The 121,896-nt window shown below is 32.1% G+C and overlaps 3 protein-coding genes and 1 long non-coding RNA gene across 16 annotated transcripts; 1 reads left to right on the top strand and 3 right to left on the bottom strand.

Moving 5' to 3' along the window:
• Nucleotides 1–13,310: 13,310 nt before the first annotated feature.
• Nucleotides 13,311–111,859, bottom strand: LOC123703385 (zinc finger protein 768-like). 12 transcript variants are annotated; one of them, XM_045651303.1, is made up of 10 exons: nucleotides 111,471–111,859; nucleotides 79,709–80,234; nucleotides 77,733–77,822; nucleotides 76,405–76,503; nucleotides 74,194–74,262; nucleotides 47,662–47,893; nucleotides 22,703–22,887; nucleotides 21,395–21,560; nucleotides 20,357–20,578; nucleotides 13,311–19,060 (listed from the first exon to the last, which is right to left on the bottom strand). In XM_045651303.1, exons 2-10 carry the CDS (start codon nucleotides 80,207–80,209, stop codon nucleotides 18,096–18,098), a joined length of 2,529 nt encoding a protein of 842 aa, XP_045507259.1. In that variant the 5' UTR covers nucleotides 80,210–80,234; nucleotides 111,471–111,859; the 3' UTR covers nucleotides 13,311–18,095. The 12 variants fall into 12 exon arrangements, with proteins under 12 accessions (XP_045507259.1, XP_045507267.1, XP_045507263.1 ...); XM_045651311.1 differs by having other exon boundaries at nucleotides 20,357–20,521; XM_045651307.1 differs by having other exon boundaries at nucleotides 74,194–74,259.
• On the top strand, nucleotides 88,327–96,536 carry LOC123703389. Of its 2 annotated transcripts, none has more exons than XR_006752988.1 (5): nucleotides 88,327–88,440; nucleotides 88,616–88,740; nucleotides 94,469–94,609; nucleotides 95,292–95,346; nucleotides 95,758–96,536. It is a non-coding gene; the product is annotated as an uncharacterized LOC123703389 (long non-coding RNA). The 2 variants fall into 2 exon arrangements; XR_006752987.1 differs by lacking the exons at nucleotides 88,327–88,440; nucleotides 88,616–88,740 and adding exons at nucleotides 91,284–91,311; nucleotides 91,487–91,611.
• On the bottom strand, nucleotides 89,059–90,465 carry LOC123703387. The gene has a single exon (XM_045651315.1). The coding sequence runs from the start codon at nucleotides 90,367–90,369 to the stop codon at nucleotides 89,071–89,073; it is 1,299 nt and encodes a 432-aa protein (XP_045507271.1). The 5' UTR covers nucleotides 90,370–90,465; the 3' UTR covers nucleotides 89,059–89,070.
• On the bottom strand, nucleotides 91,930–93,172 carry LOC123703388. The gene has a single exon (XM_045651317.1). It carries the CDS (start codon nucleotides 92,974–92,976, stop codon nucleotides 91,942–91,944), a length of 1,035 nt encoding a protein of 344 aa, XP_045507273.1. The 5' UTR covers nucleotides 92,977–93,172; the 3' UTR covers nucleotides 91,930–91,941.
• Nucleotides 111,860–121,896: the final 10,037 nt, after the last annotated feature.

Raw genomic sequence — 121,896 nt, 5'->3', positions numbered from 1 at the left:
ATCAGTGAAATAGATATGTGCATAATGCATCTGGTCCTTACCCCACTAGGGGACACGGAACTTCCTTTTAGCTTTTAAAACATAACTACCAAATGCAATTTAACATAACTATCAGCGCAAGCGCAACATTGTATTTAAAGCAAATTTATAATCCATAATTCATATAACACCAAGATAAATAATCATAACCACTATAAAAATGATCTAGAAAACCGTTGAAGTTGTATTAAAGTATTAGAACTAGTTAGACGTTGGTTGCGCGTGCGCAGGTCGAATACATCTGACCTTTACTGGCACCTGTTTTTTGCGCGATAAACGGAATCGAACTGCATAACTCTAGTACGAAATGTCAACGTTTCCGCTTATACTAGAGCGCCCTATAAGCTAGGATAGTAAAGGAGTGGAGCTGATTTTAGCTTTTTTTTTACTTATAGGTAGTTGAAATGTGGATTTATAATATTAATGAAATGGCGTTTTCTTGTGTTCGATTTTACGCGAGTATTGTGTGTGTTATAACCACTTATATTGGTTTTTTCAACACGATTAATTATTTTATATCATATCGCCGATTCGAGCATTTTGCAGCGATAACTGGGATATTGGTGTCTTTTTAAAATTCGTTGATAAGATTTTAATTCCTTAGTGAATCGTTGTAAATTGATTTTTATTGTTTTAGGGCCGATTTTTCAATCCTTGGTTAAAATTTATCCGTCCAATAAAGTACATATTACACGAACATATTAAAATGTCACCTGTAAACTGTCAAACACGGGCAAGTAGAATACATTTTTGAAATGGTAGTTTAATACGTTATTCGACGAATAAGTTGCAAATCGGCCCTTAGAATATGATATTCTATTCCTTGATTATATTGTCGAATTTTATTATCTATCAGAAATAGTTTTGAATTTTCTAAACATATTGTTGAATTTAAAAGCTCTATATTATCTTTGGCTCTATATTGCAATAAGCTATGACACGTAAATAATAGAGTTTCTTTTATATTTTCAAAAAGCTTTATTTTTTCAACAGCTATTCTATTCCGTTCTCTGTTCTGCTATCACGGTTCACATAATATACAACAATTATAACACTCGTTATGAGAGACTTAACTTTTATATTTATTATTAAATACACTTTTCGCCCCACAGTTACTTTACTAGCTTTTGCACACAGATTTGCTCGTGCTTTGATTGTAAATAGAAATTTAATTCCTGCTCTTAATATTACTATTAAGAAATAATTAGTTTATCTAGTTTATATTATCATAATATTAGCATGATAATTTATACTAGATAAACATATTCTTTACGTTAGTATTAAATATAAATTGTATATATATTATTTGGTATTGCTTACTTATTAAGTTAAAAACTATATTAATTAGGGTTTAATAGATTTAACTAAGGAACCCTAAAACCTTCAATGTACAGACAGACAGAGATCATTCAGAAAAGTGATGTGTAATTATGACGTCATGTTTTTTTATGTTTCAGCGCTAAGAAATATAGACTAGCATAGATTAGGTTAATTGTAGATGTTGCTGATAATCGATATTAATTTTGACGTTTAACTTTTTTCTCATCATGATTCTTTATCATCTTTTTGTATTGGAACAATCATTATCTACATAAATAGTCAAGAAATATATTATTATTTCGAAATTAAAATGTTAGGTGGTAAGTTTAAGACTTCATTAAAAATTGTGGTCTTTAAAATAAAAAGAGAAGAATACATTTTAGTAAAAGCACACCCCGGACACTCCATACAAAATTATCGTTTTGACAGTCACACTGTAGAGACTGCAAATGTGTGTGTTAACGCTTTATGGTTGGCACATTTGTAACTAGCGTAAAAAAAATTCGCGTTTTTCTGATGAAATACATCCGTAAACAGCACAATATCTAACCATTTTTCTACGAAAAACGATAATCACAAATCCAAAATAATAAAATTACTTTATGTCAATTTGATTAATGTTGTCAATCTTCGTTGCGTATCGTCCTTGCAGAAAAATACGGACCATTTTTAGGCTGATCGTGCGGGGTGAGGTAAGCGTTTAATTTTGGCGGGAGGCGAAGAGTGTCCGTTCTGTAGCGTTTAGCTACTATTATGTATTTTGTGGTAAAAGTTAAGAAATTTTGGCTGTATCACGGGCCGAGTTCATTACAAAGCTTTCCGTCACCGCTTGAATCGGTGGTCTTACAATTTTTTTATACATAATACCCAGATATTATGTTCAATATCTCCATTTAGGTTTAAATTTACTTAATCTTAAAATATAGTAGATATATATAAGAAAATTTCGAATATCCATTCTTATTTAGTTTTTATTTTGTACAAAAGTAATTGACAGTTCTGCATAATTAATCTATGCGGTCTATATGTGTAAATCTTAGACAATAGGTAGAAACGTAAGTAATGGGAAAATCTGCTTTCTATGGTATCTAATTATAGTCTATGCCTATTTATTGAGCACTTAAGGCTCTTGTCTCATTGGCTTCGTTCATGCGAGTAGATTGTCCTGGGTTCGATTCCCAATCGAACTTTGCGTGGAATACTAATAAACATGATGAGAGTGATCAGATATTACGATTTCTTGGTTAAACGTAATTTGTTAATTCGTTTCTTTCAGATATTTTGATGTTATTACTATAGGATATACATCTAACAAATAATAAAATCGGTCTAGTATCTCTGTACTTATTGAATAAATATCTTGTGTATTTCATAATTATTTTATCTTGTAATATTTGGACTATGTACTAATCTATCTTTGCGTAAAATGTCATCCTGATAGGATCAGCCGTTGTTGCGTGAAAGAGTAACCAACATGCACTAATCCTCACAAACATTCAATCCATAATATTAATAGGATTTATTTTATAATTATATTAATAATAAATAAATTTTTTAATATAGTTATGAAGGCTTTTTTTAAATGAATAGAGTTGTAGAGACCTACCTTTATAAAACAAACATACCTAGTATATGTTTGTCTATTGTCTATATAACAAAGTCGCTTTTTCTGTCCCTATATCCCTTTGTATGCTTAAATCTTTAAAACTATGCAACGGATTTTGATGCGGTTTTTTTAATAGATAGACTGATTCAAGAGGAAGGTTGTAGGATATAATTTATCAGGTTTTAAACGAAGCGGGCGAAGCCGCGAGCGGTAAACTAGTAATAATTATATAGTTTAATGTACTAATATGTGCCTTGGTCCTTTAGAAAATAATTTCTTAAAGTTGTAGGTTAAAAACTAAGTGGCAATTACTGAAGGAAGATTATTAAGTTTAACCAATTATTAATAAATGATTTTAGATGAAAGATAACTTTGCTCGTTACTGATTGTATAGATTTTTTATCAAATTAAATAGAAAACGTTACGGGTTTATGGATAGACTATGTACAATAAAAACTACAACACATGTTTTAAACTGCAATTAATCTTCGCTAAAGAAAACATAATTTTCCAAGAATGTAGTCTAAAAAGTCAGTTTCCTAAATTACAAAGCATTTCTATACGAATAGCCATTTAATTCTATTTTTATTAAATACTAGCGGTCCGCCCCGGCTTTGCCCATGGTACATAATACATAATTCGCAATAAAAGGTATGTCTATGTTTTTTCTCAGGGTTTAAAGATTGTCTGTGCCAAATTTCATCAAAATCGGTTCAGTTGTTAGTGAAAACCGTACATAGATACATATATAATTACAAACCTTTCCTCTTTATAAGATTAGTATAGAATATAGATACAAAGCAGAATTTTAACAAAATTACTAAATGCAGTATCTAGTTAGTAATTTTTATTAAAAAAGTACAATTTTAACCCAGTTACTAAGTACCTAGTTACCTACCTACAATTACGAATTTAACATTATTATTACAATGTTTTTTTTTGTATTTGATTTTACGCAAGACTAAAGATAATCAAAAACGCGATTTAATAATTTAAAACAATATTAAACACGACGTTTACGGTCGATTGTAGTCACGGCATTTTGTCTTCAGTTTTTAACAAAATGCATTGATTTTATAAGAATACTTGCAGTCCGCCCCGGCTTCGCCCGTGGTAGGTACATATTTCGCAATAAAAGGTAGCCTACCTATGTCCTTTCTCGGGTATCAAAATATCTACACACCAAATTTCATGCAAATTGGTTCAGTAGTTTAGGCGTGATTGAGTAACAGACAGACAGACAGAGTTACTTTCGCATTTATAATATTAGTATGGATTGTGGCTTGTGCCATATTATATAACTAGCTGTGCCCTGCGGTTTTACCCGCATTGCTCCGCTTCTGTTGGTCTTAGCGTGATGATATATTGATATATAGCATATAGCATTCCTCGATAAATGGGCTTTCGAACACCGAAATAATTTTTCAAATCGGACCAGTAGTTCCTGAGATTAGCGCGTTCAAACAAACAAACTCTTCAGCTTTATAATATGTATTAGTATAGATATAATATTAACAACTTGCTTTCCGCTAGTAGCTTCGTCCGCGTAGTCAAAGAAAAACCCGCATAGTTCCCGTTCCTGTGGGATTTCCGGGATAAAACGTATCCTATGTCCTTTCTCAGGTCTCAAGCTATCTCTGTATCAAATTTGAAGTAAATCCATGTACTTTAAAAGTTTAGCCCGGACATACAAACATACCTACAGGAGAAGCTAAATGGGTGTTAAAAATTTGAGAAGTTTGAAGAAATTAACACTGACATGAAAATGGTACTTATACGTTTAGATGTTTTTTTAGTCACATGATTTAAATGTGACATATTTTTAACTCTATTCATAGAAACTGTATCTCATAACTGTTGCATACAAAGTGATAAATAATAAAATAAATATTTTTCGGGACAATTTTCACACACGGCACGATCTGATCCCATACTAAGCTTTCGCTGGGTGTTATGGAAACCAGATGGCTGATAAACATACATATATAATTTTAAATAAATACTAAATAGATAATTAACACCCAGACACAGAGCAAACATCTATGTTCATCACACAAATATTTGCTCTGGGTGGGGATCGAACCCACGACCTCTGGCTTTGAAGGCAGGGTCACTACCAACCAAGCCAACCGGCCAGTCAATATACCTAATACTTGTTTCTACTAGCAACTGTTCGCGGTAAAATACCAACAATTAATACATAATTAAAGCCCTTCCATAAAAACATTATTTCCATCAGAGCGTATCGACGATAGATAATTAAAAAGTTAAAAAATACCATCATCTACGGTCCATTTATTTTTTCACAAGGCGTTCTACGTAATTATGAAGTTCAATAACTTTTTGCTAGCTTATGTTCTAGTGTTTGTGCCATAAATATTAATATAAGCTTGTTAGATATGTTCCAGTATGAATGTATGATGAAAATTCCAAGAAAATCTAACAATTCGTTTGCAATTCACCTTCAGAGTCGCAAAACAGCACTATTTATCATGTGAGATTTATAATTGTTTGTATTATACTCGTATATTTCGAAGTCTACATTATACTAACCAAGTAAACATTAGGTACCTATAGAACAGTAAAGCAAACATGTAATTTTAGATTCAAAAGTTGTATTTGGATTGACTGCCGTGATTTTTTTTTTTTTTTGCATGAGATTCTTCGATCAATTTGAACCAAACTTTAGTTAGATACTGAGGACGTTAGAACTTTCCATATAAGATAATATTATGTAACCTAAATTATCTTAGCATCATAATCAGAATTAGCGAAATTGTAAAATGTCTCTTAACCTATAATCAAAAATGGGATCACTTATAGAATCATCATGGGATAAAAACTGTCGCCATGAAAACTTTTAGTCAATTTGGTCCAGTAATTTTTGTGAAACATAATAATTAAGACACAGAAAATTTCTCATTAAAAATATATGTCTGTAGTTAACATGCATGTAGCAATCATAAATGCTGGTCAAATATCGATGTAACAACTCTCAAACGATAGATTATCACGTCTAGAAAGACAGACAGACGAGGCAGGGGGCTGTGTTGATGTTTATCTAAGCTATATATCATAAAAATGTCTTGATTATAATATTAGACTAAGGAAAAAAATACTAATTACTTAAACTTTTTACTTTGTAAAGGCATGAAATGGATCGTCATTCATTTTAGAGTCAGCGTAAAAATGTTGTCTTTTATAATTAATAATCCATAGTAATACCTATTATAAATGCGAAAGTAACTCTGTCTGTCTGTCTGTTACTCAATCACGCCTTAACTACAGAACCAATTTGCATGAAATTTGGTATAGAGATATTTTGATACCCGAGAAAGGACATAGGATAGGTTTTATCCCGGAAATCCCACGGAAACGGAAATTATGCGGGCTTTTCTTTGACTGCGCGGGCGATGCCGCGGGTAGAAAGCTAGTCTCAAATATGTATAACTAACATGAAAGGGTTATAAAAAGTGAACACTGACATTCTTAACACTTGAAAGAACACAAGGCAATTACACAAAGATCTATCTGTCTTAGAGCTGATTTTTCAATCCTTGGTTAAAACTTATTCATCGAATAACGTATTAAACTACGATTTCAAAATGTATTCTTATTGTCCGTATATAACAGTTTACAGGTGACATTTTAAAATGTTCGTGTAATACTTTATTGGACGGATAAATTTTAACCAAGGATTGAAAAATCGGCCCTTAAAAATAGGTCTTAATTTAATAATTCCTATAGGAAAGTTCTCTTTGACATTATGCAGACTTGTAAAGAGAACAACCTATATTATAGTAGGTATTGTTGGTATTATCTGTACTTTAATAATTCGACCGCCTCCTTGGTACATTGGTTGACGCGTGAGCGTAGCACCGAGGGGTCCTGGGTTCGATTCCCGGTGAAGACGAAGAAAAAAAATGTCTCGGTCTGGCAGGACACAGTAGGCTGATCACTTACTTTTCCCTAACGAAAATCAATTAGTGATACAGATGTATAACGCATCTGCCCCTCACCCCACTAGGGGACATGGGACTTCACTTTCTAATAATCCGAGCTGTAGGATTTTGATATTCATACAGGCAAAAGTATACGTAGGTATACGGTGTTCCTCTGTCTGCGTTTAGTAGCTAAATTAAAAGATTTATATGACACTAGCTTACCGCCCGCGGCTTCGCCCGCTTTGTCTAAAACCCAATAAATTATATACTAAAACCTTCCTCTTGAATCACTCTATGTATTAAAAAAAACCGCATCAAAATTAGTGTTGCCCAAATTCAGTCTTGGTCTTGCAGTCTTGGTCTTGTGTCTTGCGTTTTTGCAAGACCAAGACCAAGAACAAGACCGCGTATTTTTAGCAAGACCAAGACCAAGACTGACCGTGCAAGACTTGAGCAAGAACAAGACTTAGCCTGCAAGACTCTTGCGTCTTGCAGCTAGGACTTAGCGCTATTTCACTGAGTAGTTAGGTGTAACAGTTCGGTGTATAACTAGGTAGGTACGCTTAGGAATTCTATGAGACGCAAAAAACTGTATCAAAGAATATGAAAAACTGGACCTATGCGCATTACTACCATAAACATAGCGAATAAAAAAAATATCTATTAAAATCAAACTGAGTGCATGCATAGTTATGTTTTAACCATCGCATCGGCATTTTGATAATGCGACATCAAAGGTTTTGTACTTACTTCTCAAAGAAATTTGCCGCTTTTCGGAAGTACATGGTTATGATACATGTACTTCCGAAAAACTTGGCGGCTTCTTTTGAAATCTAAAACAATCGTGGCTGCCACGCCGAAATCATAACATTTGACACTATTTGATTGCCGCCATAGGGCGTAGGTATACTCATGCAAAATAATTTCGAATTTTTTTAAGAGTACCTACAGGTGTTCCATAGAATAAATAAGTTTCAGAGTGCTTAGAATGAAAATGAATACATTATACTGATCACGCAAGTAGTATTATGATTAGGATAAAATGGTAAAGATAGGTAGTAGATGTCATATTAATTCATTCTAGTAAGTATATATTATAATATTGATTACTTATATGTTTTTTTTTATTCAAATAAATGATAAATCGTAAAACTCTTTTATTAAATTTCTTATAAGTTGAGGGTTCAATCTCTTTCTAAACAGATAAGTATTGTTCTTTAAAATACAGTCAAGTTATTTGTAGGTAATTAATTTTTTTTTACATGTTTTAGCAAATGTAAGCTTAAATGAAAAAAAATCAAATGTTTAAATCATAAATGTTTATTAAGAAACAGTTAATTCCATGGAAAACGACATATAGGTCAGTTGATTTTTCGAATTTCTTATCAAATCTTCAGTTATTTATTAATCTGCTTGATCTTTACTATGGCTATGATAATTCAAGCTCACAATGTTCCACTTCTAATACGTTTTTCTAAGATTTAAAGTAAACTTTAATAAATAGTAATAGACTAATAGGTAATTGCAAGACTTGCAAGACTCTTGCTGCAAGACCAAGACCAAGACCAAGACTGGGAGCGCAAGACCAAGACCAAGACCAAGACCAGATGTACTGGCGCAAGACCAAGACCAAGACTGGCTAAGTCTCGTCTTGTTCTTGCATTTGGGCAACACTAATCAAAATCCGTTGCGTAGTTTTAAAGATTTAAGCATACAAAGGGACAGAGAAAGCGACTTTGTTTTATACTATGTAGTGATTAATATATAATATTAAGTAGATAGAGCGTTAAAGAATGAGAATGTTACAGAGCTTTTTCCAAACTACACTAAATATTGCTACAAGTACCAATATCAATCGCTCGATATATAAAGTAGTAATTTGTTTATTAATTCCCCTTTTGCAAAGACACTAAAAAAAGTAGAATCTTCACTTCAATTCACAATATAAAACAAGAAGTACGTACACTTAACAATAAACATAATATACTAGTTGTCCGCCCCGGCTTCGCCCGTGGTACATATTTCGCAATAAAAAGTAGCCTATGTCCATTCTCGGGTATCAAAATATCTCCATACCAAATTTCATGCAAATTGGTTCAGTAGTTTAGGCGTGTTTGAGTAACAGACAGACAGACAGACAGAGTTACTTTCGCATTTATAATATTGATATCGTATGGATGTGCTTCGTTTACCTCATTACTATCTTGTTATTGACATGAAGTGTATAAATTACATAGATTCTTATCTTTAGGACACCACTTATTGTTACTAAAGTTTATTCATTAAAATGCCGCCTTTTTTTAAAACTGTAAGCTCGTTTAAATAAATAAGGACGCCGCTAAAACAAAATAAGTTTTACATGCCTAATTAGAGCAGAGTAATCGTGACTGGTAAAATACAATAATTAGGTATATGTAATTATGTAGGTATACAGTAGAGTTACTTTGTGAATCGCTTGATTTTTGTAGGAAGTTTCTTTTTCATCAAAAAACACCAGTTAGGCCGGGAGATACTGACAGAAATTATTGGATCATTTGTACCAATATGGCGGTATGGCAAAAAACAAAAAGTTTAATAATTTAAATTAGGCTGTCCTAATGAAATTAACAATGTCGAAAATTGGAAAATAGACCACCATAATCCATCGTTACCAAACTAAATACAGCCCACATTTTTTTATTTTATCATAAACAAAGTTAGGTGTCAAGTAAGTCATACTTATGATTTCTAGAAAAAAATTAATATCACGTGACCTTTTCCGGAGGCACGCAAGCGAAACGGGGAAGCAACTCGTATGCCTTATCAATTATATATGTCGCAGTTATGCTTGAAAAACTGACATTACATAAACGCTTGGAAATTGAGTTTTGTTGGGTATTGGTCGTTGTGTTCAGGATATGTTTAAATGTGTATGTGTAATGTAAGTATCTATTACCATGCTTATAAATTGATATAATTTTTAGGGTAAAAAAAGATATAATGGAACTAATCGCTTGACTTGGATTTCCCGTTACTGAAATTGAAAAATTGACTTCGTTGACAGGTTATCTTCGTTCTTATAACAGTAGCTTGTCTGATGTCTGCTGAGGTAGAAATATGAAAGATGATAATAGAGAATAATAGATATTCTCAGAGGGTGCAACACCCAATAAAAGAAGCTATTTAATTTTATTGTTTATTTTTAAAATCAAGATAGTACCTAGCTTCCGAGAAAAAACACTTAGATAGAGACTGATCTAATCTCTACACTTGTTTTAAGCATACCTATATTGAGTAATAAACGAAACAAGTATCTCAGCCATTTTCTAAATTGACCGATTTTCCCACTCATGAACAAAAATGTATTCCAGACACTTTTCAAAATGTCCATCACCCTCACTTTAACCGCAACACAACTAAATAAGATTCCAGCCCCCTATTGTAGAGTGATAAAGACCTGCTCTATCAGATCCGACACGCGAGCAGATACAGTTTTACATATTGATGTGACATTCAGCGATAAATGATTCAAGAACAACCGTTACAGGTAAAATGGTTATATTGTGTTATGTCATAATTTACACCGTGTCTGTGACTTGTAAAATAATGTTATAATTATTGATCTGTAACTAGCCCCGGCTTCGCTTATGTGCAGTGTTCATACTAAAATAAACTTCACTATAATATGCATATTATGTCTATAACATAACAAAGATGAATCACCAAATGTGCTGCTAAGCATAAAACTCGAGAACGGCTCGATCAATTCGGAAAATTTTTGTTAACGATTTTGTATTAAGTGAAGTTTCTTATAAGAGGAAACACGAAAAAAGGCGCAATAGTGCAGAACAATGTTTACTGGGGCAGCTACTATTAAATTTAAATCAGTCTACGTATATAAAACTGCATCATAATCCGTTTAGTAGTTTTAAAGATTTTAGCGTACATACAGACGTTAGTTATTAAACGATATATTATGCTATTCCACGATAAGTAACCTAAAGTAGAGTCAGTATACTGAGTACTATATTTATTATCGCAGCAACTGGACAAAAATAGAATACAAAACGCCAGTTTTAATAAACCGCTGTATCATACAAAAAAATAATCATTTTAACACGATCATAGTGAAATAAGATTTTAGCATTACATTACACTTTATAGTAAGTAATAATACAATATAATATCTCAGTATCTGAGGATACATAGCATACATTTTTATTAGCATCTAAGTGACTACTGACTACTGTAATAAAGGAAAAAATAAAAAGCCTACACGAATGATATGAAACATTATTTTTTATCTAAAATCACAAAATTTCACGCGCGTTGGAAGCGTAACGCGATCCAAGTGATAGTAATTATGGAATAATATAAAATTAAAACGTTACTTTGTGATTACTTTTGTGGTAAGTTTATTTTAATTTGTACCTATTTAATATATCATCTAATGCAAGTACTTATTACTACAGCTAGGGTCCAGACTCCAGAGACCAGACAGCGTAAGTACCTAATTCTGTGAAGAGAAATATCTCGATTTTTGTCAACTTCAGAAACAAAATTTGATGATTTGATTTGATTTGAAATATGATGATATTATTATGTTATAACTTTGCTATGTTTAACGTCATACAACTTAATGATTCGAAGGAAGATAAAAGCCTAGCAAGTAATACCAGCAGCTGTTCTCCTATAATAATAATTATTGTCTGTCTAATTTTCATTAAAAAAATATATTATATGAAACTGTTATAACTTATTACTAATTTGTCTAACATTATCTGATAGGTATAGGTACAACGTAAAGCTACCAAGGTAAAGGAACAAAGTTAAACCATAGGCTTATCAGGGGAAAAAGCATAATTGAAATGTATAATTAAATTATTCTCACTAAAATGTGTTCTACCTACCTATTATTTTTAGGGGATTATAAAACAAGCGAATATAAAAACAGCGATTGATGATGAGATACTGTTGAGCGGTAAAGAATTTGAGTAAAGGATGACAGCGACAAATTAACTAAACTTATTTTAATACCTATTTAAAAGTGGGTAGTAATTATAAATCCATTTCAAATATTGAAATTAAGGTAATTTAATCTCTCTCATCACTGGCAGTTAGTCACTCACATAATGATATTATAACCTAAATTAACATTTTAAAAATAATTATAATAGGTACTACGCTTCTTTTAAAATTATAAAGGTTGAAAACCTACAATTTAACAAATTAATTTTCTTTCCCGCCAAAATAATATTTTAAAACACATTTTACTAATTTGCGAAAGCGCCATCTAGTTTCACTTTTCTTAAACTATTGTACAGCTCCCTCTATTTCATTTTATACAGTTTACTTTTTTATTAAAGCGCCATCTATACAATATTTTCATAACTGAGTTTATAGATACAAAATGAAAATTCATGTAGTACTTCATACCACCAATAGATGGCGTTGCAATAAATACTGTGTTTATAAAGACTAACATAGATGTCGCTACTGCAACCATAACGAGAATTACGATGTTTTAGTACAGCAAATCGATAAGAGATGGCGCTTTTCCTGAAATTATACTTTAGTTCTATTATAATTCTTTTGATATGAAAAAATAAACAGTACCTACTACTACTTTTCATAAAGAAATATTAATAATATACTTGTTGATTGTGAGTGTACCTATCTTAAATGTGGTCTAATGATATAACCTAGGTGAATAATTATTAATTATAATGGGATAGGTCGCTTTCTCTGTCCCTATATCCCTTTGTAATTGTATGTACTTATGTTTAAAACTACGCAACGGATTTGGATGCGGTTTTTTTTAATAGATATAGAGTGATTAGAGAATACAATCCCGAGCATGTTTTTCAATCCAGGGATTACGGTATTTTTGATGGGTAATCCCGGGATCCCGGGACTATCCCGGGATCAACCTTATGTGGGAATTGGGTTCTAATAAAAAAAATTGAAGTACCTTTAGTTTCTCAAAAGATGTTTTTAATATTGTTAGTTGCAATAATACTATAATAAAATAAAAAATATACAAATCAAAAGCACTATTTAGAATTTCGGAAATAGAATCTTTAGAAATATCAAAGCATCCAATACCCCGCAACAATATTTTGATATGAGGTGATTGGGTGATTCCCCTGTTAGCCCGTCGGGGAGTTACTTTAAGCGAAGGAGAATTACCTTATTGAAAAAAATTCCGAGTGGGAAAGTCCCTTCTAAGGTCTACTATTATTAGGGCCGTAGGTACCAGTATAATAGTCCGTATCCGCAATTCTATTCCATTTAAAAAAATATTTAAAGTCAATTAAAAAAAGCAAAAAACTATTCCTCCATTTAAAATGTCCTGTACAAACCACAAGGATACTGGATAATGTTATTCATTTTTTATCAAACAGGGAAAAGAAAAACACCAATATGAATCATTCTTTTTATTTTTTAAAATAATTATAGCTAACCGCTTCGGCAATAATAGTTACTATTCTCAGTTTAATGACACATTAAGCATTCCACGTTGTTAAAAAAATATAATTAATGGGTTAATAATTAATATTGTTTGTTCAAAATCTAAATTAAAAAATATTAACGCAACCAATAACACTAAAACGTAACTATAAATACAATTAAGTGACTATGAGTCGAGTAAGAAAAAAATAATAACTTCTATAAAAAATATAATAATAAACACATTCGGGCTTAAAATAATTATCTATACTTTAAACATGGCATCGTATTAACACAATATTATCAAACTATAATAATTAAATAACTCTATACAAGAATAAAAAACTAAAACGAAAAAAGTCGTGGTTTCAACTAGAAAAAAACTTTCAAGATAGGTATCTTTTATACCTAGACATCGAGGTACATAACACATCACTTCCTAAATTTATACACAATTTCATTTATTTACTTACAACGCCAAATGGAATTTTGTCTCCCATCTAAACATATTTTACTCTACGCCTAAATACATAGCCGAAATACAATAGATTTAATTTTGAATTTTATACAAGTGTTTCCATATAGGTACCGTAATTTACATTCGCCGAAAGTGTTACAAATTTTGTTCAATTTATCTACAATTTTGTTCACGACACTATCTCGTAAGAAATAAAAACAAAGACTAGAACACACCGATTGGGGAGAGATTAGAAAACAATGTTGCAATCATTTTGTTGTTGCGAAATTTTTGTTGTTAATTTTGTTGTTGGGACAACAACAACGAAATGCCCGTGTGACATTATTGAGACTAGGCGTAAAACGTTGTAGTGAAAAAAATGCGCTGCTGGCCTTAATTTATCCGTATTTAAATAATTTCGCCAAAAAGGTACGATATAATTTTTTATTACCAACATTTATATTGACAGAATCACAGCTCAGTTTTATTGTTCTGATATCAAAACGCTTTTTGTACATAAAACGTTGTTTTTACCTTAAAATAGTCGTGGCATCGAAGGGTTGACCCGTTAAAACACCAATATATTCCATTAACTATTACATTTAAGTACATTTTTTTTTTGTATTTATGATTTTTTATTTCGTTGTTCTCTACACAACACGGATTAAGTACTCGACTGTGGAAAACACGTAATTAATCCATGTTTTTGGACCCCTTTATAAACCTACGTGTTAATGCATTTTTATAAAAGAGCCCACAATTACATTACATTTATTACTAACTTACACATTAAGAATACATGTAATTACGTCTACTTGTGTTATGAATTGAAAACCTGGTTATCTTGACTACGCTAAACTTACGAATAAATGTGTATATTTGGCTAAATATCGTAAAATAAGCAGATAATTTTAACAGAAACTACGAAGCGTTTAAAAATAAAAACAATAACAGTCAATAAGGATGATTAATTAAAATCAACAGCAATTTATTATTTAAAAACTTAACAAATAACAGCGCACTCGTGTTGCAGTCTGTTGTTACAGCAACAGGCCTGTTGTTGACCGTTGTTGCTGTTGTTGTTGCAGATGCAACACGCGTAACAATGTTAAATAACATTAAAATAAAAAATGTAATGTAATCGCAAGTTGGACGCGAATTCGATATTTTATGATAGAGACGTCATAGATTATGAAATACCTAAGTAAAAAAAATAGTTTATCTTTTTGCGCACACTACACTAAGCCAAATAGGTTTTGAGAGATGAATTTTGTAAATTATTTTTTAGTGAAAAAATGTTTGTAGTGCGATATATTTTTACTCTTTGTAAGACGTCTATCATAAATTATATATTTTTAAAATTTTTGTCATCTGACAAGTACAGACGGCAAAAACAACTGCTTTTATACATGAATGAGACGTCATAATATTCATCATTAAATATGAAATATGAAATATTAAATATTCAAAAGAATGTGGATTTAGGTAAGTGTATAAATTTTTTCTAAAGCTTTCGTGATAAATTTAAAAAAATATAGTACCTAGGTAGATAGATTTTGTAATTTTTTTTTGTCTCATTCGTAAAGAGCAGTAAAGGTAATGAAACAACTTATTACCCTAGTAACAAAAACTTGGAAAATATTAATTGTACGCATAAAGCCAATTAAACTAAATATATGCCACGACTATTTCTCAATAAAAACAAACCAACAGCGCATTATTGAAAAATACGGAATACTATTTCCCCTATTATAGTATCAACATAAACCATTACTATTGGTACTAAATCCGGAAAAGCGGGAAATACACGAGTAAGAAAGAGACAACCATATTTCCCGCCATTCCGTCCGCAAGCGATTTTTTGTCGCCAGTATTATTTAGGCTTATTAATGTACAGCTTAACTATGGAATTTCCATCGTAAAATAAATGTAGAAAAAATTTCACATTTTTCTTAATTCTTTTTTTTTTGTCAACATTAAAAAATTTAATCGTCAAAAACTTAAACATAACTCTGTCAGACACAATCTGATATAACTATTCCGTTTCGATGATCACAGAGAATATCCTAGAGCCGGCACCCGAGCGGGTCTATAATATATTTATTGTATTTTTGCTGTCTAAAAAAATCCATATAAATTTGCGATTTCGAAAATAGATTATTTTTTTACAAAATGGCGCGCGGCTGCCGGCTCGGACGCGATATTTGAACACTTTACTGGAAACGTAATTCTTTCTAAACATCTAATTTAGGATTCACGATCCGTGCTTCATATTATGTTTTATACAACTCGCACTATCGAGCGGTTTCCCTAACACGATGGTTAATTATAACTTTAAAAATACCAAACGTCCATAAATTTTTTCCTTCTACTACGATCTAAATTTAAAACAATACAATTTATACAATATTCATAGGAACTTCTTTTGTTGTAATATTAAATTTATTTATATATTAAAATTTATTGAGGAATTTGTTTATTTTTTTACATAAATAGCGATCCGTCCACTAGAGGCGGTGTCGGTTCATTCAGTCGAAAAGTTTTCAGTGTATTATGTTTTTGTTTGTTTGTTCGTTTAATTTTAGTGAATATATCTCACGTTTCCCAGAAGTTTCATCGTCGGATTCCAGCGCGTATAACCGTCCATTATCATCCCAAATAATAAGATAAATCTGCCGAAAAGTTTTGTATTTCTAAAACAATTACGTAACACGAAATGAAAGTTGAACAAAAATCGTCGTCAACAACCAAACTTCACCACGTAAACAATTAACGATTTTGGGCTATTGCATTGAGTTTTTTATTATTACATTGATACCTCGGGTTCTCGAAACCTACGAAATACCAATTACAATTGAAGAATGAAATAATCGTACATTAAATCAGCTTACTTATGCCTTACCTATTACGATATATTATTAGAGAATACTACGATGCGTGTCGTCTCGCGGACGACCGAACACCGAACCTTAATTATAATACATGATGATAATATTAAAAGAATATTCGGCAACACTTGACATTCTCATCGGAAACTGCAAGTTCACTCCCGTTTACAGAAATGGGAATGATCTTGCAGTTCAATTGTAAACTATAAATCTATTGTTGCAACTGTTCAGCTGCTCTGTGGTTGTTAAAGCAAACGCTTTGCGATCTCTCGATCGAATGGGCTATTGTTTATTTAGAATGTAAATATATGAAATGAAAATAAAACATTTAAATGTATGGGCTTAGTCTGTGTTCGTGTAAAAGAATGTCTCGTGTCTCTAATCAAGACTCTTTCGAAGATTCGTTCTTCGACTGTGCTTTTATAATGTTATTATCCGTTTGTATGTCCGTCCAGTAGACATTCAGTGTAAAATCGCTATTTAAACACTCTGAAATAAATGACAATACGGCAGTCTTGTGAAACATAACTCGTTCATATTTATTTACAAACCTACAAATTAAAACGTAAATATAAGATAATTCTTTTAAAATAATAATTCATATAATAAAATAAAGTTCTTTTAGATTATAAACAAAAGCATCAACATTGTGCAACAGGCCTATATATTTACAACATTAATCTAATATGGCGTAAAAATAAAATTAACTTTAGCCAAGTATAAATAAGATAAATGAATAATAATTTTGAATTCGATAAACAGATTTGTGCGTAAATCTTGACTAGCATAAGATGTGTTATTGCGCGAAATGAAATAAAATTAGAAATAATAATAATGTAAATAGATTTAATTGGAAAATATTGCAACTCAATATTGCGGGATCGCCGTAACGTCGCGATAAAGCGTGCTCATTTTGGCACATCGAAAACTTTGTACTCAGCTAAGCAATCTTGCAATACAGCTATAAAATTAAAAATAAATATATCCGATAACGCTTAACGTCAACCAAATAAATATAATTTCGATTGCACTGAATTCTGTCCGTCTCTACATCTAATTACTTGTTCGGGCGAGTTTTTGTTCCATTTTGTTCATTTATTTATATAAAGGTACATTTACTTCCATATGTACATAATTTTTCACCTAAACGTTCTCTATTTACACCAGTTAGTCTATCTAAAATTTAGCATTATCTTTAATCACTGTATAATTTTAGTCGACTAATATAGTTTCATCAATTTTGCATCGAAAAACAACAATTTAGACATAGAAAACAATCACTAACCGGAGGCGATTTCGCGCTCCTGCCGAAATAAATCCATTTCAAAAATATACGAAAATTTTAAACATTTTCCTTATCGAGTATGAGTTCGCGAAATGGAAATCGCATCGAATTAGTAATAGTCATAGTTTCACGGTTGCGGGTTCTGCTGCAGGTGAACAGCTTGCTGGGCGGCTTGCTGGGCGGCCTGTGCGGCCTGTGCGGCTTGCGCTGCTTGTGCGGCTTGTTGGGCGGCTTGTGCGGCTTGTGCGGCCTGCATGTGCTGCTGCTGGACCACTTGCTGGGCCGCTTGAGCCGCCTGCGCCGCTTGTGCGGCCTGAGCGGCTTGGGCCGCTTGCGCCTGTGCCTGCGCGGCTACAGCTTGTTGGGCCGCTTGTTGTGCCGCCTGCTGTGCCGCCTGCTGCACCGGCGACGGCAGGTTGAAGCCGAGCATGCGCGGGTCGTGCAGCCGCAGCGCCTGCTCGAGCCGCTGTTCCTGCGCGAGCCGGAAGGCCTCCACCAGCTCGGGCGACAGCTGGCCGGGTACGTCAGCGGGCGGGAAGCCGCCGTTGTGTCGCAGCGGGCTGGGCGCGTCGTGGCCGGCGGCGGCCTGCGTGACGGCCAGGCGCAGCGCCTCGGCCTGGCTGCGCAGCAACGCCTCGGCCTGCTGCACGCGCAGCGCGTCGGGCGCGGGCGCGGCGGCCGGCTCGGCGGGCGGCTCGCGGGCCAGCTGCTGGCGCATGGCCGTGACGAGGTTGGCGGCGGCCACCTGCACGGCGCTGGGCGCGTCGCCGGGCTGCGCCATCATGTTGGCGGCGGCGGCGGCGATGGCGGCCACGCGCTCGTCGCCGTAGTGGCCGTTGTTGCGCAGCAGGTCGGCCAGCTTGCCGCCGCCCGCGTCGGAGCCGGCGGAGGAGGACAGGCGGCCGTTGGAGGAGGAGTCGGAGGGCGCGGGGGAGGGCGGCGCCAGGTTGAGCAGGCCGGAGCCGCCGGCGGACGACACGGCGGCGAGGATGTCGCGCTCGCGCCGCTCGGCCGCCGCGCGCGACAGCACGTACTGCGCCGCGAACTGGTGCTTCGGCTCCATGCGCATATGCTCCATGTGAGAGAGGAGACCTGCAACGCGATGGCGGACAGTTAGCGTCTAATACAATGCCATTTACCGATTTACTTTAGACATATAGAAACGTAAGATGATAAAGCTTATAGCAATGCCCGCTACAATATATTATCAACGACGTATCGTATTGTCTAAAGTGAAAACTCCTTTAAAATTGTTTTACCTCTTTGTTATCAAATTGTACTGTTAAGAAACAAGATAATTCAGTTAACCATAATATTGATTATTGGTATTGAGCTTATTTTACGACTTCGTACAAATATTGTTTACCGTTATCTGAATTTATTTTGTTATAACAATTTTATTAGCAATATTAGGTTTTAATAGAAATAAATATTTATTCAGGTTTATGTTCCTATTTCATACTGAAATTATAATGAAATAGTTTTACTGTCATTTAAAAATAGACGCTATAGACCTATGACTAACACTAGTGCATTGTTTTTATCTTTGCTTTATCTTTTATTTCCTATTGTCACTTAATTATTTTTCCATGTAACGACATTAATGGTTTATTTTATATTGTAATTGAACAAGTTTTATTAGTCATAACATAATATATTATAATAAAATCATCATGCTATATTTGGGAGTGGTTTTTATGTTTTCTTCGTTTTATTCTTAATTTTATTAATACTTTTGCAAATATAAATTTAGGTATAAATATTAATAACTTGTTAGAAGACATTTCTAATGGATAAAAAGTGAATTATTTATCTAGTAACTTTTCTCATATTTTTTTATTTATCAACATAACAGTTTTCCTTACTATTAAGACTGTTATCAAAATACAAAAGTAATGTTTATTTCACAAGGAGATAATTGCAAAACAAAGCTGCTTATATATACATAGGTATACCTTATATAATAAACTCTAGCAAGAATACTAAAAATAAGTATAAGTATTCCTTATAATTTACTACGTTTCCGCCTGCGGCTTCGCCCGCGCAGTTAATGAAAAACCCGCATAGTTCCCGTTCCCGTGGGATTTCCGGGTTTGCGTCATTTTCCCGGGATAAAAAGTAGCCTATGTCCTTTCTCGGGTATCAAAATATCTCCATACCAAATTTCATGAAAATTGGTTCAGTAGTTTAGGCGTGATTGAGTGACAGACAGACAGACAGAGTTACTTTCGCATTTATAATATTAGTATGGATATTATGTGAAAGACGAGAACTGCAACTGCTTCTTATGCTCCAAATCACTATAGAACATCTAAGCTGCCAGTACTTAGCATTTTATTTATATCCTGCATCGCTGAAATCAAATGACTATCTATAATTGGTACGTACCACTCTCGTGTGTGAAGACGGCCTGACAGACGGAGCAGGGCCACATGCGCAGGCCGCTGGTGAGCTGCGTCTCCGGGTGGCAGGCGAGGTGCTTGCGCAGCGAGCCTTCGTTGACGTAGTGCTTGCCGCACACCGGGCACGGGTGGTTGGCCGTCCGCCGCTTGGCTACGTAAGGGTCGACAGGTTTAGCTTGCGCTGGGTACGGTGATGTGGCAGGGGGGCCTACCAGACCACCAGGAGAGGTTAGTGGTTAGGGAGGGAGGGAAAAACAGATGCGTTAATAACTTTGTTATGGTAATGTACGCGACCAATGCCTCTTTTGAAGTGTGATTATAGCAGTGGGTCCTTTAAATTGTGCCAAGATTTTCAAGTAGTAAGGTTTTAAGTATTGAGATTGGAATGTAACAAAGGTTGTTTGCTAAAGAGGCATTTCAACAAGAGGCATTCGTCAAACTTATACTAATAAACAGTAAACTAAAGTAATCAATTAGCGATGGAGCTGACGACGAAGAATGTTGAAGTCTTCTGCTATAGATAAACAAAACATGTTATGACAGCGAGTGCGGAACGCCATCCGAAGAATCGTCTAGAACAATAAATGTTTGCAAAACATCCAACCCTTCTAATAGACGAAACAATAATAAACGAAGCTACGAATGGCGTCCCGTCAGATACTTAAACTACATATTTATGGAAACGATACGTTTTTCTGTTGATTTAAAAACCAACACCCCTCATGGCTTTTTGCCAGCTGGAAGCTTTTTCGTATCATTGTAAAACGCTAACCGTATATTTCGTGGAGACAGTTAAAGAATATCTAGCGATTTAACAAACTTCCAGTGGCTTAACTTACAGGCTAATAAATCTCTTCCGTGGGAGCGAACGTTCAATGACAGTGACTGGATTCAGACAAAAAGAATCGCTTCTTTTCGCTCAGCAAGGAAGAGATGGCTTAAGCTAGGTTATCAGCTAAGAAATGTTATCTATCTGTATAGATGACGTTCCTTGTCGAGCAGTCTGGATTGGGGAAATGCTTACTCGCAACACCGGACGCGTTGGGGTCCTTGTGTGTGTTCTTCATGTGTTCGACGAGGGCTTCGCCCCCGAACACGACTTTGTGGCAAATGGGACAAGGGGTGGCGGTGGCGCCTCCGATCATGAGCGCTGCGTGTTGCTGCAAAACACCAAGGTGCAGCTGAAGCTCCTGTTCCACCGGAGCGATGCGGGCATAGTGTAAATATTAGCAACATCGTATAATAAATACATGGCGAAAGTGAATTTTGAAATAAACATAACGGTTGTAACTAAATATAACGGCCAAAGGGAATTTTGATTGGTGAATTGTTTTTTGAAATAAAATGCCGAAAGTGAAAAGAAATAAAAACGATATTACTCGATTTAAAAGTTATACAAAGTTTTTTAACAAACAAATTATAGGTAAAATGTAAAGTTGCTGAAATTCGTAGATTTATACAGCAAAATAATTCTTAATATATATAAATCTCGTGTCACAATGTTTGTCTTCAATGGACTCCTAAACCACATAACCGATTATAATAAAATTCGCACACCATGTGCAGTTCGATCCAACTTGAGAGATAGGATAGTTTAAATCTCAAATCGTTTTAGAGAATGCGGGCGAAGCCGCGGGCGGTAAGCTAGTATTATATATAGGTAGATGTAGGAAATGATGATGTAGGTAGTAGGTATAATAATAATTATTGTACAGACAAATAGCTAAAGTATATTAATTATTTACCATTGTATCTATTGTTTATGAAATTATTAGTAAACTAGCTTTTCGCCCGCGTCTTCGCCCGCGTTTTCAAAGGAAAACCCGCATAGTTCCCGTTCCCGTGGGATTTCCGGGATATAACCTATCCTATATGTTAATCCAAGTTACCCTCTATATGTGTGCTAAATTTCATTATAATCGGTTCAGTAATTTATGCGTGAAAACCATACATACCTACATACATACATACAAACCTTTCCTCTTTATAATATTAGTATTAATATAATTAATATAATTCACAATTCAAACTCATGCATTACTCATAGAAATCCCTCTCATATTCATCTTAAATTCAATTATTTGGTAACACTTTTCACAACATATTTTAATACAACTCAAAATCTCACAACACTCAACTCAACTTCTAATTTTCATTCGTTAAAGTTATCTAAAATATGTTTTCTAATCCTTTTATATTCACCTCACAATGTCATTCAAGTTAACTAGACTAAACATCTTATTCTAGTTACCACAATCACCTCACAACTCAACAACTCAACTCACAACACATCACTCAACACTCACAATCTCAAAACTCAACATCTACTAACCTTAGCTGTATGAGTTCTCAAACTACTCTCAGTAGCGAAGCCCTTGCCACAAATATTGCAATGGAAGGGTCTGTTCTTGGCCCTTTCGACCTGGGCATCATGGTTTCTTAAATGTTGCTGGAGATTTGATAACTGTATGAAAGCTCGCCCGCAGTCTGGTAGGTGACATTTGTATGGTCTTTCGCCTAAGGGAAAAAGATTAAATTAGTTGAGAAATTGAGTATTAATAGAGAATTTAATAGGAGTTAGTAGCCTAATAAAGAATTTAGTACACTCGATGCAGCTGTAAGAATAAGTGTGGTTTACGGTGGTGAAATAAATAATTTTCCATATTATTAAGTTGGTAGTTTTTGTGTTTATCGATTTGAAATAAACTTAGAAGCAACAATTTTCTCGTAGTAATATAGGCATTAAAACTATAGATGTATATATTTTACACTGTAGTCTTTATTATAGGAAATGGATGATCAAAGAAAATTAATGAAATCAACCTTTGTAATCAAGCTTAAAGCTTTATGTAAATCTCTATCAAAAAAGCTATCAAACACTCAAAATATAACTAGAACTTAACATTGGCAACCCTATTTTTTATCGATTACCGAACCCAGGACCGTGTGTTCTTGAAACATAAAAGCAACAGTTATCTACTTGGAGATAATAATCTAACTTATTATTAATTAAATGTAACGATTGATTGATTGTCCACTTAACTACGATCCATCTAGAACCAGTCAACCAGTTACACGCTTGTTGGTAATGTATTTTATTAGGTATATTATAGAACATATTTATTCTGGGTAATATTTTTGAAGTGAAACTTCTTTATCGGGGTTGGAAAAAAATTTAGTGTAACATTTTTTCTTTACGCGTGACATTTTTTCGTTATGCGCTATCTTTTTCTTATCCCTACAACGCGAGATTCGACGTATTTCTGTAAAGTTGCATATTATAGTAAATTGTTTTTTGAAAAATAAGATCATAAAGAAGTTTCACTTCTTACGTGTGTACGTGTGTACACTAGTACACGCACACATTTTTTATTTATATAATATTTATTTTCTTAGAAATTTTATAACAAGAGGACATAATAATATGGTGCAAAGGGCGGTCTTGTCGCTCAATAGTAAGTTCTACCAAACAATTAATGGCGAGCAGGATTTTTCATAATTTAATAATATAACCTTTTTGAAAAATGCAGTTTCAGTTTCATTATTCGAAAAATACAGTTTGAATGATATACCGCTAGATGTCGCTACAGTTATCATTACGAATTTATAATTTAATTATTCGAGCTACTGAAATTATTTGATATAAACTGTAAAGTTTCATAAATATTGATTGAGCAGTTTTGCTATGAATAAGCATTAGAATTGTTAATTTTTTACGTCGGTAAATCCTTATTTTTAGTAGATTTTAGTATTAAATAAAGTATAGTATAGGTGTAGTGAGATGTTATGTACCTACATATAAGATTGCAAAAAGCAGTCAAAATATATCAGTTTCATAATAATATGTTGATAGTAATAGACCTTTACTCATAAAATACTGAGTTCATATTTATCATAACATTGTGTTCAATCAATACTCGATAAATCAGAACAAAATTAAGTGACGGATGAAACGAGTCTCGACCTAACCCAACATTGACCCGCGATATTTTTAAATAACCGTCATATAACTTCCTCATCGGTTAAAACTGTTTTATTTTTAAAATTGGAACGCTTCCTTACGGGTCAACGGTCATGAACACGTGACGTATTACCTGACCCTGTTCTGTTTCATTTTTAAATTCGTCCATTGTTCATCAAGATCCGAATTTAAAAACATTCGAAATTGATGCTTTGCTTTTAAATTTGGAACACTGTCTAACGGTTGGCGACCTTCGCTCACCGAATAACCCGAAAAACCGCGACCTAACCCAACGATGACCGCGGTTCCATTTTTAAAATAAAACCATAATAAAACCAACGCATACTTTTAGCCTGTACTACTGCAAGCAAATGCATAGGTCATTGAACGCACGCACACATAGCCGTTGACACGCGCACACACACACGTATAGTATCTTTTCGCATGGTCCTGTCGTTTGAATGTGTTAGTGTTTTTGCATGTTTGGGAAGAATGCGTGCACACATGGAGCCATAAAGAAAGATATTGTAGAATTATTTCCTACTATAGATGCAATAAGATAGATGTATTAGAGTACGCTTAGAATTATATAGTTTATCGCGCTAACGGTTCGATTGCTTTATTTATTGACGATAAATGTTTGTATCTTGGCTCTTCGATTTGGAATATAAATGTGTTTTTAGAGATATTTTTATAGATAGCTTTGTGGTAGATTGAAATTTGTGATATCGCTAATCGCATGCGTTTTCGAATGGGTATAATCAAATTTTAGTTACTTAGGTATTAACTATTTAAGTGTTAGATAATTTTTGATAATAACTCTATCTTTAATTGAGGACTCTGTTTAAAGATACGTCATGATAAGTACCTAGGCATTTCAGTAATTAGGTAAAAGTTTAACTCGACTAGGTACTATAACGCATGTCTAACATCTTTAGAATGTGGTTAAAATTTCATTCATTTAAAATAACATGATATTTTGAAATAAAAAGTATTTTTAGTACCATTTAGTGAAATAATACCATTTAGTGAATATTTCCTGATGAATACGGAAACGATTTAGTCTCTCCTTGAATAAAATAAGGTTTTCTTATTAGAGCAATAACTTATTGGAGAAAAATCAGTTTCATTCAATTATATCTTTATAATATTATGTAAAGTCAAAATGTAATCAGTATTTTAGTATGAATAAAAAAAGAAACAGAAAGCCGTTGGGCTTTACTTTATACCTATTACAATCATAATACCTACATAGGACCTACAGCTGACAAACAGATAGGTCCTATGGCTTATATAATGTACCTACTTATGTTTTTCTTAATCGTTAAAATTGTGTACATAACTTCCTAACAGATTTTATCTTAATTAGTTGTTATATTATATATAAAAAAAAAAATACAATGTGAATACAATTATACAGAGATACGAAATCAATCCCTATATTATCATCATTTTGACTTATTGAGAAACGGAGAAAGTTTTCAATATATAGAGGGTGTAACAAAAGTCTAGGCTAAATGATATCTAGACTAAACATTTGACTAGACACGAAGACAAGCTACAAATAACATTAACATCTGTATCAGAATCGATTTCATTGCAATACTAATAGGCTAATGTTTTAAAGATGGTTTTACGCTAAATTAAGATATTAGGTAATTATACTAAAGAACATAATATTAATTCTGGGTAATATTTTTTATTTATACTATATCTAATATTTATTTACTTAGAAATTTTATAACAACAGGACATAATATGGTGCAATTTGCAAAGGGCGGTCTTGTCGCTCAATATAGTAAGTTCTACCAAAGAATTAATGGCGAGCAGGTATCAAGTAGGTAATAATTTTTGAACGTTATAAAATTTCAAATGTATCTAATAAATAAACTGAAAAGCCAAACGTTAAAATATGATGAAAAACACGTGTAACATAAAACAAAAGGGAATTTCAAAAAATTCCAACACAAACTAAAATTCTAATAGGATATTTCAAAAGTCGAATCTAATCTGAAACTTCCCGCGCAGATTAAATCTTGTCTATGGGCAAATATTTCTTCCGGGTTCACCGTTCTCTATACTATTGTAGCCGGCCAACCATTTTTCAAGCCATACAACCTACGCGTAAAACCAACCAGTATAACAAGACCCCTAGCAATTTCTAATAATCCTTTTTAACCCTTTGAATGCGCGCGGCTCCATACGCGCAGTGGGTCGCTCTAAAATGGACGCTTGCCTATGGTTATTTTTGTTATTTCTCTATGAATAAATGCAAAGGGAAAGGCGTTTGCCTTAGCACAGTTTGTCTGATGTTGCCAAAGGATGCTATCCAGTTAGATTGTAATATTTATCGATATTAATTTATTTCTGAACGTTTTTAATGGGTCCAATTTGAGGTAAACGAAATCATTTACAATCAAGCGGAATATTTGATCAAATGTGTCGAATGGTTTTACTTTAATTAAATAGTTAGGTATGTTTAAAACGACCTATATTTTAAAATATGTAAGTAATTATTACAATTATCTGTAGCGTTTATATCTACAAACATAATTTAAATCAGCTATATCATAATTATTATAGCCCCAAAGAACCCTCAACCTTCTTCTAAACTAAAATCATAAAATAAATACATTTTCCATAAATCTTTGAAACAATCGAATACATTGCCCCAATACCCCCCAAGTTTCACGGGACCTCACTTGTATTCCATTAAAAATACAGGAAACAATACTAGATCCAAGCCAGACCGGCTAAAGCCTACGCATTCGATTTACATACAAAAGTACTTTCCTAATGCAAGCTGTAGTCTTAACTGCGTAGGCTTCAAATTCTTAACCTAACAATTGTTCGCGGAAAAACTTGTATAAGTGGTTTTATTTTTCAGCATTGTATACGAGCTTCAAGTGTGTTTTTTTTTTGTCTGAGTGATATTTTTAATCTGTAAGTAAATTATGGTAGGTATATTATGTAAATTCATGTGATTATAACGACATGATAACATACCATGGTATTGAATAAATACAATAATTTATTTAAAAATTAAAATAGTTACGATTTTACACAAAAATTATAAAAGCAATCATTCTTGAACATCAAATAACGTCGATTTTAAAACGACGCGGCGAGCGCGCTCGTTGCGAATTTATTTTTGAATTTGGAACGCGTCTTACGCGCCATTTTGACTTGTGAACGAATCTTGCATGTTTTCTTGTTTAATAACGCGTATGATTTGGTTTCAATTTGATTGATTATCTCCGAGAACTTATGACAGTGTGAAATATTAATGGTGTAAATTCAACGCCTTTTAAATACAGGAAACGGTATGGCGGAGTCGACTGTGTTATTTCAAACCAATAAATATTTAAGCATTATGTATTTCGTTATAAATAAGTTTAGTGAAAAACTATGATAAGTGTCCACAAAATATTCTACGTACATAAAATTACCTATTAAATGTAAGATGAGCCTATTTAAATATATAAGTGCTTAAGTTTCAGTTGGAACTACCTACGTAGGTAGGTACTCAGTAATGATTAAATATGTCGAATTCAGAGACAAAACAGAGATAGTAGATATTTATTTATCCTACAATCCCACATGCCAAAAATATTATCTACATAAATTGTAAAAATATAAATAAGTAATAAACTTTAAAACCCATCTACGCACATCTATAACCCAGACGCATTCAACGCATACAAACATACTCAAAATGTAATCAAAAAAGCATGTTCGGTAATGGCGCATCGAACAGCGAATATAACAAAATGGCGGATTGCGTCAATACTGTATGGCCGCCCGACGCAGGTGGAATACTATTATATTTTTTCGCCACCCCTCGCAGGGGGATAGTTGGGGATGCGTGGCCACCCCCGCGCGAGGGGGTTGTCCAATAATTTAAATTTCCGAAGCATTAATATGGTATTAATTTTATGCGCTGCGTTCAGTTATTGGTTGTAAAATATAGTGCGTTTGTAATGGTGTCTGATGGTGTATTGATCGTGTATTTTGATAGTTTAAATTGTAAAAATGTCTTTAATCACTACATAGTATAAAACAAAGTCGCTTACTCTGTCCCTATGTCCCTTTGTATGCCTAAATCTTTAAAACTACGCAAGCGATTTTGATTTGACAGAAAAATGAGATAAAATGCAAATAAATTATATCCCTCTCTATAGAGGAAAGATTAAATTACCTATATTGATACCTGTGTTAAAAAAATATCTTTATCCAGTAAATAGGTATAAGATTTTATTTGAAGTGTTAATTCTAAACATTAAAAGCTAAATATATAATAGAAACTTGTTTTTGACGGATGTAGAGTCCTACTAAGTAATTAGTAGGAATCTACTTCCTAACTTTACCTTTGCTGATCAACATAATATTATGTATAACATTTTTAATAGATACTAGTCATACCTAAATGCGTAAGTACAAAAAAAAAGCTAGACATTGAATATTATTGTTCAAAAAATAAATCAAACCGAGCCAGTAAAAATAACAATAACAGAAGCATTTAACTCAATAAATGTTGAAAGTTGAAACTCTCCAAGAATCGCAAAAACGATAAAAGTGCTCAAACTTTTATCTCGGATTCCATCTTTTTTCCTGTTCAACGTTTTTTTTTTTAATTTTCACCGCAGTGCTATCTTGCGAATGCTTCAGTGGTCAAATAAAAACTTAAGAAGTGTTCAGGGAATATGAAAGATGTGGAGACGCATTGTTGGTACGTTATTTTAAAAAATGTAGGATATCGTTTCTACTATTTTGTCGTGAAAATAATATGCCAATTAGGTATGTACAATGTACATGGTGTGCGCAGTAAATATTGACATTACTTAAGCAAAGTTTATCGTTACAAATTTGTTTAATTATATACCATATTTGTTACTAAATTACTCAAATATTTCCTGTATAAATCGTTAGTTGTTTTGTAAATAATGTGGTTAAACAGTTTATGTGGATTACCCCAATTCTATTTGTACATAGATAAGCTATTATCAAATTTATAATTAAATTAAGTAATTAACAACATAAATAGTTTAAAGTCATAGGTAATAAAAAGTATATCAGAATTCAGCTAAAAATTAAACGATTAAACATACATTTACAATCTTGAATTTCTATTTAGATTTTTTTTAGAAAAACAATTTTCATCGACTCCACAGTTTCTCTGTTCCTAACAGTCAAGTTTGAGAAAGATAGCCAGCGAACTCCTGAAAAGGGTACACGTTTCGAAGAGTAAAAAGATTGGAGCGAGCGCGAGGGAGTTCCAGCAAGAAAAATGTAAAAAGAAAAAGAAAAGTGTTAGTTTTCTTCGAAGTTGCGCCGTCTGCTGGCTAGGGTTGCCGCTAACGAGTTTACAGAATTTTGTTTTTGTTGATTTTTCCCTGTAATTGCTGACTTTGTAAATTTCGCTAGGTGTGGCAAATGCTAAAAGTTGAGATTTAGAATAATTAATACGATATTTCGGTAGGTAACTACATAATTTTGTGTCAGTACAGATACTTTAAGATATTTAAATTTAAATGTTCAATATATACCTAATCAATTTCAAATCCAGCTAAACATACTTCCTTAGTTAAAAACAAAATATAATAGCCATAAGCCACCTATGACTAACAAATAAAAAAAATATATGCTACTTTCCTATTCACCCAGTAGGTATGTTTTATTAAATCTTCCTACTTGATTATTTGATATCTACTATAAACCAAGTGATAGTTCTCTTCTGGACTAATAAAACATTTTCAGAAAAACAATATAAAAGGACGTATCGATAAGATTAATTATTGTTAATAATACTTATATTAAACAAAAAACTAATTTGTGACAACCCTAGCCAAAGATCGTGTGAACAGAAGAAGGTTGGCGTAGTTCAGTGGCTATTTTTATTCATTTCGAGACGGTTTAAATTTAAAAGCGCTTACATCCACTTAGGGATTAAAATTTATATTTACTTTTTATTTGCTTTCCACCGGGGACTTCATGTTTTGAGTTTTCGTATTTTTAATTATGCATTCACAACGTAAATTTGTTAAGAAACGATTTATATTAGATACTACATCGAAATTAATAAAGTACCTATTTTCAATTCTCATACATTCCTAAATAATTAAAAACGTCTCAGTCATATCAAAACATTTTAAAACAACACACCAAAAATTGACCGTTAGCTAAACTATAACAAAAGGGAATCATCTATTATAAATTAACCCTTAACGTTAACCCTTTTTTACCTGTGCAAGGGTCCAATATGTCAATCTGTATTAGTTTTAGTACACAATGCGTTTTTAATTATTATTTCTAATTCCGCTGTTTGAATTAAGAATAATTTCGTTCCATTTTTTTTCGGTAATTAGCGCCAACGATTATTTGAATTTAGAACATTCGAATACTGGCTGGTATAAATAATTATTTTTTCCTTTATTTCATTCTATTTTTGAAATTATATTCGATGCGAATAACGTCAATTTGCAGTTGAGGAAGTTTGTGCGAATTTTTTTAAATTCCTTGTTCTTACTTGGCTGTAATAGTAGACAAGCACTAGGTAATGTATTAAGTAAGCAAAGTACTTAGCTTAAAGTTAGGTGCTGAGCATTAATGCTTAATCGTAGAATAGTTCAAATAATAAGTTGTTTGGGGTAAAATAACTAAACCAGTATAACAATTGCGACCATATTAATAATAGCGAAATTTATAAAGGACAAAATTGCGATGATAATAATAATAGTTTATATCCGAAAAGGTCGACAAAAACCATTATCAAAAGAGCAACAAATGCTTTATCCGGACACGGAAGCATAACAAAATGTCGTATAATAATTTATGCATAGAAAAAAATATGAAAATACATTGTCTTAGGGTCGAAAGGGTATCGGACAATGGCCGAAGAGCAGCTGTCCAAAAATAGCCGAATAGTGAACATATTATTATGCAAATTTATTTCGCAGGTATCATCTTCCGGACCCTTTGTCCGGCCGTTTTTGGGGTACCACGGACAGATAAACATGATTGTGTGCTAACGGTTTAGTGAATGTTTTTTTAGTTTTTTGAGATGCGTGAAATAATAATTTTTAATTAATAGTTTGCAAAGAGTGATGCGACTCTATGTTAGATATTTTTATAAATTTAATTGTAGGTAGGTAGGTACCTACCTACATTTTCATCTGTATCTTATCAGTAGGTACTGATTAACAGCTATCCTGAAGTTTTATTAAAATAATAATTTTTATAAAGTTGTAGGTACATAACATTAACATTATTAGAATTGTAACTGTTTTTATTTAACCGACTTCAATATTCGTACTAAACAGTACTAAGGTTCGGTTACCAATTAAGTACCTACAGAACCCATTCAAGCACATTCAAGTTTTTTATTGACCAAAGCTTGTGACGAATTTGATCAATGGACGCACACATGGCGTTAGATAACTATTATTAACTTTTTATGTGTTTTAACCTATAATTTAAATGCGGTTTCACGCCAAGAATTTGTATTTTATGTGAAATAACACTATAAAATGCAATGACGATGGCAACATTTTTGCAAGCTGACCTTTGATATTTGCATTAAATTTGAGTTTTTAAGGCATTTATGAAATAACACATGCGTGATACATTACTATATACCTATACCTAGGTAGTTTAAAAGAAAAAAACGTCTGTTTGTCCTGTATGCTTAGATTTTTAAAAGTACGAAAACGATTTTGATACCGTTTCATAGAGTCGATAGATAGAGTCGATCTCAAAGATTTAAGTATTTTATTTGTTAAGTTATGACAAAGCAAACGTAATGCTAATTTTAAATAAAACACAAATACCACTGTAAACTTTAATAATGTGTTAATTATAATGAAATCAGAGCGATTGAAATAACATTTGGACTAAATTATTCGTCCAATTAAAATGCACCGTCTCATCCCCCACATTCGATTGTTCACAAATTGAATTTTAATCACCGATTCTTCTCACAAAAGGCGCCGAAGAATGCCAAAAAATATGAGAAAATGGCGCGAAATTTTCCTTTTCAAATCGCTTCGATCTGCCATCAGGGTGGAGAGCAATTATCTCGAGTATCTTTTGAGTTTAAATTAAGTGAAAAAACTTAAACGTTTTTCTTGGATAGGGCGAAAAGTCGAAGCGATATCTGTTGAAATCTTTTTGTGAAACAAATTTCAATGATTCTTTGAATTCAGTTATTGTTTCGAAATTTAAATAAACTCGCGAAAAAACTCAAATTCGTGGAAAGCATTGGAATCTATTCCATTTTCAAATTCGTTTACAACAATGCCACAGATAAGGTAAGGTAGGATAATAGCCTATCAATACATGAGATAATCTGTATAAATTGTATGAGAAAAATAATTGCCGTTTAATTAAGGCGTGGCAATGTGTTCGGTTAGATCCGAAGGTATTTACAGTTAAACCCTTCCCACTAGCAAAGGTCACAATAATGCCCGCACGCAACGAAAACCAGGCGTTATACATCTACCTATTTTTGCTAAAAACCAGTTCTATGCGGTATTGCACAGATCCCGTTACTTCGCATCTACCTCTGATGCAACTTTTGATGTCTATAATAACATAATAGTGCATTCGAAACTTTCACAATATGAAAAAAAAACAATAGACCAAATTTGCATGACATCTAATGGCTGAACACATTATTTCCATTGTCTCTCAACGGTAATTAAATTAAAAAAGTAAAAGCGACACGCAATCTCATTCTTTGTTGCTAATTAAAGAAACGGCTTTGCAGAATGGGACTCGAAGTGGCAACTGGCAACTTAGAAAAAAACAAAGGGATTTAAAAATGGAACGACTTTGTTTGTAACAAGGCCAGTTTTAATTCTATTTTGCAATTTGAATTTATAATTTCTTTTTTTATTACCTATTGATGGTCTTGAATAGATTGAAAATTTTATAGACTGTGATATTACTTGATGATAAAATAATCTGAACATTGTTGAAGCCTGTTAGCTTTTATTTGTCTTTAGCATGATTATGAGGTTGTTAAATTTAGAAACTTTTTAATAAGGTCGTTAAATGTGCACCGACATTTTGTAATGCAATAAAGTTTTATCGTTAACATATTGTTTTGGTGTTTATTGAGATAAAAAACGTGTACTCGATACGCATAGCACCTGTTACAATCAGATGTTACCCAAAATGGTAAAAAATGGTAAAAAATCAGTGCATTGATGGGAGATTTCCGGTTTTTTGGTGAATCCATTAAAACACGACTTTATTGAGCGGATAATGTTGCCATCTGTTACTAATATTGTTTTTTTGTGAGATTATTGTAATTTGGGCGTTAAGGTTATTTTTGTATTTGTTTATTATCATTAAAATGATATCTAAGTATGTAGAGTAATTTGTAGATTTGAACAAATTATTTTTGAACATCCTTGTGTTGAATTTTTCAATAGATAGGTACTCGTCATAATCTATTTTTATTAAGGCTCTTAATAAAAAATCTGGTTATAATCTCGAAGTTTCCACAAACTACGAGAAAACATACGGACAAAGGCAACAAAAACACACCACATTTAAATATATGAAAAGCAGGAAACCTGTTTTTCTTGTATATTGTTTAGAACTCATTATGCTATACAATTGTGATGTAAATATACAAATGTATGGGATTCCGTGAGCGATTCGTTACAGTTAAAAAAGAGAATTGTCTATCTTAACTGTTTATACCTATAGGTATATATACTATATACCTACTAATGTATGACCTAGGAAGAGGAATCTTTATTTTATTCTTTACTTATTCATGTGATACGAGATGATTATTTATTCTTAAACTTTTTTTTAAATTATCATGAATTAATTAAAAATATAGTTTTAATTATATGACGATAAATAGACAAACATACATAATAAGCCGTATTAATAAAATTAATAACAAAAAACAACAGATTTCACACTTAGAATAAAGAAACAAAACGTTCATCACAATGTTTTACGTTAATTAAAAAAATTATAATAAAAGAGAATTCTTACAAAGAATAGGTACAATTAATTACAGATATTAATTATGAGCCATTTTGTTTTTTTTACGAACCCTTCGGCATATGCTTGGGGTCTCTTTGTTGGTGTTTCTTTAGAAATCTTGAAAAATACTAATTACTTGATACGGTTATGTTCACAGGTTATGTTTGTTTTAATGCTCCGATTTGTGTTAAAGTTTTGTGCAGAAGTTCTGTTGATTATAGTCGATTGTGTAGGTTTCTTGTACTTGTTGTTATAAGAAAAATACAGGATTCATTATCAATATGATTTCTCCTGTAGGATTAATATGAAATATGGCTGAATAACGTACCTACCTAAGTCTGCGTTTAACAAACCTATTCAAGTAGGCCTACAAATTTAATTTTTATTATAATAATGCTCTAGAAATATAAGAATCTGTCCTAACACTGCTAAAAACATAGGTTCATAAAACATTAGGTCAAAGTAAATGAATTTTATATCCTACAATAGAAATCGTTTTCAAGTAAAATTAAAACCAGAAGACAATTAAAAGGAAGTAAGTCTTATTTAATAACCAATTGCGACACCTTAAGAAAAAAGATGGAGGAATCTCCCCAATATAATTTCCTAATCACTGAGCCGAACGTCCGGTGCTAAAAAACTGTTTTTTGGCCCCCGTTTGGTCCCAGGTACGAATCTTGTGGATACGTATTTATTTGAAATGATTTATAGAGAAATATAATAAATATTTTCGACTTTATAGATGGATAATTAGGTGAAAAAAACTAATGCATTCAGAAAAATAATACATCTTATCAGTCTTATTAGTAGGTACTAGGTAGGTTTGATATTTTCGGTTCAAACTACATACCTTAACTTAAAAACGTCTTAACAAAACATATTTAATAATTAATAATGTGTCGTTAAATTTAATCTTTGTTAAATATTATGAGTAATTTCTCACTAATTTCACTCATTTTATTCGTGGTGTAGTATTATCAAAAACTTCGGAATATATTTAAAAGGAATATCCCTACATTTCAACGGGACGTCATGTCAATATTTACTTGGGGAAAAGGCGGCAAAAAATAAATTAGGCGAGAGATCATTCTGGCTCAAAAATCTTACGACATCTGTGGCTCGGCTGGGGGAGACTGGAGTGTCTATATTATATTCTATAGTCTATGGTAGGTATGTCTGAGACATTTTTAATCTATAATTTGATTGCGTCGTTGTTCCATTTTCGAATGTAATTCCCGCCGAATTTTAGTTCTTTTTAAGAGAAAAAAAAATAGAATAGTATTTAAAAAGGTTGTAAGTAAAGAGTTTGTGTTATTGTTACTAAAGAGGTTTGAACTTATTGCAATTAAAATTAATTAAAAAACAACTGAGGGGCAAGATACTTTTATATACTTACCCCTTGCTTTTCTTAGAGCGTTTTCTTACCGTTATGAAATAATCCTTTTTGAGATAATTTTGTTATATTACGAAAACGGAATGATTAATATCAATAATGTTATTTTTATGCTCGCATCCCACGTTTTAAACCTTCATCTTACTTGTAATTGCATTTGCAAACTTAGATGCACTATTATAACATTTTAATTAAGTAATATAGAACATAATTTGATAAGATTTTACTTCTACGCGTCATAATAAATAATAAAGTAGCATACCTAGGTACTTCATTATAAAAATAATTATCCAGCACCCAAAAACCTAATTAAATTTCGTAACCTTTTATTTTCGTAAGTAGGTAGGTAGGTACTATGAAGGTTTAAATCTCGATTTTTTCAAACTCACAGTAGAATATAACCTATATGTGGGAATAGGATAAAATATTAAGATGTATTTCATGATTATTAGTTTAATTTTTAGTCTGTGTTTTTCTATTATTTAATCTGTGGATATGTTATCTGTAGACTGTAGATTTTTGGTTGTCTATGACTTGACTGTGTTTTTTTTTGGTACGATGTAATGGTAATGGAGGATTGTTGAAATGTATTTTTGATATGTAACCGGTGTCTGGGAAATAAATCGATTGGGCGATTTTGGCTTTTTATTTACACCATTCCCACATAATTTGGCGCAACGAACAACGTGCCTCCCCTACTTTTACATGCAGCAAACAAAAATTGCGCTAAGTAAGTAACATTTTGTGAACGAATATTTTTTTCTAAATATGTATCACGTTAGAAAGCAAAATTACCCTTACAATAATTTTTAAAACAATTCCAAAAATTACAGCAATATTTTTTTACAAAATGTCTCAAAATTCGATAATGGACTCAGAACACAATCTGGGAGCATCGAGCCGCGCTAATTTGTGAGCAAACACTGGTGAAATCAAATAAAAACCGATCAGGCGAAACAACCTTTTTTCCATCTCACCTTCAAATAGGCTTCTATCTACTGTGATGTAAATGATTTGATACTTTTGATTAGTTTTAAATGTTTACTGTGCAGCTGTTAGTTGAGTCTTCTTTTATTAAATGCATCAAATGGATGATATTATAATTTTATTGGTACCTATCTACTCTTTGTTTCGGCATTGTTTTTGATTATGTTTTTAAAAGTACCTATGATAGTTTCATTTATTTATAATCACTGTAAGTTCACTATGAATTTGTTTATATCATGTTATGAGGTTCAATCTTTTGTAAGAAATATGATCCTTGTTAACATTTCTTTATGCGTTTGAACGTTAAACTATAATCAATTACAGAAATATAGCCATGGATATTCAAAATCAATAAACACATTTGATTACAAGAATACTTTACATGTAACAAAATTTAATGAATACACGTAACAAAATGCTATTCTTTCATTAATTAAAGTACCAAGTCCATTAAATCACACTACACTTTGCCCTCTTTTCTGAGGGTAGTAAAGAAGCGACTGAATGAGAGAAAAAAATCTCAAAAAGATAAGAGGGAGCCGGGACCAATCGTGGAAATTACAATTCTATTGGGCGAATTTGTTTGGAAAGCATTTTGTTTTTATTTATTTCGCGAAATTTGTTTCGTGAAATTTCCATTCTATCTAAATGTGCTTACTTATTTGATTTGCTTTTCTTGTTATGTTTGTGATGTAGCGAGGGAAACAATTGCTACCTTTTTTAGTAAAAATATTGTGTCTAAGAAAAGGTACTACTACCTACCTAGACAGTTTCATTGTTATGTAAATAATGAAATAGGTAAGGAATTCAGAGCATACAATTTGTAAAGAGTGAAGTTGATAATACACACGTACTCTACGTATGTATATAAGTATGTAATATATAGATCATGTTAGATTATAAAATCAATGATATAACAACGCATGCTATCGTTGGTGCTAACGTGTGTTCATAAACGGTTACCTATTTTATTTGATTGAATAAGTACGCGTTATGTGATAATCTTTTTAAACCAACTTGTTTAATAAAATCCTTTTATTTCATTATTGTAATGTAAAGGAACCTACCTAGATCTACTATCTATGTAGGTAAACTTACCTACACTAGATCTTTATAAATAATCTAAATAATATCTATCATAATGTTAAAAGTTCACTTATTATTTCCTTCATAAACATTAAACAGCAAAACAACTTCAAAATTTGTTTTCTTTCTAATAACCTACAATGTAGTAAACAAATACAGATCGAATAACAAAATGGCAACAATTTTCCACTAGTTTCATATATCCAAATGTAAATAGCATAATTTTCAACGAAATAAAGTTGCGATAAAACAAAATTCTGTACCAGCACAGCAAAACAAAAGTACGCAACTCAATTTAATTTCACACAAAAATGTATGAATTCAGATTGTAATAAAACTCAACGGCAAGTTCACAATGGATTTCGACTGCAAAAAGTTAGTAATAGTAAAATTTTGACGTTACCTCGTTATACTCGTGTGCTGTCAAAATTAAACTACGGTTTTGAACTGGCTGGAAAAAAGTTTTTTTGTTTTTAACGCGATATTCTATTCCAAATTTAAATTGGGATGCGTTCTGTTTTTGTGTTTTCGAACTTTTATAAAACAAAATTCGAATTTCGAAATACTTCACGAAAATACCGTGAAACATATTAAGTGTTTTAGCTTTTGTAAAGGCTGTCAAATCATCCTCCATAGTAAATGCACGTAAAAAGTGTCTCTTCTACGTAGAATATTAAACGGACTAACACGTTATTTTATTAACTTATAAGACCAACTCTACCAAACGTTCGTAGCGTCTTAAAGCACATTTCCACTCATTATAAAAAAAAAAATTAACCATTCCTTTTTAATTCCCCATTACATAGATTAACTCTTACCACATAATATATTCCTAATACTGGGTCCCCAGAGTGCCGGATTTCTTTTCAAGCAGACAAATTTTTCCATTAAAAATTGTTCAATGATAAGATGGATTAGTTATTTGCTTGAGTTACAGCAATTCTCGGGGGACGAGGCTTCATTATCCCCTTCGTTCTTGGGGTTTGGGCCGTATGGGGCAAAATGGCGGACGTCAAACTTATTTATGGAAAATGTTATTAGTGTGTGTGCGCATTTGTATTGTAGTGGTTTTAGAAATAATGCGCTAAGTTGCGTAAAATCAAAAAAACAGTTTCAGTTAGTAAGAGGCACTTCAATTAATTTAGAAATTATCAAAAATATATTAAAAAAACAATTTATTCTATTCCATGAGTTCATGGAATAGAGCGGAGGTGCGGTAGGTACTACCTATTTACTTATTAATTTTCGCTAAAACATGATCAGGCTTTAAACTAGGCATTTTCTATCATATAAGGTAGGTAGGTACTTCATCTAGGTATTCTAAATAACCTACACTCCACATCCAAAATATATAATATATCTAATAAACACACAGCCAAAACCTCGTCACCAGCTAGTGAATAAACAATTCTAATCGCAATCAATTAATCAAAATAAACATATCGCATATCACTGGTATAGATTTAGAGGAAATACATTGAATGTGCCACAATTGTGGTATCGGGTGTTAGAGGGAGACAGATATATTTTAAGCTTTAATTAACCCCCTCTTTAACTATGTTATATGCCTAATCAAATTATTATATGTCCACTTTTATAGAGTAGGTACCTAATGGTAAAAAACTGTTTTAATAATGCTGGTTTTCTAGCCTAGGTATCTATCTTTAAATTATTTAATATTAATATCTAAAATCTTATCCAGTTATGTAAGTATTCCAAAAGCTTTACTTAGTAATATATACTAAAACATTATTTTTGAATCACTCTATCTATTTAAAAAACCGCATCAAAATCCGTTGCGTAGTTTAAAGATTTAAGCATATCTGCTATCGTATTCAATCGTCGTAATAACTTAATAGGTTAAACTGCAGCTGAAAAAATGGTACTTAGAACACATCAAACTATAAAGTATAAAGGTCCCTTGATTCCTTTAAAAGTATAATATTTTCTAATAATATTAAAAATCGATTAGCTATCTGCATTAATGAAAATGAATCATGAAAATCATTATCCGAAAAGAAGACTTTTCGCGTTCACTCTACCGTGGAACATAAAACCTCAAAAAGAAAACCACTTTAGAAATTTTTTTAATCAAAGGGGTCCTTAAATCCTTAATCCTATATTACCTAAATGACAATGAAAATTCGAGATATCGATATAAATATCTGTAATTAAATCTTTAAAATGAACTTCACTACAGAATATAAAACAAGGTCGCATGCAACGGATTTTGATGCAGTTTTTTTAATAGATAGAGTGATTCAAGGTATATACCTAATTAATTAGGTTATAGACAAAGCAGGCGAAGCCGCAAGCAGTAAGCTAGTTTGAAATAAAAGTAAACAATTAGGTACCTACCTATCTATATCTTTATCAAAATAAGGTTTTTCCTACTCACAGAAAATACTATAACCTACTAGTGGTTCGCCCCGGCTTCGCCCGTGGTACCTACATGTTTAAACTATCCTATCTCTCAAGTTGGATCGAACTGCACATGGTGTGCGAATTTTATTATAATCGGTTAAGTGGTTTAGGAGTCCATTGAGGACAAACATTGTGACACGAGATTTATATATATTAAGATATAATATTAGGTACCTACCTATAAATACATTCTATCTACATTGATATTATAATCATGTCATACTTAGGTACCTATATAGTATATATCTATAGGTACTTACATTAATATATTTAAACGCACCATGTTCTATATACTTTACGCCACACCTCATTACGTATACTATACTACATAGGTATAATATCAAAATGCTCCAGTCATCGTGGCTGATAATATCGATCGCCCCAAACCCCAAGCCACCCCGGGGTGGATGCACTAGCCTATAGTTGTAATGACCACGTATGTTAATTTTGGAATTAACGTGAAATTACCTTTTTAATCAGGCTGCGTGAGATACAAATGTTTTGTCAGGAAGAGTGGAGTAAAGAACTACAAATTTTTATATATCTATGGTAGGTAATCAGAAAAACAATTAGGTACTATTAATATGTATGTTCTATTGAGTAACTAAAAATACGAAATATAAACTGAATTTTTTGAAAATATAAGAATAATATGAGTAATATCTATAAAGAGCTAAATAATAATACAATTGATTACCTTTTATGATAATTTGTAATTAAATACTGAATAGTCCTGCTTTAAAGTTATTTTTTAATATTGTATCTATAGGTAGTCTATACTTGGTATTGATTCGCTTGTTGGTATGATTTCAGACGTCAGTGTAACGTTTGTCCTGACCACAGAATCGCAATGGTTCAACGTCTGACCAAAATATCCGACGATGTCCGACATTGCTCGAATTACGGATAAAAATTACATTGTAACTTTGTAAGTAGGTATTACGTACTATTACTATCTAAGTATAAAAATGAATGAATAAAAGATGAATACTTTAATGTACACACAAAAAGTACCTACAAAAAAAAACTTATTATTTTGCAAAATTAGGCGACCTTATAGCTACAGAGCAATCTCTTCCAGGTAAAATGTGATTTAATAACAAATTATTACTTACTTACTAACAATAAAAAGCATCTAAGTAGATAAGTACCTATCTATTACTCCGGAAAACTTGATTAGATATCTACTTACGTAGCTACTAACAAATTAAATTTCCATAATAAAAAAAACCTGCCATAAACAATAAACCATTTGATTCTGTAATGGACAATAACCCAAAATTACTGCATTCTAAATTGAAATAGAATTAATAAAACATGAACGCATACATCGCGGCATACGGGATACGTCTTCGGAATTCCAAATTTAAACTGGGCGGCCATTATAAAACACATCGCATCGCTGTTTCCCGCTTAAAATATAGCAGATTAAATCCTACTACCTATCCCTACTAATATTAATGTAATATGTATGTATGTTTGTTACTTTTTCACGAAAACTACTGAATGTATTTGGATGAAACTTTACAGAAATATAGGTTACAAACATGAGTTACAAAAATACTTGATTTTGCTTATCCCGGGTTTGGCCGTGGGTAAAACCGCGCGGCATAGCTAGTGTTGCATGTGCACAGCTAATACTTTTAATGTGTTATAAGGAAATAATTATTGCGCATTATTTTTATCAATTACAGTCATAACAGTGTATGCTTCATTAAAATAATTAATACCACAATCGTTATGTTTTTCTGACTGCAGTATCTCTGTACTTGTTATTTTAATTAAATAAAAAAAATATACAATACTTTATTAATTAGGAATCGATTCTAATGTTGTACAAGCTCAGGTAGTTAATCTCAAGTCTCAGTGTTTTTACTTTTAGCGAAACCACAAAGAAAAGCTCTCTAAACAACTGTTTAAAATTTAAACATTAAATATTAATACAAGTATGCACGAAATCATCGTATTCGCGGCTAATACCTTTTCGCAACATTATCAATTTAATAACATCGCACAAACATAATAACATTTGCAATAAACAACTTAGAAATGTTAATAAAATTAGCAAACGTTGCGTCACGTTTTTATATCGCACCGATCTGAACGTTTATAGGCACCAAAGACAATTTATAGTTCTACACGCCACAGAGCAGAACAACTTTTATAATTCAAACTACGCGCGTTCCATTGGCCGAAGTTTCCACAAAAAAAACCGCTAGCCGTGTACGTGAAAAGCGGGAAAAAAAATCGGCCAATGGACAGCCGAGAGCGACTCGCCGGCCAATCGCAGCTCGCCGTTCGAACGTATATTCTACGTGTTTTAGAAAAAATTTCGTTCACGTGTTTTTCCACCTCTCAACTAGCCAATGGGCGGCGCTGCGAACCATTCGTATGTGCATTATAATTCTATTATTCGTTACTTTTTTCACACGGCTCTGTATAAATTATCTTATCTTTTTGCGCTGTTGATGGCAAATTAAATTCTTCGACGATGATTGTTTTTGCGTTTAAAGGTCAGCTATTTAGTTAATGGATTGCGTAAATTTAAACAAATGTTTTGTGTAATCTATTAGATTTATGTGCAAAAAGACGCGTAAATAATGTTTCCATGTATAAAGTTTACGTGAAGAATAATGTGTTTTTTATCTTACAAATGCCACTTTAATTAAAATTTACATAGAGCACTGTTGTAAGTAGATATTAATAAAGTAAATGAATTCGGTTTTTCCAGCGTATAATTCGAAAAAGGAAAATAATTTGAAAGTAGAACCACAATGTAGAACGCTTCCAAAACTGGCTCTATATTTAAATGGAATATTGAAAATGGAACGTATTGTCTATTCCCACGTTTTTTATCGAACGGCTAGAGTTGCCAGTAATTAACTATTTATACACGGTACGATTGGCTAGTGCGTAATGAGTTTATTAATTGTCGTAATTGCCAGTTAGCTGTCCACACATGACATACTGACGGAAGGTGTTGACTTTATGACGTTTCGCGAGGTCCGGTTTTTAATTAAATGGTAACACTGAGTGTGGAATTGATAGAGTGTGATTATTGCCGTTTTAAATACGCTTAATGGTTTCTTATTTGTCTACTTAAATGTTCGATTTATATCTTTATTACTGGATCTGTGAGAGCACTTTAAAAGGAGTGAAACAGATATTTTTTATCATGTAGATATGTAGGTACATAACTTGTATTTTAATTACAAAAAATATATACTTTTATTCACTACTTGAAGAACCAACTCGATCCTTATTAAGAAGATGCTACAATTACAAATGACTTGACACATATTACACTTGCCTATCTGGTTTTATTTATCGATCCCATACCTACTACCTAATACAAAAACGTTAAAACTGAATTGTTGTAACTAGAGATCTATTTCTGTTGCAACATTTTTAATAGTTTAATAAGATATTATTTCTCAACTTTTATTAGGTGTAAAAAATTAAAAATGGCTACTACATCTTTGTTATTTAGTCGTAGATAATATTATCAACATATTCACTTTCTAATTGATACATTGAATGAAGTTTTTCTCTTACGAAGTCGTTTTAATTAACTACTTACAGTAGTTAATAAGCACAGCCTACTTCATGTAGACAGAAGAAATATTGTACCTAATAAAAAATAATATTATCGGCTAGCTGCGCTTCGCAGTTTCATCCGCGTGGCTTACCTCCTGTTGGTCTTAGCGTAATGATATAGATAGGTACATATACATATAGCGAAAGACTTTTTCAAATCGGATCAGTAGTGCCTGGGATAAGCGCGATCAAACAAACAAACTTTAAGCTTTATAATATAAAATAGAATAATATACCTTTAGAATATATAGATAGGTATGTATAATCTTTTCTCTTACTACCTACCACACATTATTTCTATAGGTAGTTCAGTTTAATAAATAGTTACTTTAATATCCTTCATTTAAGTGATGTATTTTATAATATTAATTCCAGTAATGGATGCTTCTGCTTTCCTCTTATAAATGAAATAAAGTAGGTTAAGGCTATTTATAAAGTGAAGAGATAATATTGCAGAAAGTTTCAGATTATTTTAGACTCTTATAACATTTTTTGAGGTTGTTAGAGAATGATTTATGGTAGCGGTTTTGGTCGTTTACTCAGATATAGAGGATATTTTAAATTATCACGTACTATACTATAATCTATCTTCATACCAAATTTCAGCCATATTGGTCGAGTAGTTTTTAAAGTGAAAGAGTGACAAATGTATCCACGTCCTTATGCAATTGTGTATATTACGTATAAAATTATAATTTATGAGTTTTCATTAGGTATTGACTAATATAATTACTGGTACCTAAATATTTTACATAATATAGGTATGTATTAAAAAATATCACAAATATTAAAAGAAAATGACTGTAAATGTCGGAACATTAAAAACGTATGTAGCATACAATTAAATCCACCCTACGTTGAAAAGAAAATTACTAGGTTTGGATATCGCCTTGAAAAACTTGCTACAATTATTTCTTTGTAAGTGGAAAATTAAATTACTTTTAATGGTATTTTCGGTATATTATGTACTAGATTTCCGCCCGCGGCTTCGCCCGCGTTTTCAAAGGAAAACCCACATAGTTCCCGTTTCCGTGGGATTTCCGGAAAAAAACCTATCCTATGTGTTAATCCAAGTTACCCTCTATATGTGTGCTAAATTTCATTGTAATCGGTTTAGTAGAATTTGCGTGAAAGAGTAACAAACATACAGACATCCTCACAAACATTCTCATTTATAATATTAGTAGGATAGGATAAATGAAGCATTCAGGTAGCTTGAGTACTTTTTTAATTTGTTTTTAATCTATACATATATTTGGTTATGTGTTATTATTAATGTGTACCGAATGTATATCGATTTTTTACGAATTATTTATGTTTGACTAATTTTTACGCTCTACATTAATTGTTTAATAAGTTTAAAACTTGCCTTAGTGTCTGCGTAACGTACTTAAAAACCTATCATTTACGCTTTATAAAAAAGTTCAAATACACATAAAACAATATTAAAACAGAGATTTAGCGAAACGGTCAAGATAAAAACGGCAGGTGGCAAGTTACTTTGCGATCTTCCGCTCCGTAGCGCCAAAACTCGATATTAAACTCACAAAGTGGCTAAGCGTGACATGATTTATAAAAGCTGGGTTGCGTAGGTAGGTCATTGATTTAAATTATTTACCTACCTATATGGAATTTTAAAGGACAAATATAGGGTATCCTAATTAATACAATTTTTTATAAATTGACTCTACTTTATTCAATTTTAATTTTAAAACGTGAAAATGTATTTTTAACCAAATATGGATAAATTTTAATAAAAGAAAATATAAAACTAATAAAAATGAAAGTTTTTATAAGTAAATTACCTACACGATATTTTAATAAACTGATAGAAAATAGTCGAGCTAAATGGGAATTCACACCATCTATATTTAGTTGTATTTATAGTTTACTTAAAGTAAATAAATCGTAATCAAAGGTGAAAATTATGCGGGCAATTTGCTAATGTGGTTTGAATGCTGGTCTATAATTTTTGTGAGATATAATTGTATGTAGGGGAGCGGGGGGCTTGTTGTTACAGGGGTAAGAAGTTACACGCATTTTTTACCGGGATTTTTAACTCTTTGGTAGATGTAAGTGGACTCATTTGTTTCGTTATAACATCGTGCGTTGCAAAAAAACAATCAGTGACCCGCCGAGCGGCAAACTGTTAGGTTATGTGCACGTGTCTCGATTTCCATCAAGAAAGTAACAAAATCTTTTACGAAATTTTTGATTCCTGCTGTCTATATTTGTTATTCTCTAAATTTTTTTCACCTCGAACGTTCATAATGTATCAAGTTTTAATTTGTAATAGCGTTTTATTCTGCTATTAATATCCATTAATGGCGGCTTTAATTTTAATTAAAAAACATACCATGGGGCAGGTTGTTACAATTTTTCGGGGTAGGTTGTTACATGTAAAGACTTGCCTCAGACCTTGTATTATTGTTCATCTCATTGAGTATCATTTAGAAATGACTACGCTGTACTTAAAAATTAGAATAAATGGAAAGAAATTGAAGCTTTCGTTCCGACGGGCGCATTCTTGCTTTTTAAAACAATGGTTAATCTTTCAATTCTTTTTTAATTCTAAATACTCAATGTTTTTTTTTAGAATGAGAAACTATAAAAAAAACGGAAAGAGGTACAACTAGTCAAGAAGTTTATGAATCTGCTGCGGCAGAAGTACTGCAGAATAAAACGAGCATTCGTAAAGAAAGCAAAATGTAGTAGTAGATTTTAGTTTGACTGAAGTGCCAAGTTAAAAAAGTATAAATAATTTATTACATGTTAGTATTTACTGACGAAGTTTTCTAATTCAGTAATGAAAAAGTGTTTTATATAAGATTTAAGAAAGTTCCTGCCAAAGTTATGTGATTATTACTGTTAAAAAGTTGGAAAATTACGATATAGATATTATAATTGCTTATAAATGTTATAAGACCGTTAAAAATAGTCTCTTTTATTCATAACGTTTTGAAATAATAAAAAATAAATGATTTATTATTGTTCTTTTTGTTTATTTACCTACTGTAACATCGTACCCCAAAGCTGTAACAACTAGCCCCAAGTCAGGGGTAAGTTGTTCCAATCGACTTATTTCAATAATTCTCTATTATGAGAAAAATTACGTTAATTTTAATATTTTTCCAATGCTATTCTACTAGCTGAATAGACACACTAATGGTAAAAGCAATAAAATGTATACATTATTTGATAGCTTTTGTGATATTAATAATTATCTAAAAATTGTAACAACGTGCCCCCCGCTCCCCTAATAATCTTATCTTACATTGCAATTGACCTATTATTATAATTAATTGTACAGTTCTTTAAGTGTCTGAAATACTTCTCCAATATATAAATTATTAACCTCACTGCTCTATTAGAAAAACAGGTATTTGGTTGTCGTATTTCATTTATTATGAAATGACGAAAAACATTTTGAATTTTGAATCTCCAAAAGGAACCCTAAAAATTCAAGACAAAGACTGTCCGAGTGAAGGAAATATTTCACTAATTTCCAGAGTTTCATCCCTTTTGAAACAGTTAAAAAGTTTTATTAATTTTTTGATATCACAGAACTTAACTTTGACTTATCACTTTTCAGTATAACTACGAACGAATTTTCTATTTTAAATATTATCTATATTTTTTTTACTTATTAACTAGCGCATTTTCTATTCCGTTCATAATAATTGTTATAGCTACATTTCGAGTAATATTCCATATTAATTAACACACTACCCTAAGTTTTAATAAAAAAAAGTTATCCGCTCAAGCGACAAGCATTTAGCTCATTCGACAACGAGACGTCACCACGCACGGACGTGTTCCAAATCCAAAATCAACTTACCTGTATGTAATCGTGTGTGCTGCTGTACATGGCTCAGCTGTTTGAATCTTCTATCACAGTACGAGCATTTGTAAGGTTTCTCGCCGGTGTGTACCCTGATGTGCTGGACGAGCTGGTGGTTCGAGCTGAAGGACTTCAGGCACTGCTGGCATTGGTGCGGCTTCACCTCGCCCCCCAGGCCCCGCTGCAGCTCCCTGGCATGCATCTGCATGGCGTTCTTGTGCATGAATATCTGTGGATTTCGAGCGATTATAGATAGCTATTTGTTCTAGAGTAAAATAAGGGTGTACACTGTACAGTTAAAATTGGGATCAACTTTTATTATATACCGTTGCCTGGTATAATTTAAATTATGATATTGAAGTTACCAGCTATTTTAACATCTCATTTATAAATGGCAAAATTGGCGTTTTAAAATAAAATTAAATAAAAAGTCGTCGATTCAATTCCAGTACAAAGAAAACAATGTTATACGAATATTTTTCTTAAAATTTGATCGTGATTATTTTTGTGTAATAATTCATTAATTGCCAATAAAGTAGGTATGCTACTTATAAAAAATATTATTAACATCGCTGCAGTGGGTAGGTCCTCTTTATATTATGTTCTGTGGGGTAGGTAGTAGATGGTAGTGTAAACCTATTTCCAAAACGAAACAATAACTATGTTTTTTTTAAATAATGATAAGATTTATTAATGTGGAAAACATTTTCAAAATCGTACAAGTCAGTTTGAAGATATCTTGTGAACACGGAAATAGTGCGGAAAATTATTTCATATGTCTCATAGCGCTGAATCAAGATGATATTATACCTACATATTATTATTGTGTTAATTAATTAAAATAATTAACAATTACGGTTATTTCTGAAAACAGGATGTGTTTTTATTTAATTCCTTGATAGACTTTTTAGAAGAAATAAAGGTTTTCCCAAAACTTGTTTGCTTCAAGGAAATACTATAAGTAGGTATATCAAAGCATAAATAAATTTTCATGAGTAGGTAGGTATTCTAAATTGAATGCGTTCAGTATATTTATTATTTATAAATCTATTATTTTATACATCTATCAATATTCAATTAGGGAACAATTCCGCGAAATAGGTTTTGATAAAATGTTTGTAAATATTCCTTGAGTAGTTACGTAGTGATACTATAACAAACACATAAACACTATTGAGTCGTAGTGATGCTATAGGTAACAAACACATAAACAAGGAAATAACTAGCTTAAGTTCACGTGCTCTAGTTGGCTTGAACGAGAACAAAGAATATTCCATGGGCTTCAGGTTTAAAAAAATATCTTTTATCATACGAGAATTAAATTTTCAGATATTATATAGGTAATACTAGCTGCTCCGCGCGGTATCACCCTCGTAGCTGGCGTAAATGAGCTATTTAACACCGAAAGAATTTTTCAAATCGGACCAGTAGTTCCCGAGATTAGCGCGTTCAAACAAACAAACTATTCAGCTTTATTATATTAGTATTGATTTTCACAATATATTAAAATATTGTTCATGCTGATACCGATCAAAAACTAAAGTTGATTTATAAAATTATAAAATATCTCTTCATAATTCAATAGGTACTTGTCATTATTAGTCCATAAAATAATAAGTTTAGAAATTCATAATATAATACTTTATAAACTTGCAAAAGCAAATAAACAGTCACTTTGCGAAACAAAAATGGGAATGTTTTAAAGTGAAACATTTTAAACTTAATAATGTAATTTCAACTTTTATCGGGAGACAAAGAAACGGCAGCGAACTTTTGTTTTACCTTTATTTTTAAATTTAATTAAAAACACTGGTACCTTTTATAAGAGATATAAGAATTTATAGCTAACTTTGTTGTGTCTTTGTTTTGATCACTAGTTTTAACATGCGTCTCTGCTTGAGTAGTATTAGGAATGTATGTTATTCTTTGCCTTATTTCTTTTTTAACTTTGGTAGGGATTTAATATATCAATCAGGTAGATTTCAGATAATAATTATTGGTTTTAAGTAATCAATTTCATCATCATCATCAGTCTATTTGTTTCCACTGCAGGGCCACGAGCCTCCTATGTCCACGCTGCAGTTCAAATACGGGTTGGTATATTTCAGATATTGTATATTAATTATTCTACATTTTATCCTTCACAGATTAGAATAATGATGTTAAAAAAATAAAAAATGTAATATGAAACAGTAACATTTTTTACATCTTTGTTTCTTTTAGTTATAGGTATATCCCCTGTCTTTTTATTAAAACGTAACCTATATATGTTTCTATTACCTACTCACAATAAAGGTAAGAGGGAAATAAATCTAGTTTTAAATCTATACTAATATTATAAAGCTGAAGAGTTTGTATGTTTGTTTCAACGCGCTAACCGCAGAAACTACTGGTCCGATTTGAAAAATTCTTTCGATGTTAGATAGCCCATTCATCGAGGAAGGCTACAGGCTATATATCATCTCGCTAAGACCAACAGGAGCGGAGCCACGCGGGTGAAACCGCGGAGCGCAGCTAGTCCGTCATATCCATACTAATATTATAAATGCGAAAGTAACTCTGTCTGTCTGTTACTCAATCACGCCTAAACTACTGAACCAATTTGCATAAAATTTGGTATGGAGATATTTTCATACCCGAGAAAGGACATAGGCTACCTTTTATTGCAAAATATGTACCACGAGCGAAGCCGAGGCGGACCACTAGTAAAGTTCTAAATTCAGTAAATAAGGTACAGTTTCATGTGTAAAAGTCATAACACACGCGTCTACTGGGCTATAATTTCAAAGCAAAGAAATTGCTTCCAGTCGAGATATGGTGAAATTGTAGTGTTATTTATTGCATCTTTTAATACTTTTGAATCAAAGGTATAGTGTTCATAATTTGGCTTTAATAGGTAGCAGTATAATATCTACAATATACCATACAATGTACCACTTTTTGTCGCTGTTGTTTGCTCAGTTTCATTACTTATTTTTTGGCGAAATGCCGAAATAACTAATTTTGGTCCTTTATTCAAATCGATTTCATTTCCGTATAAAATAAATATTATCAATAATCGGAAACAATTGATACGATTTCAGTCAAGGCAATCTCTAGACGTGTCAACAATCGATATGACACAGGAATCATGTTAGGTGAAAAGGACTATGGTATAAAAGTATCATGATTTTATTAAACTGAGTTTATAGTGTAAAAGGAGCCTAAAGAAACAATGAAAAATTAGCATTTTTTATTAGCTTAAAAATTTGTGCGTGAAATCGTTTTGTTTATATGTATAATATTTATTTATATTTTCAGATAGTGATTACATTCCAAAAAGTATATCGTGATAGATAGGTTTGAGTGGGTTGTCTGGCAGAGATTACGCCGAGTGATAAGGCCGTCCTATCCTATATCATGGGTTGTTGTTATGACCTAGCACACATAAGGATAATATTAACGAATATTATCAATACATATTTTTGTTCTCCTGTTATAGACATTCATGGTAAAAAAAATATTATTATAAAAACAACAAATTGTTTCCTCATATTCGTCATACGTATTTAATCAGAATCACTATAACGAATAATTTCATACTAATATCGAACCAAATCGATCCTTAAATGGATCGCAAAATGTGTTGGTAAGCGCATAACTCGAGAACGGCTGAAACGATTTCGTTAATTCTTTTTTTATTATATTCCTTGAAGTACGACGATGGTTCTTATGTAGAGAAAACGTAAACATGTTCCACGGGCTAAGCCGGGGCGGACCTCTAGTTGCTTATATATTACAAACTGTAATAATTCTAACCATTGCACCGTTAGGGTCATTTAAATGATGGATATGAATGATAAAAAACTAAAGTCAATATTCATTACAAATACAGGTCTAATCTCATTCTATACTTGGTTATATTTATAGAATACCCCCAGTTTCTTGCGATTGCAAAGAAACGACTTTCGGCACGCAATCCGTACAGTGCGGGACGTGGAAATCGATAGACTAGGAAATAATAGTTATTTTGTATTAAAAATAAGAATCTGTATGAGGATAAATATTAGTCTGAAATGTAATAACGATTTGATGTTAATATATTTTAAAACGTATTTTGTCAGTTTCGTTTCGATGTGTATTTGTTAACTACGGTTGTATAGAAAGATTTTAATCATATTATTGTTTGCACATAGGTACATAACAAAGTTTTATTAAAGCTTCAGTTTTAAATAAATTATACTAACGACTTAACACTATTAAAAAGCCAGTAAATATTGTAGACGTTTAGAGTTGTTACATGCGAATAAAGTGAAATTATAATAAAAATAGCAATAAATACCTGTGGTAAGAATGCATTGTGAAACAAATTCGAATTCCACATATCACAAAACATTGTAAAAACACGTTCGTTGATTATGGTGTAGTCATACGTTATGGTTCAATTATTTCTGTTGCGAATTAAGGAAAAACTCGACATAAACATTTATTAAATCAGCTTAAATGTGTTTTATAAATTTAATTATCCGTTTCCTGTCACAATAATATGTTTATTTTTCAGTAAATACAGGGAAAATAATTGATTTGTACGCTAAATATGGGTATTTGTAATTGTTATTCAGTTAACTCTTAATTAAAGTATTTTTAGTATTTTTCGGATAAACCACAATAATTTGTGTCATTGTTATAATTACATTTGGTTAACTAGAATTTAAGTTATTTATTAATTATACAATAGCGTAGGAAATACCCGTATTATAAGATTGAGTTAGTTAGTTAATAGTTTATTCAATTCTGCCAGATTAATGAAATAGTCCGAAAATGTATAAATCATAATAAGTATTTAATTTAGATAATATATTTATTGAAAAATGTAACTATGCCGTTATAGTTTGTAGTAATTACAACCGTATACCGACTGTTTCTGCTTTTGAAAAAAGTTTAGACAAAAAAATTATCCGTTCAGTCTACAAAATGTTCCACACTAAGTCCTATAAAAACACAAAATTTTGCTTTTCGGCTATAAAACAACATTATAATTCAAAATACATTTAAAGTAATGAATACTTCTACATAATATTTAAAATTAAAATGAAATGTACTGTGCCGATAAAGTTGGCCAGCACTGTAGCCCTTTCACGCGTGCTAGAAAGTGGAATTAGACGCTCGGTACACGCAACGAAGAAATCGCAAAGAATTTATGCTTTTGATACGGTATGAGGTCTAAGGTTCGGTTCCCGGAAGATTAACTGATACTGGTAATGGAAATGAATGATTTTCTTGTTTATTTGTAAGTTAGTTTATTTAGGATTAGTTAGTAACTTACATAAAATTGATTTCATAAACATTCCTCAGGATAGAAATCAGTTTTATATACTTAAGTAATTAATTTATTGCGATTATTATTATTTATACTGTATTTTTTAATTTACGAAGTTACCTACCTGCATTAAAAATTCACAATTTTTTGGTGATGTTTTTCCTAAAAAAAAAAACAAATTTAGAATATCTTTCTAACTAAACAAAGCTTTTTTAGACATTCATAAAAAATATAAATTATAAAACAAAATGGAATCGTTTTTAAAACGCTCTCGTGATAGCAAAGACGTGCCTCCCCGTTGTAATTAGCGGGTTGAAAAATTGAGGGTTTAGCCTCTGGTTAGATAGCTAGCGATATAACGCTATAATAGTTTTATATAGCATGGAAATTATTATCTGCGTTGATAATTTTTTGTAGATAAGAACGTAGTCTATAGTTATGTAAATAAGTAATTTAAATAAAATGTACCTATAATTTAAAATATGCGGTCTTTAGTTGTATTTAGTAAGAATTCAAAAATATTATGTATATCTGAGAACAAATACAATAGAAACAAAAACTAAGGATAGATTTATTATGATTTATCTATAATAGGAACTTATGTTAGTACAGAGATAGCATTCTATCGAACCAGAATCTAAATCGTTAAAAATTCAATGTCACAAAATCTGAGAAAAGGGAAGTTCATAGGTTCCACTTGTATAAAATTTTACTAACAACATTAGCGGATTCGTATGTTTCATTTATTATACTTACATAATATACAGTGTATGTACATATTTAAGGTTTTTAATTTAATACATTTTATCTACAATTAGAAATGAAAAGAATGACACGCACGATATGGAAGTTAGCTCAATAAATAACTTAAATAAATAAACAATTTTGTACATTTCTGCCCAATTTCACAAGTTCTGAATTACCTGTTTGAGTTTATAAGATAAGAATTGAGCATCTCTGTTTATATAACAAAAAAAAAACTGGATTTCAAATTTATTTTTTCGCCATCCTATGAAATGCCCTTAACAGCTATAAAATATGAGCGGGCTATAATTTTTCTTACAAATGGTCTCGCGAACGGAGCATTAGTTCTCTATTAAGGGGAGTCCTTTCAGCGAAGCGGAGTAAAATTGGTTTGCAAGATCAAATTTTTCATGTATTTGCAATTATATGACGCTTCTAGAAAAAATAATCAATACACTTCAAGATATTTCCTAAAAAGTGTGCTAATTTGTTACACAACCACGTGTATTTTGTTCGATCATATAAAATCATAAAAATAGGCTAAAATAAAGATCGAAAACGAATTATTTATTAATGAAATTTCTGATTTTGGAAATAATTTTTATATAAGGATATGTATTTTGATGTACTGCAGAAAACGTGCTAAATTTTGGTTTTCTACTGAAGCCCTGTAATTATTAAATACATATTATATCTCAGAACTTAACGTTGCCCAGCGTTTTCTTTACAAACCGCGCTGCCCGCTACCCCGCCAGTCCTGATCAGGCGCTTGCTAACGTAGGACCTGTGTCAAATTATCTCCGCTCGATTTTAAGTTTTGAGTAAAGATAAATTATTGAAAATGGGTAACAAAACAAACAAAATTCGGAAGAAAGCAGTGTCAGTATCACAAAAAAGGACAGGAAAAGAGAACTAGTATGTAAATTGAGTAATATGATAAAAACGTAGTTACTTGATGCCACAGAATAAAAATATCAGTTGGTCATAAAGTTTCACCTCGTATGCTTTTATTTCAAAACGATAAAAGCTGCGTTACTGTGAAATAAGAGTTTAGTTTATAATAATTTGTTTTATATATATAATACTAGTGGTCCGCCCCGGCTTCGCCCGTGGTACATATTTCGCAATAAAAGGTAGCCTATGCCTTTTCTCGGGTATCAAAATATCTCTATACCAAATTTCATGCAAATTGGTTCAGTAGTTTAGGCGTGATTGAGTAACAGACAGACAGACAGAGTTACGTTCGCATTTATAATATTAGTATGGATTATTATTACGTAATTGGTGTATTATTTGCATAATTTTGGGGTATAATTATTAATTACAGTTGTTTATTTTAAGGAAAAAAACAATAATGATTATTTGTTAAAAAATAATTGATAATAGTCAAATAATAATGATTATTGACTAATAATAATTATTAATCACTACAGTAAAAGTTCCTTATTGGCGGGGTATATGTTCCATAAAATATATGCCTCGAATACAGAAACCGTGAATACGGAATGGTAATTATTATATGGGATTATAGGTTCTACGTTATACGTTCCTAGGTGACGATTGAGATTTTTTTCGTGTCTCATTTTTTTTAGTTGACATTATAAATTTATAAACTAGGAAGAGTGCAGTAGACGTTACTCGATCACAATTATTTTTGTAACGAATGTGAAAGACGAAACCTATAAAACACGCAAAGCGGCTTTTACTATAAGGGTCCGTTCACACAGACAGGCTCGGAGAGCATCGGCGCGCATTTTTCTTTTCACACAGACCGGATCGTATACGCTTGGAGTTGGTCGGAGCGGAGCCGTCAACTATTTCACATAGACCAGCTGGAAGCTATCTGAAAGCGGATGCGAATGTAATCGGAGCTGAACGGCTGCGCGAACGAGAAAAAGTACGCGATCGGAGCCGGTCAGCTCCTCTTATTATTTCACACCAAGCGCGTTCAAGCATTCTTAATGTCAAAAGCAGTGCACACGCAAAAATAAACCTTAAGTTACAAATACTAAAAACTCTGTTTTCATCGTGATAAGAATCTGCTCTCCTCTCAGAGCCGGTCTGTGTGAACGGACCCTAAACGGAACTACATTTAAAAATATACTTTATTTATTGAGTTATAAGGTTGCTTCCATTCTGTTTATTTACATTCTCAAAAACATCAATCGCGGCAAAGGCGGCTTGCGACAAAGGCGGCTTGGGTCAAAGGCCTCGGCGATATCATTAATTAACAACATAATATTATGTACTTTAGGCTAACTTGTAATAAGATCTATTTTACTTTCTTATTAGTCCATTTGACAAGGATATTGTGTTAGATACCTATTGGAATAATTTTATTATTATGTATGTACTTATTAAATCCGCGAATAAAAAAATTTTTAGTCGCGAATATAGAAATTGGGTCGCATTTTTTTAATTCCCGAATAGTGAAAACGCGAATAAAGGAAGCGCGAATAAGGAACTTTTACTGTATAATAGATGATAATAGTTAGTTCATAATCATTGTTATTATAGTTCATTGAAAAGTTACATTTGGGGTTGCGTTTTTTAGGAGGACGCATTTTATTTTTTTGATGTGTAGGGGGGGTTAGTGTGAAGCTATCACCAAGTTTGTGGGGTCGCCACCCTTGTCCCACGGCCGCCATCTTAAAAATAGCGCTTAATATGGTTTTTATGATATATCTCTTAAACTATTAATCTGATAAAAAAAAATTGTCAACATTATTTGTTGCAAATTAAATTTTCTACAATTTTGGTCCAGTAACTTTTTGTCATAGAACTATAAATAAAAATGTTATGAGTGAAAATGTTCAGAAATTAGCGATATTTATATTTTTCAATAAAACTTTTTTTTTTTATAATTTTACGAAGAAATAATATCAGACCATTTTTGTAGATTGTTGTAGTATTGTAGTTATATTGTAATACACGCGCTCTATACTATTCTAATATAATACTCTAAGCTTCTACTGGTAGCAGCAAGTAATATTTATTAGTTACACCAAGTACTTCCATAATTATGTTGTGCTAATTAATAAATTCCTAGTACCTACTTATCTCAGTTTATAAAGTTGTAAATGATTTCTTTATTTACTTTTATATTTACAATCTGACACAAACACTTTTACATTGCTTACATAATAAAAATTGATCACAATTTACTTTTGATATAAGTATTTTACACTGTGGCATAGCGCTAACGTTACGAAAAACAAACGACGCGAGGAGCGCGAGGAGCGCGTGTCACGCGAACGGCCCCGCACACCTCACCTCCAATCTTGCCTCGCGTTGAAATACCTCGCGTTAAGAGATACGGCAGAGACCCCTTCTACATTTTAACTAGATTTTTTGATCGAAAGTGTTAATGAAACATTGTCTTAATTGGATTCGAATCCTGGACATTAAAGGGAAAAAAGGTCAAATTAGTATGGGAATAGCAATATAAATTATAGATTACTGCTTTAAGATCTGCAATGTATAATATATACATATAAAACAATGCCAATTTTATAGATAAGTAAGTACATAAAGAATAATTGTAAGAAACTTAATAGAAGAAAAATAAATTAAAATAATTGAATACGTAATATTTTTTTTTATTAGTCTTATGTTATTTAAACTGCATTACATGTAAATTCTTCAATAACGCAGATAAACAAGAATGTATGTCAAGAAAATGTAATTCGGTCAAACGTATAAAAAAAGATAAAAAAACGCATAAAGTATGGCCGACCTTTTTTAAAAATACGCGCGAAAAAATCGAGTCAAGTGCGCCGAATCTCTAAGGCCGAATCGGTTCAATGACAATGAACAAATAAACAGTTTCATTTTTATGTATATGTAATTATGTATTATATTTATATAAATTTAAACATCGCAATATTATAAAGAAGAAAATTTTGATTGTTTGTATATTCGTAGATATTGATGAACTCAAAAGCTGAACCGATTTTGAAAATCCATCCATATCAAAAGTGTAAGTAATAAAAATAATATACGACCTCATCATATTATTATGGGAAAATCTTGAAATCTAAATATATAATAATTTGTAAATTGAATTTCTTAATCGATAATTTGTGATTTTTTTGTAAGTTGGTATTATTAATCAATCATATGAAATGTGTGAAACATATTGTCAGTTTATCCTCTATATTTGTTCTTGTATTTGTAATTTAAACACACAGGTGTCAAAGCATCAATTAACAACTTATCGCTTCCCGCTTCGCCTATAATTACACCGTATAAAGGGGTAAAAAGAATAATTAAAAACGGTGTAACAATCAATTTGACTTACGGTGTGATAGGGTGACAATTGTGTTTTTGCTAACTGGCTATTAGCATATGCTAGTTTTTTGTGATTTCCTGCGATTTTCTATAGAATTAGTATGTCTGTTTAGAATGTATATATTTTTTATTAATTGTTTATTTTATGCTTAAAGAACTCATAATATTAACCAACCAATTTGAAAAGCAACATTTCTTTTTAAATATAAACATGTAGTGTTAAGATTACCATAAAACTGTCGTTGCGTATAACAAAAAGCACACGAACAAACATACAGATGCTACATACAATACATTTCCAATATCTTTAATATTTTTTATATTTATCGGTTCAAGGCCTCATTACTCATCGGTATCAGTCAAACCTTGGACTTTTGTAAACAATACGTAATATGAATACAAAGGTAAGTGACTTTTTAAATAAATCGTATAATTTATAAGTTATTAATAATAATATGGCCGTTCGAGTATGGTTTTGTATTTTATGAAGATATTTATTTTGGTATGAAATCGTTGCTTTGAACCTTTTTGTTTTATATCCTACTAGCTTGCCGCCCGTGGCTTCGCCCGCTTTGTCTCAAACCTAATAAATTATACACTAAAGTCTACCTATTGAATCATTCTATGTATTAAAAAAACCGCATCAAAGTCCGTTCCGTAGTTTTAAAGATTTAAGCATACAAAGGGACATAGGGAAAGAAAAAGCGACTTTGTTTTATACTATGTAGTGATGATAACTCAGGCTCTTGATTTCAATTATTAATTTTATTATCATATAAATAGTAGAAGAAGATACCTATTGCATTACATTGTAGTCTCTTCTACTAAAATGAATCTATCACTACTTCAAAATTTATCAAAATCCGTTCAGACAGTGTGACGTAACAGACATACGGAGTAACGCATTTACAGGAGTTTACTTCTGTTATTTACTAGGAAATGGAGGATAATATTCTCGATAATTTTATTAAAACATAAAAACATGTTTATTTCCCAGAGTCCTTGTTATATTTACATTTGTATTCAATATTTATTTAAAGTATAAGATGTTCTTGTGATTGATTTGAAATATTCTTTCCATTTCAAATAATATTAGGTATCTGAGCCCTTATTCATTTAACTTGAAGGATATTATAGGAAATGTTTTTTTGTTTGGCTATTTTGTAGATGAAGAGAAGAGATTGAAAAGAACTGGTTCGATTTTGATGGAATTACCGTTTTAGATTAGATTTATTTAGGTAGGTAGGTTATAGGTAAATGCTAATACAAGTTATTTAAACAATTAATAACAATGACAAAGAGATGAGAAATGAGATTTAGGAAGTGATTGATTTAGGACTTAGGAGTGACAAACCAATCTACCTAATTATATAAATTTATACATTTATTTATTTCCATAATTCAGTAGTTTCCATATGACGATAAGAAAAGACAGCAATTTATTATATTCCCATGGATTATAAATAAATACAATCAATCGATCACAATAGGGCTCTAATGGAATGTAGGCTAAGTGCGAGCGAGACAAACATATCACTCCCTTTCATTCGATTAAGATAACAATCTTCATCTACCGCCCACGAGGTTACTTCCTATAACTATTTATTAAACGAAAAACAACCTTAGTACTTAATAATAGAGTAAATAATTGAGCAACAGCAGTTGTGAGTTACGTCGTTTCGATTCGACAGTTGTTTACACGTTTTTTATGGATTTTAAACTATTGCATATAATTGTTCGTGTTGTTTTTTACTAGATCGTAATTGATAAGATGGCAGAATAATTGCAGCAATTTGTTTATAATCATGTGTTTGTGTCACGTGTAAATTTTTACGATATTTTATTAGGCGTTAATATTGATATTGAAATTTTTTTTCAAAGTTGAAATGAACGCATGGTTATTACGCTCTAGGTCTAGGTAATAGATGTAAATACTGAAAACAGCCTAGGATTTAGAGTTTAGACTTTATTATAAGCAACTAGCAATTATTTCAAAGTCACCTTTAAGCTCATTTCTACTTGAATGTAAAGGAAGGACAGTTCACTAGAGTAAAATGTAATTGATGTGAATGTGATTATGCATGAAATAGTCATGTAGTATTTGGGTTTTGGGTTAATTGAACTATACTAATATAAATTACAATTAGTATCTACAATTATTGTAATATAGAGTTGAACTAAAGGTATTTTTATTGCAAAAATAAGCTTCAGACTTAAGTGATTTGGGAATGATTATTATGTTACACAAATTAAATCCGACTAAAGTCGGGGTGAGGCGCGTATGTTAGGTATTATCTAATGATTATCACGTGATATTCAAAATATTAAAAAAAAAATTGTGTACCGAGCACACGTGTCAGAAGTGAAACTTATTTAGCAAGGTTAAATGATACCAATATCGTAACCTTACTCCGTGACGTTCCGGTATTGCCATAACGCAACCTTAAATTTTACTCTCAACGTGCCTAGAAGTTTCACTTTAAAAATGTTATATCTATCAATAACATGGTAAAACCTATACATAATAACATGACATCTCTACGCATTGCTCTTCGGTAAAAGCACGCACACATACAACGCTGTCCGCGGAACTGTGCATGTGTGCGTGGGACAGAATAAAAAGCGTAATAAAGTTCCGACACTGACCTATGTCAACAAACGGAGCGCGCGTGTGTGACTCTTGGACGTAGAGTAGATAGATACAGAGCGTTTTTTTTACAATTTCTCCGAATTTATTTTTGATATTATTATATTTGGTGTTTTGGACGATAGTTGGTAATCACTGGTAATACAATTTTAGCTATGATACGTTACTATGTTTTATTAACGTATTGAAAATGTCTTCAAAACGATACGTAAAAGGCTTTAATAAAATACAGAATATGAAATTCTTTTCACCAACAACTAAAATAAAACAAATTTACGTTTACTCAATGAACATAACTATTATATTTCCATATTTTCTAATCACGCTTTAAGACCGTCAAAATCGACCTCATATATTACGCAGAAAAGATTTAAAACGGCTTTAAACTTAACCTAACGAGTATCCTAATAAATCTCAACTTTGCCTCGAGTGCTGTATAAATGGTAGGTACTGTTATTATTTTTAGTATAAACTAAAATATTCTTTGGTACAGCTGTGGTTAGAAAATATAATAAGATATTGCAGTTTTGCAATTGGAAGATCCTAGTTTCCTATTAGAGAAAAATGTCAGTCAGGAGTCAGGACTTAGAAGGCTTGTCAGTTGTCGTTAAAAATCGATCAGTGGCACCCATAACATACATTATGACTATCCACAGATCACAGAAACTAAAGGTGACTATCGTAGGATTAGTTCCTTTTCAATATAATTTCATAATGTCATGTCAATTCATAGTTTTACTCGATTGCATAGTGTCAGTCAGGTTACCCTTACGTTGTCTGTAGTTTTTAAACTGTATTTAACTTAATTTATTAATTTTCACGTAATTTCTACCTACACGATTTTAAGAAATCGTTACAGAAAACGCAAGTGACGAGTTTACTAAATACTTTTAATCTGTGACATGTAATTGATGTGAACTCTTATTTTTCTCAATAACAGCACACTTTCTTGGCCATTACAGTATTTATTTTTGCCAGAAAACGTCGCGTCTGTCGCATATAAAACTATACTTTGCAAACAATGACAATCCGTTGAGATAACCTCAATTCTTTATAACGCACATACACGCGCGCACACACACAACCACGCTGAAGGAAGTATCGCGTTTCGTATTAATTCCTTATTGACACAATATTTTATTTATTGTCTTTTAATAAACAGAATATCGGATTTCTGTAACTTGGTAATTTATGTATGGTGACGTTTTGAAGTTACTTGCTGATTCGAAGGGTCATGTGGTGTTTTGACGAGCGATTTTGTTGAAATTGCGATTTAGTTATTACGCGTTACCTTTACAACAATTGTATAGGCTGTAGTCAATAGTCATATTGATGATATTACGAAACTTTGATATTATGAAACAATTAATAAACATTCATTTTGGAACTGAAATTATGAATATTGTATATACTACTTAGTACCTATGAATTATATGCATAGAATTAATTATTTTTTGATTTGATTTATCAGAGTCGTAAGTAATGAAAAGTAGCATAAAATATTCAATAAACACAACATACACTCACATACTATATTTTCGCGTCTTTTAAATACATATTAACAAACATAATATTATAGAAATATTGTAGGTAATACTTGATCTTGTAAAATAAAAAAATCCCAATATACCAAATTGTGTGGTAACCCTACGGCTATCTAATGGGACTGTCACGTAGTATAATAATATAAAAATTATACACCGAGTGTACGTATAGCAATGCAATTACGAGAGCTGAGGTTACGAAATAGTTTTACTATGAAGCTGTGATTTTATTAAAAAATTGTAAAGTTAGATATATATTGTTCTATATGTATTGTTTTTTATATATATACAATTTTATTATGACGTTTTGCTTTGTTACGATATTATAGAATGTGGAGGTCAAAATGATGATAATAATTGAGTTTTTTTTTAGTTTTGAAAACATCGGATAAATTATTCATTATAGAGGTACATATTTTATAGCTTATCATTTTTTTAAATATGCTTTCAAATACCTAAGTACCTACTACACCTATTTAAAATTATTTCTGTAATGTCTAGTCTGGATTGTAGGCAAAGTGTAACTTCACATACCTAGGTACCTACTACCTAATTATTTAAAATATTTCATACACGACATACCTACTTATGTTAATACTAATCTACCTACCTATAATATTATGACGCGTTTCATAGAATTAACCTGAAACTTTTGTTGTTCCATTTGATATTGACATTTTAAATGTAGATTGTGAAACCCATTTTGTAAGTCGCGATTTTAAAAGGCTAAAAAGCCAAAACCGCAGTCCTTTTTTTTCTCACAAGCATAGGATATTTATTTCCTTTAAGTATAAAGTTTTTGCGCAGAATCAAACACGTGGTTATTGATTAATTACTCTACACTATAAATAATAAAATAATATTTTTATCAAGCAATTCGTTAAGGCGAATGGACGTTCAGGGCTAAATGATAAAGAACACAAAGGGCTATCTCAGCACTAGATAAGATGTACACTGAACCGTCTTAAAAATATAAATAGCGTTTTGATTAATATCCTTTTTATAACATTTTATATGTCATAATTATCATCAAGAAGTTCCCACTGCAGGGAATAGGGACACAGCTGGCTTCGTAGGGGATTGGTTTTAACGGACTTCAAAAAAAGGAGGAGGTTATCAATTCGGCCGGTATGTTTTTTTTTATGTATGTACACCGATTACTCCGAGGTTTCTGAACCGATTTACGTGATTCTTTTTTGTTCGATGCGGGATGGTGTCGAATTGGTCCCATAAAAATTTTATTCGGATAGGCCCAGTAGTTTTTATTTTATGAACATTTTTGTCTGTATTTCTAAATGTTGCAAGTGCAAGTTTGAAGTCGGTTGTTTTTAACGCAGTATCACTTGTTTGTTTTACGTCATGTTTGTTTCCTAATTTTTTCGTATAATTCTTACAAAACATTTAAATTTTACGTAAGGGTAAGTTATTATTGTAGGTATCTACTTAATACGTATCACAGATTAGATACTAATTACTAAATAACAATATCTAGTAATTATTATTAACCGCTTGACGGGGATTTTTTGTATCAATATTGTTTTTTTGCTTAGGTATTTTGTTGACGATAGGTATACGTTGTAAGTAGGTACCTACGTAAACTGGCAAGTATCTTGATTTCATGGAACTCAATTTTAAGTTATTATAAGCAACTTATTAACTTCAAATAACATAACCAAACAAATACATAATTGCAACATATAACATATTATTCTGACAACCCTACCGTTTTTCTACACATAGATAAAAAATACCGTTAAAAGTATAGAGCGAAATATCTATAAATAAATGATGTACACCACATCACACCTTATTGTAATTTTAAATAGTGTCATACAGTATGCATGCGCGCGCGGGTCACGATCAAAGCTGCGAACTTGCATTTTTACATCGATTACCGGCGATACTATCGTTCCAAATACTGACATTTATTTGACAGTTAAACTTTTTTATGACAGAAAAAAATAAACTGGCCACTGCCAATAAAGAAAAAAAAATGCCACTAAACAAAAAATTACGACGGTCGTGTTCGATTTTCAAATTCAGAGCAATCTTTTTGAATCTTGCCGGGAATCGCGATTCGATCATGCGCAATTTCTTTCCAAATGACACATAGGCTATTCGCTTTTTATCTGCGGTCGTTCTCTAAAAATAAATCACCATAAACGCAAGGGAAATATAAAAGCGCGGCATATCCACGTGCTCCATAATAAAAATAAAGTGGGAGTCTGCGAAACGAGAGGGGTCAATCACCTCCCTAACCTAAGACAAGCACGCACACACGCGCAGCCCGTACGCGTGTATACGACCACGCACACAACTCTACGCCCACATACAAACTCCGCGCGCGCGCCGAACGAGTTTAGACAAACGGAAGAAAATAATATATTATTCTCTTTTTAGGTAGGGCTTTTGAGAAATCTCTACTTTACATACTTTAATGCAATTAATGCAGTTTTGTTTTGATAGCTGCGTTTGAAGTTGCTGGTAATTTATGAGTCATTTATTAGTTTTGCGCGGCAATGTATTATGGTTTAAGACTTGTTTCATTATTAAAATATAACCAAGCCAAGACATTTTATTCACAATTTTGGCGCGAAATCGACTAACCTTAAAATTGAGAAATTATTAACGACAGACAATTACAATGGAACAAAACAAAACATAAATAAAATAAAAAACTATATCTTATCATAAAATTGATTGTTCTGTGCCAGTTGTAATTTAGCGTTTCAAGTGACGCTATGCTAGTCAGCAATAGTGCATTAGAAAGAGAAAGGGGCATAGTTATATTTCACACTAATATCTATAACAAAAATGTGTATATTCGCGAAAAATGATACCGTAAGAGAGTACATTGCTCTCGATCGCGCGTGTGTGAGTGCGGTATCTTGACCTACGACAAGCGTGTGCGTGTGTGTGTGTTGCGTAATATATTTTTTATCTGTATTTAATTGAAATATTTCGAATTCCCCGCGCTTTTGCTGTGCTGAATTATGTTGTATTTGGTTGTATTGATAGTTTTTGTGTTGTGAATTTATCTTGAAATTTTTTACGCGTTTTTAATTCAATGAAAGATTTAATAAATTAAATACATTTTTAGGATTGCTTATACACACTATCCATATGAGGTCTTAAGTACATTTTTAGGATTGCTTACACTCTACCCTAATGAGGTCAGGCTGATGTTAGCGCTTCATAGAATTTTTCTATAATTACTTGTACCTACTACCTACTATAGAGTTTCTAATAGATAATGTTACAACTTACATAATATGAAAGAGTACTTATTAATAAAATAATAAAAAAATGGATGTTTCTCTTTAAAGTCCCTGATCCAAATGACTCAATCTTGAAAAATGCACGATCTTGCATTTAGAGTATGACTGTTTCAAAAATGTAAGTACTCCATTTAAAATGTATTTTATAGTCAGTTTTTAAAGGGCTACAAAAATAAAACAGAATTTATATGATAGAAAATCTATTGTGTCTTGGACCGATCGGGCCGTTTGGGTGGGGCTCAATGGGTTAATCTATATTTTATTAATATGTATTACAATCTTATTTTCTACTTCTTAGTGCACAGTAACTTAATTTGTGCCGATAGGTATTAGGTAGGTACCTACATAAGTAAACCATATCATGAAAATAAGTTCTTGCAAATTCAATTGAATTTTTTTTTATGATTGTCAACAATGTTAAAGATATAGGCATATATTATTTTTAATGAAAGAAATTATACGCAAAGGAACTGCAGGCAAACCATGTAGTCTAGACTCTAGTAATTATATAAATATTGTTTTCCGTGTAGCAAGATCTTTTCTATGTATCAAATATATTCTTTTCTAAAATTAATTTTAATAAAAACTATGTAAGAGCTAGCGCACAAGAGCAACTTTTGTCTCCGCAACTATTTTGTCTCTCCCATCAACTCTATGGGCTAGTAAGAAAGTGCGTGCATGCAGCGACCGCGACGCAACTCCTCGATGGGAGAGACAAAATAGTTGCGGAGACAAAAGTTGCTCTTGCGCGCTAGCTCTAATCGGACAATAATACATTTTGGAAGATTCTCCTATATTTCAATACCTGCAATTATTTTTTAAGTACTTGGTAGTACTAGTAGGTACCTACCTACGTAGTTGTTTTATTTATTTCTGATAAATCAAAGAAAATAATTGTTTTCTTGTGTTTTTCAATTCTAATTTTACATTCAATGTCTTTTATATATTTTTACCGCTTGCCTTGGGCTGATCGGACAAAGGAGTTATTTTTATAAACAAAGTACTTACTCGGTTTTTGTTGAAGTTTCGGTTTAAAGAATATTCATGATTTTGCATATTTAAAATGGATTTTTTTTAACTAAATTGATTAGTAATCATAATAATATATTTTTTTGACTATGAACTAAAATTTTTGATAATTTTAGTCATGTTCCATATCCATACATTCCTTTGAACAGTGTTTTTATAAATAATGTAGAAAAAAATGCTAAGTAACTATTATCCTTAAGATTAACAAGCAGGCAATACCTATCTCCTATTACCTATACTTTATAGGTATCTATTATTAGAATGAGATTACTTGATTAAGCTATTCATTGTATGTAAAAACAATATTATTTTATTATCAATACAATATGTAATTACACGCTTTATATTAGCTTCACCTGTATGTTTGTATGTTTGTAACCGACTTCTTTGGGCGCGATTTTGACCCACTTTAAACGGCCAAATTTCGTTCAAACTTTGTAGATTTATTGAGGACCGATGACAATACACTAATTTGATAAAATTTTCTATTCTTTAGTTCGGTTTTCTATAAAAAGCGTGTTTTTTAGTTTTTTTAAACTATTATTATTTTTACCTATAATATAAGCATATTACTATTCATATTAATTATTATTAACTTTAAAGTGTACTCGTTTCATTTGTGACTTGTTATAAAATGAACTTTGAGCTTTATGTCATTCTGATTTTAAATTATTTGAGATAAGAAAGAAATAGTGATTAAAAGCCTAAAAATATAAGTTTTTATTATAATAATATGTATATCCGAATTGACAGGAAGATACGATACGATCTCATAAGTCACATATTATATCTTAGCACAGAATATACATAAAATAGAAATATGCCTATAGTCATATCATTTTATGCAAAGATTTTATACTAAACAGAGGTAAGATGCTATTTACAACGACAATTCCCCATCTTTTCTTACATAAATAAATAGAAAATAGAACACATGCCTCTACAACAAGCAGATTTCAAAACATCTAAGTTTTCTACATTACTGAAGGTTCACCTGCAAATTATAAAGACTGCATATATTATTAATTTATGTAAAAAACGTGTTTAAAACATTTATACAAACTAAATAATTCAAATAAAAAAAATTATGCAAACGCTTACTAGGTAGGTACCGAAGCTATTCGATAGACTGACCTCATTTCTATGCCTAAGATAAGTTAAATCGATAAAAATTTTCATAACGTCCCTAGCTGTTCTATTTTCGAACGAATTCCATTTTCGAATAAAATAGAAAGCGCGCTTTAAAAAATAGCAAATGTCACGATTTGACATTTAGCGATGCACTTTTACGAGACTCTTAGCTTAACTTTCTCCGACCTAACTTTAGACGGATTATAAATATATTTAATTGCACCGGAGCCTCAGTTATGCTAATGACTAATGCATATCGTTGCAAGTTGCAACATCTGTGACACATCCGCTTTTTTATCCACAACACTACGGAATAGATAAGAAAATTTACCTGCATCGATGTTCTATATCGAGAGAAGCTCGCGAACTCATACAAAAACCGCGCATTTCACACAAAAACACAGCACAGATTAAAAAGTCCAAATTGGCACGTCACCGGGCACTCGAATTTAGAACGCGGCAACATCGGCCGAAATGAAATAAAAACTTTTTCGTTTGATAGTTGCAACAAAAAATGTGTCTGTTTACGTCAAATTTAAAAGTGGAATACGGCAAAAAATCGTTGTGCACAGGCCGTGGGCTGTAGGCGTTCTGTTTATAAGTACTATAGTAGGAGCATGGCATCGTAATGCACTTATGTGTTGGTACTCGCTAAGTTTTTTATTATAGTCGTTTATACCGCGGTACCTTTAGAGGTTCGCATGCTCCGGCCAGAGTGAACCGTCTTGATAATTCTGTTACGTAACGAAATGATGGCTTCGTTTTGTTTTCATGTTATATTGCTTGGTTAATGCACGCTCGTTTTATTCGGTGTATTACGACTTAAATTGCGGTTGAGAAAATTGAATGGGTTTTTAATTATTTACATATGTGTGTCTTGTGTAGGATGAGTAAGTGATACTGTTTCAAGATTACGACGTCATCTTTTTATAGAGTTTTATTTGTTGTAGTTTTTCTGTTTATTGTGATAACTTTTTTAGCCACATTCAATAAATTTCATCTTAGACGGTGAATTGATTAAGGTCGGTTACGCGTAGGTATTTTTATCAATTCTAATGCGCCGTTTTTCATAGTATCAAGATGTGTCCTTCCCTTGGGAGATAATACGCGGGAAAGAGAGGCATATATAAGTTTTTCATCACTCTCGAACTTGCGTTTTTTCGCCAATACTTTTTTATAACCAGCCGTATTTGGGCACACTTGACATTTTTATGTCTGCTCGGTGGTCTCCATTATTATACGGGAAAAATAATAAAATAAATATTTTATAGAATAAACTTTTTTTTGTACTTACTGCGCGAAGGTTTTTGTCATTTTTAATCTGGATTAACGATGATAACGATTTCATATTGTTTATTGTGGCTGGTAAATGTCAAGTTGTAACGGGTAACTTATAGTTTTCACTTTTTATTGCTTACATTATTAATATTGAAATGGGAAACTACAGAGGAAATATTTATTAAATATATACCCTAAAATATCAATATAATATCTTGAACTACCGAGCCTTAACTAATATGTATAACAATATAGGTAATAATTATTAAAATAATAATTTCACAATTAAACAGACAGACAAACAAACAAAAAAAATACAGTTGAACTTTTTTTGCACTCAAATTAAACTTAACAACCGTGTAATAATTTGATGACATATTGAAAATAAAAACTACATCCTAGGTCTTTAGCTCAGCGGACCGTCAAATGCCTGGATTAGCGGGTCCGTAATAATATCTTGTCAAGTTGGTACTTAGGTCCACCCTTTACTTATATGTTAGAGATTTTAATGTATGTCATGTTGGTAATGTAATATTAAACTTAATAAGAGTTTATTTTATTGTATTTCTGTACTTCTGAAGTTCTGAGACACGTGCAAAACTCGAGGTAGATTTAACAGGATTTTTATTAATTGTTTATTTTTCTCTTGTTATCGTAGGTGTATATTGATACAAATCAATGATTAGTAATTCCAAAGCCTGAGCCTGTTGCACATTATACACGTTACAATTCCAGTTTCTAAATGAGTTAGAAGATAGATACGTAAAATAAATAGAAAAAAAAAATATATTGAACAGAAAATTACTTGAAAATATTTTTTGAATTATATTATCTACACACTATTATTACCTATCTTTCTTAAACTTAATACATTAACCACATTTTTTCCTAAGGTCCTATAACATCTTTCTTCAACTTGTCATCTCTTTAAATTCAATACAATAAACACATTTTTTTCCGAAAATCTTTAACATTACCAAAAAATATAACAGCAATCTTATTACAGAACGTTTTGAAGGGTTGGCCGTCCATTACTCATAGCGGAGTTTTTTGGTGAAACTCGAAAATTTATTAAGCAATTAGCGGTGATACTCAAGAGCGGGAACATTATTAGAAAACTTTCTTATTGCTCGTAAAAAACTGTTTTTTTGGACACCTGAGCTGAACTGAATTATATATGAGAGTTTATGGAGAAAGTGTTATTGGAATTTGGAAGGGAATGCTATTTGTAGATTTTGTTTACCTTTTTGCTTATGTCAAAGGGAATTAATTTTATTGTTATCGTAAAATTAGCTTAAAATCGTTTTTAAGAATTGATTATTCATTCGTCAAATAATAGCGGGTATAGATGTAGATGTTTCGTGCCCTTTATTTTAATTGCATAAGACGACGTTCATTAATACTTAAATAAATTTCTATGCTATGTGTAGCAATGTAATAAATACCTAAGTTAAAGTATATACATATATTCACTTCCCTACTCCTTTTAAATATTAAAAACAATTACTCATGAATGTCTTAAAATTTCTCACACAAGGAGCTAAAAAAGCAGAGTTAACAAGAGAAAAAAAGAAAAAAACAAGACAGCAATCGTTTAAGGTTAAAATGATCACAAACAGTGCAAATTGGCGGGAAGAGCCCCGCGTGGAATGGAACAGACAAAAATTAGATTCCTTGCTTGGTGTTTAGCGACCGGCCGAAATGATAGTTGTTTCATGCGTTAAATTAAAGTAAAGTAAATAAAATTGTTGGTTAAACTAAATATATTATATTGAAAATTTAATTTGAGATGACTTTTGCCCAGGTAAAGAAAAAAATAAAGCTATCTCTATCATATGACAATAGTCATATCATTCTAAAGTTTCATTTGTTATTTGTAAATAGATGTTATATATTAATACTGTATTAGGTAAGTACATAATAGTAAAAATGGAGTTTAAATTTATATTTAGGTATTTGAATAAGATCATAGATAATAAAATATTAATTATTTAAACTCTAGCTACTAATACCACAGAATAGCTAATACTTCTATTAATCGTTCATGATAAATAATTATGTACCTAACTATACCTTTATCAAAAGTGTAACACTCAAAGTTGTAGGGAAATTCAAAAATCAAGTATCAAAACAGTTAACTCGCGTTATCTCCTACCTAATGGCGCGTTTCAGAAAAAAGACGAAGATAAAAATTAGCTAAAATTAAAAGATGCTAACGAGGCCCATTCTGTTCCGAGCCCTATTTCTCGGACTTATTCCTTACAATTTCTTCCACGTGAATTTTCTGTAAAGTGCCTTATTTGGCTCATTTGGATTATTTATGACGAATGTATTTATTTTTTTGTGACGCAAGTATATGTATATTTTATTATTAAGTATATGATACAAATAGTTGGATTATATTTTTAGTAGGCATTGGTATTATTAACTACGAATCTACATATTTTATGTAAAATACTAATAAAGTATTTGGTACCACAATCGATTTTATTTAAAAACACACGACCTTTTGTAAGTATATTCGTCAAAATTAGATCATTAACGTCGTTCTAAAAAAAATAACTTCGTTCATAAAAGGCAGAATAATTAGATTTAAAACGAGTTTGACTGTTACATCTTGTACCGGCCGCGGCGGTTATTATGAAAAGTGACCGGGAAAACTGAAACGGTTAAAAATGCTTAATGACGCTTTTAACTTAATAGCTTTTACTTAGCGCTTTATAGGATCTCTTGTGTGATATTTGTTTTTTTTAGGATGGTAATAAAGGGTTGTTTTAACGGTTAGGGTAAAAATTCTAGCTTGTAAAGGTATTTTGATTTATATGAAACAATATCATTATTTTGTCAACTGTTCACTTAATGATTGAATCGTTGTAAAGGAAATATTTTCGTATTATATAATTTTCGTTTCGTACCCACACAATGTAATGTTGAACAAAATGCATAAAAGTTTATTACAACAATCGAATATCAAAGTAATTCAAATAAGTCCTCAAAACAAGACATCACTTTCAAAAATGGAATTAAAAAGTCCTTCCCTAAAATGAACAAAGGGCCCGCGACGCTCTCCATCATTAAAAACATTTAAAACAACCACTACACGAATTGATTTAATACCAACATTCAACAAAAAATGTCATACCAACATGCCGAAAACGGAAAAAAAAAATAAAACGTTCCCGAACGTCAAAAGTGTCTCAATAACGGAACAAAACAATCGAAATTTGAATTTTAAATACGCGGGCATTTCGAGATTTTTTCTTTTGAGAAAGATCTACTCGCAATAACAATAAATTCATTGGGGATCGACATGCAAATGTGAGTTTTTTCGACAACACGTATCAAGTGCTTGGAACAAAAATGTGTGGAGTGGACGGTTTCACATTTTTTCAAACGTTTAAAAATCAAAAGAATTTTATACAAATAAAATGTTAAAGTATGTTCTCGTGTTGAAACTCACGGACAACACACAAGTTGAAATATATCAAATATTGATTTTACAGTAAATACCTACGACGCTCCGTGCGTCTTTGATTTATTCTCACACTCAATTTATGAACTATTGTTTCTTTATCGGGTGAATTTCTATTGACCCCTCGCATTTATTGAATGTTATTTGTATTTGAGCTTTATGCTTGTGACTTTTCATATTGAATAAATACCTATTTAATACATAATCATATAAGCACCTAACCTTTGTACATGATTTTAATTTTAATTTTTATAAAAAATAAAAAATAAATGAAAGTGATGATTAAAAATCTGTTAGTTATAACTGTATTGATTCAAGTAGTACTATAGGGTTATTTTGTTAATTAATTCATAGCTTTAAAGTTTAGAAATGTTTATAGATTATCCAACCATTTAAAAACGGTGTTATAATTATAAAACAACCACAGTATCTATACCTTTAAGCGATAAAATGCAGTTCCCTAACTACCAAAAAAAAATACAGCACCAACAAAAAGCCGCGACTCCACGGATTCCGCGTAAACAAAACTACAAGTACACAGTACGTCTCACTTTTTATTTTGCCGAGTTCCGCTCTACGTCGCGAACGTTTTTTCATGCACCTGTGCCTGTTTCTTGTACAATGTTATAAATGTAAATGGCGCAATAAAACCTTATACTTTTGTTTATAGATCGCCGTTTTTAGATAATGACCTTTGACCCTTGTATCGACCGGATCAATGTTTTATATTATCATTATTTGGATAGAAAGTATTATATTTCTAGAATATTCTATCTGATATATTTGGCCTATAAACTACTTTTAACAGCGTTAAAATTACACCATGTGAAAGTCATAACTAATCGCACGTACCTAGTCATTTAGACGTACCTAATAAAACCATCTTACAACTCTTATAGTTAACTTCTAGTTATTATTTTCTCTGTAAGTACCTTATCAAATATGTAACGCAATTGTATGTCAATCGACTCTACCAAAAAACATTTTTAGAACACTCAAAATACATTGACTGCAATTGTGTACTAAAATTTTTGACACAGCCACATCCGTACAATATATCAACGAATATTGCAGATGTACCTACTTCCTCCTTACCACCTTGTACGCAGATGGGTCCGCGTGAAAAAGGAATCTCGATCGAAATAAATTGTTCGCGCCCCGGGCTTCGCACTATGTGAAAATGTTTAATGAATTATGCAGATGTGCCTAGATAACCGCTCCATAGATTTCTGTAGTCACCCACTGCAGCGAAGCGAATAAAATATTCTTTTTTTAACACGCTTTTTTAAATTTATAATGTAAGTGGAATAGCACGTTACAATCACAAGTAAGGCCTAGTATTTGTGTTAAGAATAATTTTAAAATTAAGAATATTGGTTAGACCAATACCCCATTGGTAGGCTGTGCTTTGGTGTCTATCTTGTTTTTACTTCAAAATAATTCATAATTATGTGACTTTAATAAAAATGTATCTTGTAATATTTACGAGAATTTATATAAAAAAATGAATTCACTCTTCACTACGCATTTACTTATAATAAAACCGAAACATTTCAATTCAAGATCAGCAATGAATAATTTTAAAGTAATAATTTACATTACGACTACAATTATAACGTCCTATCATTGCCAAATAGGTGCCAATAGTTTACGAAATATTACCCCATATTGACCCCATATCATCACAGTATAAAAAAATTCCACCAAATCAAAAACTTCAAATTCTATCAAATGATTCCAGTAACCATAGCAACGAGATAAACACCGCCGCACAGATTGGAACACAACGATACGCATTGGAACAGGTGCCAACTCACTCGTTGCAGCGTGGACCAGCACTCCTCGAGGGTCCTCTCGCTGATGCTCTGCCCGGACCTCGCCTGCTGCTGTAATGTTCAACTAATTAGAGTACTGTAATCGCCTGCTGCTAAAATGTATGGCTATATTTATGGCAGATTATTATACTGTCAAACATTAGGGGATATATTATGTGACTAAATAGAAGAGTACTGTCAAACATTGAGGTATAAAGTATAAACCTATCTATAACTCGACCGATTAGAGTTAGCGCGCAAGAGCAACTTTTGTCTCCGCAACTATTTCGTCTCTCCCATCAACTCTACGGGCTAGTAAGAAAGTGCGCGCACGTAGCGACGCAACTCCCTCTAGAGTTGATGGGAGAGACAAAATAGTTGCGGAGACAAAAGGTGCTCTTGCGCGCTAGCTCGAGTTGTATCTACAGATGGAGGGAGGAGGTAATAAATAGGTCTAATCTACTCTACAAAAAGGAGGGTTAAAATAACAACATGTTTGATAGCAATTCATATTTGTAGTGAAAATGGCATGAATGCATGATGGATTGGATCGAAGGTTCATATTTTTTTCTTGATCTTTACAATCTATTCGTCATTTTAAACCAATGCTTATTTTTTTAAATACCCAGTTTAAAAGTTATAAAAGCTACCAAGTCATTATTAGTGTTCGAAACTTCGAGATAAATTACGTTTCAAATTCGTTTAAAGCTTTTACAGAGACGTAGAGTGAAACAAAAAAATAATTACTTTAAATCGGATTTAAAACGCGATTTATTCTTTATTTAATTAACTATTTCGAAGACTTATAAACACATAGGTAATGTACTTAAAATCAAACACAGGCAATGTTTTTCTAAACAATAATAGAGATCTTCTCTTAGAATAATATTATTTCACCATTGAGTTTGATTTCATGTGACACTAAACATTTAAAAGGTAAAAAGTGGTAAAAACATATTTCTGAATATCTATTACATGATTTTGCAAGAAACTAAATAGATGAGTTGCTATTTCAAATATCTTTCTGCGTCTCAAATAAATAAAACTGCTGACTTTTGTGTGGAAATGTTAAATACCTACGCTTTATTTAGAATATTGAAGTGTTTACGTTAAATAAATACTGATAATTTTATTCAATGTTTATATAACACTAGTGGTTCGCCCCGGCTTCGCCCGTGGTACATATTTCGCAATAAAAGGTAGCCTATGTCCTTTCTCGGACAAATTCCATGCAAATTGGTTTAGTAGTTTAGGCGTGATTGAGTAACAGACAGACAAACAGAGTTACTTTCGCATTTATAATATTAGTATGGATTATAAGCAATTTATAATATTTTCACTAACTTATTAAAGAGTGCGTTTAAGCTAAACTATGAAGGTTTAATGCGTGATAAGCAAACCCAAGCGTAGAGTGTTGTATAAAGCAATGTGAAAGAAATATAAGACAAAGAATAAGAATTTAGCAGTGAGTTCTTTTTCTGGATATTTTATTTAGCAGTGAGTTTTCTGGTTCTAGAAATTCATAGAATTTTTCTTTTACGTAGGTAAGAAAGTATTTTCAGCAATTTTATCATTTATATGAAGGCTGTATCATAAACCTTTTAAAATAATCGATTGAATGTTCGGTTGTCTTTTATAGAACACTAGATTTCCGCCCGCGGCTTCGCCCGCGTTTTCAAAGGAAAACCCACATAGTTCCCTGTCCCGTGGGTTTTCCGGGATAAAACCTATCCTATGTGCTAATCCAATTTACCCTCTATATGTGTGCTAAATTTCATTGTAATCGGTTCAGTAGTATTTGCGTGAAAGTGTAACAAACACACACACATCCTCACAAACTTTCGCATTTATAATATTAGTACATAGGACTCGTACCTAATTATTACCTATATCTGAGTAGGTATTTATAAAAAAATTCTGAAAATATCTGAATAAAAAGCTATCTACGTGAACACTGAACATGTTAGAGCATTATACATATTCTCTACAAGTTATCTACCTTTTTTTATTAAATTTTATCATAACTCACTGCTAAATTGAAGAATACGTGGAAACTCATTCGAATATATTAATTAGTATTACACTTAATTAAGTTAAAAATATGTATATTTTAAACTATTAATTAATTATAGTTGCCATCGTTTTTTCAAGTTTTCTAAAAATCGAATGAGTTGCCACCGAAAAAAACAGACGAAAGTAAAAAATAATAATTACATCGATATTCAGGCTATTCAGGTAATTTACCAGTGCGAATGGCAACATTGAGTTGCGATCGCCTATCGGGACTTCCCCTGTCGGTGACTGCTGGGGTTGCTTGCAACAAAAATACCATTTATTAGTTTTATAGCTAAATATTCCTGTAGAAAAAAGGGGGAAAAATGTCTTGTAGAGGAATAAATATGTATAAGTTCGTTGGTAAAGATATGATGAAAATTATAAATGTAATTATTTTGTATGAAAGTAAAATAATCATGACATATTGAATATTATTTTTTCAATTACAACCAGGCTCTAAATTCGTGTATCTCCGAACGTGTTGTGTCACAAAATTAAGTTTAAATATACCTATTGAAGGAATCTACAATAAATGAAACCTATATACCTATTATAGTTATAGGTAGGTATGTATGTATGTATGTGTATTTAAATAGTAAATTATGTAAAGATTAATTTGTCTGTTACTTGCTATCTATGCAACAGTGTTATGTAAACTTATGTAAATTAAAATCAATATATTATGTATTTATTTATAATATATATATATTCTTATTTGCTTTGTTCATTCATAAAAGATTATTTAAATCAAATTGAAATATCTATCACATTGAATCAAACAAAGTTATTCATATAACTTTTGCCTAATACATACATACATAATAATATGATATTATAGGCAAAAAGTATATACATAATACATAAGTATATATATACCTTTTTAATTTGTATATATTAATTGGCATATTATTGGCTTTTGTTTCTGTGTATTAATTTATCACATTTGAAATAAGCTGTTTCTTTTAATTCATTTCTTAAACTTAAATTAAATCAGAACTTAATGATATGAAAAGCATTTTATCTAAAGCGTAAAAAGCGTGTAAAATGCGAAATAAATAAATATAGAGCTGAAGTACCGCCACAAACACACACCAAAGAAAATAAAATTGGATTAGTTGTAATGCAAAATAAAAGGTTTAACAGGCATGATACAGACATGGCATAAAGGTATACCTATCAGGTATTTAAGTTACCACTTAAAACATATTTCTTTATTATAAGAAAAACGAAACTTACGCATTCCTTTTTTCATAAAATATATATTTTAATCTTTTTTATAAACTATCCAAATCACGACAAATTGAAGTACTTAGCCATATTTAATTCAAAATTAGAATGTTATCAGGCAAAGGTTTTCCTCCATACAGCCCAATTACTTAACTTCTAATTACATCATGCCAGTTAAACCTCAGAAATCATAGACAAAAAAAAAGAAAAAAACCAAAAGCGTTCGATTTTCAAACAAACCATAGAGAAAGAGTATTTACATCGACATTATTGAGTGAAGACAGTAAATTTACCAGCGCAAATGGTACGAGTGATCTCTCGCTCATCGTGGAGTCCGCTGATGGTGACTGCTGTTCCGTTCGCACCAGTGGTGGTAGGCACGTGAAAGAAAGGAATGCATTGTTAATAATATGATTGATAATTTGTGTCAATTTTGCTAGTTTATTAAACACAACAGTACAACAAATTTTTATTCAAAATTGACGAAACATTTGTAGAGAATAGGTTTTAGAGCGTTTGATCAATTTATAAATCAGACAGACATTATTGTTTACAAGTAGTGTGAAATTCTTACTTATAATTTTAGATGTAAAATATTTCACATGAATAATTAAACAATTCAAATTTAAGTGTAGACACTTCAGTTATATTTTGATTTCAACAAAAACACATGATATGTTTTGAGAGCAAACTCTTCACGCGACAAGCGTAACATTGAAAAAATTTAATAAATCAAATTTTAATTAACCGTTCTCCGAAAAAAAACGACCACAAAGCGTATTCCGCGTTGAACCGTTAAATCTAAAAAAAAAACCGATGAATACGAAATTCGAACTGGATATCGAAAACCGGTTCCTTATTCAAACAATAATTTAAAAACAAAAAATGGAACGAGAACAGATTTGCAGTAACAAATAACTGTCAACACCCTTCCGTGAAACAATAGCTGATGTAAAAATTAAAAAAAATAAAATCACAATGAGCCCCTAATCCGCGCGCCGTGGGAACAGACAAATGCAAGGTGAGCCAATCCGAAACTAATTTAAAAAGTAATATTCTTTTGTCTTCCATTTTCAAATTTTAATTCAACATGCATTGCGAGTTCTAAATTCGAATTCACTACGAATTTTGTTACATTTTGTACTTTTTTTTTGCGTTTGAAAATTGTTAGACAGGATTTTGCGAAAACTTGCTTTAGATATTCCATAATTTGTAATTACTTTGTACTTAATTTGTTAAATTTTGTAATTTTTTTTTACATTTGAAATTTGTTACAAGTAATTTTGCACATTTGATAATTATACAGGAATGATTTACTAAAGTCTCGAGACTTACAAATTGGATTGATATTGTTCCGGCAGTTTTGTAATTATTTTTATAACTCAAGAAATATATTAATAATCGGAGTTAGAACATGAAAAATATAAACACGAGCCGCCAACGTAAAACATGCCATATGTCCAAAACAAACATTTGTATTATAGAACCGAACCGAAACGTTGACATGTTGATCACATACTAATACAGAAATAATAGAATTATCACTGATTATCGTAATTTACATATCCTTTGTAAGACCGGATGCGACATAAGGACAAAAACGATTTAATAATAAGTTTGACGCCCGGCCCTTAACCCTTTCTTCGGTAACAAAAGCTTCACAATATGTCTTCTTTTTTTAAGGAAGTTGAAATTTGGAACAAGTTTTGTACCTTAGGGTCAGTTCCGTTCCATATCTTGAAGACGATAGACGTTCCAATTTTAAATCGGATTAAGAAGTTTGCACTTGAATTTTAAATTTTGTTCGAAGTTTAAAATTTTGGAGACAGGTAACTTTTATTTTATTTTCTAATTTGTTTTTTTTTTCTAATGCGTTGTTTAGAATATTTTGTTATTGTTTTGATTATTGCGCGTACCTATGACTTTGAATATTAGACGTCTTGAACTTTGCCGGCGGGGAGCGATAGACTACTGAATAAGTGAATATGCAAATCTAATCGCGTTTTCTATTTACAAATCGTTATCTAATTTCACTTATTAAATTTTAATTTATTGAAACGTTTTCAATAAAATCTATTTTTTTAATAGTCAAAAAAAATTATAAACACCGATTTTTTTTTAAATTGTAACTCGCGATGGGGTCGTTTACTAACTATAATCCGAGCTCACGTTACTGCAGTTTAATCACAACATTAGCACTTCATCAATCCTGATCACCGAACTGTCCAACACTCACCTGTATTTCACCGACGAGCTTCTCAGCCATGATCTTGTGGTCCGGGGTGGGCGGCTGCGGCGTGGGTGCCGGGCCGGGTTGCTCGTCGGGCTCCTGGTGCGCCGGCGAGGGCGGCCGGCTGCGGCTCCAGAAGTCTTGCAGCTTGAAGCGCTGTTCCGGCTGCACGGCCGGGATGTGCAGCGACAGCGGAGCAGCCCGCAGGTCCAGCGCGCTGCCGCCCGCCGCCGCCTCGCCGCCCTCCGCCGCCGTCATCTTGAACGAGTTCTGCAGCCAACTGGCCACGAAGCTGTCCTCCTCCTTGGGCTGCTCCAGGAGCCGCGGGAACGGCGGCGCGGCGCCGGCTTCGAAGGCGCCCTCGCCGCCGACACTCTCGCCTTCCTCGGCAATTTTTGGTACTTTCGCCTCCCTCGGTGAGTCCTCTACCTCCTTCCGGTACTCATGGAGGTCCCTGTATCTCTCCTGGAGCGCGAGGGATATGTTCTCGTTGAAGTACTTCAACATGAATTCCAGTTTGCCGCCCGAGCGTCTGCGGAAGAGAGGTTTGAGTGCGCGAGGGAAAGTGACCTCCTCGAGGCGCGGGCGGGATACGACTAACTTCTTGGTGGAAAACTTGCAGCGTCGTCTTGCGGGGAGGGGCGGACGCGCGCGCCTCGCGAAGACGCCGCGCCAACTAGCAAGACGCGCCGCCCCCGCCTTACGCGCCGCGAAGAACATCCCCACTGAAGGTCGGGCGCCTGCGCCCACAATTTTTCCGCGGAAAAATGCTCAAGGAAAAGACGGCGCGCTCGGACGCGCGGCGCCCGTGTGAACCGGACCTAACTCGGACCTCGGAATAACTATCGAGGGCGCGCTCTCGCTCGCACGACCCCTATACCCCACCCTTCGCTGGAGCGAGACACCCGATCATTTTTTCTAAGCCATAGGGAGGAAATAAAGAATGGGTTTCTTTGTGATTTTTTTCTTGCTCTATCTCGCTTGCACTTAGGGTGATGAATGGGGTTGTTTCGCGTTTTTAAGTATTTCTTTCCGTTCCGCCTCTTCTATTATTGAATTTTTTTGCGCTCAGGCGGGGCTTAGATTATGGGGTTCTAGCCAACGGCCTTTTAAATGCGGCTTACTTTTTTTACCTAATGAGCGAAAAAATGAATCACACCCTCTGTGAATTTACATAAACTAGCTAGTCTTTAGAATATACCTTCTACCTAGAATGCGTTCTAAGGAAAATGCGAGTAAAATTAAAAATATTATGTTTTCTTTACAGATTCGTCTCGTAGCAAGTCTAAGACAAGAAAACTCGAACAAAATTACACATTATAAAGATTTCATATCTAAGGTTGATATCGAAGAGGAAGGGTTATTTACGAGGTTTTCCCTCCGTTTTCTCGGAGCACTGTAAGAGCTACCCCACGCTAGATGGCGTAGCCTGCTACGACGCGGACGTCTACGCTTTTCGCTTTATTTGAAGAAAACCAGTTTTTTATCTTTATTGTTATCTAATTTTAATTTGAATTAAAATATAAATAATACAATATTTTTATAAGTGTATCTATTAAAGTATCAAAGGAACAATTATCGTTTTATTTATTAACTTGATTTTAAGCGTTATTACGCTAATGTTACTACATTTTATGAACAATTGCTTTGCATAAAAATGCAATGCATAAATATTACGTTGAATCTATTCTAAGCATTATGTCATGATTGAATCATTCAATGACTATAAAATATACAAAATTGTCCGTATCAAAGACAATTATTAATAGATATTAACCTTTTGTGGACAAGGTATTATTGTTGTGTTATAGTTAGTATCTTACTTAGGTATAATATTTCTAAACATGATGCAAATATTTACGGGTAGGTACCTACCTACTGATAAATTAAAAGTTTTTATGTGAAAAAATTTATTCAACAAAAAATATCAATGTTTAAAAAGATCGTGTTCCGAGAACACATGTCAGAAGTGAAACTTCTTTGGCAAGATTCAAACCAAAATCGTCGCTTACTCCATGATGTGCATCCCTTCAAAAAAATTTAATTGAATTACTCCATGACGTGACGGTATTGCCATGACGGGCCTAAAGAAGTTTCACATCAAAATCCCACTCAAATGATGACTGATTAAAGATAAATTTATATTTTCCAAGTACAGCCAATTATACTGAGTCATTAAATAAAAACAATGATGTACGGGCGTGGCGGTGGGACTGTTTTTTTGTCACGGTACGTGGGTTCGAGGCGGTGCTAGGTAAATGCAAATCGACTTGTAATTCGTAATAATGCTAATTATTTTGCGTCTATTCTTGGTCTGTATTTTTTATCTGTACCTACCTACATTTTTTTAATTGGACCATTTTATCTATGGTAGACATCCGTCTAAGTAGACCATAAAAAAATAGTTTTGAATTTTCATAGTTTTTTCTGTGATTAGGTTGTATTGTACATAAAAGGTTCATTTCTAATCGACAAGGGTTGATTTCTAAGTGCAAACCTAAATAAGAACCATGCTTTAGATATGAACCTTGGTTGTTTTAGAAGAATTTATATTTCCACCCTCGCAAATATTGAACGCGAATCGCAACCCTTTCAAAAAGGTTCGTATCGAAGTAATTTTAAAGAGTGACTCTGGTAGATTCAGTTTGTTTGATATAGGTATTATTAGATGTACCTACCCCAGGACAATTCATTTGGGATCAAAGTTATGATGTAAGTAGTTACACATTAATATTATGAAAATTTAAAATGTAAAATTCTAAGCAAGAGCGTTTTAGGATCTGTTTGAATGGTTCACTGTTTAAGTTTGAGTTCAATACCTCCTGTTTTAAGAATTTAAAAATTTATTTAGATCTTAGGTAGGTACTTAGGTAAGGTACCTATGATAGGTCTTTGGTCTGAATTTTCTCTGCTCGAAAAGATCCAAAATTTGCACGTGCTTGTACCCTGATATAAGTAACCTACATATGTGTGTATTCAGCCTCTTAACATTGCTAAATTTCATCCAGATCTGTTTAGCTGTTTTATGTAAAAGAGTAACAAACTTCATAACGCATTTACTCTAGTAGTAACTAGTAATATTATATTGACTCACCTCAGTACGTAAGTTTAAAATATTTGTTATTTTATTTCTTCAATAATAAAATGGAGCCACGTGTCCAGCGAACGGACGGACAGCTGTTGTCCATTGTTATACATATTTCATTTAATATCCTGTGCTGTATCGATATTGATACTATTTTAACAAATTGGACTATTTATTTTGAAATATATATAGTAGTAAACAGCTGTGGCTGTTTTCTTATGTTTTGAGAATTAATTTTTATTTATTAACCAAATATGCATTAAAAACGTCTAGGTTGCTGAGTTACTTCATTAGTCAATAAGTTAATTAGAAGGATTAAAAATGGTTTCGTTTGGAGTAAAAATTTAAAATATTAACTAAGTTGTATAATAAAGTTACAATTAAAGTCAAGTATGCGCTTGCGCACATTAGACAATTTGAAAAAAAAATGGAATAACAAATTTTTCGATCGTAAGCACTCTCGCTTCGTATTAGGAGTCGTGCAAAATTTAAAACACAATAAACATAGGTATCTAAAACAAATCTTGCTCATACATTGTTTCCTATGCCCGCGCAAAATGCATCATTCATTCATTCATTCAAAGTTTAACCCTGCAATGCGATCGCACTTCAAAATCCCGTTTATGCAAATCATAAAGCACCTTGGGGTCATTTTTTGCAAACCGGTTACTATTGTATATGGGAATGTTGATTGTGCGATAGAGGGTTGATTTGGCGGTCTTTTTTGTGACACTCTTCCGTGAGAAAGTGTATCTTTTGTCTTTGGTCTGTTATAAGTTTTCTGCTTCTCTGTTTGTTCGTGTGATGGAGTTGAATTAATCAAGTAGCGTGCAGTTGGTTGCAGTATGGTTAGCGTGCAGTTCATTGTATCATATTTTGGTCATAAAATAACTAAAAATGACAATAAGTGCTACATATTGTATGAAATCAAAAGCAGATAAAATAATTACTGTAGTAGAGATAAACCGTAGTCGAAGAATGATAGACTTTTTGAATTTTCAATGCAATGTTTAACATTTTTTATACAGGTTTAGTTTATAAATAGTGAATCAAAATAACTACCGATACCTCGGATGGACGTGGGATTGTAGAGACTAGGCTTTTTAGCGCAATTTTATTGTTTGAAAATAAATATTGTTTTGAAAAGCTGGATTACATACCTCGGTAGGTTAAAGGTAGTAAAACCCTTATATTTTCAATAAGCTAACCTAAATGCCAAATAAATTTCCTGACGACTATAGAAAAAAAAATAGATACGTTTATTAAATCTTTTTTGTTATCTTCCTATATTTAGAAAAATATATTTTGAAGTTACGACAAACTTCCTTAACAAATTTTGAGGTAGGTAAATTCAACCATAACATGGATTTTTTTCCAATTCTATAGGTTGCGTGGAAAGGGTTATAAGAAAGCAGAAACTCCAGGCAAGGGGTAGTAATGACCGTGGACACGCACCGCGACCTATTTTTAATCATTTTTCGGTTAGACGAAGGGTTAGCTGGAAATATGGAAAAGGCTTTTTCTACTAGATATTAATAGCTTCTATTTATATTTCAGCAGAAAGGTTGGTCTGAGGAAGAATAGATGAAAAATCAAAACAAATGTAAAATATAATATTACCTACCGACCTATAGACGATTTTCGTTACTTCATTAGGTATTATAGGTAAGAAAAATATTTTTTTTATAATTTCAGGAATATAGGTATTGATATTGATAAATACCATGTCATAGCACAGTTGCAATTTAAAACTTTTAACAAAAAATTTTAACGAAACAACTTATTATTAATTGCTCTACACATTGTTAAAATTACACTTTGTTACCCATTGCAAAAACAGCTGAACAGCTTTGAATCAAGTTTTGTTAAACAGATAGATATTATCTGATGATACTTTGTCCCTGACATTGAAACCAGGGGCGATCGGAATGCAATAAAATGAGGTTGATATACTAACAGAATATTTTATTTAGATTATTTTCTATTGAGACGGGTTAATATTATAATCTGTAGCAACAAACATCTTTTAAATCTTTTTTTTAAAGCAAAAAAATCTACGTGACACATTTGGGATAAGATTATTAGTTCACAAGTAGGTTAATATGTACATTTTAATACGTTACAAATGTACCAAGGATTATTTTTCTGAATTCAACTTGAATATTCGACTCTACGCTCTAACAATTTTTATGATTTAGTTCGTAAGTTTAGTGCATTCCTTCCTATTGCCTATAACTTACCTATAGATGATTAAGTCAAGAGTTGATTCGTTTTAAATATCAATTTGTAAGTACCTACCAGTTGATTGCGATTAAAAAAAGCCCTCCTAAAAAAGTTTTTTCTCCCAGGTGTAGGTACTATCCATACTTGGCGAGCCGGTAAATATTGAAAATTATTGATGGTACTATTCCGTGACTACTGACGAGTGAGTCCTTCCGATCAATAGACAGACGAACAACTCTACATTTTTATATTCCTTCATGTTTTGTTTGAATGCTTGATAAATTTGCTTGCTTTCATTTTCGAATAAATGCTTTAAATTCGAATTACTTATGTCAATCACATAAATAATATATTTTTATTACATGTTGTGTTTTATTTTGTCCGTTTTAAATTATTTATTCGTAATAGAAAAAACTGTAACACTCTAAAAAAATGTAGCAAGCATTTTATATTGTATTGACCACGTACCAATAAAGTAACCGCAACTTATGCTGCTGGTTAGCTTTTTATACTGCGGTAAACTCTTTTAAAGCAATAAAGAAAACAACATCGATAAATAATAGACGAACACGACATCCTAAATGTATATCGAATTTTAATCATGCAATCTTTTATCAACCTAACATTATAAAAAACACAACTTAAAAATTCATCACTCATAAAGTCACGAAAAAAGCGCATAAAAAAGTCCCCCGACAAACCAACCGTTAAACAGTAGCATTACACAAAGCCATCATAAAAAACCGTAAAAAAGAAAAAAATAACGTCTAAACATTGCGTGTCAAACATCACGGGGTTCTAAACGTTTAAAAAACATGTTAATCTTGACACATTTTAAAAAAAGAACACAAAAAATCGCCCCTGTGCTTATCCACCAATAAAAAAAAAACTCGTGTCGATGGTTTGAAAAAAGAACATAATTGGTGGCGCGCGTGCCGTCCTACTTTTTTTTATTCTTTCGAGCCGTGGGGTGAATTTTTTGTGACAATTAGAGAGGCGTAACACCATTCAGCCGACAAATTGTAGATTATAAACTTTTAAACTGTTAACGCTGTATAATTTAATATGGGTCGGTTATTTATGTTGATTTAGTATTCGTTTTTCAGTTTGTGACGGACTTTCACGACATGATGGTTTTTAGGTTATGTTGTTGAAAAATGGGGAACTTATTCAGGTTAGTCACATCCAATATTGTGGATCTACTTATTATTAATTTGTTTAATATTGTAAATCACTTTAACTAAATACGTAGGTACACGTGGAGGCTACTCTGGAGTAAAGTTATGATAGATTCTAAAATTCGAAATAGATCTAGTTTATTGTTATTATTATTGAACCAAATTGTTTACGGAATCAATAATTGAAATTTATCTAGAATTCCAGTATACCTACTGGACCATCAAAACTAGAACAAAACAAGATAAAAATAAAATTAAACACGCATAGTGACATCTAGCGAAACGAAAGTTTATCGTTTCTAATTGGAAAATTAAATTAAAATTACAACCTGAATTAAATACATTAACTAATGAAAATAACAACGCATTTCCTTATCACAATAGATAACGCGAATCAAACGCATCCAATAAAAAAAAATTAAAAAAATGTAAAAATGCATAAAAATTGCATCACACAGCTACAGGTGTCAGTATACCTACTTACTTTAACAAACGTGGCATTTATCGTAAAATAAAAACTTAAAATGGAAAAATATTAAAAATAAAACTATTACTTACGTAATGGAAAATTTTTACCTTACAAGAGAGAGAACAACCACCCCGCGCTACAGCTTCTTATAAAATTTCCATTAAAACAGTGTTCATTATCTTTTTTCTAACGAAAAAATACATTTTAACCAATCACGTAACATCCTTAAGAGTTTAGTGCAAGATGCAAATATTAACTTTAATTTAATCACGTTAAAATCTAATTTAATTTGTCGTATTCCGTTGTTTAAGACGTTCATACAGCGATGAAGAAGTTGGTCTACTTTATTGGACTGTAGTGATGGGACGTGATGTTCAAAGGTTTAGTCGAAACTTAAAGACTAAGCTATTTATAATTGACACATAAGTGTATTAAAAGCTATGAAATAGTGATAAAAATTTATCCAAATATAAAAGCTTTCGTGTTCTATTAATTTATTGAACTTCTTATGCCATCGTATATTTAACGTCTCAATAGGTAAACAATGAAATACTAAATAGTTTGACATTAGTACAAAATGCAGTATCAATGTTACATCAGAATGTAAAAAAAGTTGCCTTGTATTATCCAACTGGTAGGTGTTAGGATGAATAACAAATGAAATATCCACAATGCACATAGTCTGTGTTGTAAAAATCTAAAAACCATCATTAGAAACCATCCAGATATCAGTCAGAAACCAATAAGAAGAAGAGTATAGTGAAATAAATCGTGATTTAAATCCCTTTACATCAAGTCGTTGATGCAACTTTGAGTTGTTTATTTTTGTGAATAAACTTATTAAATAATTATAGTTCAATAGAGCAAAGGGATCTAATACTCGTACGATCAGTTCATGGGAAAAAAATCATTAATTGCATTGTACGTATTAAGATATAACAGGCGTTACTACTAAATCTTATAGGAAACCGATTCTAATAAGTAATTTCGAATAAGAATCGATTAAACATAAGGTTTAATCGACCGACTAGTCGAGACATCAGCACATCACTAGTTATGTATGTGTGCGTTATCAGTAAGTACGTATGTAGATAAAATTTTGAAAAATCCTCAACTTTTCCGCGATAACCCCGCTCGGAGTAGTGGAAAAAAAGCTTTGATCACTATTTATAGTATGGACTTCATTTTACTAAATTAAATAACACAGACTATAAATTATATTAAATTCGTATAGTTGTTAGTCCATACAAGATTAACTGCCATGACTTGAATAATTTATATGAGAAGATTGCTTAGTTTTAATAAATTATTACAGTTAAAGTCAAACAAAAGGTACCTACATACAGCTTGTTTCAAAATACTCATAACATGCTTACCTATAGGTATAAGAAATGGCAGATTTTACCGTAGTTTATAATATTGCACTTATACGTATAGTTTCATTGCATCAAGTAGGTATGTAGGTACCTATTGTTTTAATAAAAAGCGGATCCTTTTAATCAATGACCACGCTAAAGAACTAGGAACGTTTGTTTTCAAAAATAGGTTTAGTTTGAAAATATACATTAATAAATAACGTGTGTTAACAAAACCCGTACTATAAATACAGCACATCTTATAAATAAACAGTATGACCGAGAAGTATTTATTTGCAATCCTTATCATTCGCTACGTGCAATAGAGTATAGAGTTCTTTGTGAGAGTCTAGATAAGCTGTCTATTATATGTACTAGGTTTTATAATTTAATATGGAAAGGGAATGTAGTGCGCAGTTTGAGTGAAGGTATTTACTTATACTTTTTTTCGTTTCATAATTTGAAAATAAAAAAAAGCTTTTTTATGAAGGTTTTTTAAAATACTTATTTCATGAATATTTTTAAATTTTAATACATACATGACATTCGTTATATTTATTTAATTTATATTTAAGTATACCTATATATTTTTTATAATTCCAGGACTGCTTCCAACTATCTGAATTTAAATGCAAAATGACAAAACTCGGAACTATTGGAACGTATTCGACAATTATATACATTTTTTGACACAGGCTGGCTGGCAGGCAGCTTCGTAATCACTTAAGGTAAGAATTAAGGTATAGTGCGTTTCACGGAAGAGTTCCCCTGCCGTTATGTTGGTAGTGCTTGAATTAGTGTTGCCAGATTGCGAAGATTGTTATTACCTAATAGTGAGGAGATTTCCTACATTAGGCAGCCGACCCCGTAAGATACGGGATAAGGCTAGGAAGAAAGGAGAATATTTTCTCTGTCATTTTTTATTAAAAACAAAATATTTTCGATAGATGTTGTCTTCCTTTATATATGAATGCGTGGGAAATATCAATTTTATTACGTACACGATCAAAATGAAACTCCTGTAATTTAACCATATAAATATTTATTTTAAAAAGGCATTATTTTTTAAAATAATTGTGCTCCTCCAACGGTCCTACACCTGATATAGTACTGCTGTCACTATCTCCAGGGTCACTGCTATCTGAAGTATCACTGTCATCCCCTACTGCGATTATAAATCGATCTATTTCATTATCAACAGCTATACCATCGTTAAAGTACTTGTCTTCAATGCTCTCGACGTGACAGCACTCTTTCATCCATTCTTCTGGTGTGATACTACGAAATGCATCTTCGGTTATTTTGACTATATTTTTTGCTTCTTGACCCACGTTTTTTTCTGCTATCCGCCTTTTTAAAAGACTCCATATGAGCTCGATTGGGTTCAAGTCACAGTGGTAAGGAGGAAGTCTTACCACTTTATGCCCATGATCTTGTAATAGTAAATCGACTTCGTAGACAGGTGGTTCTTTGTGTTCTTTGATAATTTCAAATAATTGACTTTTTACCATAGTTGGTAAATATGCAAGGCCTTTGTTCACAATCCATTCTTGCATTTCTGATTTTGTACTTGACATGGTGGGTGCTTTATTTACCGCTACCGTGTGGTACGACGCATTATCCATTACCACTATTGACTGCGCAGGCAGATTTGGCAAAAGCTTATCTTTTATCCATTTCATGAAGTTTTCCCTGTTCATATCATCGTGGTAGTCTCCTGACTTAGTTTGAGATTTGAAAATCAACTGCGCATCGGGTATAAAACCCATTTTACCGCCTGCATGTAGAATGATCCATCTTGGGCCTTTTGAATCTGAAGACAAAACCCCTTCCTCAGTTTCACTTTGCCAGCATTTACCGGCACAGTATGTGGAATGAATGTATGTTTCATCCAAATAGACGACTGGTCGTGGTAGGTCACTGAGACGATTGCTTCGAATTTCTTCTACATAACTATGGCGCCATGCCACGATGTCGTATCTTTCCATCAGTATCTTTCTTTTAGATTTACATTTTTTGAAATAAAATCCCAACTCTTTTAAGATTCGCCACAATGAGGTACGACTACCCTTGAAGTCAATTTCGCTTCGCATTTCATGCAACAATTTAGTAAGAGTGGGCAACTCCTTCTTCACGACATAAAATTCGTGAATTTTGTGACATATAGCACAAAGTTCAAAGTCATCAAGCTTTATTTTTTTTTCTCTAGGACGATGCTTACCCGGTGTCATGGCGGCGACTCGACGTCGTACACATTCTAATGGAATTATTGGCACTTTGTTACGTTTTTCACTCTCACAAAATGTTTTAACTTTTAAAACCATTTCTCTTTCACCACTTCTAAGCGTATGCGGCATGATGCCAATCTCTAAAACATTTATAAATCTCGGAAAACCTTGACATCTCTGTATTTTTGACAGTCAGGTATGCCAACATAACGGCAGGGGAACTCTTCCGTGAAACGCACTATAGTAAGTATACTAAATATAGAACGTATTTGTAGGTTGTCTCATTTAATATAGACAAGTGATAACTGCGTTAAAAACAACCGACTTCAAACTTGCACTTGCAAAATTTACAAATACCTACAGACAAAAATGCTCATAAAATAAAAACTACTGGGCCTATCCGAATAAAATTTTTATGGGACCAATTCGACACCATCCCGCATCGAACAAAAAAAGAATCACGTAAATCAAAGGTAGTCTTCTTTATGAAGAAATGTAGTAGGTACCTACTTATATTAAATATTTTTACAGATGTTCAAATGTAAAATTTTAAATTAGGAGGATTCATTTTTACTCAGATACTTTTATTCTACTAAGGGCTGATTTTTCAATCCTTGGTTAAAACTTATTCATCAAATAACGTATTAAACTACCATTTCAAAAATGTATTGTAATTGTCCGAATTTGACAGTTTACAGGTGAACATTTTAATATGTTCGTGTAGTAGGTAATACTTTATTGGACGGATAAATTTTAACCAAGGATTGAAAAACCGGCTCTAAGATGAACTAGGTTTTTCGGTTAATCTACTCCTAGTTTCAATTTAAGACATACCCGATTAACTTGATCCCTGCTATATATGAAATGTGATTGAACAAAGAGGTCGTCCTTACTGGCTGCTCTCAACGTCTCTCTAATAATTGCTTATTACGCATTGCCAAGAATGTATAAAAACATTCTTAGAGTCTATCATCAGTTTAATTTCTTTTGAGTCTTTTTATTATTTTCCAAACTTATTTTTTCCTAAGGAAGATTCTTTTTACGGGAATGTAGTGCGCAGTTTGAGTGAAGGTATTTACTTATACTTTTTTTCGTTTCATAATTTGAAAATAAAAAAAAGCTTTTTTATGAAGGTTTTTTAAAATACTTATTTCATGAATATTTTTAAATTTTAATACATACATGACATTCGTTATATTTATTTAATTTATATTTAAGTATACCTATATATTTTTTATAATTCCAGGACTGCTTCCAACTATCTGAATTTAAATGCAAAATGACAAAACTCGGAACTATTGGAACGTATTCGACAATTATATACATTTTTTGACACAGGCTGGCTGGCAGGCAGCTTCGTAATCACTTAAGGTAAGAATTAAGGTATAGTGCGTTTCACGGAAGAGTTCCCCTGCCGTTATGTTGGTAGTGCTTGAATTAGTGTTGCCAGATTGCGAAGATTGTTATTACCTAATAGTGAGGAGATTTCCTACATTAGGCAGCCGACCCCGTAAGATACGGGATAAGGCTAGGAAGAAAGGAGAATATTTTCTCTGTCATTTTTTATTAAAAACAAAATATTTTCGATAGATGTTGTCTTCCTTTATATATGAATGCGTGGGAAATATCAATTTTATTACGTACACGATCAAAATGAAACTCCTGTAATTTAACCATATAAATATTTATTTTAAAAAGGCATTATTTTTTAAAATAATTGTGCTCCTCCAACGGTCCTACACCTGATATAGTACTGCTGTCACTATCTCCAGGGTCACTGCTATCTGAAGTATCACTGTCATCCCCTACTGCGATTATAAATCGATCTATTTCATTATCAACAGCTATACCATCGTTAAAGTACTTGTCTTCAATGCTCTCGACGTGACAGCACTCTTTCATCCATTCTTCTGGTGTGATACTACGAAATGCATCTTCGGTTATTTTGACTATATTTTTTGCTTCTTGACCCACGTTTTTTTCTGCTATCCGCCTTTTTAAAAGACTCCATATGAGCTCGATTGGGTTCAAGTCACAGTGGTAAGGAGGAAGTCTTACCACTTTATGCCCATGATCTTGTAATAGTAAATCGACTTCGTAGACAGGTGGTTCTTTGTGTTCTTTGATAATTTCAAATAATTGACTTTTTACCATAGTTGGTAAATATGCAAGGCCTTTGTTCACAATCCATTCTTGCATTTCTGATTTTGTACTTGACATGGTGGGTGCTTTATTTACCGCTACCGTGTGGTACGACGCATTATCCATTACCACTATTGACTGCGCAGGCAGATTTGGCAAAAGCTTATCTTTTATCCATTTCATGAAGTTTTCCCTGTTCATATCATCGTGGTAGTCTCCTGACTTAGTTTGAGATTTGAAAATCAACTGCGCATCGGGTATAAAACCCATTTTACCGCCTGCATGTAGAATGATCCATCTTGGGCCTTTTGAATCTGAAGACAAAACCCCTTCCTCAGTTTCACTTTGCCAGCATTTACCGGCACAGTATGTGGAATGAATGTATGTTTCATCCAAATAGACGACTGGTCGTGGTAGGTCACTGAGACGATTGCTTCGAATTTCTTCTACATAACTATGGCGCCATGCCACGATGTCGTATCTTTCCATCAGTATCTTTCTTTTAGATTTACATTTTTTGAAATAAAATCCCAACTCTTTTAAGATTCGCCACAATGAGGTACGACTACCCTTGAAGTCAATTTCGCTTCGCATTTCATGCAACAATTTAGTAAGAGTGGGCAACTCCTTCTTCACGACATAAAATTCGTGAATTTTGTGACATATAGCACAAAGTTCAAAGTCATCAAGCTTTATTTTTTTTTCTCTAGGACGATGCTTGCCCGGTGTTGAAATTTTTGTTTCTGTAAGGGCAGCAACCTCACCTTCTTTCGTGATTTTTGAAACGGTTTTTTCAGAAATGCCTAAAACAAAAAAAAAAACAATATAATAATTTTATAAGTATCTAGGGCATTTTTTAATAATTAGCACATTGGGCGAGTCAAGTTGACGGCGGAGTATTAGTGATTGGTATTATATGTTATCGGTAAAGTAAAGTAAAAAAACAAATATAAGTTTACACTTTAATAATAATAATAGAATAGGACTTTAGGATCCTTTAGCTGGTAACCCTATTTTACTAACCTGTCATGGCGGCGACTCGACGTCGTACACATTCTAATGGAATTATTGGCACTTTGTTACGTTTTTCACTCTCACAAAATGTTTTAACTTTTAAAACCATTTCTCTTTCACCACTTCTAAGCGTATGCGGCATGATGCCAATCTCTAAAACATTTATAAATCTCGGAAAACCTTGACATCTCTGTATTTTTGACAGTCAGGTATGCCAACATAACGGCAGGGGAACTCTTCCGTGAAACGCACTATAGTAAGTATACTAAATATAGAACGTATTTGTAGGTTGTCTCATTTAATATAGACAAGTGATAACTGCGTTAAAAACAACCGACTTCAAACTTGCACTTGCAAAATTTACAAATACCTACAGACAAAAATGCTCATAAAATAAAAACTACTGGGCCTATCCGAATAAAATTTTTATGGGACCAATTCGACACCATCCCGCATCGAACAAAAAAAGAATCACGTAAATCGGTTCAGAAACCTCGGAGTAATCGGTGTACATACATAAAAAAAAAAAAAAAAAAAATACCGGCCGAATTGATAACCTCCTCCTTTTTTTTGAAGTCGGTTAAAAATAGAATCTAGTAGGCACCTACATATTATATCTAATTCGTTTAGGTACTTGGGATTCAAACCTAGGACTAAACGTATATAAATAATAATTGAAAGTGACTAAGGAATACAGTAAATTGGTTTTAATTAAAACATTTAATTACTAAAGTTATTTCCAATCGACGTGCCATAAAAAGATTTATCATGCGCCTGCGCAACTAACGGCCCCTCGCGGGCGGTAATGGGACTAGAGATCTTCTAAATATACCATTTTAGTAATTCATAAAACAGTTAGGCTTAGTTACACCTCCATTATTTTATGAAAAATCCTTGTGAAGACTGTTTCTTGCAAAATCTATAAAACCAATTTGGGTGAAATTTTGAACATGGATAGTTCGTAGATACGTAGTAGGTAGTACTTACAGTCTTTAATAACTTATTAGTTGAATCTATTCCCAAAAAATAACCTATAAAAATACATTTAACATTTAAAATTATTTCATTACAGACGTTGCGATGCAGTTCGATGAGAAGGAAATCCACAAAGACCGGAGAGATGCGAAAAATTATTCAAAAGCGTTAATCTAAGTCTAATTGAATAAATACCCCATGTATTTTGACTTTCAGTTTAACATGCTCGTCAGCAAAGGTAGTCTTCTTTATGAAGAAATGTAGTAGGTATACCTACTTATATTAAATATTTTTACAGATGTTCAAATGTAAAATTTTAAATTAGGAGGATTCATTTTTACTCAGATACTTTTATTCTACTAAGGGCTGATTTTTCAATCCTTGGTTAAAACTTATTCATCAAATACCTAACGTATTAAACTACCATTTCAAAAATGTATTGTAATTGTCCGAATTTGACAGTTTACAGTAGGTAATACTTTATTGGACGGATAAATTTTAACCAAGGATTGAAAAACCGGCTCTAAGATGAACTAGGTTTTTCTGTTTACCTGCTCCTAGTTTCAATTTAAGACATACCCGATACTATAGTATTAACTTGATCCCTGCTATATATGAACTGTGATTGAACAAAGAGGTCGTCCTTACTGGCTGCTCTCAACGTCTCTCTAATAATTGCTTGTTACGCATTGCCAAGAATGTATAAAAACATTCTTAGAGTCTATCATCAGTTTAATTTCTTTTGAGTCTTTTTATTATTTTCCAAACTTATTTTTTCCTAAGGAAGATTCTTTTTACGTTATTAGTAGTATAGATATCAAATGTAGAGTTATTTGTACTTTTTCGATACCTTTAGTACTTTTTTAATTTCTCGTTTTAAACTTTTAATTTTAGGTGAAAACTAATTTCTCCTATTTCAGAAACTCAAGGAACCAAAAAAGAAAGTCAAATCTACTTAACACTGAAGTTTTACAAGTAGGTACTTAGAAGAGAAAGTTTTGTTGTTGGTTGCTTGCTCCTCCGATGAACCCATTATATAATTTATGCAGTCTATTTTTATACATAAGCCACATTGTATATGCTGTCACAAGCCCGAATTAAAAAAAAGAAATAGTTTGATTAAACAGTTTTTAAATATCTTCTGTGATACCAAAAAAGTAGGTAAATGATAATACATTAGTATGTAGGTACTCAGTACTGTATTATCAGAACATGACTATCTACAGTTAAAAATAAAATCTTAGATACATCTAATTTGAATTTATTTAACAACACTTCCTACTATAAACTTACAATTTCTAAAACATTCCACACTATATTTAAAGCCTAATTAATCAATAGAGCTCTAAAGTCTAAAGTATAAAACAAAACGCTATCTCCTTACAGATCGGCGCACTAAAGGACTAAGTACGCCATAAAATAAAAGGCCGACATTAGAAAATCACAAAGATAAGAAAAATAAATCAGGGCCCACGCACGCGACCAAAGAAACGGAGAAAAAAGTACTAGCCACCAAGGAAAAAATCTTTGCAACGAGCAGGGCGAACGACCTGCGAAAAATAAGACGAATAAGTTCCCGCGCACATGTTGAACCGCCATTTTTTTATCTCTATCCCGCTCTTGCGCCGAAAAATGGTTGAACGCACGTGGGTGCGAGCGAGACAGCCGGTTGTTTCCGTGCATGCCCGCTTGGCGCGCTGGCGTGCTGTGAAAATGCTCTTCCTGTTTTGACTTTATGCGTTTCCATTTTTGTTAGACCATTAAGTTATGCTAAAATAACATCGTGGCACAAACTGTATAAATTATTTTCTATTTCTATGCTCCTATTGTAACGTATTGCGGTAATAAATGCATACTTATTATAAATTAGAGTCGACCATCAGCCCGCAGCTACTTGGTTATTGGATGTTAGAAGCTATTATGGCTGTGCCCCGCGGTTTTACTTGTTAATTTGAAAGAATCGCATGACTGTGAAAATGTAGAGAATAATATGAATTATGACCTCACTTGACCTATCAAAGAAATGAATAACACTAATTGATTTATTTGAAAAGTAGAGTTGCGATTATCCATATTATCTTCTCTCTACATTATAAATTAGTGTACCAATCTGCAAATCATTAAGTATATCAAACATAATATAGGTACTTACCCATATTTTAATAGATTTAGTTTTATTACCTACATCTATCTTCAATTAGATTCCTTAGATTGATAGATGATTTCAATCTCGTATTTTTTGATTTAACAGTATACTTACCTATAAATGTATAAAATATTCTCCGTAACGCCCAACTCATAAAATACAATTTTCCATAGTAATGTATAAAACATAATCTACTTATTCAAAATTGGAACAATATTAACTGACGCAATTCAAACAGTTTTCTCCGTTAACTCCGTCTGCAGTTCAATTAAGTGGTTATTAAAATGGCGCAAATTTTTATTGTGTCACTCTCACTTCCTTTGCATTTAGCTTGTTTTATTCACAACTAGCTGTGCCCCTCGGTTTCACCCGCATTGCTCAGGTCCTGTTGGTCTTAGCGTGATGATATGTAGCCTATATATAGCCTTTTCGATAAATGGGCTATCACACACCGAAAAAAATATTCAAATCGGACCAGTAGTTCAAACAAACAAACTCTTCAGCTTTGTAATATTAGTATAGATTTAAATAACTTAGTACGAAACGGGTAATGCGTTTTCTTTTTTTTTAGTAATTTTGTTGAGATACCTGGATTTAGAATAGGAAGAAGGAAAAAGAAATTACCTACACGATTGTTTTTTCTTCACCTGTAATATGCGTCTTAAATGTATCAAAACAGTACCTACTTCCATCGATATAGTAGGTATATCTATAACTATCAATATTTTATCTATACTATATTATAAAGCTGAAGAGTTTGTTTGTTTGTTCGAACGCGCTAATCTCAGGAACTACTAGTCCGATTTGAAATTTCTTTCGGTGTTATATCTAACACCGAAAGAAATTTCAATAAATAAATGGGCTATCGCCCATTTATCGAGGAAGGCTATTATATATATTATCATCACGCTACGACCAACAGAAACGGAGCAATGCGGGTGAAACCGCGGGGAACAGCTAGTGTATAGATAAAACTCCATTTTGAATTTATAACCATTACTATGACTTGTACACACCTAGTTTATTTAAGATTTACCGTTTTTAACTACCAAAAGCATTTACCGACTAATCGTAAAATACCTGATCTAATTAGTCCACTACTTTCTTAACGAGATTTCATTAATATATTTATCAGGATATTTGTCTAGTGGAGCATGGGCTTTATGAAATGGGTATTACGTACTAAATTGATCTCAAATTTATTACAGAGAATTTCAACTTGATTACAAACATTGTAATAAAAATTCGACATCAGTTTTTACAATAAAAACTGAACTCTTTGGGTTTTAAAAACTAGATAACATTATAATTTATATCAAAATGTGTTTAACAGTTAACTTGTAAAACAGTTGTTGGTAGGAATATAATACCTATAAATTTATTTTGTATTATCGATTATCTTTGCCCCGCGGTTTTACTCGCAGTGCTCTGCTCTAGATTGATAGGTTCCTCGATAAATGGGCTATCTAACACCGAAATAATTTTTCAAATCGGACCAGTAACTAGTTCCTGGGATGAGCGCGTTCAAACAAACAAACAGCTTTGTAATATTAACAAGTAGGTATGTATATCTTTCTTTAGTTATTGGTAAGAATCATATTAGAATAGAATACTATGATCATAACTGTTTATATCAGTCTTTATCTTGAAAGGTACCTACTCACGTTTTACACTAGAACTATAATTGTGCTAAGGAGATTGAAATAATCAACAAAGAATACAAGAGGAGTCCATTCTTATAAAGTACTTCAACATTGTGAGCTAGGCCTTGTCCAACCTGTTTTTTCTCTCACTATCATATTACTGTAATATTCTAATGTAACAAAAACCCGTTACACACATACTTATTACGTTTTTATTATTTTTCTATTACGCAACATGCATTAGCGAAGATGGAATTTTTTTATTATTTTTTACGAGATATTCATTAGCGGTAGGAGGTAAATTATAATGTTGTAGTTATGATGTATATAATGTGATAATATGTGTCTCTGAATTGTAATAACTGTTTTACTTCTGATGTTAAAGAGGATTGTATAATATTAAAATTACATATTAATCTATATCATACAAAACTTGAATTAATAGTGAGTTAAAATAATTTCTGCATTAAAAACATAAAGAACATAAGAGCGTGCAAGAGCAACTTTTGTCTCCGCAACTATTTTGTCTCTCCCATCAATAATTAAGTACTCTATAGGAAGCTGCGTCGCTACGTGCGCGCACTTTCTTACTAGCCCATAGAGGTGATGGGAGAGACAAAATAGTTGCGGAGACAAAAGTTGCTCTTGCGCGCTAGCTCTAAAAAAGATAATTTTCTTGTTGGCTCTACATATTCTTTACTCTTCATATTCTATTTTTCGTATCCATTGCATCTAAATAGATACCTACTTCCTAATTAATCAACAGATTTCCTAAAAGAACTTAATATTTGTCTACAAACAAATACAATTTATTTAAATGATAAATCTGGGTTAAGATTAGTTCCATTAATAAATAATTTACATGAAAAATATAATAAAATGAGAACTAGTTAGAAACAACCTATATATAGAACCTATAACCAATATAATAAATGAACTTTTTATAGAGCTTTAAAATCTTTACATATTACTTTACAGGGTAGTGAAACAGATCACAGAGAACCTATAGACTTATGTATGAAAATATAGAGCGAAGTATAATTCGTTTGTTTAATGAGTCATACCTAATTTATGTAAAATAGGCGGTATAATAGAAGCCTACATAATTAGTAGTCAAAGACAGGTAATTTGATTTTATAAGATAGACATCATTTTATATCATCTATGGTTTTTTTATCAAATTCTTTCGTTATTAGAAACATCATCATTTAAATTGTTATATGCCTAAGTAATTTGGAAATAAAAAAAAAATTGAATCGAGAATAACTCTATCAAAGGTAAGTAAGTAGGTAATTATATTATTTCAAAATACATTTTCAAACTATTAAATCTGAACGTTAAAATATTTTCCTAATTTCCATCTTTATACCGTTATCGTCAGATTTATCTCAACTCAGATTTCTATACCGCCATAAATACAAAGATCACACTAATCACACGCTTTTATTATATAACTTTAGCCTGAATACCTCAAAATCCTTTACAATTGAACAGTGATTTTAAAACGAATTCTCATGTTAGAGATTTCGTAAAAGTAACCCGCAATGGAGCCTTCAAAACTATCAACAAGGTAATTTGTACTTTATGTCATAGATATAGAGTTCAATTTTGAGTTGTCTAGTTCAGATGTCCCCCCCACATAACTGCGTGAGTCAACATGCGCGGGCGCAGTTTTGCAACCGAAATTCTACTAGTTTTGAGACAATGGCATTATTAGGATAGACGCCATCTTGTTTTAGTGAGGGGATAGGATTTATTATCTGTGTATATTTTATTTGTAGAATTAAATATTTTAACAATTTTTTTTCATGAAAAATATTTTCCGCAAGACATTTGAAATGATGACGCTGAGTCAGCAACAACCATGAAATAAACGTATTATGTTTTTTTTATTATTGTATAATACGATACTTACTATCTTCAGTAGCTCATACCTACCTTTTTATATAGGTATCTAAACCAAACTTCATATATGAAATAACTTTATATAAGTTCCTAATTAGTCAGATTTTTATTAAGATAAAAATACAGTTCAAAGATAAAATCACTCTACCTACCCATTGCATTAATAATGAAACGAACACATAAAAAAACCAGGTGTAAGACTTTCTAAATGCTCCTAGGCATGGAAGTATTTCATCTGCTTCCTAGGTTAGATAGTGTAGCATTAAAAAATAAGCTTTTAACTAACAACTACTTACAACATTTACGTAAAGATTTTTACATCTAAATTCTAAAATCAGGGAATAATTCTGGAGAAAACAACTAAACTAAACTGCAGGAAAACTCAAATATTTTTATAATTAGGTATTCTTCATCTGAAAAGCAGAAAAATTAAAACTTTTCTCAATAAAATGTCACCCATGGGCCATGATCTCACCACAAGTCATAACAAAAGTACATTCCTTTCCCAATAATATTAATATATTACATAAAAGAACCTGTAAATATTTTAAATAGCAATAGAAACTTACCTATCTCCCAAATAATCCCATACAAAATAACATTTCTTTCAGAAATACAACACAATTTCTATAAGAAATCGAACGAACCCGGATGTTGCATAACCCAGCCATTAATTGCATTAATCCATGTAGGACTGTAGGTACGCAAAATGCATAAGAGCCTGGCTTTTATCTGGATTGTTTATTTTAACTGGCTGAAAGAAGGCAATCTGGCGTTCGTTAGGCTGTGTGCACATTGTGGGTTACGTAACGTTTATTTTCAATTAGTACTAGTTCACACGACTTTATTCGTTACAAAAATGTAAGAGATATTTTACATTCAATGCACTATGTCATTAAAAAAAGAGCGGGTCAGAAGTGAAACTTCTTTGGCCAGATTCAAATATACCGAAATCGTCGCCTTATCTCAACCCGCCTAAAGAATTTTCACTTTAAAAACATTGATTCCTTTTTAAATCCGCTAATAGAAAATTTTGTCAAAATAGGTGCGTTTTGAAAATGTAATGGAAGATATAAATAGATAGATAAACGCATAAAACAGGGAGATATAAAGAGCGCAGTAAAACATGATTTAAACCGTTCGGTTGCTTTTGAGCTCTAGGCTCAAGATTGTAAATAAAAGTGAATCTTGAGTATTAGTAGTTTTTTCTGTCTTTGATTACTTACATAATATGAAGATTGAAGATAATATGAAACTAAACTTGATTTTTCTATGTTTTGAAAAAAGTAAAAGTTAGTAGTTTATTAGAAAATTCCTTCGCAACAATACAACTTCGGTTTAGGATTTTTTTTAATTAAATTAAATAACGTACATTTTATCTCCGATTTTAAATTAACTCCATAACCAAGTTAACAAAAATATACAGGTAGGTATAGTACCTACGTATGACAGACGGATAGACACATTTATATTTTTATTTACCTAAATTTGTTATTATTTTAACATTATTACCTAAAGTAAAAATTAGTCTTCATTTTAAACTAATATATAAGGTTTTATAACGAGTATATATTCAAGTATTTATAAATGACATTATAAAGGTTGTATTTGACGCGGATCTATCGATCATAAACGAATCGATTCATCAAATCGTATTGAGATTTGATTGTGAAACACATTTCAAACACCTTGTATTGAATTTGTGCGTTTGAATAATTTGAATTTAGTCATTTAAATTATAGGGAAATATCCTTTTCTTTAATGTATCTAAGCTTTAAAGATATACCTAGGATATAATTATGAGGCTTAATTATATAATGTAATAGAAGTCACGATAAAAACATAATTTGAACATAATTTGAGATGAATTAAAAGTAGGTACATTTATATTGATAAGTAATTAAATATGGACATGAATAAAAATATACTTAGAACTTGAAAAACCTGTGAATATAAAATTAATAATTCATAAGATAATATAAAAATATTTCCATTAGCACGAATCAAATCATTAATAATTCTTTAACACGTATTTAATTCCGTATAAGCATAGCACACACTATACAAAACAGATAAAACTCAACAAAAGTCGCCAGTGTGCCCGCAGCCTAACGTTCTATTTCTGATGTTTATATCGAGTAATGCCCGTTGCAATTTTATGCACAAATTCACTAGCCGACGCCGGATGGTGCGCCATTTTTATATTTTAAATTTAGAATTCGGATCGCAGGAAACCGTTCTATTTTTGAATTTATTCGTCTAGGCGTGGTTTGGCCGGCTAGCGGCGAATAAAAAACCGTTATGTTTGACGGTTGGTACGTCTGCTTTTCGTTTACGCGCGAATGGGATAATGAATTTCGATGATTTACATATGTGTTGAGTACATACATTGATGTGTGTTTTTTTGATGTAGTAAGGACGGTTCTTTGATATTTTAAAACCGAAAACTTGTGTGTCATTTTCTTAGGTATCAAAATATTATCTAAATAGTATCTAAATAATAAAATGATATTATAGTTTTTGCAACAAAATGGAAATGATATTGGTGAATGTAGAGTATGGAATGTAGAGATAGTCTTTGCAGTCTTCCCTAAATGATTGTTAAACTTACCTTAAGATATTTCATATTGCCTACATTGACTGAATCAAAATGTATTATTTTGTGGAAAATAACTAGTAAAAATTATTTGACTTAAAAAAAATCTAGAGAAAAAAAAAAATTCAAATTGTTACCGTAATAGTGGTAGTAATTATTTTCTATGAATTGCAGCTTATCTTTCTTCCCAAACATTGTCTGATGGAGACAGTCGTTGTAACAAGGCTGCTCTTAGTATTTCCTTTCACTGAAAATTTTCATACGAATAATTTTGCAGATATATAGACATATAAAATCTAACGACTATTCCTAATATGATATTAAATTAAAATCAATTTATATCAATATCTATTTCAAAACACATAAAACTATAACCTTACACATAAAATATTATATTTATTTGCTATTAAAATAATATGAGTGATGTACTTTTACCAGATTTTATACTTTTGGCTTGACTCCAGACGGATTCAAAATGTATGCGCGAGTCTTTTTAAAACGATGACGAGAGCTGTATTTATAAAAAATAAATAAAAATGTATAATTTTTACTGAAATGTCGAGTAAAAAAACTTGATAAGTGGCTTTTTTGAGGTAGGTAAAAGCAAGCAAAACTATGACTGGCATGGTATGGTGTTGCACTGCATTTAAAAAAATTCTGACTTCTGCGGAAAAACAGGCCAAACGAATTTATTGTATGAACCTTTTTTTTAAAAATTCTATACCTATGCAGGTGCATAGGTATATAGGTAATTTTTAATGTAGGTATGTATACCATTATAAATTATCATCCTTGATTTTGCTACTTTTTTTGTTTAAAGAACATCGGTTATAGTATGAAGGTAAGTAAATAAAAAAAGCATCTTTTTCTGGCATAATAGAGATACTTACCTTCTTCATAAGAAAAATAATAAAAGATTCAAACATTTATAGAGAAATTAGGCAAGATGGAACTAACAGTAGTTGCAATCCATCTCAAACTCAAACTCTTGGCACCAATTTTTACAAAAATAAGGTACTTAATTAAAACAAACAAAAAGAAGAAATACAAAATTAAAATTAAAATTAAAAAAAAATATATTATATAATTAGTGATGCCAAAAGGGTCCCCACGTCAGCTAAAGTCACAGAGTGTTTCTGCAACACTGGTTTTCAGTGAGGACCAGTAATACAGATGACTTGCGGCTAGCATCTAGCATAGACAAATTGCATTAAGCCCAATTATACAACAAAACAAAAAAAAATCCTGAAAAAAATCAATGTTATTCTTTTAATCAAAATGGAGATCTCATTCAGCAGCCAAGTGCAGTGGGCGCATACAAAAATATCTCAAAATTCAAGGTTGATTCGGTAAAAATAACGCGCGAATTCACATGCACATGCAGTCTGGATTTTGTCCGGCTTATAAAGAAATTATTTGAGATCTCTATCTGTTATATTGAAAAGAAAGTGTTTTTTTTGAGGTTTGTTGTGAACTTCGCTGTTTGGTAATGTTCCTATTATCACTATTATGTCCTATTTGGTCTGAAATTTCATCTGGGCATTTATTCCGGAATCATTTTTATATTATGAAAAAATTAAAACTATAATAAACAAATTTATGAATATCTTTAATATATATAAATCTCGTGTCACAATGTTTGTCCTCAATGGACTCCTAAACCACTTAACCGATTATAATAAAATTCGCACACCATGTGCAGTTCGATCCAACTTGAGAGATAGGATAGTTTAAATCTCAAATCGTTTTAGAGAAAGCAGGCGAAGCCGCGGAAGGTAAGCTAGTGATAATATAAAGACATTTAGTATATTTTATGAAATCTATGAACTAGGCCTATGAAACCTGCTAGCTCTATGATTTTTTTTGGAGTGATGAGTTTTTTTGGCCAAGGTTTTTAACAAGACAAAAATACATAATAACACATTTAATAATTACTAGAATAAAAAAATTGAATGTGCCAAATTATCAAAATACACGTTTCACCTTTCATCCTTTTATTACACGCTTCTTTAACATGACATGTTAGTCTACTCGTGGTTGAAATCACATCAAGAAGGTTTTTTAAAAAATTAAAAAATTTAAAGGAGAACTATCGATCTAATAGTTTTACACGATTTACTTATAGGTAAATATATTCAAAGGTTTCACAATTATTTTATTAATTTGCTTGTACCAAGTTTTTCTTGACCTGACATTTGAAATATAATAAATTGCATATTTATATCTCCAAGTATTATATAGAATTAAATATTAGTTTCAAAATAGATTCAATACATTTATTACCGATGAATATGAAATCTTTATAAATATTTTTGAACTACCGCCAATTCGCACACAAAAAACTAACTCACACACACACGAAGAGTGTCGGATTGGCACAGTTCTACAAAATATATACGATTATGTACATTTTTCTTCAATCTATTTTTGCATTACTTGATTTTTAACCCTTTTATAGAGTGACCGGATCGTTTTGATACTTTGCTCTTTTGAAATAAAAATTATGATAGCTGAAGTGCTGGTTTCCAAATATTATAATAATTTGATATCATTCAATACTTCCTTCAGTTCTATTTGGAATGTTTGTATGTTCTTAAGATAGAGCTCTACTCACAGTACAGCAATTATTGTAACATAAACGGGTCAAATGCTTGAATGTATTCAACAAATGACATGTTTGTCTAACTCTTACATAACATAGTGAACATGTATTTTTTGTAAGCTTATACAAACTGTCTATGTGGAACAACACTTCAACAATAGGTACATAGTTATTAAAGTGGAATAATAATATCAATAGGTACATAGAGGACCTTCATCAATGCATATTCTAACCGAAATAAAATAGAGAAAAATGACAACTCTATCATTCCAATATGAAATTTTATAAGTCTACCCTCTTTCAAGATTATTTTATTCTGACTAGGTATACAAAAAATAGTTAAAGACATCTCAAATCTATCGAACACACAGAAATTATTGATAAGAATCAAGCCATCATTTGCCAGGCCGTTTAGGATGAGTTTAGCTACACTGTGAACTGAAACTTTTGAATCAGTATTATATAGAAATAAATAATAGATTTTAAATTTCAACAAGATTACTTAAAGTATCAAGACTGGTTATTCGCACAGCTCTCCTTTGTGATTTTTGGCACGGCAGCCAAACATTGGTTTGTGATGCATCCAGTAATGTATCGAAAAACGTATGTGTGTGTGTTTGTACAGCGAAAACAAACTTTCAATCTTTTGGAGTTTGATGTTAGCTTTTATTTATTCTAGCGGACTATTGGATGGTTTTGTTATGTATACATAGTGTAGGGGTCTATTTTTCGTAGAATTTTATGTTTTAATATTCTTTGTTAACTATTGGAAAACTTTAAAACTATCTTTTGGACTTTGATGATAGGTAGACGAAGAGCAAATGTATATAATGTGCAAAATTTTACCTTAATTCATTTATAACTAGATTTCCGCCCGCGGCTTCGCCCGCGTTTGCAGAGGAAAACCCGCATAGTTCCCGTTCCCGTGGGATTTCCGGGATAAAAACTATCCTATGTGTTAATCCAAGTTACCCTCTATATGTGTGCTAAATTTCATTGTAATCGGTTCAGTAGTTTTTACGTGAAAGAGTAACAAACATCCATACATCCATACTCACAAACTTTTGCCTTTATAATATATATTAAGATAAAGCATAAATAAAATAAAAAAATTAGTTTTCCTATTTGGTAGATTTTATTATTTGAAGTATAGAGCATTTATAAACGTGAACATGAAATACACATAGAAAAGTTGACTCTCTGTTTAGTTACCCTTGTACCCTACCTTGTACCCTCATGTTTATGCTTCTACTACTGTCATTATTAAGAAATAAACGCGAACAAAGTCACGTACGATAGCTAGTGCTAAAAATATCACGTAACAAAGAAGTACCAATTTAGTATCGAGTATAAAACGCAAGGAACAATGAATTGTTTTGATAATAAAGTTAATACATGGAATTTGCTGGAAAAAGCATAATGCCCGTGTCTAGTTTATAAACTAAGTCATAGGTTGACCGGTTTTATCATTTTCCTTGTTCTTTATTATATTTTTAATAGATACATATCCTAGCTTACCGCCCGTGGCTTCGCCCGCTTTCTCTTAAACGATTTGAGATTTAAACTATCCTATCTCTCAAGTTGGACCGAACTGCACATGTTGTGCGAATTTTAATATAATCGGTTAAGTGGTTTAGGAGTCCATTGAGGACAAACATTGTGACACGAGATTTATATATATTAAGAAGAAGAAAGATATTTTTCGAACGGTGAAGGAAAATCGTGAGTAATCCGACATGTCGAAGAATCAAAAGTTCGACATCATGTGACAACTGTCAACTCGCACTTGGCCAGCGTGGTGGATTATAGCTTGTACCCTCATAGGAGGTCCTGTCCCAGCAGTGGGACCGTATGTGGGCTGATGATGATGATATATTTTTCATCATCATTAGCGATCACATTTCCCCATAGTACCAACATTATTGTAAACTATACCTAGCACGAAACAGAAAATTTTAAAATCAGTCGAGTTCTTCATGAAATTGCATGTTCAAACAAACATTATTTTTTATATATTTTCTTCTATCTAATATTAAATTAGCGCGTTTGATATATTTAACGGCCAGGATATGAAAAGACATTCATTATAGTGAAATACCTTATTATTAATATTATAGATCAATAAATATAATGAAAGTTAATTAGAAGTCAAGCGAGTAACGATTTTATAGCAATTCGATAAACACCAAGATCCCCGTTAATTTTAGTATTTGTTATTTGTATCAATATCTATAATATTAGGTTACATGATACATCTATACCAATATTATACAGGTGAAGAGTTGGTTTGTTAGTTTGAAAGCGCTAATCTCAGGAACTACTGGTCCGATTTGAAAAATTATTTCGGTTTTAGATAACTCATTTATCGAGAAACGCTATATAGGTAGGCTTTATATCATCACTCGAAGACGTTCACGTTTAAACATATAGGGACAATTTATCAGTCCATGTTAGACAATAGTCTAACATCCTACATATATAATTAAGTTTATTTTTATGTTCTCACTTCTTATAATAATTTTCAACTTAAATAATTATCTACAACATTAAACGAGGTAAAATTAAATCCACACGGATCTCAAGAAATTAATATTAATAAATTCCAACACATAGAAGTTTTATGACTGTTCTAATTACGCTAAAACTGGTTTTTAAACGGGTTTTTTTATCGAGAAATCGCGGTTCGATTCCCGGTGCATTAAAAATTGTAAGGATTCAGTACTAGTTGTATTAAAATGTATGTAAATTTACGTTAAGCTACGCTCGGCTATACAATTTTGTGTGTTTCCATTGTTAGTGCATCTGCACCTTAATTGAATTTATCGTGTCGTGGTAAGAGAAAAACATATTATGAACAAACATTTTTTTGCAAAATGATCGGTCTATCTATACTAATATTATAAAGCTGAAGAGTTTGTTTCTTTCTTTCTTTGAACGCGCTAATCTCGGGAACTACTGGTCCGATTTGAAAAATTCTTTCGGTGTTAGATAGCCCATTTATTGAGGAAGGTTATAGGCTATATTATATCATCACGCTACGACCAACAGGAGTGGAGCCACGGGGGTGAAACCGCGCGGAGCAGCTAGTCTATGAAAGACGGTAAAAACAGCGTAATTTACAAAAAAGATTAGACGGAAAAAGCAGCGTAATTTACCAAAAGATTAGACGGTAAAAAACAGCGTAATTTACAAAAAAGATTTTGTAAAAAAATGTGTTAATGGGAAGTTTGGTAGATTTGAGCTGTCTATTGCATTGAAAAATGTTTAACGATGAATCGATGATGAGAATCGATATAAAACTATGTGACAGGACAGAATGTCATTTATCTAATTCTTTCAGTGTAACTAAATTGTAACAGCATATTTATAATTGGATGCGTGCGTCGTCTCTCTTCAAATCACATGTAAGCTTTTCAAGATGACAACTTTTTTACTGTGAAATGGCATAATCACAACGAATATAATAAAAGTGTGTATGTGTGTGTTTGTTCGCTTACTTATCTTTCCTTCATTTCTATGATGATCATGTATGATTAGTGGCTGACGATACTGAGGCTAGAGAGTGATATAGTCTAGTTTTCGCAGTATAGGTACATTTATGATTTACCATGTATAGTTAGTACCATGAAGAGCAGCTACAGACATAAACTTGCAATCTAATACGATTTAGGCGTCACGTCTAAAACGACAATCTCGTGGCACAATGGAATCGAACCGGCGATCTCATCGGGCATGCTCCGTACGTCGCGCAGTAACATATTGCCTTTAAGTCGTATTACGCAACGCATCTTATGTATTAATAAAGCGTGCAATTTGATGGATGACCTGTGGCTCAGTGGTGTAAGGTTCGAGTCCCGGTTAAGATAAACTTTAGTTTGTTTTTATACGGATAAAGTATATCAAATCTAGATCATATTATAACTCTGATGAGCTGGTTTTTGTGAAAGGGTCAGGAAAACATCCATCTAGGAATTAGACATTTTCATGTTTTATTACAATATAAAGAAGTTTATAATTATTAAATTTCCAAGTTCAAGTGAAGTCCTTTGCATTCTCAGGAGAATTCACATTTATAGGTAGAGCCAAGGCTCTATATGAACATCTTTAAAACAACTCCGAAAATGTGTTTGGTATTAGGTGTCTTTGCATTCAAGGCAATATAAGATAGTAAAAACTAAAAAGTAAGAAAAAATTTGATTGCATATTATGTGTGACTACGAAATATATTATCATAGTTTGTTTAGGTAATTTTAGCTTAATAATATAGATAAATGAATGTAGTAATTTAGATCTTAGTAACTATGCGTCCGCGCACACATAGTACCTATTGGATCACTTATTTCACTCATTCAAGTTCTATTTCCGGGATAACCTACGCTCTAAATTTTCTGTCTATCTACATTATATTAAAAATTAATTGTAATACGTTTAGCCTTTCTTTAAAAAAACAAATAGACAGTTTCTTTCGTTAATTGGTTTAGAGCTTGAATTATATATTGAAGATTTGTTAAAAAAAAATGTTGTCTATTACATTTACAACGTTTATAATATTTTTGAAACAACCAAACTAACCATTCTATTTTTAAGGAAATTAATGTGAAAAGCTTTCACATATTCCGACCTCCATCTTCGTAATAATTGATTTTCGGAAGCGGTTATGAAAAATAAAGCATTGTTTTGGAAGTAGAAGCAATTTTTGTGATATATTAAAGATAAGTATAATTTATTAGATTTATTATTGTTTTGTTTAAAATTGAATATTTGTAAATTAAGCGCATGCGCATTACTACTGAAAGTGAAAAATTAAGTTATTATTAATTCACCGCTTATCATCTTAATGATTCCATTACGTGAAGTCGTGTTCTTTAGGGCTTTTTCAATATTTTTCTTATTATTTGTCCATATGATTAAATGAATCATTACAATTTATAATTTACCTTGAATTGCTATTAAAAAACTTATTATAACTTCGATTTTATTACCTGTGGTTTTTACTTCATAAAATGTAGAGCTTTTATTAATTTATTCCTTTATTCGTGTAAAATGTAAATGTTTAATCATTTAGTTTCCAATAAAATGTTTAGGGCTGATTTTTCAATCCTTGGTTGAATCTTATCCGTCCAATAAAGTATTACACAATAATATACAGATGTCACATAAAAACTGTCAGACAGTGGGCAAGTAACACATTTTTAAAATGGTTGTTTAATACGATATTCGTTGAATAAGTTTTAACTAAGGATTGAAAATTCGGCCCTTTAAATATAAAATAGATTAATGAAATACAAATTATTATAAATATAATATTAACATTCTATAAGATGAAAGCTTTTAATTATTATTTGCTACTTTGCTTGTAACGTTGGAAAGCACAAAAAGTTTCCACTAACTTTTATTCCAAATTGTTATAAAAATGTCTTAATAGTTTTATAATAAAATATTACATACTATTAAACAAGTGTAACTAAGACTATTGATTATGAGCATGATTGATTTATTGTAATATATTTTCCCTTAAAAAATAATAAATGTCACAAAATCTAGCTTTTTGCAATAGGTAGGTAATCTAAATATGTATAAGAAATTAAAACTACACTTTTCAATTCCGTATAAAATAAGTTGGAATCCATACCCATGATGTTCAAGCAAATTTAAAAGATTTAAATCGTTTTTTAGGACTTTTCTTTTAATTTTTGAAATATCTCTTTATATTTTAACTACCTAATTTGAATTATAAATTAAAATAGTTGATAATATTTTGAATTATTTCCAGACTATAAAAGTTATTTGCGAAAGCAATTTTAAATAAAATCTTAAAATACTTTCGACTCCCGCGCAGAACTTACGTACCAATATTGTAATAAAACTCTACTTAAACTTAAAATTTAATTATATTGTAAAATAATGTAAAATTTTACGTCGTCATACTTCTACTTTTATATTATTTTTATTTTAATCATTCATATACAAAATACGGAAAAAAATACTCAAGCTTTTTAGTACATAAAAGTTGAAGCTTTTTAGGCATTACTTAGAAACCCATTTTTTATTTATAATTGTACCAAAATTAGACTGCTATAATTCATTTGTCTTCTCTATAAATATACATCCGCTTTCTTCATTCATTCGCTATATTTATCACTCGCATAATTCTTATGTTAAATATTAGATATTTTTTTACATTTTGAAACATAACAGAGCACTAACCTTTTTCTTTCAACCTTCGAAACTGTCACACAAACTTTATTTAAAGTCCGTAACTTTTAACAAACACCGCGTCCAAGGATCGCGCCAAAATCCTTATCTTAAAATTACGCACACATTTTTTATTATCTCATTGCGTAAGATTTTTCCAATTTCACGGAATAATGGCGTTTTGTGAATTTCAAATCTCCATTTCCACGTTCCAGCGCGCTGTCACTTTTAAATTCGGTGGCGCGAATTGTCAATGTCACATTTTCGAATTTGGAACACGGAATCCGCGCCTTTTTCCCGCGCCGCCGCGTTGGCAAATCAGAGTGTTGTTAATTTGAAATTTTCGAAAATTGCCAATGAGTTTTCATTGTTTTGCGGCGTAGTGTTGCGCGCATGCACTTTCAACACATTATGATCTAACACTGGCCGACTCTCGATTGCAGGAACATACTTATTCTAAGTCAACTTACATTCGTTCATATTTGCCTGCGGGGCGTAGGGCTGTGCTAGGATTTAGAAACTAAATCATCTTCGGAACTTTTATGTAGAGTCGTGAGCGCGTCGTGTCTGTTTTTGTTTTGTGTCGTTTTATTTAAAATGTCGCTATAATTTAAAGCTTTGATTAGGTTTATTTTAGAGTTATTATTGTATAAATACTAAACGATAAGTTTTTAAACAAACGCAACTTAGATATATAGAAAGAAATAAAATAAGGTGTGTTTCTCCAGTTGAATACGATGACAAATGTTCATTTATCGCTATAATGCATGTAGGTACCTATACATGAACTTTCCAAAGAAGATTTTAATTAAACCGCTAAAAGATATCGATAAATCGATTAAAAAGTAACGGTTAGAGCAGCCCTAGTTTTCGCGAAGTACAAGAAACGTCTTGCATATAATAATATGTTTTAGCCTATATCGAGCGCTGAGGCGGCCGTTATACGTTATATGGTATAATAACGAATTATTTTATCGTTATAAAAATACCGGTATTTTATAAAACGATAAATAAAAAATTTTTCTAGCATCTAAATCTGCATTATAGTATGCTTTAAAAAAATGGATAGTCATTAGATAAATTATAAGTAGTAATAGAGAAATAATAAGTTGTTAAACGTTTAATTCAGCTTAGAAAACTAATCAATTATTGTTCAAGATGATATAACATTCGATATGATATAACGTTAACATAATACAATATTAGTACCGATAAATACATTACTTTATACACGCATAAAGATTAATGATTTAAAAAAAAGTTATCGACACTCGCAACGAAACAACACTATCGTTATTTCAATGCAAAGCACAACACTATTAGTTGTATGCATCGTGCATTGGCCTGCAATGTAGCTTCCCGTACAAAAATGACGCAAGTGCGCCTGACCTACAACATAAAACCAACCTTATTATTAAGGTATAGAGTTGGTATTTCGACAAAACAGTAATCGGACTTGTAATGTTTGAGCTTAATTCCTTTTTTAGAAGCTAGTTCTTATACTTATTCACTATGAATTTTAGCTAGGTATGTATTAGGTATAGAAAGAAATGCTAGACCGTGGGCGTCCGTTTCTAGGACGCGTAGAAATCTTTAACGTTTTGTAATTACTGTTATTGGTACTATTGTGGGGAATTAGCGTTGATAGAGTCTGATAGGGATAAATATATTGCTATTTAGGTCGCCTTTTGTATACGTAATTGGGTGCTTTTTGTAATAAGACACAGAAAATATTAATGTACCTACACTTTTAATTGTTAAAAGAATATACGTAGATTAAGGAGGGGCAGATTATAAGTTCCATAATAACGATAATAATATGTCTGGTTTTTAATTTAACTAAATCAAAATGAAGTCTATTTAATTTATTAATATTTTTTAATGACTCAGGATAATTGTACATGTGTCTTGCAAATGTTGTATTTTTTTAAACAAATGTGAACGCTTTTAAAACAAAATAACTATTATATCTAGAAATACAGATATTCTATGTTTTAATATAATTATTAATTTTACTGTAAATTAAGGATTTTAAGTTTTAAGCATGATACAAAAATTGCATAAATAGTAATGAAAATTTAATTTCTTTTGCATGTGTATGAATTTCCTTTTTGAGAAAAAATATGTTGTAATTTAAATACCAAATCCTTTTTTAATAATATGCATTCTTTGAATTATAATTAGTATTAGGGACCTATTTTTAACAATATTTGTACCATTTTAAACTACAGAATATCTTCACAGAATACGACTTCGCACTTGGCTATAATTTTGAAATAACCCGGGTCAACTAAGTGAAACAGGGGCAAAAGGCTAGGCTATAGATATAAATAATTTTAATGTAAATAGATAGGTAAATCGTTAATGTAACAAAGTTTAAAATTAAGTACAAATTAGTCATAGTAAGATTTCTAAAAATATTTATTAACAGTTATCCGGCTTTACTATAGATTAGGGCTTAGTATTTTAGTTAGATCTAAAGACCATTGTACAATAGACTTATATTATTTTATGTCAGATATTTTTTATGAGAAATTGATCAGATTGTATTTTTTTGTTTTGTTAAATTTGATATTATTCTCTATATTTTTGACCCCTGTGAATTTATAAAAGAGCTGTTTTGCTGTTGATTATCCGTCGTTAACTAATAAAAATTAAAAAGAAGTATAACTATAAAATTACTCGATTCGATCAAATTTAATCGGTACGGTATGAAAAAACACGAGCTTATAACAAAAATCCCTACATACGTACAAGCTTTTATTCATGTCAGAGCAAGCAAAAAGGCAAAGTTGTCAAGTTTATAATAGTTATACTTAGCCACGGATTCCGTCGTGAGGTACCTACCCTGGTCAAAAGAAGCCTTTCTTCCTATAGGTTTGCGAATCTATCTCTGTGCCATATTAAATACAGATTAGATAAGCCAAGTTTCACGTTAAAAAAGCCGTAGAAAGAGGGCCGTAGTGTAACAATTTTTTTTTATATCATGGTGAGTAGAGGAGCATATGCACATGTATGCAATTGCCGAGGTGTAAGGCCATCATCCTCATCCTCATCATCCATCCTCAAAATCATTCACATTTATATAATTTATATATATTTAGGATAATGTATAAGCTCCTTAACACCGCTAACATTCTTCCAATTCCCGTATTAATTAATTGGAATTCAGTTACATTTCTTATCTACCTTTAGGCTCTGTTTTACGGAAGGCTATTTCGGTCCTTATCTGTTCGTAAACGTGCAAGCGAGATAACTGTATGGTTTTATATTTTTTGGTTTTTATGGCATTCAAATGCTTTATAAATATAAATTTATAAAGAATAGAAAAAATTCGATCACGAGGCGGGACTTGAACCCGCATCCTTCGCGCCATTCCGGGGCGGATGCCTAACCAACTCAGCCACTCGTGACCCGCCTGAGCAATCGAATTTATTCTATCCTTTCAGTTTTATGTGTCTTAAGGGACACACCGCGCGCCATCTATTGAGATGATTTAACAACCATTTCAACCAATATGAAGCACTTTTCAGTGAATACAATATTGTAACGATGGAACACGACCTTTTCTTGAATTTATATTTTTTGGTTTTTATGGCATTCAAATGCTTTATAAATATAAATTTATAAAGAATAGAAAAAATTCGATCACGAGGCGGGACTTGAACCCGCATCCTTCGCGCCATTCCGGGGCGGATGCCTAACCAACTCAGCCACTCGTGACCCGCCTGAGCAATCGAATTTATTCTATCCTTTCAGTTTTATGTGTCTTAAGGGACACACCGCGCGCCATCTATTGAGATGATTTAACAACCATTTCAACCAATATGAAGCACTTTTCAGTGAATACAATATTGTAACGATGGAACACGACCTTTTCTTGAATTTATATTTTTTGGTTTTTATGGCATTCAAATGCTTTATAAATATAAATTTATAAAGAATAGAAAAAATTCGATCACGAGGCGGGACTTGAACCCGCATCCTTCGCGCCATTCCGGGGCGGATGCCTAACCAACTCAGCCACTCGTGACCCGCCTGAGCAATCGAATTTATTCTATCCTTTCAGTTTTATGTGTCTTAAGGGACACACCGCGCGCCATCTATTGAGATGATTTAACAACCATTTCAACCAATATGAAGCACTTTTCAGTGAATACAATATTGTAACGATGGAACACGACCTTTTCTTGAATTTATATTTTTTGGTTTTTATGGCATTCAAATGCTTTATAAATATAAATTTATAAAGAATAGAAAAAATTCGATCACGAGGCGGGACTTGAACCCGCATCCTTCGCGCCATTCCGGGGCGGATGCCTAACCAACTCAGCCACTCGTGACCCGCCTGAGCAATCGAATTTATTCTATCCTTTCAGTTTTATGTGTCTTAAGGGACACACCGCGCGCCATCTATTGAGATGATTTAACAACCATTTCAACCAATATGAAGCACTTTTCAGTGAATACAATATTGTAACGATGGAACACGACCTTTTCTTGAATTTATATTTTTTGGTTTTTATGGCATTCAAATGCTTTATAAATATAAATTTATAAAGAATAGAAAAAATTCGATCACGAGGCGGGACTTGAACCCGCATCCTTCGCGCCATTCCGGGGCGGATGCCTAACCAACTCAGCCACTCGTGACCCGCCTGAGCAATCGAATTTATTCTATCCTTTCAGTTTTATGTGTCTTAAGGGACACACCGCGCGCCATCTATTGAGATGATTTAACAACCATTTCAACCAATATGAAGCACTTTTCAGTGAATACAATATTGTAACGATGGAACACGACCTTTTCTTGAATTTATATTTTTTGGTTTTTATGGCATTCAAATGCTTTATAAATATAAATTTATAAAGAATAGAAAAAATTCGATCACGAGGCGGGACTTGAACCCGCATCCTTCGCGCCATTCCGGGGCGGATGCCTAACCAACTCAGCCACTCGTGACCCGCCTGAGCAATCGAATTTATTCTATCCTTTCAGTTTTATGTGTCTTAAGGGACACACCGCGCGCCATCTATTGAGATGATTTAACAACCATTTCAACCAATATGAAGCACTTTTCAGTGAATACAATATTGTAACGATGGAACACGACCTTTTCTTGAATTTATATTTATTTTATTTATTATTTATATTTATTTATTCAAGAAAAGGTCGTGTTCCATCGTTACAATATTGTATTCACTGAAAAGTGCTTCATATTGGTTGAAATGGTTGTTAAATCATCTCAATAGATGGCGCGCGGTGTGTCCCTTAAGACACATAAAACTGAAAGGATAGAATAAATTCGATTGCTCAGGCGGGTCACGAGTGGCTGAGTTGGTTAGGCATCCGCCCCGGAATGGCGCGAAGGATGCGGGTTCAAGTCCCGCCTCGTGATCGAATTTTTTCTATTCTTTATAAATTTATATTTATAAAGCATTTGAATGCCATAAAAACCAAAAAATATAAATTCAAGAAAAGGTCGTGTTCCATCGTTACAATATTGTATTCACTGAAAAGTGCTTCATATTGGTTGAAATGGTTGTTAAATCATCTCAATAGATGGCGCGCGGTGTGTCCCTTAAGACACATAAAACTGAAAGGATAGAATAAATTCGATTGCTCAGGCGGGTCACGAGTGGCTGAGTTGGTTAGGCATCCGCCCCGGAATGGCGCGAAGGATGCGGGTTCAAGTCCCGCCTCGTGATCGAATTTTTTCTATTCTTTATAAATTTATATTTATAAAGCATTTGAATGCCATAAAAACCAAAAAATATAAATTCAAGAAAAGGTCGTGTTCCATCGTTACAATATTGTATTCACTGAAAAGTGCTTCATATTGGTTGAAATGGTTGTTAAATCATCTCAATAGATGGCGCGCGGTGTGTCCCTTAAGACACATAAAACTGAAAGGATAGAATAAATTCGATTGCTCAGGCGGGTCACGAGTGGCTGAGTTGGTTAGGCATCCGCCCCGGAATGGCGCGAAGGATGCGGGTTCAAGTCCCGCCTCGTGATCGAATTTTTTCTATTCTTTATAAATTTATATTTATAAAGCATTTGAATGCCATAAAAACCAAAAAATATAAATTCAAGAAAAGGTCGTGTTCCATCGTTACAATATTGTATTCACTGAAAAGTGCTTCATATTGGTTGAAATGGTTGTTAAATCATCTCAATAGATGGCGCGCGGTGTGTCCCTTAAGACACATAAAACTGAAAGGATAGAATAAATTCGATTGCTCAGGCGGGTCACGAGTGGCTGAGTTGGTTAGGCATCCGCCCCGGAATGGCGCGAAGGATGCGGGTTCAAGTCCCGCCTCGTGATCGAATTTTTTCTATTCTTTATAAATTTATATTTATAAAGCATTTGAATGCCATAAAAACCAAAAAATATAAATTCAAGAAAAGGTCGTGTTCCATCGTTACAATATTGTATTCACTGAAAAGTGCTTCATATTGGTTGAAATGGTTGTTAAATCATCTCAATAGATGGCGCGCGGTGTGTCCCTTAAGACACATAAAACTGAAAGGATAGAATAAATTCGATTGCTCAGGCGGGTCACGAGTGGCTGAGTTGGTTAGGCATCCGCCCCGGAATGGCGCGAAGGATGCGGGTTCAAGTCCCGCCTCGTGATCGAATTTTTTCTATTCTTTATAAATTTATAACTGTATGGTGTCAAATATATCTTCGATGCCTTAGAGTTGGATTCGAAATGATTAAAATAAGATTTTGTTATACCTAGTATATGTTTTATTAAGGGCCGATTTTTCAATCCCGAGATAAACAGTCTAATAACTACCCCTCGAATAGATTTATTCAATAGTTTATCTAACTCATAACGGCTCGCCTATTTTTCAATCGTGATATATTTGATGAATGACTATCTGACCAAATATTTCCATATTGGCAGCTCTGCTCTCGGAGTGGCGAAACAAACATATTAAATTAGTCAGGTTAGAGCGTGATAGAGTCAACTCTTGCAATTTGTCAACAACCGTCATTATGACTCACGTCAGGAGTGCATTTTAAGTTTATCTTGTGTTCTATGATTGTTGATTATTGTTTTGATTCGAGTAAAAAGTTTTGATTAAATTTGTTTTTAAATTTATATATTTTACGATGGAAACGACATAAAGGCAGCGTTCGGCAAATTTTCAATGGCATGGTCATCAATACTACCAAAAACATCAATTTCGATATGATTTTAGTTGATAATAATTATATAGAAAGAGGCTTAATTGTTAATAATTCTATGCTCTATGTTATTACATACGAACACATACGAAAATATCCCAAATTTGACGCTTCAGTTGTCAAATCAAACGCCTATTCGTCGAATAGCACGCTATCTGGCCGTTGGAGCGGCAAATAGATTTATTCATCAAATAACGTAGTTATTCGATAGATAAGTCCTATTCGTCTATTGAAAAATTGAATATTTTGCTAACTGAAGAATAAAGTCTATCTAGCTCTTTATCTGGGCATTGAAAAATCGGCCCTAAAACAAACATAAAACTTTATTCAATGTCTAAGAGTAGGTACCGAGTCAAATGTAGTTAAAATTATAAAACTATCGGTATAATTGAAGTAATTGAAATGTTTAAGTTAAACAAAGTATCACTATCACTACATAGTATAAAACAAAGTCGCTTTCTCTGTCCCTATGTCCCTTTGTATGCTTAAATCTTTAAAACTACGCAACGGATTTTGATGCGGTTTTTTGGTGCTTAATAGATAGAGTGATTGAAGAGGAGGGTTTTAGTATATAATTTATTAGGTTTTAGACAAAGTGGGCGAAGCCGCGGGTGGTGAGCTAGTTATAATTATTATAGGAATACTTACAGTAGCTTAGATAATAATACCTACGCCTTTTTTTGAGAAAAAGTTTACTTACTATACAAAATATAAGTAACGGGATATTTCTCTTCTTCTCTAAGAGTGAGATCTAATCATCGATATCGATCATGAACTTTGATTTGAACAAGAACAAAACAACAAAACAAAACGCAAACATTGAAAATCTAACAAAACATTATAGAAGCAAGAACAAACGTCGCAAATCAAACACCCGGAATACTATACCATAAAATTGTTAACCATTCATTGTCTAACTGTACCACAAATGTATGCAAAACACAAGAGGACACGACGTAATGTAATAAAAGAGATTTTTCTTTCACAAAAACACGTGTATGTGCTAATGGTGTTAGAAAATTGACGCCGCACGATTATGTGGAAGATACTCTGCTGTTTGACTAGATTTTAAGTTTGTAGGCTAGTTTTAAGATTTATGTTTACTAATTGTTGCTCTACAATTGTAATAAACTCTATGTAATAACTATTATTCTTTTGGGCGAACGTAATTGGTTGCCAATCATTTCAATTGCTGCGATCTACTACCGTAGACAGCTAAAATGTAAGATAAAAATAAGGATTTGAATAAATATTACTTTCTTTTTAAATAACTTAAGCTATTTACAACAAACACTTTGCTTACACTTGAACGACAAAAGCATTTCAATAATCTTCCAACTTTAAGAACAATTAATGTTAATTCCTATAATATCTTTCTCTTTTATACAAAACCTGTTGTGTCATAAATTTGTGCATGTAGATTTCGATATTAATGAGCAGAATTTAGTTAGTATAAAGTGTAAAACATCATGTGTGTGTATCATCATCAACAAGAGAGTATATCTATCTTCCACTATCAGAATTAAGTAAAGCCTAGTTTCTCCTTGTAGGGTATGGAGCATTGGCATTCTGTTTTAATGATGAATTTTTCTTGCAAGTAGGAGATAAGGCTTTTGTATCGTGCTAAAAAGAGACGTTTTCGTTTGTACCCGAATTGAACATAGGAATAAATTCTACGCTCACGTGTTATACTTTTCCGAGGAGAGGGTTGATCTCTACAATGTTTTAAAAATGAATCTTTAGTAGAGTATCTATCATCGTGTATGCACTAGACTTCGCTCACAGTTTTTACTGAGGATTCTTCAAGCGCAAACGTCACATTCCAAGCGGCTAAGAGCCAGCGCGCACGAGCAACTTTGTCTCCGCAACTATTTTGTCTCTCCCATCAATTTGTATGGGGAGTTGCGTCGCTACGTGCGCGCACTTTCATACTAGCCCATGGGTGGGAGAGACAAAATAGTTGCGGAGACAAAATAGTTGCGAAGACAAAGTTGCTCGTGCGCGCCGGCTCTAAACAAGAATGTTATCTTGTAGTTTTGTTTAATCATTTCATATTTTAATATTTTACACACTTTCTTGGTTCTTAATAGTTTCTTGGTTAAATTAGCATGTATTTATAGAATTCTTTTAATAGACATAGACAATGGACATAGAGATCGAACGGTTTTAGGATATTGTAAAGCTCCATTTTTTAAGACATGATAATCTTATAATTGTCTTAGATTATGCACTTAAATATTTCAAAATGATTTCAAACCATTTGAATAAAATGTACTTGTGACTAAAAGGACAAAGTCCGTCGGAAACGTTTTTATTTTAATATCTACGTTTGACCAATTTGTAACATGATATTCATTTACCATTTAATTGATTCTAAAAACAAATAATAATAATAATAAATAATAAAAATAGTTTATTGTACACACAGAAATTCACAGAAAGACAGTATAAAAGCAGCAAAAGAGGTCAGGGTACAGTAGGCGGTCTTATCGCTCATGAGCGATTTCTTCCAGACAACCAAAAAGCAAAGGAGAGCTGAGAAGTAGGAGAGTAGGCGTGGTACAAGAGTGAAAGTTCATGTACAAATATTACACAAGATAAAATAAAAGTGCAAGAAATACTTAACAAACAAATGATCATAATATTATAATACTAGCTTACCGCCCGCGGCTTCGCCCACTTTGTCTAAAACCTAATAAATAATATACTAAAACCTTCCTCTTGAATCACTCTATCTATTAAAAAAACTGCATCAAAATTGGTTGCGTAGTTTTAAAGACTTAAGCATACAAAGGGACATAGGGACATAAGGACATAGGGACAGAGATAGCGACTTTGTTTTATACTATGTAGTGATGATCTTGTAAATCAAATACAAAAGCTCATGTGGAGAACGTCACTAAAAAGCTCTTCACTATAAAGCTCGTATCAGAAGCAAATAAATTTTTCTTATTTATTTAACATCGATATTTAGTAATTCTACTTCACCACGATATTGCTAACTGAAATTTGCAGGCGCTAGGGTATTGCTCACATCTATACCTACATAATATAATAAATCTGTAGAAGGGTCAATTCTGTACATTGAAAATATTGAAAAAATAAATAGCAGGGGGTGTTACTGGATCGATACCAAACCCAAATATGTGATTAAAAAAATTTTTGTCTGTCTGTCTGTCTGTCTGTCTGTATGTGAAGGCATCACGTGAAAACTAGCGGTTCGATTTCGATGAAACTTG

The sequence above is a fragment of the Colias croceus genome, chromosome 26, assembly GCF_905220415.1.
Source record: "Colias croceus chromosome 26, ilColCroc2.1".
NCBI lineage: Eukaryota > Metazoa > Arthropoda > Insecta > Lepidoptera > Pieridae > Colias > Colias croceus.
Note: the sequence above shows the minus strand (reverse complement) of the source record. Positions and strands in the feature narration are given on the sequence as shown.

Bases quoted from the DNA above. Each gene is read 5' to 3' on its own strand.
- LOC123703385 (XM_045651303.1), bottom strand. From the start codon at position 80,209: ATGTTGAAGTACTTCAACGAGAACATATCCCTCGCGCTCCAGGAGAGA. The intron at 76,504-77,732 runs GTAAATACTCTT...TTTTGTTGCAAG, and splicing joins CTTCACTCAATAATGTCGAT to CAACCCCAGCAGTCACCGAC. The intron at 19,061-20,356 runs GTACGTACCAAT...ATCGCGTTGCAG, and splicing joins CGTCTTCACACACGAGAGTG to GTCTCCTCTCTCACATGGAG.
- LOC123703388 (XM_045651317.1), bottom strand. From the start codon at position 92,976: ATGCGAAGCGAAATTGACTTCAAGGGTAGTCGTACCTCATTGTGGCGA.
- LOC123703387 (XM_045651315.1), bottom strand. From the start codon at position 90,369: ATGCCGCATACGCTTAGAAGTGGTGAAAGAGAAATGGTTTTAAAAGTT.